We start from the raw sequence: 144,179 nt of genomic DNA, 5'->3' as shown, positions 1-144,179 counted from the left end.
TCTGAGTGTGGAATGTAAGGTAGAGTAAGCTCAGATAGCAACCCATCCAACTAGCTGTCATTATCACTCCCCTAATTTCCATCTTCCCTTCTATTCATGCTCTGGGAGTCTTCCACCCCCACTAGCATTGGGTAAAGCCTTTCTCCCTCAATGGTATCCACTCTCCATCTCTTAAGCTGTGCATTCCATTGCGCTTCTTGACATGCCCTCAAAACTTTCCTCATCTTCCCTTGTTGTATCTCCCTTTACTTTGCATGTGTTGCCTGTATCCATGCGTCTAACGCCTCAAACTATGTTGGTCTAGGTAAAGGTCACAGCGCAAACATCACTCCTCTCAACTGGTGAAACACATCCAACTGAAATGAATCAAAATGTGGTAATGACAATTCACCCTCTTTTTCTGTGATTTTTTGCCAATTTTGTAGCCAAATTATAGTATGGAGCCCTACTTTTGTCACCATATTGTGTGCTGGTGTATCCTTGGGTGGCGCTTCTTCATCCACTTGAGTAACAACCCCCTGATCACCCCTGAAAAGATCCCATAACACCCTAAAACATTGAATGATTAAATTGCAAGTTGTCCAATTTTTTTATGATGACTCCTGGATCCCCGGGTTGTGTTCAATACCTGCCAGGTTTCCCGTTTAAAAATTGCTGCTTTAAGCTATTTACATCAGTGCTGCTGGCTTACTTTTTAGCCTTAATATTTTAACGTACATTTTTTTTTACCTGAGTTCTGCCTGTGCTCTAAGTCAGGACTCGATCCCCCGAACCCCTCGCTGAGGCCGCCTGGTGGGACAGGGCGGCGTTAAACTCTGCTGTGATTGGAATGGGTGAGTTTTCACTTTTATTTAAACCCACGCTGGCACGATCGTGCAGCAGACGTGCGCAATTTTTTTTACCTGAGTTCTGCCAGTGCTCTAAGCTGGGACTCAACCCCCCGGAACCCCTTGCTGATGCCGCCCGGTGGATCAGCTGATTGGTGGGACAGGGGTCGGGAACTCTGCTGTGATTGGACGGGTGGGTTTTCACTCTTATTTAAACCTACACTGGCGCGACCGCTCAGCGCTGACTCCTGGATCCCTGGGTTGTGTTCAATACCAGCCAGGTTTCCCGTTTAACAATCGCTGTTTTAAGCTATTTACACCACTGCTGTTGGCTTACTTTTTAGCCTTAATATTTCAACCTACATGTTTTTTTTACCTGAGTACTGCCTGTGCTCTAAGTCAGGACTCGACCCTCCGGAACCCTTCGCTGACGCCGCCTGGCGGATCGGCTGATTGGTGGGACGGGGCGGCGTCGGATTCTGCTGTGATTGGACGTGGTGGGTTTTCACTTTTAATTTAACCAACGCTGGCGCGATCGTGCAGCGAACGTGCGCAGTGGACGTGCCGCTGGCGACCTGAAGGCAAGCCCGTCTGCGCCCGTCAGCGCTCGGATCGGGCTCAGGGCCAGCCTCCCTGGTACTATTAGGCCAGATGTCGTAACATATTTTACCTACTTTCTGAGGAGTTTGGACCCGGAGGGTGCAAAGGCATGCTGCCGTAGGTTTATGCCCAGTATCAGGCAGGGAGAGTTAGCAGCAGTTTGCTCTAATTGTCACCGTCCCCTCCCTTACATCTTAGCTCATCCCAGCAATTTCCCTTTTAAGAAGGTGGAAGCCCATTGAAGTGACGTGCAGCCGCTCACCTTAACTGTCTACTGTTAAATGCTGGGTCTCTGGTAAAACACAGACTGGAATGTTGTCTTTTTTTGAAGAGCACCAAATCATGATCGCCTTTATAACTGAGGCGTGGACGGACAATACCTCAGGACCAGACATTATTAAGGCCTCCCCAAAATTTGTTGTGCCACATGCTGGACAGACCTTTAAGAAGAGGTGGAGGGTTGGCTGTCACATATCACAATAGTCTTAAGCCCACTTTCTCCAAAGCTTCAAATCAAGCTTGTGAAGCTCTGTCTATCAGTGTCTGTAATATGTATACATGTGTTACGTCAGTATTAAAGTACACGCGCATTTGCATGCGCGCATGTTTTCTTTCAAAGTCCGACTTCATGCGCACACTCCCTGTTAGGTGCGCATGATGTGGTAGATTTAAATTCTTCTTCAGAGAAAAAGGTCAAAGAACCGTTAGCTGAATTCACGATTGGTGATTTAAAATTAGAAATGATGGGTGACTCTGGAGCACCAGTCACGATCATTTCTGACACTTTGTTTGAGAAACACTGGCCCGGTAAAGCATTAGAGGAATTGGATATCATTCCCAAAGGGTATACGGGTAAAAAAATTGAAATGTATGGGTATTTCATTGAGTGTGTGTCTGGTTTTGGGAGAAAAATTTCAACGAAAGTTTATGTTGCACTTAAAGGTAAACTCATTATTGGATGGCAAGATTTAGCCAAGATGGGCTTAAAATTAGTTCCTGGTTCTGAAAATCCCATTCAAATCAATAATGATGTTGCTAGTGATGTCATAGATAGTGTTGCTATTGATGTCATAGATAGTTTTGAAACAAATGATGCTTCTTCTTTCACAAGTAAAATTTTAAATGAATTTTCAGATGTTTTCACATCACGCATTGGCAAGATTACCAAGATAGAACATTTTATAAAGTTAAAAGAGAATGCCATTCCCATTGTACATAAAGCTAGGCCCATTCCCTTGAGTGTGAGAACCGATCTGAAAATTTTACTTGATAAATTGGTGGAAGAAGGGATCATAACTCCTACAGACTCCTCTGAATGGGTGAGTCCCATTGTTATTGTGCGAAAAAAAGATAATTCGATTCGTTTGTGTGCTGACCTACGCTCACTTAACAAAAATATAGTGGTAGACTGCCACCCTCTGCCCAAAATTCAAGATCTTTTATCGAATATTGCAGGTTCCACCTGTTTTTCTATCCTGGATTTGAAATCAGCATACCATCAAATTCCTTTGTCCACCCCTTCTACTGACCTGACAACCTTTATAACACCTTTTGGTGCATTTAAATATCTTAGGTTACCCTTTGGTTTAGCCTCTGCGGCGAGCGTGTTCCAGAGGTTCATGGATCACATGTTAGCTGGTATTGCTTCAGTTCAGGCTTACCAGGATGATGTCCTTATTTACTCAAAAAACAGAAATGAACACATTACTACCCTAAGGAAAGTACTTGAGAAATTTAAGGAATTTGGAGTTACACTTGGTACAGATAAGTGCAAATTTATGGTTCAGTCACTAGATTATTTGGGGCATACCATCTCAGCTTCTGGAATCAGTCCCAAATTTTCTCTTACAAAGGCTATTGATGAAGTAGCTATTCCCAATACCAAAGATCTGCTTAGGTCATTTCTGGGAATGACGGAATATTATTCCAGATTCATTTCCAACTACGCTCAGGTGGTTCAACCATTACGCCTTCTATTGAAGAAAAACATTCAGTTTACATGGAATGATGATGCACAGAATGCCTTTGAATTAATTAAAAAGTTAATTCTTCAGGCTCCTGCGTTATCACCATTTTCACCTGGTTACAAATGCATACTAGCGGTGGATGCGAGCCAAAAAGGTTTAGGAGCTGTCTTATCCCAATGGGTGAATGGGAAAGAGAACACTGTTGGTTTCTCTTCCAGATCCCTCTCTGTTGCTGAATCTAACTATAGCACAATAGAGAGGGAGGCTTTGGCTTGCACCTGGGCTGTAGAAAAGTTTAGAACTTTTATTTGGGGTACACAATTCGATATTCTGTCAGACCACAAACCCCTAATTCATTTACTATCAGGGAATGGAACGGGTAAAGCTTCCTCAAGGTTGGTAAGATTATTATCACGCCTACATGAGTACAATTTTATTATTAAGTATATTCCGGGTGGTCGAAATGGCAGAGCGGATTGTTTGTCAAGACTGTCCTTAAAGGATGACTTTTTGCCTTCAAGGTTTGATGACGTGGAATGTGTGGTTGCTACCATAGAGGATGTTATCACTGATCTTCCTCACATAACAAAAGATGATTGGTTAAAAGCGTTTATGGAAGATTCTACGCTTCTAGCTGTTAAGAACATGATTTTAACTGGCTGGCCTAGAGAGAGGTCATTACCATCTCCACTAAAATCTTTTGCACAAGTTAGTGAAGAACTGTCTATAGTTGAGGATTTAATTATGCGTGGAGACTTAGCAGTACCTCCTTTCTCATTACGGAAAATAATTTTTGACATAGCGCATGACGGCCATTTAGGTATAGGTGCGACAGCCAGAAGATTGAAAGAAAGTTTTTGGTGGCCTGCCCTAGAGTCTGATGTTACCAAATGGGTAAATGCTTGTAGCACATGTCTGGTCTCAGACAAGCACTGGAAGATTGCAAAACTCCCTTTACACAACGTACCAACGCCTGAAGAAGCTTGGTTGAAAGTCGCATTAGATTTTGCAGGCCCCTTTGATCTACTTCCCAATGATAAAAAGTACATTTTGGTATTGGTTGACTATTACTCAAAGTGGGTGGAGTTTGAGTTTTGTTCTTCAGCTTCTTCTAGTGCTGTGATCAACTTTTTATCTACAATTTTTATGACTGAGGGTTTTCCCAAGGAGGTAGTAACTGACAATGGTTCTCATTTTACCTCGACAAGTATGGAAAAAAAAAATTTGTCTCACGACATCAAGCATTTGAAGGTTGCTTTGTATTCCCCAGCAGCTAATGGTTTAGTCGAACCTATGAATAGGGTCATAAAAGAAGGAATACAGACAGCTTTAGCTGAGAGGGTTCCCGTGGATGTATTTCTAAAAAAGAAACTTTGGGCATATCTCACTACCCCACACACGACCTCTGGAGTTTCCCCCTTTAGACTTTTAAGAAAAAGGGATCCAAATGGTACTTTGTGTCCTTCTTGGATTAAGGATTTAAAGAAAGGCGACAACTCATGTTTGGTTTGTAAAGACAAAAAAAGAATGCTCAAGAGTGTGGCTTCCAAGCAAGCTGCTCAGAAAAAAAATTATGATGGCAAAAAATGTAAAAGTGATTCTGATTTTGTAATAGGAGATTGGGTATTGATCAAGTCTCTGATGAAAGTTAAGAAAGGCCTTTCCAGGTTCTCTCTTCCAGTACAGGTGTTAAAAACTTCAAAGGGGTCTTTGTTTCTTGGGCAAAGAGGTTGGTGGAGTAAGAGAGTTTTGGTGAAATTAACGCCAAATCAAGCTAGAATTATAATTGATAGAAAAGAAGTCTTAACTGATGATTTACACTTTTCACATTTTTTGGAGGATTTAGGTGTGCAAAAAGAGTTTCCTCTTGAACCTATTTTTGAGCCTGAACTTCCAACTGTACAAAATGAGTTCCCTCATGATCAACTTGAACAGTGTCAGGATCCAATACTGTCAACTAATTCCTTTAGTACTGATGTTGTGTGTACTGATCAAGCAAGACCAACACGTAATTGCTCCTTTCCTTCTAGGTACAAAGATTTTTATTTATTTTAACTGTCTTCATTTGTTTATGAAAGGGGAAGGGTGATGTAATATGTATACATGTGTTACGTCAGTATTAAAGTACACGCGCATTTGCATGCGCGCATGTTTTCTTTCAAAGTCCGACTTCATGCGCACACTCCCTGTTAGGTGCGCATGAAGTCTAATGTTATGTTATGTATTGTTATTTAAATATGCATTCTCGTGAGGGCGATCAAACTCTCAGGCATGGACAGTTTTCTTTGTCAGTTGCTGTTCATGGTCCGGAGAGGAAGGACGCACTCCCGTGGTGTTCTGCTTACTTACTTAAATAAATCCATTCTTCTAATCTACTGCTCCCTTTGGAATACTCATTCTTGGAAAACCTCAACTTTACAGTGTCAAACTGTTTTTAACTCATTTTAAATACTGGTGATATTGCTGAAACTGTGTGTACCCAACATAAATATCTTTAAGTCCATCGCATCTACCACCCAGGGACAGGGAATAGGGGAATCGAGACCGCCATCTTGGAAAGAACGGGGGTCAGTGGACTAGGCTTTCCCTGACATTAAATCACAGGCTGGCGCGAGCATGTAGCGGACGTCCTGAAGGCGCCCATCTGCGATTGGCCCGCGCTCAGCGCAGGACCCCTGGAAGTTACAGCTCAGACACAGTACCGTTTCTTAGTTACGATAGATCTACCCTGCTAGAGCTTAAGTGGACAGGCAGCGTCAGGGACTGTGTCTGCCTATTGATTGATGCACTACGGGAGATCGTCCCAGACGTCTGCCGTAGATGCATACCCAGGATCCTACATCTGCCCACACTTACAAGTGAAGACAAGAGGATAGGGGCAGCTGGCAGGGAGTCTCAATTTTTTTTATAAATTTTGCTAAATGCGAGGTCCTTAGTTAAACACAGCTTAGAGTGTGCTAGGCGTATTGAGGAGATGGATGTCAAATGTGCTTTCCTTAAAGAGACCTGTACAGATACATCATCTGAACCAGACATAGTAAATGCCACCCCTCCAGCGTTTTTATGCTACGCGCTGGATAGGCCAATGAAGAAGGCAGAGGCTTGGCTGTTATCTATCATAGATCGATTAAGGCAGCCTTTCAGCCTATTCCTACAGAAACATGTGAGGTCTTGTTTTATAATCTTACTCTATCCCATCATTACACCTTGAAGGGGTCTTTATTGTATAGGCCGCCTGAATTGAGAAACCCCTTTTTAGTATCTCTTGGAAATTTACTGGAAGAGGGTGTTTTCTCAGGGGCCTATACAATTATGGGAGATTTTAACTTCCATTTGGAAGTATTAGCTGAAACTGACACAATGATTTTAAATGATCTGAAGTTAAGAGCTGACCTGAAGCAGCGGGTAGTTGGTCCTATGCATGTGGAAGGGCATACCCTGCATGGGATTTTCTCTTCTCATCCGAGCCTTCAATTTGTGGGCCTTCTACCCCTGGTGTGGTCCGACCATGCTGCCGTTCAATTCGAGATAATACTGGTTGAGCAAAACACGAGGGGCTTAGGCCGTAAGAGACAAATAACAGCGAGATCTTGGAATAAATTTGAGGAAACTACTCTGAATGAGCTTCTCACCTCCACAGCTGCCCAATTGCCAATAGAAATGAAAGAGGCGAGCCAGGCATATACGGAATGGCTGGAGCAGGCATGTGACATAATAGCTCCTACTAAAACCCTTCATCCTAAAAGCACACATCCTTCTGCTCCATGGTATACAGAGGAGCTAAGAAACCAAAAACTCATCTGTAAACAGCCCGACCGGAAATGGAGGAGAAGATATAGGGAATCCAAGAAAAAGTCCTATAAACAACTTATTTTTACGGCCAAACAAAAGTTCTATGCAACTCGTATTGAAGGAACAAAGACCTCAGTTAAAGAATTGTTCAAAACCGTTGCCACCTTGGCCTCACCCAGGCCGGCTATAGTTCAACCAAGCCCGGAACTATGTGAAGAAATTGCTAATTTCTTTTTGTCCAAAGTGGAATCTATTTTCTCTGCCTTCAGTGGGGCAAGCACTGTTAGGATGGATATAGTCTGGGAAGAACCCAAGACAGCGAGGGTTCTATCCTCAAGTTTAAGAAATTCCTGTCAGTGTCCCCGGAGGAAACACAAAAGATCCTTATGGATGTAAACTCAGGCTCACCTTACGACCCTTGTCCAGTTACGATAATCAAACTGGCTTTAGGTCCAATCGTAGGTTCACTGACATACATATTTATTATGATGTTCACAACAGGGCATTTCCATATACGATGGAAACTGGCATCCATTTTGCCCCTTCTAAAAAAGCCCAATTTGGATCCTAAAGACTCAAACAATTTTCACCTGATTTCCAGACTCCCACTACCAGCAAAACTGATCGAGAAAATCACGAATAGACAATTAAGCCTCTTCCTAGCAGAAACAAAAGTGCTGGATCCCTCACAATATGGTTTAAGAGTGGGTCACAGCACAGAGTCCGCACTCATTAAAGCTACGGAGGAGATTAGGGAAGCCGTAGATCAGGGGGTCAGGGCAGCACTGATCTTGTTGGATCTGTCCGCTGCTTTTGACACGGTACATCATGTAATACTAATGGACCGTCTAAAAGTGTATGGCATTCTTGGGATCTTTTAAACTCCTTCCTTGCAGACAGAAGACAAACTGTGGCACTGGGGGACTACCAGTCCGAACCATTTACACTACCTTGTGGTATCCCTCTGGATCCTCTCTCAGTCCAACGCTTTTTAATGTCTATGTCAGTGCCTTGGCTCCCGTCATAAGTGCATTTGGATTTGGCCTCACCTCTTATGTGGACGATACCTAAATTGTGGTATTGCTGACTCCTGGCAAAGAGGTGGGTATTGAAGGACAGTTCCAAGACGGTATGCTATCAGTGGGTAGGTGGATGGCAGAAAACTGCCTCAAGCTTTACTCGGGTAAAACTGAGGTTATATTGTTCGGCAATAACGTCAACTTTTGGACACCCAATTGGTGGCTGGACACGTTGGGCACCCTTCCGGTTGCCACTAAAAATTTTAAAAACTTGGGCGGAATACTGGACGAGAGACTTACCTTCGAGCCCCAAGTAAATGCGGTGGCATCAAAAACTATGTTTGTTATTAGAATGCTTAGGAAAATATTGCCATTCTTGCCCCTGGAAAGCAGGCAAACAGTGGTCACGGCTCTTGTAATGGCTAGGCTGGACTACTGCAATGGGCTTTACCTAAACATTCGGCAAAGATCCCGGAATAAACTGCAAACGTTGCAGAATGCTGCAGCTAGATTTCTCACAGGAACATCAAGATTTTCCTCGGTATCTAAAGACATAAAGAAAGTGCATTAGCTTCCAGTTAAGAGTCGAGTACGCTTTAAGGCTCTATGCTTGGTTTTTAAAGCTCTCCTAGGTACAGGACCGGATTATCTAAAGGGCAGATTTAAATGGTATACTCCTGAAAGAACATTGCGGTCAAAAGGAGCCAAGCTGGTCTTAATGCCGCGTATAAAAAAAGCCCGATGGTGTGGTAAAAGCTTTGTTCACTGTGCAGCAAAAGCCTGGAATCATTTGCCATTTCAGTTAGGAAACACTATGGATCTCCTGTCCTTTAGAAAAGGGCTAAAACGTGGCTCTTTTCACAATGAGTCGGTCCGTAGAATCTTGTTTCAGCCGGCAGTTTCAGAGGATCTAGTTAGCGCCAGGACACCTCTGGGTAATTGACACGGTTTATAAATGTCAATATTATTATTATCATTATTATAATTAGTGTACGTTTCCCCCCAGGACACTTTCAAAGCTATGCTGATATATTGTCTTCCAGGCCCTAGAGGCACATTTATGGACTCTATTAGTTCTCTTTTGGAGTAGGGGCTGTGTGCAAACTCCTTCACGATCATGGGAGACTTCAATTCTTACTTGGAGGATGCATTAAATTTGAACAATATGAGACTAATGGAACTTATGAGCAGAGGGGGTTAGATCAACGGTTAGTTGGCCCTTCACATGCTGAAGGGCCCACTCTGGATGGCATTTTTTTCAACAACTCTGGACTGGCCATTTCGGAAATGTTGCCACTCCTGTGGTCTGACCATGCAGCCATTATCTTTACGCTTCTACAAACGCCTCTTAACCAGTCTAATCCCAAGCCCAGGGAGAGTATTTCCATCTGGGCTTGGAAAAATATAGATAGCACTGATATGGGGAATTTTCTGACCTTAAATACTCCTATTCTTCCAGCTAATGGAGACGAGGCAGTGGCGCTGTACTCGAGGTGGATTGAGAATGCTTGTGACAAATTTGCACTGGTTGGGCTATACACACCCAAGCGGGCCCAGCCCTCAGCTCCTTGGTTTTCAGCTAACTTGCAAAAGCACAAAACAGATTGTAAGAACCTGGAGAGGGCATGAAGGAAAGGGTATAACATTAAAAATAAAGAAGAGTATAAAGAAAGCCTTAGTAGTTATAAGAAATTACTCTTATAAACCAAGAAAGCTTACTTCTCGGAGCATATGAAAGAGATCTTCCGGAGAACTGTTTAGGACATCTCTATTCTAACTAATCCAACCAAACCTCACTCACACAGTAGCTCTGCACTGTGTGAAGAGCTAGCCTCTTTTTTCCTGAACAAGGTGAAAGTTATTTTCTCCTCCTGTTCCCTGGCTAAAGGGGAGTTGGGTGACGGGGCAGCCAGACTTCAGTCCGTGGGCGGAAAATCCGTTCCGCTCGCGGATTTTGCGGATTTTCGGGAAATCCGCAATCCGCGAGATTTGCGAATTTCCCGCAAAATCCGCAAATCCGCGAGCAGCGGATTTTGCTCGCACTGCTCGCACTGTTCGCGTGAGTTCGCGACCCGCGAATAAGTGCAAAATTGCAGAAATACGATCTTGGCAAAACTGAAAGTAACTACTTACCAGGTTCAAAAGTTCAGGCACATCATTAGTAGCCATTTCCTGTAGTGCTTCCTGAGGGGCCCCTCCAGAGTTCAGTTGCCAGTTGAAACTATTATGTGACCCTGCTCTGAACCTCAGAATAGTTACACATATGCCACAAAGGTCCTGAATTACAGCTAAGGGAGACAAGCAGGAGCCAGGCTGGAAGTTAAAATCCATTAATCAGCCCCTAATTCATTATTGTCAGTTGGGGCAGGGCAGGTGTTGTAACTAATTTTGCAACAATGAAAGCACTTAGCAAGTGCAAAAGATCACTAATCAGGGCGCACTAAGGAAGCAGGTGCCAGCTAAAAAAATATTCTGTGACACATTAATCAGCCCCAAATTAATTCAGGTCACTTGAGGCAGGGAAGGTGTGCTTTGCTTTGCCGAAAATAATGTACACTGGACAACCAGAGGGTGTAGTGATGAAACAGAGGGTGGCATGGGTGGGCCAGAGGGTGGCATGAGTAGTCAGAGAGTGGCAGTGGTGACAGAGAGTGGCAGTGATGAAGAAGAGTGTCCCAAACAGGCTGGACACGTAGAAACAACAAGTTCGCAAAACTTGCGACCCGACAGGTAAGTTCGCAAATTGCGAAATTGTAAAAACCCTCGCGAACTGGCAGAAACACGGGCGAACACAAAAAAAAATAAAATCCGCAAATTCGCGGGAATTCGCGGATTTTGCGGATTGCGAATCCGCAAATCCGCAAAATTCGCGGATTGCCAATCCGCAAAATCCGCTCATGGCCTACGTCAGATACGCTACAGTGTTTTAATCAGCTTCAGACCTCAGAGGTCAGAAACCATTAGCTGGCATCTCGGTCAGGGTTTCCAGGGACACCTGCCCAGTTGCAGTGCTTAAAAACATTCCTGAGGCTGTTGCAACCACCCTTACACCCTTGTTTAATACCATCATAGACTTTGGCGAATACCCCAGATCGTGGAAAGCCGCTTCGATACTCCCCCTAATAAAAAAACCTAATCTAGAAAAAAACGATCCCAACAATTACAAACCCATATCTCGACTCCTGTTGCTGGCTAAGATATTAGAGAAGGCCATCAAAGGCAACCCAGCTCTTTCTTTCAGAGTACCAACGCACTTGACCCCACGCAATTTGGCTTTGGTGCAGGTCACAGCATTGAGCTGGCCCTTATCAAGGCCACGGAGGAGGTGAGAGCAGCGCTTGATCAGGGAGGGGTGGCGGTCCTGATTTTACTTGATCTGTCAGCGGCCTTTGATATGGTCCATCACAATGTGCTGATGGACCGATTGTCAAAGGCGGGGGTAAAAGGCAGGGCCTGGAGCCTCTTGAAATCTTTCCTGGATGACAGAATCCAAACAGTTGATTTGGGGCGAGACAAATCTTTTGCACTACTAAGCGGGGTGCCACAGGGTCTTCCTCAGTCCCACGCTTTTTAACATTGATGTCAGCCAGTTGGCGGCACTGATAAGATCTTTCGGACTGTAATTAACATCTTATGCAGATGACACACAATTGTGTTGTCCATCCAACGAGGGACCGAAGAAGTTATGGCCTCCAGATGTCATGACTACCTGAAAGATATCTCTGGCCGGATTGCCTCCAACGGCCTGAAATTGAACGCAGGCCATCATATTTGGGAATAATCCCAATATCTGGAGACCTGACCTGTGACCTGAAGTAATGGGAAAGTTACCAGCTCCCACAGTTAAAGCCAAGAATTTAAGTGTGATCATGGATCACAAACTTGATTTTGGTGACCAGGTCAGTGGAGTTGTATCTACCTGCTTCTACCTCCTCAGAATATTGGGAACAATTTGATTTTTCCTTCCAGCCAATGGTTTCAGGACAGCAATCTCAGCCCTCATTATGTTTGGCTGGACTATTGTAATAGTCTGTACCTAAACTTGAAAAATAAAACATCTGTACAGACTACAGCTAGTACAAAATGTGGCGGCTAGACTGCTAACAGGCATTCCAAGGTTTGCTTCTGCTCAAGATGGACTCCGGCAACTGGACTGGCTGCCAATAACAAAACGAGCACAATTTAAAGCACTGTGCACAGTGGCCCGGAGTTTCTGAGGAGATGCTTTGAATGGTATGTTCTGGGTAGAGCGTTGCGCTCCCAATGGAAAACTAGTAGCTGTTCCTCGACTAAAAAAAATCTAGCTGGGGCGGTAACTGCTTCTCCTTTTGTGCTGCGAAAGCCTGGAACAGTCTGCTGTTGCATCTCAGAAATGCCTCTCTTTTAGAAAGGGGCTGAAGACATGGTTATTCACAGTATAAGGCACCCCTTCTTTGTTTCCTGTGAGTCAGAACACAGCGCCAGGACACCTTTGGGTATAACTGCACTTTATAAGCTTCTATAACATAATATAACATAACATGATGAACAAATATTTCCCAACCACAACATTCCTAAGACTATCAACCAATCCCAATGCGGCGTTACACCAACCGACCTATCACAATGCAGCACACTCGGATGCCGCATTCACTCTTCACAGCGGCTCATCCCCCTTTACAATTTATCCGTACAAATTAATTCACACATTCATCTTACACTCTGTAATGCCATCTAAAAGGATTGATGGAATTCAGCAATCCAAGAGCATTCACAGATGGCAACCCTCTTCCTGTGCTAGTCCCCTGAATCAGTATAGCTCCCCTCTTTATACAAGGTCTACTAAACCATTCCCATACGTCCCATTCACACAAAGGGCCCGATTCACAGAACTAACTTAAGACAAAATCCTAAACTTACTACTTTTCGAATTCACAGAATGCCCTTACTACTTTTGGTATTCACATAATGCACTTAGTACTTTTGGTATTCACAGAATGCACTTACTACTTATGGTCCGCACTCGGGCCGGAAATTCTGGCCCGGAGGCTGAGCTTCTGGCTTGGAAGCGGGGCTTCCGACCTGAGGGCGGAGCTTTTGGCTCAGAGGTGGAACTTTCAGCTCTGGCTAAATCCCACCTCTGAGCCAGAAGGTCCACCTCCGGGCCGGAAGTAGAGTTAGTAGTCGTAAATTCATTCTGTGAATACCAAAAGTAGTAAGTGCATTCTGTGAATACCAAAAGTAGTAAGTGCATTCTGTGAATACCAAAATTACTAAGTTTAGGATTTTGTCTTAAGTTAATTCTGTGAATCCGGCCCAGGCTTTCCTATGTTAGGTGCAACTGCCAATGATGTTTGACCACAACTCCTCAATTCTTCGGTCAGTAAACTGTATTAAATGTTTGTGTCTTTTACACCACTTAATATATTGTGGGATCTTAGCCCTCTTGGGGATGTGAAACTCAAATATCATTCCTTGGACCACGTTCGGCCCGAAACAACATTCACTGAACTCTCACATCAACTCCACCAGACATCTCACAATCAATATATTCCTGTAATCTAACACACAACATACACCCTATTGATAGTCACTTCTCCATTCTCCGCTGATCTTGCTGAACCATCAAATTACATCAGTCTCTGGCAAAATTCCACACTGTCAGTTCTCTGTTTATTGGGCCCTATTTTGGGGTTCTGGGTTTCTAGGTTTCCTATTTTCTAGACTAGTTCTGAATTCTCCCCTCGCTTCATGTGCAAACCATCCAATCTGCTACCAACTGAAAGGGGGTGCCCATACATTCTAGACCTGTTCTAGAATCGCAGTCCAATGGTTCCTTTTAGCAAAATGTAAGTGCTGAGGGGAGAAAATCGTTAATAACATGAATCAATTCAACTGGAATTTGTCCAGACACATGGTAACAACATGCAACTACGTAACATTGCTTAGTGTATTACAAAGCAAAAAAGAACTGGATATATAGATACCTCAAAACAAGAGAATAAAGCTAGATCTGCTAATAAAGGTGGGTCAATAAAGCATACACAACACAATAAACTCAAGAAATAGGATGCAGAGGATCAGAAAGCATGAGTCCCAATTTCCCGGCATCGTGGGTTGATGAATATAAAGCATCAATCTATCACTAGTGCTAAATTGACATCCCTATTTCAGCATATTTAGGGAAAGAAATAAAAGGTGTCGGCATGTGGAGTCTTCCTAAGAAGTCTTTCCACCTTTGATGGGTTTGATAACATAAAGCTATCGTGACATATCTCATTCTATGATGCTCTCTATCGGAAGGCAGAGCAGAATTGGGGCACTTTCCCTACTTGCAACGTTCACTATTACAGGTTTCTTCCCAACAACCATTGCAGGTCACGCTATCTGCTCAAGTATGATCCCATCTGTACTTTTCCACGTGACAATGATGTTTCTGAACTGCAACATGTTGACCTTGATTTCCAAGCCATCTCTGGTGTGAAAACACAATAAATTCGCTGATTGGTTTTAGCTTGTGATGTATCTCCTTCTCTCTCTGCCTGACTAATAAAACAAATACATTATTTTAGCTAACAAGGGTCCTTCTTCCACCTGCAACACAAAACACAAACATGAGAAAGAACGAAATTCACAGCACACATGCAAATCCAACTGTTACTTCTAAAGCAATAGCTTCCGGGGAAAGTTATTTCAGGCATACACATTCTGCTAACATAGGAAAAATGGCGTATAATCTTTACAGAAATTCATGAGAAATTAAGACACATTCAGTTAATATTCCTACCTACATGGAAAATGACATATTAATAAACACATTAAATAAATGAAGGATTGCCAGTAGCACATCAGGAATTTTTCAGTTAGTGTTCTCTGCTACTTACATTTACTTTCTACATTAACTCTTCACGTAACTATTCCTATGGCCTAAATACATCATGTTTCACGTTATTACATTTCAAGATCCTAACACTTCATGTTAACACGACAAAGGATTATATGCAGGTGTGATCTACATGTGTGATTATAATGCACCCCTACAAATGAAATGAAATTTCCGCTACATCAGTTGTTAGTGGATGATTTTCAATACATTCTGGTTAAAAGGTTGGCATCCTTGCACTCTTAATGCTAATGCCACAAAGTAACAGCCTTTCCATAGTTGGCTCTCTCTAGATGGGGTATATTTTGTGTGTAGACCCAACCCAGTAGATGTATGTGTTTTACTGGTGGAGTGGTAACAAGATACAATATCAAGAGATCTCGGAATAAACCATACTGCGAGCCAGAAAAGCAACAATGAACAGAAGGCACATGTTTCCTTGAAGTGCAATGACTTTTATGCACATACACTTTGAGCCAAGATTACTCTTTGCAACTTGTAAGCCATTGCTGACCCCTGTTGCTCCCTGAGAAACGTTTGCTCTGCCAACCCTGTAAGGGAACAGAGGTGTCCCTTGCTTGAGTCTGACAGCCAAACCTGAATTTGATCATGTTGCACCTTTACACTTTCGATGCTCTTCCATCTTTTTATTGCTGCTCCGTTGAAAGCCTCCAGCAAGCAAATCCAAGGGCATGGAGCCAATGCTTTTTTATGTTTGGTTGCCTGGACCTTAGCGTCCTTATTGTTGAACTGCTTTTCCTTGTACTTCTTGATTCATGCCCACCCAGTGACATTTGCAGGGTTGAATAGCTGCATAAACCTCTATATTCTCTTCTATATACATCTTGCTGTTTAAATCCTTGCATATTGACAGTAATGGAAGTTTACACAAATACACTTTCACTTTTCTAATCTAATAATCAATATTATTCAATCCAAAGTGGAGATTGCTGTTCTCAATCCTGTCTTTTTAGGTGTCACATCATGTAATTTCTCTAGCCCCAAGAGGCTGGTGCAAAGCCTTAGTCTCAGCAAAGAAAAGATTAAAAGGATGGAATATCCCATCCCCTCCATTGGGGTATATGCTTAGGAATATCGTAGTGATAAGAACTAGGTCTGGATGTGAAATTCTGCTCCGCTCACGGAGTTTGCAGATTTTCCACTATGCACTCCGCATAGTGCACAGAGTTCCTTAAAACTCCGCTCTGCATAGTGGAGCAGAGTTTTTTCCCGCTCGCCAAAGTTACGTTGGCAAGCATGAGCAAGGAATATCATACTCCAGACCACCTCCAAGCAAGATTTCTCAACATGGGCGGTACCGGATAGTCGCTACCGTTCGCGTTGAGAAATCTTCCATTCACGTTGAGGAAGCTGCCACTTAAGTACAACATCTACTCAGGCGGTGGAAAGAAGCAGTGCCTTCTTGGGCTCCGCTAGGTGCCATTCGACCTGATTTCCAGCGTGGGACAAATAACATGCGCTAAAAATAAGCGCGAATGGCGCACCCTAAGGTACTAAGCTGCTTGCGTTACTCCATGCAGCAAGTTTTTCAGTCACTTTACAGAGTTCCGCTTAGCAGAACTCCAAAAACTCCGCCCAGGCCTAATAAGAACCCGACAGACCTCTCAGAAGGTCTTGCAGAGTATAAATAAAGAATTGTGCTTGGCATTCTCCAAATAAGTAAGCGCACACAAAACTTAGTGTGTCATAACAATTAGTGCTTAATATGTACTTACCCAAAATATGAAAAACTCAGAGATAAAGAATGTAATGAGAATCATCAAAATATAAACTGAACGTTGCTCATTAAAAATCACTAACTAATCAGTTTAGTTAGTCCCTTGGAGCATTGTGTTATTGTATGCTCTCCTGTTGCAACGTCATTTTGTACCTCTCCCCTTATTGCTACAAACATGATCTCAAATTGGTTCCCTCAGTGGACACAATGTCTTCTAGCCGTAGGCCTCTCTGGCTCTCTCGATTAAAAAAGTGACCTTATATATCCTATTACCAACTGAAACTGGTACACAAGTCCCCTGGAAGGTACACCTTTCACATTAGCAACATTTATCTGTTCACAATACTTTGATCTGAAGCATCAGAATAATTAGTTAATGTTACAAACAGAACTCCATTTGAGCAGGACCCCTTGAATTAACGTCATTCTGCAGAAAGTTTAACCTCATACCTGCTGCTCTCACTGAACAGGAATGTGTAGACTACAAGGCATGCAGAAACTTTGCTCACACATGAAAAAAACTAAGGGGCATATTACCAAGGGGGGCGATAGGCAATTATCGGTGGTTTAGCAGCCGTTTTTGTCCGCTAAGCGGCGATGATTCTATCGCTTTATTAGCAAGCTGTCGCTAACAGCAGTTAGCGACAGCTTTTAGGTGATAGCGAGCGGTTGGGGCCCCACTTTGCATGTCAGCGACATTTATCGCTAACGACATGCAAAGTGGGCGTACCTAACCTGTTAGCGACTGAAAGCAGTCGCTAACGTCGCTATCGCCTATTAGCAAGGCGGGCGTATCGATGGAAATATTCCCGCTATCGCCAAAAACTAACGCCTGCTCAGACCAGTTCTTAGCCATGTTTTCCAATGGGAGGTGGATAACATGGTTTAGAGCATTTTGTCGCTAATGCGTCAATATCGCTGTATTCTCAGCGATATTCACGCTATCGCCGGAAAAATTATCACTTTGGAGATAAACGTTGCTAATAGCAAGTAATCTCAGCGATAATTTTCGGCGATGCTTAGTGATAAATAAATCGTTGCAAAGCCTAGTTAGCGATAAATATCACTACTCGTTGGTAAAATGCCCCATAATTCTTTAGGCTGTACACATGCAAAACAACAACTAATGTTAAATAAACAGACTTATTTGAAGGCCTTGTTTCAAGGCTAAATTCAAACGCCTGCTAAGGAATACACTTATACGAAAGAACAGTCCATGTTAACATATTTCAAGGCCTGTAATATATTCTAACCTCATTCAGCTTGCTGCACATCTAGCAATTGGGGTAGCATCCAACCCATCATTCCTTTGCCCACCATATCTCCTCAGATTAGGCCCAGCCAAATGCAAATCAATCTTGACCCTGCTCCAATTGAAGCAGTCCAGGCAGAACTGCCAAGCCAGGTCCCCTCCGAACTGGAACACAAGCTACCAAAAAGGGAGCAACAGAGAAGGCGACCATTTAAAGGAGGTACCTGCTTGTGACCGTCAAGCTGGATCTTCCAGAATCCCACCAACCAGCCATTAATCCTAAATTGCAGACACAGGGGCAGATTTACCAGCCCCTTGCGCCACTTTTGCATCACTTTTCCCATTTTAAAAGTGACGCAAAAGATGCACAAGCGGCTTGTAAATCTGCCCCACAGTACCTAAGAGTAGAAGAGTTGCAGAAGGGGGTAGAGACTAGTGTAGGCATCTTCTCTAGAGAAGTGAGCTGACTTTGAACTATCATCACGTTACGCTTTCCTCCCTGAGAGACATACATGAGCTAAGTATGCAGCAATCCATGATGATGCCAACCTTAGTGCACATCTATCAGAGTATGCCAATCCAACATTTTGGATTCAAAAGTCTCCCAAACCAGAAATAATTAAAATGTAATCTAAGTTCAATGCTATTTAAAAGGGACAAGTGTGAAAGTATTAACTTTCATACATGACTTTTAAAAAGTGTTTACCAGGCAGTACTGGCACTGATGCATTCTCCTTTAATGCTACATATGCTCCTGTTTATATTTCACTCTTGGTTTGAGGCCTGTGTCTTTCTAGGTCAAGCTTGTTGTAAATCAGTTTGTTATATTGTCTTAATATGTCTTCATACCTGCTTGAAATAGTTTATTTTCTGCTTTCAGCTAAATACAGGTACCTCTTTTTTTAAGGTCTGGCATTAGCCAAGACCTTTTGGTTTTACTAAAATTATATGAATAATATACTTACATAAGGGGACTTTCAGCCACCTCTGTTTATCCACAGGTGTGTTCTTGCACAATTTAACTTGTGCTTTTGCCACTACAGCATAACGCATGGGGCAATAGCTCAGCCTGCTTCAGCCTCATTGAGTGACTGCATTTAGCCTTTTCACAAGGAACACATCATTAGACATGGTATTTACCTTCAGTGTCAGTGGTTTTTACTTTATTATGGCTGGTGTTAGCCAATAATGTATGATTTTACTAAACATTTTACTAAAATATATATAAAAACAAATAGGGGTTTACAACCACCTCTCTTCATCCATTGGTCTGTCGTTGTCATTCATATTTTCCTTCCACCCACTGCAAAACATACCATGTGGCAGTGGGTCAGCCTACTTAAGACACTGGTTAACTTCACTTTGAGTGACTACATTTTGATCTCTCACAAGGAGAAATTCCACAATCAAGCTAGTTCCCTTTAATGTCAGTGTTTTTGTTTTACCTTACAATTACTTTAGCTATGCCTTTGTGTTTAGAGCCAGATGTGATAGCACAACGCTTCTGATGCACATTCTATTTTCTCAGATCCCCTCTCCTGCCAATGCTTATAAATTCTTTTTAGAGTGTTTTATTTTCTTGACTGCTGCTATTTCAAAGTATACCAGATTGTGTCCTTTGAAAACTGTTCTGAATTGTTATTCTCTATTTCGCTCTTTCTTTCCTTCTGTCTTCCTCTCCTTTCTTTCTTTCCCTCGTTCATTAGTTTTCCTTTCTCTTCCCTTTACTCTTAAGTTTCTTTCCTTCTTTCTCTTTTCTGCTCTCTTTCTCTTTCTCTTGATTTCTTAATTCCTTTCTTTTTTCCCTTCTTGAATTCATGCATTGTTTCATTCGTACCTTCTTACGTTGTGTTCTTTTTTCTTCTTTCTCTCCTTCTCTCTCTCTCTTTCTTTCTTCTTTTTCTTACTTTCTCTTGCATTCTTTTATTCCTTCTTCTGTGTCTCTTTCCTTCGATATTTGTTCTTCTTATCTCTTATTTCCTTTCCCATTCCTAGTCTCTTTCCTTTCCTTTTCCTTCGAGCTTTAATTCTCTCCTTCCTTTCTTTCTGTCCTTCTCTTTCAGTTTCTTTCTTTCTGTCTTTCTCTCTTCCCATCCATTTAGATTTCTTTCTCTCCTTCTTTTTCCTTCTGTATTTTCTTCTTTCTTCTCTTGCTTCCATCTTCCTTTAATTCTCTCTCTTTTCTTCTCTTCTCTATCTTTCCCTCTCTTCTTTCCTTCTTTTTCTCTCTCTTGTTCTTTCACTTGTTTTCTTTCTTTCCTTTGTTGTTTGTTTCTTTCCTGCCTTCTATTTTTCCTTCCTTTTTTCTTACCTTCTTTCCTTCACTAATTCTTCTTCCTTTTTCTTTCTCTCATCAATTAATTCTTTCTTTCTTTCTTTCTTTGTTTCCTTTATTATTTTGGTTTGTTCGTTTCTTTTCTTCTACCCTTCTTTCCCAAAGCCAAGTGTCTTGCAGCCAAGGCCACATTGATTGGCTTTTTCAAGTCTGTGTTAGCCAAGACCTTTTTATTTTACCAAAATTATGTGTATAGCACAGTTGCCTACACAGGTGTTAGCCTGACTTCAGCCATTAGTCTATGGTTCTGTCATGCACTTATTTGTCCCCCCCCCCCACACCAGAATGTATCAAGTAGCAATGATTCAGCCCACTCCAGCCACTGGCTACTTTGGCTGACGTCTCTAGGAGTTAAAGTTTGCTGATCTTTCACAAAGAGCACATCGACACACAAAGTAGTCCTCTTCATTGTCAGGGATTACTATGGCAATGTGTGTTTATTTCAAACTAAAACCACATTTTTGCCTTTATCCAATGTTTTTGTTTAGATTGATAAGGGGCCAGCAGCTTATAGAATATTCAGGTTTTGCAAAAACCATGACAAAAAAAACAATAATTGCGAAAAAGCTGGTGGCCAACACCAGAACGATCGACTTCGAGCAGCTCCTGTCAGATACGCTTGGTACTGGTCAGTTGCAGGGAGGTCTCTGGAGGTTTGATGTGTCTATGTAGCCCACACAGCGGGTCAGCCAACTGACCCATGGAGTCACTCTGCATAGCCTGGGTTCAATGCAAACAGGTCCAACCTTCCTTCTTCGGAACAATCCTTCCAGCAGGCAGAGAAGTCATTCTGGCAGTAGAGCAGTCCATCTTCTGAATCTTACCACAGGTTCAGAAGAGTTATGATGAGCGGTTCAGAAGGTCCTATTTAAATTCGCTGACCTACCCCCTAAACTGGTTTTGGTTAGTTCTTTCCCTGCTCCTGGCTCCAAACTGTCTAGGGTGACAAAAACAAGGTCAGGCATGGTGTGAGGTGCTTTTTTGTGTGATGCAGGCTGGGCTCTTTGAAATGTAATCAGGGCAGGGAACAGCACATCTGAGCCATCCTATCAGGAGGTCCCTCTCCAATCCCACCTAGGCTTCCTTTGTTTCACTGTCTTGAAGTAATACACAGCCAATAACAGCAGAGGACACTAGCGGCAAACCAGATTTAAGTCAAGAAATGTCAACGTTTAATTTATTTATTTTAAGAATTTATAAAGCGCAACAATCACCATTGCAGGCATCCTGGCGCTGACAGAATCCGAGGAGGAGCGAGAGAGTGGACCAGAGTGGAATTAGGCTAACCAGGGAAAAGCCAGGTTTTAACCTTTTTTCTGAACGGCAGGAGATCATTGATGTGCCTAATCTCGATGGGGAGGGTATTCCAAAGTCTGGCGGCAGCCACCTCGAAGGATCTACCTCCAGCTCTGACCTTCCTAAATTTGGGGATGACTACCAATTTGGCATCAGAAGAGCGAAGATGTCTGGTAGGAACATACCACGCAAACTTAGATTGTAGAGGGGCAGGACCGGAACCATGGAGGGCCCTAAAAACGATACAAAGGGCCTTAAACTGGATCTTCTGTCTAAGAGGGAGCCAGTGCAATTTTGCCAAGGCAGATCTTCTCGGCAGCCCCAAGGCCAATTTTGCAGCCGCGGATTGAACCCTTTGGAGCCTATCCAATAGAAACTCGGGGGACCCGAGCAGGAGGGCATTGCAATAGTCCAACCTGCTCAGGATGGTACATCTAACCACTTGGGCGCGAGCCTGGGTGGGTAGGAGGGGCAAGACTTTCCTAAGAGATCGGAGGATGGCAAAGCAGCAAGCCGATGTTTTTTGGACATGGGTCTCCATGCTAAGCCTGTGGTTAAGCTGACCCCTAGGTTGCGGACAGAGTTCGCAGGCTGTACATTGGACCCTGTTTCCGGGGGCCAGAAGTTATCAGGGAACGGTCGGGGGATCCTCGATCCAGCACTGAAGAGCACCTCAGTTTTTCCTGCATTGAACTGAAGTGAGTTATCCTTCAGCCACCTTGATGTGTCCCGCAGACAGTTATGTAGAGCCTCCACAGAGATGGAATCCTCTCCATCCAAGGAGAGGATCATCTGCGTGTCGTCGGCCTAATTGACGATTTTAATGCCGAAACCTTTGATAAGTAGAATTAACCGCCTGAGGTATACATTAAAAAGTATTGGGCTGATAGCAGAGCCCTGGGGGACTCCATATGTTACCGGGGAAAAGGCTGATTGGAAAGGTGGCAGAGATACTGCCTGCTGTCTATCCTGCAAAAAAGAGTGAAACCATTGCAGTGCCGTGTCTCTCACTCCTGCCTCCAACAGCCGCCTCAATAAGATCTTATGATTCACTGTGTCAAAGGCGGCAGACATATCGAGCAGTATCAAAAACGATGCCTGTCTTCTGTCTGCCCGCCTTTGAAGTTCATCCATAGTGGTGATGAGGGCTGTTTCGGTTCCATGAGCAGGTCGGAACCCGAATTGGTCCCGTCAAGTAGTAGATGATGTTCCAGGTGGTTGGAGAGAGTGTTACTGACCACCCGCTCCACTATCTTGGCAGGGAACGGCAGCAGTGAGATGGGCTTGTAATCTTTAGAGCAATCAGGATCAAGCGAAGGTTTTTTTAGCAAGGGGGAGACTAACGCTCGTTTCCAGTGGGCAGGGACATTGCCAGTCATCAGAGATTGCTTACAGATTAGGTTAGATTAAAAAGTGGTTTTTCAGAATAGAAACGTAAAATCCAGCTTTACCATTAAAGTGATTTTAAATTACAAGTAATTTTTGTGTAAACAGTATATCTATATCTGCTGCCATTTTATAGTTATATAAGGGTATGCTCAGACATGAGTCCTTTGCTCACTGCACCATCAGGATTCAAGCAAGCCGGGCCGAAGACGGCTGTAATGCCAGAAACCGGTCCACGGAAGCTTGTTTCCTTTCCAGTAAAAGAATTGGCTTGGTAGTTTGGTCAGCCCTGTTCCCATGATGCACTGGGCCAGGGACAGACTAATTTGCATGTAGCCAGGTTCTGAGCTGGGATGGTGCAGTGAGCTAAAAAACGGTGATGGATCAAGCCCTGATCTTTTGACTGGGTACGAGTGTTCTGTTTAATTCAGATACTCTGTCCATCACCACCCCCTTTTCTGAATCGTTTTGTCCACCATAAGCGTGGAAGGGTATGCTCAGACATGAGTCCCTTGCTCACTGCACCATAAGCATTCAAGCAAGCCGGGCCGAAGACGGCTGTAATGCCAGAAACCGGTCCCCGGAAGCTTTTTTCCTTTCCAGTAAAAGAATTGGCTTGGTAGTTTGGTCTGCCCTGTTATGGGCCAGGGACAGACTAATTTGCATGTAGCCAGGTTCTAAGCTGGGATGGTGCAGTGAGCTAAAAAACGGTGATGGATCAAGCCCTGATCTTTTGACTTGGTATGAGTGTTCTGTTTAATTCAGATACTCTGTCCATCACCACCCCCTTTTCTGAGCCATTTTATAGTTAGCACTTGTTAACTGAAACAAGGCAATCTAGTGTTAGTCTTTGTAAGAGATAGCCTTTCAGTAGTGAAAAATGACTTTCTGAGTTTTTCTCTGTCATGGCATGTAAAATGTAAACACACTTGTCCTACTTTTTAAATACAATGCACCCTGCTCTACAGATGGTTAGGTACCACTAAAGGAGTTAAGTAAGCATTTTAAAAAGGAAGCTTTAGGCCTAGCAATATGTTTATTTTGCAAGATCAAAATGGCAGTGGCAGGCCTGTTTTGCAGTCCCACATTAGTGGGCAACACAATGAGTGTATAGCATTTAATTTGCAGGCCCTAAGAACATGTAATATCATATACTAGTGACTTAAAAGTAAATTACATTTTCCAAATAGTTATAGGCCAATTTTACCATGTTTAAGGCGAGAGCACAAGCACGTTAGAACTGGTTAGCATGGATTTAGTGCACAGACTCCCAATGCCAACAAAAACAAGTTCAGCAAAATTAGGGAGTGAAGGCAAATCTTTGGGGGCATAACACACCAAGGATGTCAGATCTAGCAGGACTCCTTTGCCTGGAAACATTTCGTCATTGCATTGGCTTTCCTCTTTGCTAGTGAATTCACCTGTCTTGCGCCCCAAATGAAGTTGTGTTTTTCTCGCTCGATTCCCTAGTGTTCCCTTCCCTGACTTCTTGTTTGTTGGAGGGTGTTTTATTTTTTCTTTTAGAGTTTACGTTTGGAGTTGACCAGCTGGAACAAGGTCTCTTATTTCTAAGTGCCCTAGATAACTTCATCAGTATCTAGGTTGACACTAACGCTCACAACTGCAACACCTGTTTCAAATTGTGGTAAGCGCTGCTTGTAAGTAAAGTGTAAAGCATACGAAATCTTGCCACTAATACTAGGTTTCAACGTACTCGCTACCACTGTGAGTAATGTATTTCCTTAGCAGTAATCCATTAATGCAGCACAGGCTTGCCATACTTCAATGCTAACCCCAACTACAGGCCAGGCAAATCTCATGTGTCTCATTCTCTCACACTTCCCCTTACTCCCCTTCTTCTTTGCAAGAGGTTACTGAGGATAGCAGGGACTCGTGTTTAATCCTGGTCTTTTACAGAAGCCTAACACCTACATATACCTATCTTCCCAATAGAGAGGTGGTCAATATCCTGGAGTCAATATTTTTGTTGGTCAATTTCATAAATTAAGTCTTATGGTAGAACATCTTGATCCTATCATAAAATAGATCAGGGCATTGGGTGTGTATTCGTATTGTTAATCCTGTCATATGGTGCTCTGTCTGTCTGTTGTCTCCAAAGCAGGACTTCTTAGTGTAAAAAGTAATTAGGATATCATTAGGCAATAAACATTCAATCATAGTAAAGCAAATGCAGTTACAATTGTGCACTTTGCCATGGTTGTACTATGGTGAAGGAAGTCAAAATGCTGACTTTTACCACTACAACATAGACTGGTACAGACTGGGAGAAAAATGAAACTGTCACAGGCTAGGAGATCTGAACACAGGCACAGAAAGGAAAGCATAGAATTGGAGAGATTACTGACACAAACTCATGTAGAGAGAGGGAAAAAAGTTGAGAGGAAAAGTGAGCCAGAGAGGATGAGTGAGAGCGGTGCAGAGGAGTGGGAGAGAGTAAACCAAGATAAGAGTGGAAGAGAATAAGGAGGAGAGAAACAGAGAGATGGGTAAAAGGAGTGGTATGGCTTTGGAGAGACAACAAGAGAGCAAGAGAGATAGGTGTACTGGAGAGATTAGGAGAAAGAACTGTCCCCATTTGTGAGAGTCGGTATTTGGAATTTGGAGTGGTACATAGTGGGGGAAGTGGTGACAGGATAAACCCTAGACTAAGAGAGTTTATGTTTTATACACAATGAAATAAATAACAAAAGATATATGTGGAGTACTTTGTAGTAGTTCAGGTTCACTTTTGTGACCCAGACACTTGGTCAATGTGTGGAAGTAAAAATGGCACACAGATGTCCAAATGTAGAGGTGTTGGCCACTCAGGGTAACAAGGAGGACAACGATGGGGAATTTAGGGGCACAGATAGGGTACAAGGAGCATTTATTGGCACTGCCCTCCCACTTCTGATTGCATTAGCAGAGGGCTCTCCTTTGAATGATTACATGAGTCAGAACCTGCATCTATCACTGTTTTGTTTATCTAACAAAGAGCTTACCAGGGCACTTCTGAAGTGGGACAGTAGTGTCCATCAATATGGTGATCCTACAAGAGGTGAGTTTAACTTAAAGCAAGGATGCTGCCGCAGCAACATAATTTGGGCTGGGAAATGTAAAGGGGCAGTGTTAGACCTGCTATCTTTGGCATGGTTTCCACTCATTTTTTGTCCCCAGACCACCTGTTTCTGATGACTTTGTTTGCGTTGATCTTAGGTTTCTGTGTACTTTACCACTGCTAACCAGTGCTAAAGTGATTGTTCTCTTTTCCCAAAACATGGTAACATTGGATCATACCTAGTTGAAATTTTAATTTACTTATAGGTCCCTAGTGAAGTGAACTATATGTGCCTGGGCCTTTAAATTAAATGCTACTCTTGGGCCTGCAGCACTAATTGAGCCATACACTTAAGTAGCCCTAGAAACATGCCTCAGGCCTGCCATTGCAGAAGCTCTATTTGCAGTTTTAAATTCCCATGTTGACCTGGCAAGATAAATCATTTGCTAAGCCCAAACCTTTTTTAATACATGTAAGTTACCCCTAAGGCAGGCCCTGGACAGCCCCAAGGGCCAAGTGCAGTGTATTTAAAAAGCAGGACATGATCTTTTAAGTTTTACAAGTCCTGGTAATGAAGAGCTCTTAAACTAGTTTTTTTACTACTGCACAGCATATATCTCCTGTAGGATAACATTGGGATTACCATATTACATTTTATAAGTGCAATTTCAAAACAGGAAGTTATAACTGATTCATGTTTGTTGTCTCTGGAATCCTAATTTAAAATCCTAATTTATGGTGAAGTCAGATTTTAAATTACAATTCTGGAAATGCCATTTTTAGAAAGTTAAAATGTTCTTCCCTTATCTATTTGGTGTCTGCAGCCTTTCTCTGGTCACATGACTGAGTGTAGTTGGCAGTTGCAATTTGTGCAATCCTCCTAGACAGCCACACACAATGAGAGCTTAAGTGTGACTGAATGAACCATTACTGACAGGATGGGAGGAAGGACCAAGACCCAGCCTCATTTACACCTGTGTCCTGTCCTAACATAAATGGCAGCACAGCTCCACTAGTTTGTCTGGAGCCAGGTCTGGCCAGGCAGGAAACCTGTTTAAAGGCATGCCTCTAGAACAGGTGTCTCCAACCTTTTGTTTAGTGAGAGCTACTTCTGGTCAGTGAAAATCGTTGTGAGCTACTAAACCCCAAGCAACTCGCAAACTTTTCCGAGTGCCCCCCACGCCCAATTTCGTTGGTTTTAAGCCTAATTTCTTCAGAGCCCATACTGTGGTTTGAACAAAATACTTAAGAGTACCTGTCTAAATGTACCTATTTTGCAACAACTGGGGGAAATCATAATGGTCCAGCCCAGGCCAGCCAGCCAATACCTTGCAGTTTTCATGCAGCTCTTTGCTAAGTTACTTGCTCACTGTTCTACATTAGTATTTTAACTCATAAAGAGCTAGCTAGCAACAATCTGCAAATTATTTGCAGCAGGCATATTAACCCTCTCTGCTACCTTACAGTGAGTAAAAACGTCCTTAGTAAGTTTACAAATTATACAACCAATCTCTCTCTCTCTCTCTGTTTCCAAGAAGTACATTTATCACCCAGTTTGACATTTGTATTGTTGACAGAAATTTGTTGGAGGCCAGGAACCCAGTAGCAGGTGTTTTCTATATTTATATTAGCGCCCCCACATGAAGTCAGCCTTAGCACCCGGTGGCATAGGTCGCACTGCCCTAGGTGCAGCACAGTACATGCAAGGACTTTTAATTTGAATGTCAGCTGCCGCTGGGCTTTATTTCTGTTAAGGCAAATGTTAAAGCACGGTGGCAACCGATGTTAAAATCAAAGGTTCTTGCATGCTCTTAGTCTGAGCTGCTTTCACAGTCATGCAAAGACAAACATATAGTGCACTGTATTTATCAATTAAATCCTTTCACTGATTACTACACTGTGCTATATATTTGCCTTTGCATGACCGTGAAAGCAGTTCAGTGCAGGCAAGCACCTTGGATTTTTTGTGTTGGCTGCCACTAAGATTTAAAGCACGGTAGTAGCACAGTGCATGCAAGGACTATTAATTTGAAGGTCAGGTGCCACTCTGCTTTATTACTGTCAGTTAAGGCAAATGTAAAGCACAGTGGCAGCTGATGTTAAATCAAAGGTCCGTGCATGCTAACCAGGCCTGCTAACAGCTGTCACAGTCCTAATAAGGCAAATATATAGTGTGGTGTTGTAATCAGTGAAAGGCTTTCACTGATTACTACACCGCGCTATATATTTGCCTTTGCATGAATTTGAAGGTGTTCAGTGCAGGCTAGCACTTAAGTTGGCTGCCACAGTGGCAGTGTGCCTGCAAGGACCTTTGATGTTAAAGTTGGCTGCCACTGCACCTTATTCCTAATGCATATGTAAAGCACGGTGGCAGCCAATGTTAAAATCAAAGGTACTTGCATGCACTTTCACAGACTAATCCGCTTCAACTGACTACCACGTGAAGGCAAATGAAAGCGTGGTAATGTCAGTGAAAGCGGATTAGTGCAGACAAGTATCTTAGACTTTTACATCGACTCCCACCGCGATATCGGTCCAGTACCTGAAAGGACTTTTAATTTTAACGTTGCCTGCCACTGGGCCTTTTTACTCAAGGAGGCAGATCTAATTCTAAAGTGCAGTGGCAGACAATGCTAAAATCAAAAGGCCTTGCAAGCACTGAGTGCTTTTTAGCCAGCGACTCGGCTCATTCAGGGTCAGGGGCCCCTCTTACCTCAGAGCTGCTCCGGGAGGCCCAAAAATAGAAGATTGATGCAATGCGCAGTGCCTGCCTGGAAAAGGCAGGTGGCGCGTGACTGAGAATATAAACGTCTCACGTTCTTCAGGCAACAAGAACCTTACATTTTAATTTAACACATCCACTGCCACCGCAATATCGGCCCAGTGCCTGAAAGGACTTCTAATTTTAACGTTGCCTGCCACTGCACTTTATTACTGAAGGAGGCAGATCTAATTCTAAAGTGCAGTGGCAGACAACGCTAAAATGAAAATGCCTTGCAAGCACTGAGTGCTTTTTAGCGGGCGACTCAGCTCATTCAGGGTCAGGGGCCCCTCTTACCTCAGAGCTGCTCAGGGAGGCCAAAGTCAGTGGAAGATGATGCGAAGAGCGGGGCCAGCCTGGAAAAGGCAGGTGGCATGTGACTGAAAGGAAAAACGTCACGTTCTTTAGCCCGCCCCAGCTAAGCTCACTACAGCCAATCAGAGCAGCTGGTTTGTGTGAGGGTGGGCAAGGGCTGATTAGTTGTGAAAAAGGGCTGATACTAGGGGAAGTAAATGACGGGATACCAAATAAAATTGTAAATGAAGTCTCAATATTTAAATAGCAGCGCGAGCTACTCTCAGAGGGTCGGCGAGCTACTGGAAGCTTGCGATCGACCTGTTGGAGACCCCTGCTCTAGAAGCTTCTCCCCACTTCAAGGGCACCACTGTGCATAGAAAAAAGGTACATAGACTCCACCACTTCATTACCCTTCTGGACTTGTAGAAAATCTGCAAGGAAGAAGGTCTGCTGTGCTACTGGAAGGACTTCCACTCTGCTGAGCTGCTACTCTGATGGAATCCTGCTTTGCTGTGCTGACCTGCTGCCCTCCTTCCTGGGTGAGAAGGACTGGACTTGCACCATTTGAACCCAGAACCTAAAGAGACTCCAAGGGCTGGTTTTCTGGCCTCCTGATCTGAAATCTCAGGGACATAACAGGCTTCCAACAACATTGCCCCTGCACCTGGACTCACCATCTGTGAGTTTCTGCTGCCAAGTGGTGCCACCCCAGTCCTGAAGCCTTGAAGGTGGGTCTAAGGTGCTTACCAGCAGAACCAACATATCTTTTCTGCTGTGCGCTGCATCCCTTATCAGAATCGACGCATCTCCTTGGCTGAGCGGCGCATCCTCGAGCAGAACTAATGCATTGCTAATGTTGCGTTGATTGAATCCAGAGCAGAAGGCCTGCATTGCCCTCACAGTCCTTGGAACCGATGCCAGACCAAAGGCACGACACATGAGGTCCCCGCATCTCTTGTTGACGGCAGCTTCGACAACGACGGCAGAGTCCACATCACAGCCTCACATGTCCTTGAAACTAATGCATTGCCAGCTATGTGCCGTGACCCTGACTTCGGACTTTGTATCACAAAGCCCGTCGATGGGATCCTTGATGAGGGCACTACAACCTTGCTGCATCTCACAACTGACGCATCACTTTGGCTGTGCAACGCTTGTTCAACCCGTTCCACTCAATGCTCTGCAACCAGAATTTAAGATACTTTGTTCAGAGGGTCTAACTAGGTCCCTGTATCCGGCCCAACCTCCATTGCAGTTGGCCTTAACTTGTGACTATGTCAGATCTTGCACAGCCATATATCCCTTGTTGGCGCTTTTTTTGCTTTACGCTCTAATGCAACATAAAACTTTTAAATTCAATATTCCAGTTTTAGTAATTGGATTTTTACTCTATTTTATTTCTTAAAAGTTACTCTAGTTTTCTAAACTTAGAGTGGGATCTTTTTGTGTTGTGTTTCTACTGTTTTACTGCTGGAAGGGTTGCATAAATACTTTACACATTGACTTCAAGTTAAGCCTAACTGCTCTGTGCCAAGCTACCAGAAGGTGAGCTCAGGTTCATTTGGGGTTTGCTTGTGCCTTACCCTGTCTAGGAATGTGGTTGCTGCTTCACTAGGGCTCACAATCCAGTAAACCAGTGACCCCATTTCTAACAGGCAGTCTACAATACTGCTATGAAAAGAAATCTGGGAATGAGCCCTCACTCGCAGTTTGGGACCCTATGAATGCACAGTGTTTGAGACAAATATGTTTTACATCTGATAATCTGACTTATGTATGTGTTGATTACCTATAAATAATGGGTTAGGAAGCACTGGAATGACATGCTGTCAACCTGAGAGTGTCTTCATTGTGGTTTATTGGTAAAGGAGACAAAACGTGGTAACCTATATGAAACCATATATTTGAAAGTATGGGATTATAGCTAATTATCTCTCATCCATCCAGATGATAACCTAGATTCCCCTTTCCTATCTTCACTTTTGTTTGATATGTCTATACTTTAGGGAAATGCACCAACCAAAATTTATAGACACCAATTTAAAGTTTAAACCCTCCTATCACTTTCTGAACCCTGTCTCTGCCAATGTGTCGGCAAACTATACTGATCAGCTTCTCACTTGTTCTACGGGAAATCTCATACTTCCAAAATATGTCAGGTCATATCACTGCTAAAAAGCTGTCTGCAGATCAGGAAGATTTTAACAACTTCCATTCCATTTCCAGACTATATGTTCTTGCCAAAGCCTTCAAAATCATATGGAAACCAGCCTAAACAGTGCATTGAGAAAAATATTTGTCATCACAATTTCCAATCAGCACAGACAATTTGCTACTTCTAATGGTGAATAATGATCTGATTATGGTCAACAAGGGTGATTCCTGATTTCTAATTCCTTTTGACCCCTAAGATGCTTTTGATCAGATGGTATTCAGCATGCCAATTTTCATGAGGTAGTCCTGCTTTCAATGCAACTGTACGCAAGAAATGATAGTCTAAGACTCACTAGGGCATGTTTACAATGAAAATGGTGTGGCACTGCAAGCAATATAGCTAGCTGCACCAAGGTGCGTAATTTTCCAAATGCAGGGAGGGGGTGTATTTATATATATACAAGCTGACCCCTGTGATTTCCCTTGTACTGGTGCAAAAAGACATCCTACCGTCAGTACAGGCACCCTTGCACTCTTCTGCAAGAGTGCCTCATCGCAGACATGATTGTTTATGTGCAGGGAGGGACACCTTCCTGCAAATAAACAATCATTAAAGGCACCTTGGTCCTTCGTTTTGGGCAGCAGAATGCAGCAAATATGAAGAAAAAAAAACTAGGAGAAATAAAAGTTATTTCTCCTTGTTGCGCCACTCTACCACCTGTTTTTCAATGGCATTAGCTGTTGGCACTGTCTCAGATTTACAGATCCTTGTGAATTTCAGGCATTGTCAAAAACATTGGGTGTTGTGGTGGAATGCCCACAGCAACACCCACTGCATGCCCCCTTGATGCAGAAAACTGCATGAAAGGGAACAATATTTACAATACAGCGTTAAGCCATGCAAACTGGCTTAGCGCTGCGATGCATATATGGAGCTGGGCACTGAGCCACCGGAGTGTCGTAAAAAGTGATGCCCTGGTAAATATGCCCCACTCTGCCACAAAATGTGTCCTGGACAATGCATATGTTATTTTTCTTAACCATAGCACTGTTGTAAATATTGAGCTTTATTCCACCCCCACCTCATGCAAAAAGTAATCCCGGAGTAGATGGCAATCGGAAACACCCAGATTTTGTGAGGAAATGGTAAACACTCTCTCCACCAGTGGAGAATTACTTCGCTGAATTACCTCTGCCATAGGGATAGTATAGCATAGGCAATTCATCTGAATGCAGTTGTGGATTTGGCATTTCATCAACAAATCAGGGGATATTTCCTAATGACCGAACTCTAATATTAAATCTTAAGAATTGTGTTTAGCCCACTCCAAGGAGTACAGTGCTTTTTAGCCAGCTCTGTGACAGGATCACTTAGACACAATTAATTTGCTACACTGTTACAATTTCACTATACAGAAATCAGTACATATAAGTGCTTAGATTTTATTTAAAGACACATTACGATGTGGTCATAATGAATTAAATCCTACATGGTATGAGAACGCAGCACAATTCGTAATAGTTTATTTTGGTACTTTATAAATGTTATCATATAACTATGCTTGCAAATAATGATGCACAATGGTGACGAAGTATTTTTATTTGAAACCAACTTAGTGATTTTTTTTAATACTTATTACATGTTTTAATAGGTGCACATTTAGTAAATTTCAGTAATCTTTAAATATATGTCACTAAAAACATGGCATTTTGCTTAGTTATTGTCTTTTCAGTTTTATAAGAGTTGCTGGATATTTTCCATGATTTGCTGAACACTAAGCTTTCCTTCAGCAAGCTGCTGGTCAATAAACCCTTGCAGTTCTTCCCATTTCCTGGAACTTTGGTCTACACCATCCTGGATCAATTGTTTGATGATTTCCATTTTCTTGCTAATTACATCATCTCTCAATTGGGGAATCTCATTGAATGACTGCCATTTAAATGGGTGTGGTACATCTACTTTCAGCTCTCCTTTGCGAGTAGCTATGTATGGCTTGACACTGTTAGTGGCTGCTGTCTGAAGACTTTGGAGAAGTTGCGTAATGTACTCAATAATAATGTTGTACTTCTCAATTGACAGATCGATTAATCGCGATGCTTCAGCAATAAACCTGTCATATGACTCAGACAAGCTGGTGTAGGCCTCCTGCAGGTTTGCTTTCAGATAGTCATTGAATTCTGCTGCATTTTCTTTGGCAGTGGCAGACCAATCGCGGATCTTACCTTGAGTGAGGGTAGTCAGTTCTGTCATCTTCTTTCTTCCTTTCCCTTCTGCGTCAGTCACCAGATCATTAATGTGGTCATAGTACTCCTTCCCATATTTTTCCAAGAACTCTTCCAAATTTTTGATCAGGCGCAAGGCCAAATCATATATCTCCTCAATGTATTTTGTGTACAAGTCCTGCACAGATATCTGCTGGAGCAACTCAGCCATCTTCTCCTCCACTTCATAGTATTTCACTGACCATCCAACTATGTTAGGATCCCAATACTCTGCTCGCAATGTTTTCATGTATGCTAGAAGCTGCTGTAGCTTTTCTGAAATATCTTGTAGCCCTCTATGGCAAATCTCACGCATTTGAGAGGCAAATTCGAGCATATCTCCTACAAAAGCTTCAAGTTGCCGACCATAGTCTGAGTTCATGACATCTTTGTACATCTCCTGAGCTTGCATGTTGATGTTTTCATATTTAATGTTCTTCAGAGACTCAAAGATGTCTTCCACCCTTTTGAAGGTTGCTTGCAAAAACTGGCTAATTTGCTTGAGCTTTTCTTCCCAGTTGATCTTTTTAAGCGTATTCAATGCCTTTTTGACATTTTGCTGGAAATCTTTCAGAAGCTTTTTAATCTGCTCAATCACTTGCTTGCCCTGGATGCTTGCGTCTGTACCTGGAACTGTTATTTCCAACTCGCTCACAAACTTAACAAGAGCATCTGAATATTGTTGTGTTTTTTGGATCAGGTGCTCCATAGCCATTGTGTACAGTTCTTCCCCAGTATACTGCTTTGTCTGACCAGGCAACTGGAACTTGGTGGCTTTTAAGACCTTGATCGCAGCATCAATCAGGTCCTTTATTTGTTTTTGGTATGCCTTCATGAGATTAATTGAAGTATCGAAAAACACTGCCCTGATGTGCAAGTAGTCTATTGGAGACCCTTGATCTTGATACATCTGCTCAGCCTGATTTCGTGCACTCTGGTACTTTTCTTCAGCTTGGTTGGCTGCAGTACGTAGTTTCTGTTCGAAGTCATCAATCTGGTTACTAGCCACCTTGTATGCTTCATCAATGCTATTTTCCATGCTATCCTTCATCTTCTGAGAGGCTGACTTAAGGTCCATGCCCAGATGTTCATTGTGGTATTTGTTTACAAAGTTATAGATGGCATCAGACATCTGAGGGAGTTTGTCTTTCGTGCCTGACAGTATGTCTGCAATGGCTTCTGATTTCCAGTTGTTTTTAATCTGAATCTGCTCAGGATTCTTTAGGGATATCTCACTCTTCAGTATGGCAAGGTCCTTTGCGGGTGAAGACTGTAAAGAAGACACGAATAGCTGTAAGATGAATTCCACAATGACTCAATACATTGAGCATGCAAGATGAAAATGAAGGTAGCCCCTATTACAACAATATCTATGCCTGTTAAACAAGACTTAGTGGATATCTCCTCATATAAGTGTCATTTTGACCACAGTAAGAATTGAGATCTCTGAAAGCTGGGTATTGCTTTGAAATTTTTTTAAAATAATAGCCATGCCATCACCATGTTTGGGCTATGATTTCTTAGTGGTTGAAAATGGAACCAGATGCCCACCCCTGAGCTATGCCAGCTTACTAGCTTTTTCCATATTCACTGACTGATCATGTTCCTCGCAGTGTACCCATTTACGATGAGGCATGAGTGAAACAGAGAGGTTATTAGCAATTTTACAAACCAGTGGTTTTCAGATGGAGGTAACCCATTCTGATAAACCATATTGCTGGCTGTAGACAAGGAAATCATCCCAGTGATAAACTTGCATTGCAGTACTGAATAGGTAAATCGTTAAAATCCAGAATAAACGACCATACTCTGAACTCTGTATCTAATGTTGCGGTTCTGGGTCATGTACAATAGGAGCCATGTAGGAACAATACGCATTCCAATCTTGTAAATACGCTTATGGGTACAACTGGGTCCAGGGAAGGTACAGCTGTGGAGACTTTTATTTCTGATCTTAGAGTTTAAGGAATTGAGGTTGTAATTTACCAGGCTTTTCTATGAGTAGTTGTATTTTATTCATGTCTTTAGTGTCAATTACATGTGGATATCTAGACATGGTTCATGAAAAAGGATAACGAGTATTTGTGTTTTACTCCAGGTTTAGCACTGACTCATTCATGTATTTTCAAGAGTAAGTTAAGCTAGCTCGAGAAGCACAGCTTTGTGGAAACGCCACATTTTCCATGAGTAAACATGCCTTTATGTGTGACATATGTATATAAGTCACACCTAAAATGTGAGTAAGATGCAGCTGTGTATTGCCATGCTGCACAGTGGTGTCTAGCTCAGTGGTCTGCAGAATCAGGACAGAAAACTATGAGCAGCGGTTGCCTTTCATGAAGCATGCGCCTGGCACCAGGAGGCACTTTGAGGACCATGGTGGTTTCCTCACCTGGGACTTCATGCATGAGAAATGTCTGCGCCAGTGCAGATTTCGGCATTGGGGCACCAGCTCACAATTAGGATTGTTTGTCTATGCAGAACCTCGCACGTAACACTGGTCTAATTGCTAGTTAGAGTCTCTTCGCTATATAGAGTATTTCTTGATCAGCACCGTCTCTGGGGTTTCTGGGCCAGTGGGATCCAATCCTCATATACACTGGTCTAGGGTTCGTGAGTTCCAGGTTCCTCTACAATTTACAATCTTAAATGCCCTGCCTGTCTGGGGGATTTTTATGCCATTAGTCTTTTTTTGTCCAATTAGTGGTCCCTCAAAGAGACACCTATTGATTCCACATAATATTCATTAGTGCAAAGCAATACAGTAGCCACAGGAAGGAGTCACATTACTTCTAGAAGTTTTGACTCGAGAAAAAAGTGCAAATGTTGTTTTTAGCAACTGACACTAATATCATATACTTTGCTAATCAGGCCTGGATATTCAGGTTTATTTTATATTCAAAGCACCAGTAATACACAACTACTTACAGATAAAGCCTGAGAATAGAGCTCTAAAACGAAAATTGAGCAATGCTCTGTATAAAATATGCAATCAAATTCTTTCTTTATGGAGTTACTTTGAAGTGTTGTATGCTGGTCAATCATTACAATTACGTGTCAGGTTTTGAACCTACAAATTATTCAGTGTAACATATAACAGCTTAGATATGTCCTTTTTATGTGTTGTTTTACTTATTACATTCCACTGCGCTGACTACGATTTTAGATCATCAGTATTTCACATTATTTTCAATCTGGGCTTGAAAGGTTGCAAGTAAATAGGTAACTACTTTAACTTACTCTGACTTCTCACCCCCCCCCCTTAGTAGCAGCACCCCTTCCCCCTCCCCCCGCACCTTGAGACCCTCACGGGTAAGTAGTGCGCTTCACAAATACCTGATTGATTGACTGATTGAATGAAAACAACAAATTCTTGGTGTGTTACTAAGATAATTCATTGTGCACCTGTACAATTTAAACTGTTTGAAACATACAAGAGGGCTAAATAGAGTTCCCGATGTACAAGAACAACAAAAGAGTGCAGTTTGCAAGTTCTAGAAACCATTTCTAAATGTTTAGTGTCCTACATGTCAGGTGAAGTTTCACATGAATCCCTACTCTCAAAGATACAGGTGGAACCCTGTCCAGAGGCAGGATCATCTTGGCTAGGCTAATGGTAAGCCCTTGAACTCCCAAGCATTAGTTAAGAATTTAACTTCAGTAACTTAGATTCCAGTGTTTGCACGTTTCCTACCATTTTGCTGATGGTTTACCCTAAATTGTCAGAACATGCAATACGCAGAAGGTTGTGTGCACTTACGGCTGTGCGGCTGTATACTTTGGCTCTGATGACACTGGTGTCCTTTTCAATAATCAGCCCCAGTGTGCCGGCGGATGGTGAAGACACAGATGAGGAGATCTTATTGCCTTCGTCCTGGGAGAGGAATTTTACATCGGCAAATGTAGGACTAGTAATGTCCATTCTTATTGAATGCCTTGGAACCCTGCAGAAGAAGAAGCAAAATTAATGTAGGTTACAAGCGGTGTACTTACCTGAGGCAGTACTGGGAGCATTTTTTTGCTTTTACTATTTTCAAAATTGATTTGCATATAAATGAAATTTGGTATTTACCAAGCTGCACACACAAGCTACAAACTTTGCTCAAATAACCCAAAACTATTTTTGACGATGTCTCCGTTCCGCAAAGCAATGGTGTTCTGGTGGTTCAGACATGAAAATGCTTTTCCACAAGGGTAAAAATGGACAAAAACTATTCCTAAAAATACAAATCACTTTGAATGATTTTCATATGCAATACAATTTGCCAATAAAATTACCCCCACCCCACACCTCCGAGAAATAACATTTGTCAAAAATGGAGCAAAATATGTATCTACTAAGTGCATGATTACGTCATAAGAATTTAAAGAGTCTGGTTTGCCTCACATTAATGTAATAAAATCATTATGTTCCATTTTTATGGTTCAAACCTTTGTTTATCGTGCGGTCTTTGCCTTTCTAAAAAAAAAAAAGAATGTTTTCTGAATTGCCTGCTTCACCTGTGACGGTGGATATGTGGCTCCCGTTTTCTCGGTATTATTTACAAACAAATAAAACTGTTTACCTCAGGCCATCAAAGACGATGTCCTCTTGCCATTCGGCACTCAGGTCAAGATGTGAAAGTGTTCCTTTGCCAGTGAGTTTCAATGCGCTGCCCTCGATTGCGCCAGAAGCAGTAGCTGCAGAAAATAGGACAGGTTTATGAGTTTTACAAACCCTTTGATTTATGTTGCTACGGTTTTAAACGCACTCATTGTAAAACCTATAAGATGCTCTCTCAATAACGGGACTCCTTCCCACGGAGACAAGCTTGGGTTTATCCAAATTGTCTCTGAAAATCCACAGGTGGAGTGCTATATTACTGAAAGATACACCATCAGCACACACATCCCTATAAGCTGATCCCATGGATCAGATGTGCAAGGGGAGAGGGGGTATGTTCACAACATGGCCTTTCTTGTTCTCCTTCACTTCCTTCAGTTATAAAAACGAATATGTCACTTACAACGCATGTGTTTAGAATGCATGCCATTACAACACGGTCATTACAACGACCGCGTTGTTACATCGCAGACCATTACAAAGCAAGTCATTACAACGACTTGCTGTAGGGGGCGCTGGATGTTGGAATACTATAACTCACTATTCCAACTCCAGTCTGTGCAACAGTCGGGAAGGTGTGGGATTTAAAATCCTACACCTTCTGCCCCCTACATCAATTCATTGTAACAGCTTACATTGTAATGGCATGCGATGTAACAACGCGGTCATTGTAACCACTTGTGTTGTAGTGGCATGCGATGTGAAAACATTGTTGGAATCTGCCTCATTTCTGCACCCCCTTCTACTGACAAAGTGCTGGGCAAAGCTAGGGCAGTCACAACCTTTCTCCCTACCCCTTCCTTCAAACAGATCTGCGGGTATTTAGAGATCAGGATCAGACAGAAGAAAGAGGAGAAATTATAGGGGGATCTACAGGAGGTGTCAGATTGGCGTCTATCAAATTTGCAGCTCCCGAAGCTGAGTTTTCCTTGGTCTAAACTAGGAGGAATGAAAAGTGAAGCTTGCTTTGGCCCATTCTTTATTTTAGAGCAGAAATTTATTGTTCTTAATCTGTTATTGGTGCTAAAACTAATCATAAGATATCTACATTTTGAAAAGAAGTACCTGATATCAAATGAATATAATCAAAAAATATTCTATGTTATAAAGCAAAATTGAAAATATGTATCTTACCGTCAAGATCGTATTCTAGAAATTGTAATGTTGAACTGCATGTTGTGTCAATAGTAGCTTCAAGAGCATTTGTTGCATTTTTAAGTGCGACAGACCAGGAAGCAGTGTATATTGGTGTAGCCACTTTAACAGACCCCGTCAGGGCACCAAAGGCTGGGATAAAAATGCCTCCAGGCAAGTTAAGTTTGAGAGGTGGCAACTCAATCTTCTGCTCTGGAATTGTAATGGTTGGCAGTTCAAAGTCCGCAATCTTTTTGGCAATTTCATTGAGGTCCAATGATTCGATTGTTTTTGGTAGGGTGTACTCGGGGAGAACTAGTTCGAATTTTGGCACAGTCACCTCAAAGTACGGAATCTTGTACTCTTCCATTGTCAAGTACTTGGTACTGATGTCAACTTTTGGGAATCTTACTTTAGGCAGTGCTGGTAATGCAAGGTCGAAGGGTAAGGTGGTTAATTTTCTGGGTACCTTTATTTTACTGAAATCAACATCGTAGGATGGCACATCCAAATTTGTGAAAGGTACTCTGAACTCTGGAGTAGAGAAGGAGTTGGGCATGTCCTGGGGCATACTGAAGTCTGGCATCTGTATCTCGCTCACTTTACTTGGGATGTCTTTAATCCATTGTGGAACTTGAAGTTCTAACTGTGGGACTGTAATTACTACACCATCAGCAAGTTTCTGAACTGGTAAACCAAAAAAGAAGCCTTCTTTGTTTTTCGTGTAGACAATTGATGCTGAGCTGTTGAAGTACTGTTTCTTGTCAGCACTGGTGGTAACGTCGAATTTTAAGATGTCCCACAAGTTTCTGTCATACACTGGCAGCACAATTGACTTTAGGAAGGCTACATGTCCTTGCAATGAGCCAGCAACATCCAGTCGTACCTCTGCTTTGTCATTTGCCAGTTGCACGTCATGACTGAGGACTACACGGTTTGCCTGCCCCGCTCCATTCCAGCTAAATGTCTGCTTTTCACAGGTCATGCTGAGGACAACATTCTGGCTCACTGCATCGATGAGCATGTGTGGTTGGTCAACCTGCAGCTGAACATTTGCCAACCAGCTGCAAGGAGACATCTCTAGTGTTGCTTTACTACTCTGAGTACCCTTGCTTGAAAACGGTGCATAATTGAAACTGTTTTTGCCTGTGTGTTCCCATACTGCGTAGACCCTTCGCAGAGAAGCTTCAATGGCCAGATTTTCCTTCATATCTACACTTCCAAAACCATCAACTTTAGTATTGCCATCTAACTTCATTGTAGATCGTGCACCATTAGCATTCAGATAGGCACTTACTTCTTTGTTCAATTTTCCCATAAATTTGTTTTTTGAAAACAAGATTCCATTAATATCACCATTTGTTGATGTTTCAACTGACAAATAGTTTGAAAGGCCTTCCAGGCTGAGCGTGTTCTTAACTGTACCTTTGGCAACGTTGCCATACGTGGCATCATTCAATTCATAATTCAGATTCATTGTTGATGAAACTGTGGGCTTGGATTTTGTATTACCTGCTAACTCTTGGTTAAAATTGAATTTAATGATGGGCGTCGAAAGTTTGGCTACTGTTGCCACTGCAGCTTCAATGTTTTTCTTTGCAAAGGTCAGAGAACTTTCATGATTGCCCTCCACATATTTACTGGTCAAGGACAAAGCTGTGGCCAGCTTCAGTCCTCGTTTTCTTGTCAAACTTGTGGTCCCATCTAACTTATACTGCAGAGCTTCAACAACAGACGTGCAAGAGGAACTGAAGCGTGCCGATATGTCAGTCTGGTTGTACAGACCAGCCGCTGTGGCCAAAGAAATAACATTTGATTTGAAAGAGAAATCATACGTCAGGTCACCCATAGCAGGAATAAAAATTTCATTCCGCGCATTAGGCAGTTTGAAGCGAGGCAGGGTGAGTCTGCGTAGAGTGAGGGGGACATGAAGTACTGGCATTTCCAAAGACGGTAAGACTAAGGTGTAAGTAGGCACAGAAAATCCGATAACTGGAACTGTGAAACTGGGAGTTCTTATCTCCTTTGGAACAACATAACCAAATGCAGGAAGCTCCGCGGTGAAAGGCGACACTTCGATGTTAAGAACAGGTATGGTGTATCCAGTAATTCGGAATATTCTTGGTACTTTGTTCACTGCATTTTCCACTTTGTACTTCTCAAACTCTGCCTTGGCTTTGTTGTATGAATCTATAAGGGCAGCAATGGTGTTATCCCTACCTTTCTCAAAACGTTTGTTCAGGATTTTCATGTTCTGATTAATATTGTCATACAAGGTACCTAAAGGAAATGGGATAGCATGCATGTCCTTATTCTTTTTATACTGAAGAATCACATTGAGGTCAAAAGACTGTTTGGTTGTTTTCAACCAATTCTTCAAACCTGTTCTTTCCCAAAGAGAGAAATCTTTCACCTCAGGAGTCTTAGATGCGCTGTAAGGAATCGGGAGTTCAGGAATAGTGATAGGAACATTTAGGAAGTCAAGATTGGCTTCACCATTCATTGCAACACGTGCATCAATTTTATCCTCAGTGTTGCCAGAGGAAATAGTGTGAGAATATTTGTACTGGTTAAACCTGCCATTTACCTGCCAGTTCATCTGTTGTGTTGTCGAGTTCAGTACCAGAGCATAGTTATTCAAGAATTCAATTTTGCCTGTCAGTTTCATTGGGAACGCAACCTTTAAATTTCCATTGTTGTTAGTCGAGAGACTGATCTCAAATGGCTGGAACAAAAAGGACAGTGAATTGCTGATTGTGCCAGTGGCTCGTCCAGCAAGTTCTGCATTGTGTGTTGCTGTTAGCTGTGCTTTCATCTCATCAAGCTGTCCTTTTCCATCAATCTTAAGGACACTGCGCCCTACATACGGAGAATCTGCTTCAGACTGTATTTCAAGCGAAGCAAAACTTAAAAAGCCGGATTCGTATTTCAGGTTTTGATCAAGTTTTACATACTTATCATTAACTTTATTTGAACCTGAAATTTCAATGGTTGCTCCCTTCACGATAAATTTGACATTCGATTCATGGGTTCCTTCATCTGAAAAATTAGGGCAAGCCCATTTCCAATTTCCCTTGCCAGTGGAAAGCATGGCTATTTTTCCAGCCTCTACCAATGTGTTCAACTCATTTTGGAGTTCAAGTTGGCTTGAGAGTTCAACTTCGGGAATGTTCAATTTGTGAGAATATCTTGTATTCATATCAATGGTGATTTCCTTTTGAAGCATGACAATGATGTCATTGTGCAACTGTGCCGAATTCTTTTCTGTGTGCAGACTGGCCATTGTTTCCATTTTTCCCTGGACGTAGCTGCTTGAAAAGGTAACCTCTCCACTGTGGTCAACTTTGACTAATTTATGGGCGACCTTGACAGATTCTTTAAAAATCAATTGGGCCATTCCGGGAGAGGAAACACGTGCATCCGCAACTAAGTTAAAGGCTATCATTTCACATTTGGATGTTGTTTGGGCTGATACTGAGGCCACAAATTCAGGGTTTTTCTCAGAAATTGTTGTATTCTGTACATCAGCACTCGATGTAAGCGAAAAGAATGGCGATTTGACTCTAAATTCACCACTAAGTTTTCCAAAAGCAGGCACTGTTACTGTATGTGGAATTTGTGGCAGTTTGTATTCTGGAATTTCTAATTTTGGAAGTTCAAAACCATCTAAGTTTATCTTTGGAATCACTAATTTAGGCAGTTGCAGCTCAGGAAAATGTATTTCTGGGAAAGGCATATCAGCAAAAAGAATATCCTTCATTTTTAGATCTTTTAAATACACCTCACAAGAGGGCCACTGAAACTCACTTGACATCATTTGATCAATTATCTGCACAATCTTATTCTTGATTTCATTGAGGTCAATTGTGAACGAGGGAACCTTGTAGGTGTTCAAAATGGTGAATTTTGGAGTGCTAAATCTGGATGGAATTGCCAATTCCCTCAAATTATTCATATTTATTGTCACAGATGGAATGTGCAGATCAGTCAATGGAAATGTAAATTCCGGTGTCTGAAACGTTGCTTGCATCAATGCATTGAGACACTGTTCACCAAATGCCTGAATCTTCTCAGCCACTTCACTCAAATCATACTCTGCTCCTAGTGCAATGATCTGTTGAGCAACTTTTTCCCATTGATCTTTAAGGCGTATCATCACCATGCGATAGATTTGACTAAGTTTCTCTAAATAATTCTGGAATTCCAATTTGACGTCTATTAGATAAATCAGGTCTCTCACATCCTCTAGAATTCTACCTATAAATTTCTTCATGTCAGATAGTTCTGTTGAACTCAAGAGATCCCTGCACCATTCAACTAGTGTTGCAAGTTTGGTGTCCCCTAATCGCTCCAAGAAATGTGAGATTACTGATGTAAGCTCTTTCAAGTATTCCCTTAATGCTTCAGCTTTTTGGGGTAGCTCGAGGTCCTTTATTGCATTGTTAATCTTTTGAGTTATTTCCATTAGTCTCTCATTTACGTGGTCCACAAACTTTTCATAATCAAATGACCTGATCTTTTTGATGAGTGTGTCCAGGAATGTGTTTAGGTCTCGAACAAGTTTCTCATAGTCATATGACTTGACTTCTTGAATGGTTTCATCTATCTTTCTGACCATGGACTCAAAACATGATTTGAAGTCAATATTTTTAAACATTGAAGTTATCTTCTTTACTGTTTCCTTAACTTTATATTGGTTGACCAGCTTTATGAACTTATCAATGAGGGCCTGAGCATGTTTGTCAACTTCATATGTTGTAATAAGCTTTTGCATTTGTCCAGCAAATGCATTGATCTTTTCAGTCACCTGAAAGTCCTCCAACATGATTAACATAATATCTTTGATTTGGTCGAGAAGGGCACTAAGTTTATCAATTGGTATCGAATCTTTGAGCTTCTCAACATATTCTTCTATTTTGATAGACTTCAGTTGCGTTTTTAAGTTGCCTGCAATTTTCTGGACATTGACATTATTAATTTGGGTCTTCAGCGTCTGTAGATTTTCTAGTATGCTTGATCTGATCTGATACTGAGCATCCATTTCTTGAGCCCATGATGCAACAGCACTTTCTAGTTCATTTACATCAAGTTTGTGAACCAATTTCTGAAGGTCTTGAATGGACTGAATAGTACTTTTACTGATTTCATACTGTTTGTCCAATTCCTTTAACTTTTCTACTACTTTGTTGATGACATTTTCCAGAAGGACCCCTAGTTCATAGATATCTACATTCTGTCTCAGGTATTCATTCATTTCAGATAGATAATCCTGTAGTTTGGCTAGTGCAGACTCGAAATTGATCTTGGCATTTTCCAGAGCATTTTCAAGGTCTTCTGCTGTCATTTTGTACTCCTTTGCAAAAGCAAGTAATTTTTCTTTGGCCTCGTTGACCTGGCTCTCTATGTCTAATGTGTTTACATAGTCATTCAGCTGCTGGGGAATCTTATCAAGAGCGGCTTTGTATTTTTTTATTACCTGATCAATGTTTATGCTTTTTAGGTAATTTTGAAGAGACTGCAGGGAGGATAGGACAACGCCTCTCATCTGTTCAAAGTAAACAGGCAGACTTTCGAAGAAAGGCAGATGTATGACATGCATGTCTTTGTTCTTATCATACTTCACAAACCCAGAAAGGCTGAATTCCTGTGGCTCTGCAACATTGTCTCTTAGACCTAGAAGGTCAATTAGATTGTGTTGTGTGAATCCTAATTCTATTGGTGAATCCAGAAGGGAGAGATCTGCAAGAACCTGCCCACTGAGTTCAACGCCCATCTTTTCAACATTATTATAAACACTGACATCCTGTGAATATCCATTTTTGTCTACCTTGGTTTTAAGCTTCCATAAACTTAACTGTTCTGATGGAGTGAAAATCAGGTTGATTTTGTTATCAAGCAGTGTGTTATGTGCTTTCCCAGACCCACAAATATGCCCAGTAGACCCTCTGTAATCATGAGTAAGAGTGAAGGCAAAGAGTTCTGCTTTAAAGAGGACTTTGCTATACAGCTCGCCTGTGTGATCTCCCAGCAGTGCCATCCTCCCATTCCCAGTTGTCTGAGCATCAAGACTAATTACAAATGGAGCCATTGTTGAGCGTACAGCATTGGTGAAACGCAAGGACTTGCAGGCATAGTTTGTGTCACAGCTAAAAGTCATCCTGAGCCCTGATGTTTCAATAGCAATGTTGTGTGTGAATGCACTACCCTGTATTTTTCCAACCGTGTTTGCCTTATAATTGACTGACAAGTCAGCTGCAGTCACTTCATAGGTGTGCTTGATTTCATCCTTTTTGTAAGCTCCTCTCATATTGTCTTTCAGACTCACTTTGAATGGCTCCAACAGCAAATCTCCCCTTTTGGTCAAATCCACATCACCATATTTGAAATCATTCTCCAAAGTTGCTGTAAGGGTATAAGGTTTAACTTGCAAATCAAAACTCTGTTTGTAGGACTTGTCAGTGCTGAGAGTGCCCTCAAATTTTGATGTATATGTTAATGCTGGAGGAGCGAGATTAAGGTCGTGATTGCATTCCAGCCTCATGTCTCCATATGATCCCATTAAGTTGTTCAAAACCTTGAGCCCTTCTTTGTTTATTTTAAAGTTGAATATGTTTTTGCTATCAATGCCCATTATAGTGCTTTGGTAGGTGCTTCCAAGTACCAGATCCATTAAGGCAGCTTTCCCATCTAGAGTGAATTTTGCACTGTTTTCTTTGTAACGACCATTGCCTGTCATCTTAATCATGGCTCCAGAGGCATCGATTCCTGCATTGAATTCATTTCCAAGAGTAAGTGGACTGAAATTAATGTTTGTTGTTGCACTGGTGGATAAGCCATTGCCATTAATTTCTAATGTTGCTTTGTGGGCTGCCCGATTGGCTTGGCTTTTAACGTTAATGTCGGCATTTAGTTCCAGACCATTTGATCCCAGGGAGCCGGACAGTAGGGTGTAATATCTGTTGCGTTTGTAGTCAGCCTGGTATTCAGAGCGAATAACCGCCATCTGGCCAGATAAAGTCACCTCCATTTTGTTAAGTGCTGCCAAATCCTGGTATCTCCCAGTGGTGTCAGACTTAATGATCAGTTGGCTGTTTTTGCAGCTTATCACAAAGTTGTTTGTCAGAGTGCCCCTTTGGACATCAGTGGTGGAGATGATATCGAGAGCTGCATCAGCATACCGGCCACTTATTTTGTTGGTAGCTTGGAGGTACGATGAATCAAACTTCAGATTCATTTCTGTTGTTATTTCAAGGTTCTTTAGGTTGATTGAAAGGTCCGTGGTGTGCCCAATCCTGGAGAATACCGATGCCACTTTGAACTGTCCATCCCAGACAGAACTTATACCCAGTTTATCGTTTTCATCTATCATTTGCAAAGTATCCAAAACAGAAATCTGTAGTCCCAATTTGCTGGAGGCATCAAACGCCCAGGTACCCTCATATTGTGGATTACTGTTGAAGTTTACTTTTTCTCTGGCCTCCAAGCTGGAATCGAGTAAGCTGTGATGAAGATTTCCTGTATACGACCATACAAAGGAATTTGCAGGATCATGGGTCAGCTGTGCTTTGCCTGGAAAAGAAAAGTGAAACACACAGTTAGAATCTGAAAGAAGCCTTATTGGTGATTTTGCAAGTTATAACAGTACATTTTCAGCATTTGGTGACTTTATATTTCAAATTTCACCCAACTATTTTCGTAAGTGATAGTGCTATATAAGTGCTTAAAAAAATTATAAACAGTTGTACCAATGAAGGAATCAACGAAAGTCATACCATTTAAATAAGCAAAGTATGAAATGATACATGTAATCCTTCAAAATAGTGATGTTTGACTTCATATAGCAGACGTTAAAGCCCTGTAGGGGAAGGAGTATGTAGCAAAGTAGTATAAATGCAGCCATATTGGGGGTTGGAATAAAGAAGTACATCCATAAGCAGAAATGGTCTTCAGAGTCTGTGAGTCACAGATTGAGGTGCACTCATTGCACACTATAGTCTTGAAAGTATATATGTCTATAGTTCGAAAATATGATGGAGGGTTGAGGGAGATCCTTCATCTACATCTAATCGTTGGGTGTGCCCTCACTAACTATCAACCGGCTCAAGTCACACATGTGGCTTAACGGCCAGAGCGGACAACTTTGAGGCTGGTAAACCAGGTTCAAGTCTGGCGGAGGCTCAAACGTCCTGTGATTCCAGGCGAATCACTTAATCTCCCCCTGAATAGAAATGAATTTCTCCGTCTGTAATGCAACTGGTGTTCATATAAGGCACTCTGATATCTTCAGGTCCAGTACAGGCTATGTAAAACTGACCCCCAAAAAATGGTTGGAGGAGCAATGGGCCACTAATGTTTCCAACACCCTTTCACTCTTTCAACATAGGTGACGCAGGTGCATATTTAGAAGACACGTCTTAAAGGACCTATTGATTGGATTGCAACAGAGCAATGGCAAAGAGAAATGTACAGCCATATTGTATGCATATTGGTATACAAGGCTAGAAAATGTAGGTCTGGATCTTATGAGCCCCTTTGCATGTCTTGTTTGTCCCTGAACACCTCGCCTGAACATGCTAGGAGCAGGTATACAGAAATGCAAGGCCAACACGTAGACATCTGTCGTTCTCCCATGGTGGATAAGGTTTGTGCTCAAAGATTCTCACCTTCTGCTGGGCCCATTTACCTGCAAAGCCCACGTTCTGCATTATGAGCATTTCCTTGTTTGCAGTACAAGATATACACACATATCAAGCAGTAGAAATGTGTTGCAAGTTGTACTAACGTTGTTTAGAAGAATTTGAGTGTTTTCTGTTTAACAATGGGAATAAATTGAGGGGTTTAAGGGAATTTGTGACCTACCTATCTGACTACTTTCACAATGAAATGCGAGTCTGCCTCTAATGACAGATAAGTTAGAGCCATCTTAGCAGAATGGAAAATATTTCATAAGCACTGGCAAAATAGGTTTGGGTTTAGCGTGCCAATGCAAGTAAACACAGGTATTCATACTATTTACATGTGGTGCATGCAAAGCAACTATTTTTCACCTTAAAGCCCACCCTATTGGCTTTGTCAAAGATGGAATCAAGGTTAAAAAAATGGATTGGTTCCTGTATAAAAATGCCTATTGGAAAAGGAAAGAATTTAACGAGACAAACTGTGTGATGCTTGAGTCTACATTTCCATTCTTATATGACTAGCATGCAACCCAATGAAAACAATTCCTAGAAGGCGGAATGACACACCAAATAACCACCTGCAGGAGGTGAGAGAGTAATACTCCTATCGTGGTGTTTGGACAAAATATTGAGTCCAAAATATTGGGTGGACAAAATAATGTGTCCAGAATATCGAAGACAAGAATATTGTGAAGGTAAATTTCTATGGGTATGCAAAGTTTTACTATACATAACTCCACATATATATATATATATATATATATATATATATATATATATATATATATATATATATATATATATATATATGCCTTTCCGACATGTTCATATATCGTCATTGTACGTAGATGTGGAGTGAAGAATAGTAAATCTATACTTATGTATTTACACTTACCTTCTCAATATTTTGATCCTCGATATATTTGACACCACATTTTATCTATAGGATAATTTTCTGCTCAATATTCTGTCAGTGATCCCCTACAGGTGAGGTCAAAGCATATTTTATATATATGTTATGGGATTGGTAACAATGTGTCCAGAGAGCTGCGCTGTCTGGCCAGACCTAATAAGTGTCAGTGCTCTTCAGGGATGGTCCTGACACTTGGCAGCAATAGACAGGAATACGTTGGTGCAACTGTACCAGCAGATGGCGCTGATAATACATGATGCCAACAACAGTTACCTAACCCCACTTTACCTGGGAAATTTTCAGGCATTTGCAATCCTGTTACATTAGGTTTGCAACATGTGAAGACACTTTGCCAAAATTGAAGATTACTGTATTCTCGCCAATATGCAGTTTGCATTTAGCAGAGTATGCGAGTATGCAAAACGTTTCTCCAGCACATGTCAAAGGACAATCCGAGAATGTGGCAGTAAAAATATTTGACAAAATAACTAGCTGTAAAGAGTGTACGCCTGGTATGCAGTGTGTAGAAGCAACTGCATCATGCCTTTTTTAAGCCTTACAATCTGGGCAGAACTGGCTATTCGGCCACCCATGCATTTCCCGGGAGAGCTGCAGGCTAACAGGTTGACTTCAGAGGGGAATGTCCTCTATGGCCCAGCCAGGTCGCCAGTAACCCTTATCTAGCTACTGCCTCCTGTAGTGTGGGCCTAGTTTGAACATGTTTGCCTGGGATGATTTTGCTTTCCCGTGTGGCTCTGCTGATAATTCGTAGTGTGGGACAGACTAATCTCGTACCACCCTGTCTCCACTACAAATAGTCAAAAGCTTCCAGTATCAGAAAGAGTGTTACAGAAGAAATTAAGCACACATTTAGCCAAAAAGGGCAAGACAAAGAATGCTAAGAGAATAAAAAAATCTGTTACAAATGAATTGCCTGGTATAAAAGTACAAAGCAAATTATTGAAATATATAAACACGCATTGGCATAGTTTTCCAACTATCTATATCTTGCACACACAATACAAACTGAACTTTAACACATGTAGAAAATAAGACTCTTAAATCAAGAGTGAGTAAAGCAAGTATTTACCCTTCTGCAATGTTATTCTATTGCCTCTAAACATGATTTTCTCCTGGTTAACATTAGCCTTATAGCCTGCCGTAGAGGACTATACCGGCCATTAAAGGCCTGCTCCAGCCATTAGAAGCCCAGAGCACTCCATTGTTTTCACTGTAGCTCCCAACATTCCACTGTTCTAATTTTTTATTAATTATTAAGTATTAAGTGTGTCTTACCATCCAACTTGTAGGAGAGGAGATCTAAAGCAGAGTCGGCTTTCATTGTATAGTCTGCGATGAAACTGTACACATCACGGGTGTAGTTGCCTCCAGTGTAGGATGCAGACCAGTTGTAATAATTGCTCTTTATGTTTGTTGAGACTGCCAAGACTCCAAGTAGTGGCACGCGCAGGGGGTACGAATCTGGACTTGTGAAGACTGGAATGTCAGGCAGTATCGATTCCAGCTCTAATCCTATTCGGTCAATTTTCTTTTGAAGTGACCTGGCAAATCTTCGAATCCTGAGCTGATCTGATGGTTTTACAGCAAATGGGAGCGGGATTTCAATGATAATGCTGTCCTTGTTAAACTTATAACTAACCTTTCCATCACTGCAAAAGGAAAAAACACAAAGATTTTACTTAAAATTGGGTTTACCACTTGAAATCCTCTCATATTTTTTATGGCATGCATTTATGCGTGTTATAGTGTGTGTGCCCAACGTTCTCTACAGACAAAATCAAAACAGAAAACGGTTTACAGTCACATGCTTAGAAAGCAGAAATAGGCTGGGTTGATGATTGAAGAACCTGACTCTTCAGCATTTTTGGTAAAGCAGGCTGTAATGAGTCATCCCTATATGAACCTGAAGCACACTGACATATTTTAGCAAGTAAAAGAGGAAAAACATGAGACAAGGACAAGGAAAATAGGAGTTGAGGAACAGATAATAGAGACAGATTAGCACAGTTGGAGAGGGTTTGAAAATGTATGAAGCAAAGAGAAACAGATGGTGGGGCTAAGCAGTGAAAGCAATTAGTACCTAAAAAAAGGAAAATGAAGCTTGAAATAAAAAACCAAGCTAGTGAAATTGAGAAAGAGTAGCAGATTTCTTAGCGGTATTGGATCACACGATGTTCTATGAGTGCCTATCACGTATTTAAACTCTGGAATTGTCTGCCTTCCGATCTTCATGCAGTCAAGCACTACAGGCTTATTGAAAAAGGTTTGAGAGATGGTTATTTTCACTGCACCTGTATTTAAGGTATTTGTGTTTGGACCTCAGGTTACAATTCTAGGAAACTCTCCCAGGTACCCACGTGCTTTGGAAGTGTAATTCATAATTAATAATATCCAGCAATTTCAATTTATAGTCTCCAGTAAGGGGATTACCATGTGGTGTGGTTCCAGAATTACTGGGTACTTTTCCAAATGCAAAGTCTATATTCCAGGAACAATTCTGCTCCTGTTTACCACTTGCAGGTGGTAAATAAAAATGGGAGCACCTGTTTGTGTGTGGGATGTGTGCAGTATCAGGGGCAGGGTATCCGCTGGCAGGAGAGAGCGCTTCATGCCGCAGCAGTTGTTCGGGTAGAGATGGGGTTGCACCTGTGCCCTATCTTCACACAATGTAACTGGCTAGCAGTCTGGCGTATGATTGGGGCACGTGACACCACACCCGTAAAATCCAAGTGTTGGAATACTAGGCCTCTTGTGATCATCCATAGAAAGATCCCACTCGGGATCTGCCGACTCATAAGCCGACTCAAAGTCTGCTATCAGAATATTGCACAGCTTTTCAAAGTTCGAGGCCAAAGAGTATTTACCGTCCTTTCCTTACCTCATTAAGAAGAGTCTCTCTGGAATGGTCTCCAGTAGCCCCATTCCCTGAAAATCCCACTCTTGCAGGCCCTTCACTTTCTCTTGCAATTGGGTTCCATAAGGGATGTCTTTGGATGCCTTCTGCAACCAGTTGTTTGAGGCCTAAAAGCAAAATGACTGCACATTACACAAATTTCAAAGATATCTGCTGTTTTCATGAACTGACATATGTATATGGTACAACGTAGCACAAGTGAAAACATTGTGCGATTCTCAATAATATGGACGTGTTTGTAGCACTTGTAGACAATGCATGATGAGAGTGTCTGACATTCATCACAAAAAAATATATCAGTCTTGTTCCCTATGTTATGTCTGAGTGCTTTGTTTTAAAAATGAGTTAAAAAAGCTTCTTCTACTACCTAGATGGAAGCTGTACACTCACATTAACGAACAGTTTGCACTCTGGAAAAAAACTCATTTTCAAGTGTTTAGTGATAAAATAAAGTGCCAGAATTTTTCTTAACATCCTAAGTAACTGTAAGTCAACATTGTGGTTTTAGGATTCCTGCTAATGAATCAAATCGGGCTCTAAATGTAAAGATTCTACTTTTAATGATGCTAATACAAACAATCCCTTCTAGAAGCAAGCTGTTTTTTAGGTGTTGTTCACAGCTCGATCCTCTCCCAGTTCCTTGTTTCTACCTTTGGTCTGCAAGAGAGAGTCCCATGACCACCGCTCCTTCAGGACATAATTCACATAAAACGTGTTGCTGACTATGTAAGGTGCATATTGTAGGACAAGAACAAATACTACAAAGGTGCCGCGAGTAGGTTCCTTACTAAGGTTTTCTTTAAAAAATAATCTTTTTCAAGCACACAGAGAGAGCGGGGCAGCTGCATGTATTACATATTGCCAACATTTCTCTTCTCCCTTCTGTCTATAAAGTTGACAATAGCATTGAATGAATTGTCCGTACAATTTTCGCCGTAAATCTACAAGATTCACATGTGACATCTTGCACTAGGTTGCGTGTCACATCATTGGGCGCCAACACTGAAAGAGGACTCATTGGGCTAACAAGAGAACATTTCATTTATATAACAGAATATACAACACCTACCACGAGCGACTGCGACATTATGTGTCTCAATGTCATATCCGCATTGGCCACCTTGCGGTCCAGCCCTTCACTGATATACCCTCCCGTGACGATAGCAGCATCCCTGAGAATGGACTTCAAAGTCTTCAGTTCAGATTTGCTTCCAGTATCCCATCCAATTTCAAGTTTGTCATTATCTAAAAAATATATTTAAAAAACATCATTTGTAGGCTATTTGCTTTTATTAATGACTTACTCTTCGGTAGTTAACAGAATGTAGTGACTGAAATACGTGTACATGAGGATTTTACTTAAGAACCTCCTACCTGCACAACCAATGTTCAAAGCTCTTAGAGACCTTACAGTTGATAGAACAAAGTCTTCTTTCTCTTATAATGCACATAGTTTGTAAACACAATACACTCAGCAGCGGTCCCTGCAGGTGAGTGTGGTGAGGTGGTGGAGCGGGGTGAGGGGGATGGCGACAGAATAGGATTTATTTATTTATTTCATTATTTCATTTTACCTATTCTATCGCCTGACGACTTTATCCCTACTCCCGCGCCACCAGACTTACCTGCCCGGACCACCGCTGAATGTATTTATTGACATTGCCTTTCCAGGTTACAACTTCGTCGTAGCTAGATTAATAGAATGCATCCATTTAATGTACATGTTATGTGTTCTGTCAATGTTAAAACAAGGATGTAGGCCACACCAGCGCATTTATCAATCTTGTGGATAGTATTTTCTAAGTTTTATTGTACTAAATAAGATGGCTCTCTAAAGCGTGAGAAACCTCTACTCGAGGTAATCTCCCTCGAGTAGAAACGTTGTTGACATACCGTAGGTGAAAATAATTCTCTCTGAAACAGATAGTTCAGCCACATTTGTAGAGGAGTCCAGCTGAAGCTTGAAACCATCAGCTGCTTTCTTCAGCAAGGCCTTTGCTGTGGTTTCCACAAGTAGACGTGGAATGGCAAACACCCCTTCCAGAGACGCCTCGTCCTTCCCGTCATAGCTGTAAAATAACAAATAAAAAATGTATACCAGGATGAGGCTGGACCATTACCCGATCTCTCTGGTACGGATGTGCCAGTTTAGCCTTTACAGTTTGTGGTCTTTTAGAAAATCTTTGGAAACCTGGCTTTTTATTAACTAGTGGCAAAACACCTATTGATCTGCAGTATTTGGCATTTTTCTGGTAAGAAGCAGCACCCAGATGCCACAAGGGCATTCAAGCGCTTTACAGAACTGTAAATCAAATCATTTTTCGCGGGCAAATACAATGAAAGTAAAATTGCCAGCTAAAGCTGCGTCTATATTGATTTATTCAACTATTTGTTTGTAGTGTCACTCGTTCTACATACCTATATCACTTGATAATGGTTTATTCAATGAGGGTTAAACTATATTCTAATCTCACATAAGGGAATACATTTTCTACATATTAACTTTTGAAAGCTAGAACCACGATCCATGTTTGGACAGGCTCTCAAAAGCATAATGCCTTCCATTCCTTCTCTTCCTATGATTGTATAATTGTCTTGAATTTTATTTTTGTAATGTTGTAAGGCTGTATGACTGGTACTGTCGTTGTGTATTTCAGAATTGTAACTCACTGGAAAGATAAGGTGATAAGGAAAAGAAGATTTGTCTCTAGCCAAATGAAGTTGCACCCTTTTTGCTAATTGTGAAATAGTGAATGGGCTAAAATGTATTTGCTTAAGTGCCTAACATGGATAAAGCTCATTTCACACTTTTTCTCTGTTTATGTAGTAAGAAGTCTATAAAATACATGTTCTCAATTCACCAAATGTGAAGACATTAAATAAATGACAAACGTAGTACAATTTGTACAATTTCTTTGTTAAATGTACTCGGATTTTTTGTAAAAATCTGTAGCAATAGCTTGTGTGAATGAGGCCATGAAATCAACAATGCACTTCTGTGGACTGTTATGTATCAGGGCATTGTATCTGCAGAGATGGACACTCAAATAAGAAGTTATCTGTTTTCTAAAGTCATATTTTTATGGAGAGACAAACCGCCTATGCGTGGTTTGCCGGAGTATATCTTTAAGTATGGGTTGAAAAGTAGTTGGGATGCACTGTTCTGTAAGCTCACTTCTTTCAGTGTCTTCCTTAGGTACAGATGATAATAAAGTGATTGGGTATTTTTGTTTCATGAGGAGAGACCCTAATTATAGAACCTGCGAGGAACAAAAGGCGATTTTAGCACGTTTATAAGCGCATTTGTGTAATGAGCTCAAGTTGCTTGTTGTTGACCTCTGTGTTCAGGGTTGGTTTGCTTTTGATATTCCAGTAGCCCTGAATGTGCATGTGTCTTAAATGAGAATGTTTTATTAAAGTAGGCCCTGGTGTTTACATACTTGCTACACTGGTTTGATGCTAATTTCCATTCCTAGAAAAAGTCAATAAAAGAACATATTCTCACATGAAATCATGGGTTTAGCCTTGTGGAACTCTGAGCTGAAGGAGCTGAATTACCTTACACGTCCAGAGAGAGCGACTTCGGGGTTCTCATGGTTACTGAGATCAAGGATAAGAGCAAAGGTCTTCTTTCCATCAGAGGATGTGTCATCAACCCGGAGGCCCATGCCTAAGTCAACATCAAACTTTGGGATCTTCACATCACTCGACAAGGTTATCTTGTTTCTGTTATATTTGATGGTGAGTGCAGCCTCAGTGGGATCCAATCCTGATGAAAAAAAGATGTGCTTAGCTTGTAAGCAATGTTTCACAAGGAGATTCTACTAACGCCTAAAAGCAGTATCAGCTGCCCCATTATAGCGTATAAGAAAGATCTTCATTCTTCATTATTGGAAATTTGTGCTTTTAATGTTAAGGATCTCATTGTTTGTTTTTTAATTTCAATTTCTGAGAGACATGCAAACACTTGGCATGACGAAAAATATTTTCCACATGGAGAAACATGAACTAAAACAGTTTTAAAATGCAATGGCACTAGTACACTAGTGCTTTTGCATGGTCATGGATGACATTCACTCAGGGAATCTCCAAGATCACCCCCATCCCATCTGTCTTGCGTTTCCTTTCAAACTCCTGGATTTTGTCAATTGAACGAAAGCCATAAATGTACTCAAAAGATATGAGAAAGACTATGGGATGAATTTCCGACGATCTCAGAAAAATAGACCCCCAACTTCCTATGTTTTCTATCCTATTATTCTGCTACCCCTAAGAAAATGCATGCACACTCTCCTACAGTGCCACATTTCCAATACTTTATTGTGGCATTCGTTTCTGCTTACCCACAGCTTGAGCAGTAAATTTCAGAGTATCGACCATATCTCCCTCCTCTTTCTTCAGCTCATAGGTGGCACTAGCTGTGTATTCATCCACTGTAAATGTGGGTTGGATCTCCACTTCAAATCTGAAAAGTTAGCAACATTTCAATGACTAGATCTGTAAAATCCACATACATTTTGTGTATCCGCTGATGTTGTGCATCTTTATTTTTACAGTAGCAATATTACACTTAAAACAATGAGTAAAAAACTTCAGGACAAATTATTGTAAATAGCGCCCATAAAGTTAAAGGTAAATCTTTTAATTAGGGATATGAGGAATGTGTGTGCCAAGCATTTATTTTGTGTTATGAAGTTGAAATCAATTTGCAAAATATCTCTTTTCTAATCACCCAGGGAAATGTTATAAGAATGTATTTTCCCTAAAAAAACAGTGTTATAAATAAATGCGAAAACTGATTTAAAACGTATATACATAGGTTTAGAGTTTTTGAACAACAAGATTATGCAAACGTGTTGCTAAATAAAAATTTAAAACGTTTTTTTGAAACGTATTACCACTTTCGGTGAAAATAAAACATTGACATTTTCAGAAAATACACGCGTTCATGGAAAATATGATATGGTGTGATTTTAGCATAGCCTTTGTTCTCAATTGTTCAAGAGTAAAACGTGCACTTTCTCTTTCTCCATGAAATATTTTGCTCAACTCTGCTTTGTTGGAGAAGATGTGTGATGATCTTACAATCTTTATATCTAGATAGTTGACTATGTGTTAGCCGAACACTCTCCGTTCAAGTAAATCATAACTGTAGATTATTTTCATTAGTACAACTTTATAAACAACTTACTTAGTCTCCCCAGTCAATGGATAGTAGGGTGCTGCATCTATGGAGCTTGCGTTAGAGTAGGCAATATTGGTGCATAATTTGAGACCAATAAAGAAAGGCTTGCAAGATGACCGCGACTCCCTGTTCTCAATGATTGATGGCATTACTTCTGACTTAGATGTGGAGATCAAGTGCAGCTTGTTACTGGAAAAAATATACCTTCATTAGTGTCAATATAGAAATGTCGTCATATCTCAGTTAGACTATTCACAGAAAATGATGCTACCCTGTTGACATGTTGCACAACATAAGTGGTCAAATTGGTGGGTACTACAGAGCTTGACAGCACCCGGGTGATGGATGCACAGTTGGTAATCTAATGTAGAAATTTTTCAGCATTGATAGAACCATGGTCAAGTATCACGAAATTCTGAATAATGCACTAAACAAAGACTGCATATGAGGCGATCATATTGAGGAGTTGTGTGATTGGCTGCCTCATGATGACTATGGAAAATTCGACCACTTTTGAATGTCTGATCATAAGTTTACAATAAAGGTGCTAAAAGGCCCATCACTACTAGGCATGTTTGGATGAAATGAACATTTAGCATTTTTTTCAAGAACAATATTGTTTACAATATTTGTAGAATTGTGTTGTGTAATGAGCTTGCCAAAGAGATCAACTCGATTTTCATCCTGTTGTGTAAAAGTGTCCAAATCCTACAAAGATGTACTAATGTTTGTATCCAATGTGTTTTATCATATATTTACAGATGGAAGTCAGTACTGTAGACGTATGTCAGAGAAAGCCTGCATCTCTATGGCTAGAGCTTGGAGGAGGACAGGGGTTTGGCAGGATGTCATGGGATGGCCATGGAAAATGCAGTGAATACTAACCAACTTGTAAAACGTTGGCATGCATAAACCTTTTTAAGATTGTTTCCTACCCTGGAAATACGCATAAGTATAGTCCTGCAAAATATCCTGCAATTCTAGGTTTGAAAAAGGAAGGAAACATCCAATATTTAGAAGAAATGCAGAAGAGGTGTTGCTCTCCAGGAAAAAAAATTCTGTCTGTAGAGAAAAAAAACAATTTTGTGGAATTTCAAACTTACTAGCGTGGACTGTGGATAATCAATGGAAGCAAGATAAGTGATGGAGGATTGCTGTCCTACAGGACAGGAGCTTTAAAGTATCCCAAGGGCAGTATTACTCCAAGAATATCAGGTTAGGGCAGGGGGTACCCCAGGGCTCTATACTTAACCCTAAGCTTTTTAATCTGTATATGGCCCCTCTGTCTAAAATCATTGAAAAATACGACATCAGTGTCGTGTCATATCCAGAGGACATGCAGCTTGTCGTATCCCTGTCCCAATCTCAAGAAGAAGCTGCTGCTAACTTTTCTGCATGCCTACAAGAGCTTGCAGTCTGGATGGCTAACAACTGGTTAAAGCTGAATGGCGGCAAGGCCAAGGTCGTAATTGTGGGAAGGGCTCCCTCAATATGGTCACCTAGATGGTGGCTGCAGACTTTGGGCACCAACCCCACCCCAAAGGAGGAGGTTAAGAACTTGGGGATGTGGCTCTCCTTTGATCACCACACCAGGACGGTTGCGGGAAAGTGGTTTGCAATAATGAAGGGCGTCCGGAAGACCTTAGATGTGCTCCCGGTAGCTGCCAGGAAAACCCTAGTCCACGCATTTGTCACCTCTCGCTTGGACTATGGGAATGCACTCTACATAGGCGTCAGTAAAAAGAGCATGCAAAGATTACAATACATCCAGAACGCTGCTGCCCACCTAGTCATGATGCTTACTAGGAGAGCCTCATCCAAAAATGCCTGAACTACTCTACACTGGCTCCCAATAAGGGAAAGAATTCTCTTCAATGAATGAATAAATCAATCTACTTATAAAGCGCACTACTTACCCTTGAGGGTCTCAAGGTGCTGAGGGAGGGGGTGCCGCTACTGCTCAAAGAGCCAGGTCTTGAGGAGTCTTCTGGAGGTGAGCAGGTCTTGGGTCTGCCGCAGGTGGGTGGGGAGGGTGTTCCAGGTCTTGGCGGCGAGAAAGGAGAAGGCTCTGCCACCGGAGGTTGCTCGTTCGATGCGGGGGACAACGGTGAGGGCAAGGCTGGCGGAGCGAAGCTGGCGGGTAGGGGTGTAGAAGCCTAGTCTGCTGTTAAGGTAGGCTGGTCCGGTGTGCTGGAGTGCTTTGTGAGCGTGTGTGAGGAGCTTGAAGGTGATCCTCTTGTTGACGGGGAGCCAGTGTAGCTCTCTCAGGTGGGGGGTGATGTGGCTGCGGGAGGGGATGTTGAGGATCAGCCGGGCGGAGGCGTTTTGGATGCATTGTAGTTGTCGCAGGTGTTTGGCGGGATTCCTGCATAGAGTGCGTTGCCGTACTCCAGACTGCTGCTGACCAGGGTCTGGGTCACCAGTCTTCTTGTTTCGGTGAGGATCCACTTGTAGATCCTGCGGAGCACGCAGAGGGTGTTGTAGTAGGAGAAGGAGACGGCGTTGACCTGTTTTGACAAGGAGAGGGAGGAGTTGAGGATGAATCCTAGGTTGCGTGTGTGGTCGGTGGGTGTGGGTGCCGGTCCCAGCGTGGTCGGCCACCACGAGTCGTCCCAGGCGGAGGTGGTAAGTCCGAGGATGAGGACCTCCGTCTTGTTCGAGTTCAGCTTTAGGCGGCTGCTCCTCATCCAATCTGCGACGGCCTTCATTCCCTCGTGGAGGTTGGTTTTGGCAGTGAGTGGGCCCTTGGTAAGGGAGAGGATGAGCTGGGTGTTGTCGGCGTAGGAGATGATGTTGAGGTTGTGTTGGCGAACCACTTCTGCGAGGGGGGCCATGGAGATGTTGAACAGTGTCGGGCTGAGGGATGAGCCCTGGGATACTCCGCAGATGATGTCGGTGGCTTCGGAACGGGAGGGTGGGAGGCAGACGCTCTGGGATCTGCGGGAGAGGAAGGATGTTGTCCAGTCGAGGACCTTCTCTTGGATTCCGGCTTCATGGAGGCGAGTCTTTAGTGTGCTGTGGCAGACCGTGTCGAAGGCGGCTGACAGGTCCAGGAGGATAAGAGCTGATGTTTTGCCATTGTCTAGTTGGCGCCTGATGTCACCTGTGACGGGGATGAGGGCTGTCTCGGTGCTGTGGTTTCGTCTGAATCCAGACTGGGATGGGTCTAAGATGTTGTTGTCCTCGAGGTGGCGGGCCAGTTGCGTGTTGACGATTTTCTTGATGACCTACGCTGGGAACGGGAGCAGGGAGATGGGCTGGATGTTCTTGAGATCCTTGGGGTCCTCTTTGGGCTTCTTGAGGAGGGCGCTGATGTCGGCATGCTTCCAGCTTTCCGGGAATTCAAGGCCCTATGTAGCAGTCAATGGATCCTGATGAGGAGAGGCCCAAATTACTAGCACAACCTACTGTCCCCCTACACCCCGACTAGGGCCTTGCGTTCTCAGAGCTCAGGGCTTGTTCAAGTCCCAGTAATAAAAAGAATGAAAATGGGGGGGGGGGGGGGGGGGCGATCTTTCCGCTACATGGCAGCTAAACAGTGGAATGTGCTTCCCATGGATCTTCGGATGGAACAATCTGATAAAATCTTTAGGAAGAAACTGAAGACATGGCTCTTCCAGACATAGAGCTCTTTGGGCTCTGCCTGCTCTTTCCAGACTTCTCTGTAGCATCCTCTCGCCGCAGCGCGGGGACACACTAGCCAGTGTAACCAGGCGCTTTACAATCTCTTTATTATTTATTATTTTATTTATGATGTAAATATAAAATCTTCATACATTTCCATGTATGATTAAAAGGAATTTTGCTGACCCCAAAAGGTAGAAAAATTAAGGCAAAATGTATGAATAAATCACCAAACATGTTTGTGAAATGTGTCCTTAGTATCATGTTTTGTTTCAAGAGAATGTAAATATTGAGGTTAGAAGATACATTTAAATGGCATCCTGGTATCAGGGGGCTAAGCTCTGCACTCTTAAACATGTATAGTTGCTATAGTAAAACAAAACATAGGTTTTATCCATCTAGACATACCTGAAACTGAAGAGTTGTGTGGGTTGCTTTGGAGATGGAATGGAAAACTTGACCTGCCCCTCCTTAACAGCAACATTGATACTAGCTCCAGACTCATGGAAGATGTTAGAGTTCATCTGAACGCCATTTCTGGCGAACGCAGGGATGTGTATTCCAACATGTGTAATAAACTCTATGGCTACTGCTGGTTTTACGGACACCGCCGCTAGCATCTGTGTGATACACAATTATGTCAGTGTCAATATATCTTATGCACATTTCATTATCTTTCAAGTTAACATTAAAACCGTCCCAGAGTAATTATGATTTTTATTGTCAGCATTTCATTTCGTAATACTTCACTTTCTTAAATGTTGCCCCTTTTGTCTTAATTACTAAGGTTAGATCATATCAGTAATATCTGAAGCATTTAGGAGTAGTTGAAGCCGTACTTTTGGAGTACTATTCACATACTCGTAAATAATAAGAATAATAAGAATAAGGTCCAAAATGTCCACTCTCAATTATTGAAAAGGCAAAGAAGGTGCAGGTCTTTTTATTTTCACCAACTGTATAAGCATATTTTCTGACGTTCACTAAGGCATTTGTGAGTATGTTAAGTAGGTAGTACTACAAGATTAATAATTCTCATACTCATAAATTCTTTTGTGAATTGATCACAACTACAGACAGAAAAAATAAATAAAACAAATAATATGGGTTTTCAAGAATCCTTATAATGTAATAAATATTAAACAATAAAATAATAAAACAAAAAGGGTATATATAGACTTACGTTTTTGGTCTGAATCTTTAGTCCGGCCTTTGCTCCAGGAGCAACAATTCCAGACAGGGAGAAGTGCAGCTGGAACCCAGCCCCCGTCGGCAGATCAAACTCATTGTCCATGAAGATGTAATGAAGAAACAGGTCACCCTGTGTGCCTTTGGATAAAGCCTGTATAATCTGTGAGAAAGGTAACAATATTGCTGTAGTGAAATGTAAAACACCAAACAAAAAATAAAAAGGTCACAACGTTTGTATGACATTTTTGGTGTTATGGAAGGATTGAAAATGAACTGTGCATTACGTTTTTGTGTATGGTGGAAAACATAATTGACATTTTTGTGTTTCTATAAATACTATTGTATAAGGAGATATGGCCCCATAAACTTCTTTGGAAGTGAAGAGATCATGGGAAGGTTCCTATAAAAGTCATGCCTTGATGAAGATCATATATTAATCGATTACTCTGAAAACTGTGTTAGTTCTATTTGCAGCACTTGTCCAAAAGTAACTGAGGAGATTTTAGACTTCCTTGTTTTCTTTCTGTAGATGAGATAGGATACCATCGCCTTATTCTTAAGTATAGAGTGAGTTCTTTGAAGTGTGGATGTATCGAAGGTAATACAATGCCTTGATCATCTGCCAATCTATAACATTTCTGTATTTCAGATATGAATTTATGTGCCTCCTCTTCTCATACATACCTGAGCTGGAAGATCCTGTGATGCATGTAGACTCTTCAGGAGCATGTTACCCAGTACTTTAAAATCGCTGAATTTTATGTAGCCCAGTTCTTCTCCCAAGATGCGCAGGTAGGCCTTAGCTTCCGGTGAATCACTTGCACTCACTTCTTTAATCAGCTTTTCTATGTTGGACATCATTCCTCTGGTGAAATCCTGAGAAATGAAATAGAATCCAAGATTATTTAATAAGTACATTAAGTATATAGATATACATACATACATAAAATTATTGTTTATGTTCATATATGTGTTTGCGTCATGTGTGTGTGTGTGTATATATATATATATATATATATATATAGATAGATATATATTTCGAGAAAGTACAATGCACAAGATTATTAAATATGTGCAAGTGAGAGGAGTTCATTGGCAGCTTCTACAGGAACATTTTCACAGAAAGCAGGTATCCAATGACAAGATGTGGGCTCATTTCCGCTCATCAGCCCATCAACAACAGATAGTATGTTCCACTGAATTGCGGCAACAATGTATTGCTTGTTTGTAAGTCCTGTTGTTAAAAAACGTAAATTTTTTTAATGTATGATAAATACTTCTTTATTGCTTTGGATCAGATGTACCTTACAACTCAGTCATCACTCTACATCTCTTTTAAATCCTCCAACTCCCATCTCTTGGTTACCTATACTACATATGTTTTCCAATTAATTTCACTTGTACTGGAAGAAGAAACTATGAGTTGCTGAAATTTTATCTGTAGCATTGAGCTATTTCTTGCATTATTCCCATGTAATGTGCAATCCCCTCCACAGTCACTATCATTTGATAGTAAAAAGCAACATCAGGTTCACAAAACAATTTAAGATAAGAGTCTTCATATTTGCAAGGAATACTATTTACAAAGAGTGCGTGGGTCTGTCTATGATATGTAAAATCTAAGAATGGATACGTATGATGAACATACCTGCTTCTGATTATTGTTCTTAGAGACTCCAAACCACTTAAACAGAACTTCAGAGACTTTTTCTGGTACTTTGCCATCTAGCCAGTACAGGGCTTTCATGCCACTGTCAGGGAAGAATCCCTTTTCTCCAAACAATGCATCCAATGTTGGCTCAAAGCCCTTTCCGTCAAATCCAATCTGCATCAAATGGAAGGAAGAAGATCCATTTTTGGAAGGGAATTCAAAGTTTTTGAAAGAGTTAAAATGTAGAATGATTCCGACCAGGAGTGAAATATAAATCACAAAAAATTAAAGACCATCAATGCTATTAAGGAGAGATACTTTTCATTTTAATATTAGTTGTGGAGAAGGTGGACATGTAGGCTTGTCAATAGTTTGAAGATGGGAATTCTCTAACGTTATATCACATACTTCTGTATTCTGCATCACACACTTCTCTGTCACATAGGTCTTGGCTCTCAATCACATACGTCTTTATCCTCTATCACACTTGTCTTAATCACATACTTCCCTATTCACCATTGTACACTGCTCAATCAAAACCTTCTTAGTAAGATAGTTCTCTATTGCCTAATCAAATACTTTATGAATCCCATGCAAATGAATCTCCATACAGCATTGGGACTTGTCCAGATTTACATTATAAGGATAATACCAGATGTAACGCTTGCGAGTTTCAGTAACAACATTTTCAAATACAGATGATTCTTAATGCACATACCTCAAATATATCAATCTGCTCGCCCAAAACATTTAGTGTTGCCTGCAGCATGGCTTCCTCGGGCATGTAGCCAATGCCATCAAATATCAAATTTGCTTCTACTTTGGTAGTCACAGCCTCGTCCTCGTCAGGCATGGAAACACTCTTGGAGATCTGATAATTTTGGGAGAACTTCCTGAAATCCTTCACTGTTGGGACTTCAGATCCTTTCAGAGCCTCTTGTACTTTGCCTTTAAGTCTAATAAAACAACAAGCAGACAGCATATCTGTACAAACGTCTGGGGCTACAGTAATATTTTCAGCTCTGAAGTTTGTGGTTAAATATTGAATATGGTTGAAGATATGTACTAACTAGCCAAGGACAATGGGTATAGTTCAACAGAAAATAAAACGGAGTTAGTTACGCTGGTGATGCCCCATAGTGATATGCACTACTACATATTTGCACTTATAAATAGCACAGAAAAAGAAATACACACCATTTTAGATATTGGCATATTCATAAATGAGCTAGAAAGGTGAATCCATAGAGTTTGTTAAAAGTGCGGATCCACAAAGTTATATAATATAGGGCATTAAATAAAGTGAAAACTGCCAATTTGTTTCATGAGATTGTGATCAGTTCTGGTGTACTGAAGTAATGTTTTAAGCACAATTCCATAAATATATGCACCTACAGTCAAGTGATCTAACTGCATGTGCAAAATGTGTAGAAGAATGCTACACTGCAGTGATTCTAAAGAGGAGATTACACATATTTACATCATGCATACGTAGAATATCACTCAAAAGGATGAAGAAAGGCTCCGTTCCGTGGGGGAGACTCTTGCCCAGTTGGGTGTGATCTGCACTGGGCCCTGTGGGAGCCCTGGATTGAGAGAGACCTGGTCTTAAGCAGCCTTCTCTGGAATCCTGGGAGCTGTGTGCTAGATCAAGGATGACTTTTCCAGGATCTTCAAAAAATTGGGACTGAAGCAGGAAGAAAGGAAAGAGATAAACCATCCAGCATAGGAGTTCCCCGGTATTAGGAAGGTCAGAATCATTTGTGTGTGCGTGGATTAAATGTTACTGACTCTATTTCTGTACTACTAGTCTCTAAGAGGCTGAGCAGACTGCAGGCAACTTTTCATTGTTTTCATTTTTAGTGCAAGAGCTTTCTCTGATGACCATTTTTGCCAATGCAGATAGACTAACAATACCATTTACAAATCCATTGTTCCTGTGAGCATTTTTGACTTTTTCTTCGGAAACACAACATATGTCATACTCCCATGATTCTCTTGCAGCCATTTATGTCATTCTGCTTATATTTTTCTATTTTATTTTTTTTCCCACTGCTAGTATCTCATTATTTTACCTTTAATGTTGTTTACTATTACTTGACACAATCGAGCATTGCTCTGGGGAATTGCCTGCTACTTGTTCGTCTATCCCCCTTCTATCCTTATCAATCCAAATAACTGACTAACATATTCACCCCTCAAATTACTTTCATATTTTCAGTATACTGATTTACCACTAATCCTTTATGGGTTCAGGAGTAGCGTGCTACCTGCCGAAAAAGCGCTTTGACGCCTCATCAGGGCTAGTAAGCACTATATACATGCAATTACAATACAATAGCGTAGCTACAAGGGGCTGAGCAGAGTTTTCTTAAAGACATGCGTTGAAACCTAGAAGGGAGTGCGATATTATGCCGGTGGGTCATACACTCCCAAATTAATAATTCACTTTCTCACAGTACATTTCCAAGCAAAAGGAGATTATCTGATTTGCTCAGACTCGCATAATGTGTGGTGACATTCCAAATCTGAAATTAAAACCCAGTTCTCTAAGTTTCAAGATCAGTAAATTAGTCCCAAAATCTCTTTTCTTAAGAGAAGCCCAGAGTTTCAATTTGTAAAAGTTTCATACAAATAATATACATGGAAATCTGTGCAAATTGAAGATTTCCATGCAAACTCCTGGTTTTCCAAGCATACTTTACGACAATTTGTGCGTTTAACAATCTAGCTATGTGTGGCTGAAATGCACATTCACACATTTTCATTTTCATTTCATTTCAAACTACTCTGCATTTAATCCCCTCACCTCATATAACATTTAGGAGGGTTTCCATCTCCTTTCCTTTCTGGAAACAATTGCCTTTTTGGGGTGCAGTTCTATGTACAGTTTCAGGGTAGAAGGTTCATGAAAGTGTATCTAAGTGTTTACAAGAGTACAATTCTGTAGGTGCTGTCGGTATTATGGATCACCTCTCCATCCAGTCTGGTACTGGATGCTGTTGACTTAGTCACTAAATGGTGATGATGTTGTTTCACTCAATGAATGTTAGTCATCTGAATGCTGGAAGGTGTAGCCAAGCTAACTAAATGTCAGAGGTCTGGTACAGGTGGTGTAGGTTTTCTCTCTGGGGGATAAGTTACATTCTCTCTACTCACTCTTTGACGTCTGGTGCATCAGAGTTCAAGATGTTAGCAATGTGAGACGCAACAAAGCTTTTCACTTGCTCATTCCTGTCCCTCGCGAGGACTCTGGTTGCTTTGGTGATGTCAGAAGGAGTTGGGTCTTTCATTAGCACAAGATAGGCTGCTAGGCGCTTTTCTACTGGGCTGCTGCCATCCTGGAAGATCTGAAGCATGGTGGACCGGACCTGCAAAAGAAAGTCGAAAAAGGACGCAGATTACGTCTAGTGTTCATTGTGACAACATTGCCACACCGACATTGTAGCATTTTTTTTTCATTGAGGATCGACCTCTCCCTCAGTCGGTGTGAAATATTATGACAGAGTCTGTCCTTTAGAAAACACATCATGATGTTGACTGCAGTTGCACGCACCTGCCGTTACCATTATGCTCATACCCGTGCTCAGGCATACTGACTCACCTCATCTGCAATCCACATCTTTCGGAAGGCCTGAATTGCAGCTTTCTGCACGGAAAGAGATGGCGTTTGGCTTTTTGCACAACCCAAAAGCGCCTGCGTCACTACTGAAGAAGTGTCATCCAGAGCTTTGCCCATATTTCCGATTGCCTATAGAAAAAACAGGAAACCCTTATGACGTGCGATCTGAGAAGCACAGTTATCACTACAAAGACTGGAGTTCAGTGCAGGGCGTTTTCCAGAAGGGGATAAGTGAGGCATACCTTTAGGGTCAGGTAGGTCTTATCTTCATCACCGGAGCACTCATTCGCCAGGAGGGATGCCATGAATTCTGCAACATCGCGCACTTCCGGTATCAGGGTCTGGCTGTCTGCATAAAGGCTGATTCAAGAATGTTCCAGTAAGTTAACAGTGTCAACGACTTACTCTACCTAAAACTACAGTCAGCTTTTTTATATTAGCAGAAAACATACATATAGATATGCGTCACGTTTTAATATGTAACCAATAAAGCCATTTCTTGTCCCCTGACTTAGACAAAATGTATGCTCATCACTCCAGGCCCTCTGGAGTGATTGGTACCTCTGTTATCGGTAATTAAGAGGGGCTACAGTTACCAGGAGATTACCAGACGAGCTTGTAACAAGGACCTTCGTGCTTTCCTTCCTTCAATGCCTGATGATTCTTCTCCTTGCAGCACTCACTCTTCTAATATCGGATTTTGAGATGTAATTCTAGCTAGAAATAGTGGCCAGCCCTTCATGGTCAAGGTGACCTTCATCAATTTCATATCATGTAAGAGGGATGATCACAATAATGAGGCCAGGACACTTCAGGATATTGTTCATGCATTTTTCATTTCAAGAGGATTTTATTGAGAGAAATAATGATCCAAATAATATCCAACAAAATACAAAGAGGCGAAAAATTGTTCATGCATTGAGTAAAAAAGCTTGTGATCCTAGAAAGAGAATGGATCCATCATTTGGTGCCGTAGACACTCATTACTTACTCATTCACCGCGGAGCTCAAGGCATAGAATGAAGCTCGGCTTTGCCGGTACTGAGCCATGTTGAGAAGCTCGCGCACTCTTTTGGGGCATGCGGATGGCAATTGTCCCAGTCCGTACGTCACAGCGTCTGCCAGCAGAGGAGAGACGTTCTCGGTTCTCAAACTTTGGAAGAGAGCGCTGTAGCACTCAGGAGTACCACACTGAACCAGGGCCTGGATAGCGACAGGGCTGAAAAAAAAGGGGGGAACACAAACTACTCGTTATTCAAGCAATAGACATCTTTAATGCTCCTATCAGGAGTAAGCAAACTAAATGCACATCCTAAAAATGTTACCTAATTTTTAAACATCGTCCAGTTGTCAAAAGATATACAAATTCTATCTTAAATCCTTTTTGTGCATGTTTTAGAATGCTGGCTTGTTGATCCTGCATCGACCAACTATAGTCAAACCCCAAACTACAATGACTGGTACGGAATCCTTAAGATCAGTGTTGTAGCAAGGTCGGTGGTAACCGGTGGGGAACATTTTTTGTCTAAACCCCCCGCCCCACCCCACCGCCCCGTCGAGTTCAGCCGCCTTTCATTGTGTTTAATGACTGAACTAAAGCGTTTCAATACGTACATATTTTTTCCATCCCCCCCCCCCCCCCCTTCTCCCCTCAGTGATGACACCCGGGGCGGCACGCACTCACAGCACCCCCCCTTCCTACACCGCTGCTTAAGATAGTCCATGCCCAGGAGTGAGGGGTTCTGAATCCTACCTCATCATGTTACTGCCCGATTATAGTTTTCCCATTTCAATGTCAAAGGAAATATTATGAACATGTTAGAAAAAAACTTAGGCCAGTGAACATACTATAATTGAGAGCTAGAAACCACGATGGCCTTCTGATAAACAGTGTGCCCATCTGAAACCACTATGTTTCGGAGATACATTAGACATACAAATGCTGTCTGTCCTCGGGGGCTGTTGGGCTAAGTCTAGGGGACTGGTGGGGTTTGGGCATATGGCCTCCAGATTTGCCATACAGGACGAGACGAGGCGTTACCAGTAAGTCTTCTTTTGACTGGTTATTGGAAAGGGATTGGGTTTTTGGGAACATTAGGCACCTTATTTATCGAGGGTTTCCATCGCATTTGCACCATGCAATGTGGTGCATGCATGATGCAAACCTTAAAACACAATTTATCAAGGCATGCACCGCCACTTTTCAAGGTCCTGTGTGGCTTGATAAATCAGGAATAAGGCAACGCAGTGTAAATCATTGTGTTGCATTAGTATGCCCTGGGTAGGGATTTCATGGGTGTTGTTGTGTGGGTGTTCCAACACAACTCCCATGGATTTTGACGCATTTTCAGATTTGTCATCACTGGTAGACCTGGGAATGCGTCAAAAAGCTACGCCTTTCCCGGGAGAGGGGGCATAGCGAGGAGAAATTACTTCATGTCTTCTTGTTACTTCCTCTTTCTATGTGTGCTTCATCCTGCAGCAAGCACAACTAGAGGAATTGCCTCTGAGGATTGTTTTTGTGAGGGAGGTGCTCCTTCCTGCTCCACGGGTATGCTTATAATATTGAGCTGCACAGCTGGGTAATATAAAAAAATAAGAAAATTGGGGTTCTACAAGGGACACTGCATTATCTCTTGAATTGATCTTATTGGATGGAACAGGCCTCCAGGGATTTCTGTGTAGGGACCTGCCAGGCATGAAAAAGTGGTTCTTGACTGCTGTAATAACGCTATCTAGTGGACTAAATGGTGGGGTGCGCTATCCCAAGAGACTCCGCTGTGGTATGTAATATTGTCCCCACACATAGATTGTTTGAGCAAATTTGAAAATAGTGATGCTACTAGTATTGCGAATCTATGAGATGTATAGATGGGTGATCACATAAAAAGTCATTTGCAACCTTGCAGAGTGATTTTGAGCTGCACAAGTCCCGATTCTACAAATGCCTACAATTGATAAATGCCCTTAACATTCACTGAGCAGATGCCAAACACCTTCCTTCATATAATCTAGTAGACACAAAGTTGGTAGTTGGCTATGTGGGTAAGGGTGGGACCTCAATACTCTACCACTCCTTAATATCTAATGCACTAGATCTTTGCAATGGTTTAAGAGTGACATGTGAAAAGATAGGTACTTTGGGAGAGTATGACTTGAGAGAAGTTATGATGCCACAGGAGTTAGCCATTTCATCGAATTATAGCTGAACTTAATTTCTTGCACAAGTGTACTCCTGAGAGACTGTAGTCTATGGGCTAGACCCCCCTCTTCTACATGTACAAGGGTACCGCTTCAAAACAGGCGATTTTATCCATACGGTATGGGACTAGTGTGTCATAAGAGATTAACAGCACAAGGTATTCCAAATGCTGTCCAATGTACTGGGACAAACTATCGATTGGTGGCCCACCTTAGCACGCCTAGGAATAGCAGATGATCTTTTAGGGGAACCGGTGGTAGAACCCGGGTGCGTAAGGTGAACTCCTATCCCTTTACCTTGTTTAGGAACAGACTGGGACAATAAGAAAAACCTTGAGCTATCAAACCATTTTGTGACACTTTCTAAATAAAAAGCTCCAGAAATGTGCCTGAACCTCTAGTCTGAAATTGATTAATTCAATTAATCTGGCCATTAATCAACAAAGTTGGACAATTTTAGAACGAGCATGTTTTTATAGCAAACAAATGCCACAAAAATAGAAAGAACACAAAAATTAAGAAAACCTTCCACCATATAAATGAAGAAAAATGTGGTAGCCATATGCTTACAGTAAAAAAAAGAAATCTAAAATAAACGACCTTATCATACAGTTTTAATAGAACAGTTTGGGTGCTTCCTGGCAAGCACTTATACTTACAAAAGGTACAAACACCTTTTTTAATTTTAATGCACATAAAAGTACGACTTTTTTGGTGCAAAGAAAGTGTATTACTGGCTTTGAAACTGTAACCTGAAATACATAAGAATAACTAAATATTTGTTTTAAATTATACAGATAGTAAAACAATTGGCAAAGTATTTGGACCACGCGCCCTGAAGAGCAAGTCTTTTGAGGCAGATGTGCACATGTGATGAGGAAAAATTGCATCACTATCATCAGAAGAAAGCTGTTTATTAACAGTGACTAAACAGTGTATGTGGGGTGTTGTTTGTGCGGTGTGTCTATGCTGTGTGGAGGTTAGTCAGCGCCAACAGTGTCAGATGGAAGACACGCGCACTCTTACCCTGAGGCTCGCATCAACGTTGGTAAGGAAGCACTGAGGGTGGAATTCTGCAATCCTCTCAGACCGGTCACTAATTTGTGGAAGAGGTTTGCTCTTTGCTGCTGTGAACCGTCCAGTTTCTGTAGCTCCTCCAGCATCCTTACAACTTCTTCTCCTCTTTGGGATGGCGATTTGCTTTCAACGTTTTCGAAGGCGAGGCCTCTCGTGTAAGTTGTGTCTGTATGAAGATGACAAACATGAGAAAGGGTTGTGACATGGGTGGCAAAACTCTTTTTTAAGAAATCAGTAATCTATCACGCTCAACATCAATGATTGTTGGACAGGCGAGAGTTTTCCTTCAGTGGGACAATTATTTGTGCTATAAAGCAATGTGATGGCTTAGCATTAACCTTAGGGCATATTACCAACAACTAGCGATAATTATTGCTATGTTGGTTTAGCTGCGATATTTTTATCGCCGAGCTGTGGCGATTTCTATCGCTTACGAACCTTGCTATTATCAAGGTTTATCTCCTAAGCGATAAAAATCGGCCGAAATGCATGAATATCGCTGAAACGTCTGCGATATTCATGCATTACCGAGCTAATGCTCTTAGCCATGTTATCCACCTCCCATTGGATAACATGGCTAAGAACTGCTCAGGGGAAGGTGTTAGCTTTTGGAGATATTCGCGCTTAGCGCGAATATCTCTAAAAGTTGGTAATAGGAGATAGCGATGTTAGCGACTGTTTCCAGTCGCTAACATCTTGGTACGCCCACTTTGCATATCATTAGTGATAAATATCACTGACATGCAAAGCGGGGCCCAAGATGGTCGCTATCTCCTACTAGCTGTCGCTAACTGGTGTTAGCGACAGCTAGGTAATAGGGAGATAATTTTATCTCCGCTTTCTTGGCTTTTAAAGCCAAAAAAGCGGAGATAAACCCCCTTGATAATATGCCCCAATGTTCCTAAAGGATATGTACGTGACAAAACATTAACACATTATATTTGCTTAATGGGGATTTGCATGATGACAACCCAAAATGAAAAGCCTTCAGACAGGAGAGTAGAGAGAAAAATGGGAAACAGAACCCACAACCACTTGCAAAGGCTGAAACAACAAGAGAAATAAATATGCACTAGAATAATGGAGCCAAAAGCTCTTGGACTCTTTCAGCACAGAAAAGGGCTCATACTGAGGGTCGGCTGCCGCACCCCCCTATTTTAAGGCAATTTATCACCAGCCTTTAAGCTCAAAAGAGCACCCAGGCTGCATTGGAAATGGCGAATGTGGTGAAAAAAAAGTGGATCACATGACATAATGTAAAATTCTGTCAGTGTATATTGTCAATACTAAATATAATAAGGGAAATACAGTATCTTCTCAAATATGAGTGTTATAAAGCACATAAAATATACCTTTGTTCTTGGGTAGATCACCAGTGATGGACCCTCTACACAGGTCAAACATACCTAAGTATCACCACTTCACGCCTGCTCAACTTCTGAGTTTGTCCAAGAACCCCCTGAATTGTATTATGGTTTTGGCTCCCACTCGTGCAGTAAAAGTGTCACTTAAATTAGCTGCCTTTCAGTGAACGCAAAGCTCTGATAGCTTGTCTTGAACCACTTACTTACAGCTTACAATCTCTGAATTACGTATTTTTTGCTGCAAAATAATTGGTCCTTGTACTTAAGTTACAACTGCAAGTTCTGTAATGTTGCCAAAATCGTAATCCATTCCAAACTTGGCAGAAATGTCATTCCCTGACGCTTTGGCTCCACCCACAAACAAAATGGCGCAGTGGCCAATCCCGTATGCTTACACTCCATTCCATTAAGGACTGTTGACTTGCACTTCCTGGTGGGTTTACTGCACCGCCAGATGCTAGTGCATCCATTCTGGAATTAAGCACTCTGAAAAGATGTAATTCCTTCTGCAGTTATGTATAGCCGCCATCTATAGTATAAAGCTATAAATGTTTAGGCAAAAAGTGAGGCTCCCAGCATATGAAAACATAAGATTTGCATCAAGAGTCGGAGGATTAAAAACAACACTTAAATCCACCAAACTATAGGCTATATTAGGTATTTGACCCTCGAGAAGAGTGAGATGTAGTATTTACTCGTTCCCTTAAAGGCTAAATTGTAGGATTCTGAACTTAGGGAAGCAAAATCTCAGTATAATATGTTTGCATGTTTTTATTTTCTTTCTCTGGGGCACTCCCTGGAATGGAAGAGCTAAATAAAGGTGGACGTATTTGATGAATAGTAAATTATAAAAAAAACTCACCAATATTATTTTGTGCACTTGTGTATCACTGTTTGCTTGCAGGTTTGAAAGATACGGGTGATTCTTCTGTAGGAACATGAGGGCATATTAGCAAGAACCTCGTTAAAATTATTGCTGTTTTAGTGGAAGAAAACTGCCGCTAAAACAGCGATCATGGGCTTGCTAATATGCATTATAGAATTCCAATAGAAGCCCAGGTTAGATGTCCTTCACATCTAACCTGGGCTTCTATTGGAATTCTATAACGCATACTAGCAAGCCCATTATCTCCGTTTTAGCAGCAGTTTCCTGCCGCTAAAATGGCGATAATTTTAACGAGGTTCTTGCTAATATGCCCCAAAGAGTGGGATGACCTGTAACCACATTTATGCGTACTTAAATTGTCAGAGTGGTCCATCCAAAAGTATCATATCCAGTACCCCATGACTGCTAAAGTCACTGAAATAAATATAACTACATGTTTTGCAGTTATTTGAAGAATCACTGTCGGCCTTTTAGTAGCACCACTAATCCCACTGCATTGTGAATCTATAATAGATTCCAAACACAAGCCTCAAGAGCTAAATTGTGGAGTCCTGATGGCCCCATCATTATTTTCCAATTCATAGCTTGCCATCGAATTGTGGTAAGATCAGAAAAAATATACCGCAAGCCATTGTATAAAGGAATTGTATTTGTTACAATGTAATGCCAATGTTATAGTACAGCTTACGCTGGAGAGACCGCATTTTTTATATCTGTTTTGAAGGAAAGTAATACCTTCATCGAAGCTTCGACTGTTGATCTTGGGTGAGTCTTCAAGCTTCAGTGTCTGCGTCACTTGAGACATGATACCGTACTTATTCCTGTAACAGAACAGAGGACACAGTTTCCTCACGTGTTTCTCCAAGTACAATGGCGTGATCCAAGCAGCACGTTCGTGAAATGTTTTTCTAGTAACTGATGTAACTTGTGACTTATGTCATTTTTTCACTTTGTGGAACTTTATGTAAAGCGCTCGGATACCTCCGGGTCTAGCCAGCACTATATAAAACTCAAATAAATAAATACAAAAAATAAAAAAACATTTACGGAACAATATTTACCCAAAAGGATAGCTCTAAAGAGCCCCAGTGAAATCATTAAAAAACATCATTGACTAAAAAGTGTGTCAGATAACTTTGACCAAATTCTATATGCTTATCCCTTTCCTACAAAACACATTACTGATCAGTTCCCAAAAGTGAAGTGCCACTCAACTCTGTATAATATGCTCAGTAATTACCTTTTCCCGAGAGTATTCTTTCAGAGGGAGGTGGATGAATCTATTGCAAATACTAAGAAAGGCTGGGAGCATGTGAACCGCTGAGAAACTGTGTTGATCACCCTATAATTCTCTAGTTCCAAGTGGGAACGCAAAATATGAAAGGAGGGTTTGAACATTTTGCGGCAGTCATGCTTGAGAGGCTACCATCAAAAACTTTTCACGAGGAAAGCCTCTTGCCCGGCGGTTTGGTATTTAAAAAACATGCGTTTGGCAAAATCGAGTTAACATCTTTTCTGAGCAGAAAAATATGGATAAAAATGGCGCCCAGGTTGGGACTTCTGGAAAAACCTTGGCTTCTCAATCATTGGGTATGTGCAGAAGAAGAGGAATACCTTGAAGTATAGATTTCGTCTTCTGAAGGACAATTTTTTAAGACAATATGTTAAGTTAGAGTCTTTAGTACTTATACAGTTATTTATTGTTAGTATATGGACACATGCTTCAATATAAAAAAATGTAAATCATTTTATATAGCACAAACTTGACCGGAGATATCAGGGTGCTTTACATGAGCACCAGTTGCGTTACAGACGGACTCCTTCATTTTTCTTAGTCACTGGGAGATTAAGTGATTTGCCCAGAATCACAGGATGTTGAGGTTCCCTGCCGAGACTGTAACCCGGTTCCCTAGCTCCGAGTTCGACTGCTCTAGCCGTTGGGCCACATCCTCTGCCCAAGTACATATCTTGGTAATTCACTTAATGATAATCTTAACTAATGGAGATACCCTCTTTGCATACACTTGCATGCATATAAATGTTAATAAGCTATTAACATTTAAGGCATGTGAACCCATAGTCTCTAAATACGCTTTTCTCAATAGCCTGCAATCAATCAACCCTGTGGGACCCCATAATAGGTCCAGGAGTGAGATGAATTCTATTTAAATTAGTTTTACCCTGAAAATATACACTGGGTCCGGCCTTCCTGGACATATGCTGGACACCATTACTTTAGAATGTTCTACGGAGCAGTAACATTTCCTAAGTAGAAGCATGCCTGAATCTACAGGTTACATCAGTGACCACCATCACGGTACAATTAAACCTATGTATGTGAATGACAGTAAGTGGCTGAAATGCCGTTAAACCCTAGATACTCTAATACATCCTAGAAAATGTCACCTACAATTACATCATTTCCTGTTGGAACCTACTTGTGTGAAAAGGGCAGGTAGAGGTGGTTCTCTGTGCAGACTGCTTCCGAGACATGTTTCCTTCTTGAGTCAATGTTGTACTGGCAAGACTGACTGCTGCTGAGCAGTGTAGACAAGGGAGTGTTCTGTAAAAATCAGAAAAAGCAAACGAATTATTGTTCTGGTCATGCCACTAAAGATACAAACAACTGAATAGTGAGTTTTAATCCCGCGATTATTAATGAATCTCCTGTTGTGCTGGATTAAAGACAAATGAATCCAAAATGAAGATTGGGAAATGAGAAAAGGCAGAAATATTAGCACTAGAGAGAGCAAAAAGGGTTGCAGGTGGGGGCTGTCGTTCTCTTCCAAACATATGGGAAAGTACTTTCTTATGCGTTTTTGTTTTGCATTAAAATCAGTGAATTCAACGAATTCTTGTCTTGAGAACATTCTGAAATGTAAATTCATATTATGCTAACCACACTATGTCCCTGTTAAAATCAGGTCTGCAGTGCTATGGCCGCTGCCAGGACTTTTCGATTCTAGACAAATTGTGAGGTGCAATGCCTTATTGGACGCAAGCAAGAATGCAGAGCGCGGGATTCTGGGAAGTGAAACGATATTAAAACTCTTGAAAACAATCACATCTTGGAAGAGCAAAAACATTGGCCTGGATGTGGAACAAAGGTTTTCAGACGGAAGGGTCAGCTCGGCTCTGACGGCAGATGCTGCAGTGAGATGTTCATATGTCAGGGCCGAGGTGTCACGCGGCGGCGCCAAGTTACCGTCCGAGGCATTGCTTACCAGTCCTTTGACGAGAGCCAGCGGGCTGACATGGGCCCTCATCGGTGTGAACTGATCGCACGTCTTCAGATTGCGCTTGACGGTGACCTCGGTCGCTGTTGCGCCTTTCTTGTTCTTGAACGTCACTTCGCTGGGACACATTCCAAAAATGGTGTCCTGCAGACAGATCACATATGGACATGATTACAACCAATGGCGTAAAGCAGAGGCAGTCATTTAGAGCCATTCTTTTCCTGCGCGCGCAGGCCGCTGCATGTTTAAGCACTGCGATTTCATGAGGGAGGAAGGGCCTTATTTATAAGGTTTTGCAACACTTTTGCACCGCCATTGAGTCACTTTTTGTGACGCACTAGCGGCATAAAAATGCGCCATATTGCGCCCTATTTATAAAGTGACGCACGCAGTAGATGCGTCTCTTTGTAAACCCCTGCACCACATTTTACCCGCACCAGGTATAGTGTATGCAGGGTGGGTGTTACCCTGCAAAAAGCCTCGTAGAAGTGGCGCATTGAAATCTACAAGTATTCAGTGCGCGACCTCTAGGACTCTAGTGCGTCAATATCTTACGCCTGCCTCACAGCAGGCGTAAGACTGACGCAGGCCCTTTCGCATGGGGCTTGCCCCATGCGAAAGGACACTTTGCTGGACTTGCGTCTGTTTTCAGACACACCCCAGCAATGCGTCACTTTTGCGCCTACAGATCCGTCAGAAATACTGAAGTATCTGTAACTCCTTGCAACGTGGAGTGCGGTACAATAAATACTGCGCATCTACCCTGTTGCAAGGAGGGCACAGTGGAAACAGTTGCATTGCTGTTTTCACGCAGCAATGCAACAGTTTTCATAAATGAGGCCCAAAGTTCCACAAAATATACAGGGGGTTATTTACAAGCCCCGTGAGCCGCAAGTGCGTTGCTTTTTTCAACATTGTAAAAAATTACGTATGGGCGGCGAACGGGGCTTGTAAATAAGCCCCACAGATTTTTCTGACTTGTAAGTGAGACATAGGCCCTGATTACAAATTGTGCGATCCCACCCGGAACAATAACTTATGGAGGTATGCCGCCTGGGTCCACTGCGATTCACTTGGTGTTTCTTGGCCCACTAGTTCCGGGCCTGGAGACTTCAAACCCAGCTTCACCTGACGGGAATCCACACCCGGGGAAACAACTGCAACCACGAAAGCTGCAGGCGGAAGTACAGTTCAGCCTGACCAACTGTTCCTATCTGCCTTATTCAGGGGCGTGGCTCAGTCGGTATGGTTGGCATATATTACAGGTTTTTGAGAATCATGTGATAAAACATGCATCTTCACAATGTAGAGGTGTACCTATATACATGCATTGCTACATTTCTATGTAAATTTATTTCTATCAAATATATATTTTTTCCTGGTTTGTTGCATGTTAACATTAACTTTCAGAAACGATTTCTTTACATCATACAATAAACCTAAGCCCCAAATTCAGGTTTCGAAGAGAAGTTGGAAAGTTTGCACAGGAATCGGAATTCCAAGTTTTGGAGGAAACCTTGGACCCCTGCAATTTCCCCCCAGTAGATTTCAGCAGGTCAAGCTCCCGTAATGTATCTGTGGACGTGCTTGATGGAAAAGCAACATTTGTGGAATTCAGTGCACTAGATAAAGATTCCTTGGTTAATACCACCTCTATTCCGACCAATGTATGACCTGGGCTTGCATGTCTGTGTGTGTGTGTTTCTTTTTAAGAGTCCTTACCATGAAGGCAGTGGTCTGAGCTTCTTCCTTCTCTGCTGGCACAAGCAGTGCTGAAATGATGCCCCTCTTAATATTGAGGACATTGACATCTTCACCTTTGTCGGGGTACAGGAATACGTGCTCGCCATCAGGAACACTGAACTTCAGCTCATACCTGGCAAGACAAAGAGAAAGCAAAGGCATTGGTCTCTGTGCAGGGGCTACGCGTAAGCTTTGAAAGAGCCAGTGAGTGAGTTCTGTTGAAGAGTCATTATGCTGGAAAGGGCAGTCAAACACTGTGCAGGGGTATAAAATACTGTGTTTTGTGTGAGCTTTTTCTAAGCCACTTAGTTCATTCACTTCCCAAAAGTCCATGTTTGGGCTAGATTATGAGCCAAGAAAATGGCTGTCTGGTTTTGAGATAACCCGATACAACAGCGGCAGCGGAGGCGCATTGCCTCCCGCCTAGCCCCCCACCCACTGCTAGGAGTCAAATAAATATAACAATAATAAACACATGTGTATTATCATTTTATTTTTGCTCTCGGAGCCGAGACTTGGGAGCGGGGCCAGTGGGATGACAGCAGGGCCGGACTGGCTACCGGGCGTTTTGGTGTGCTGCCAAGCTGGGAGCTGATTGTGGTGGGGGCTGGTTTCATTGATTGGGACCTGCGTGTGCTTCTAAATAAACAAAACAAAACAAATGTTTTTAAGCACACGCAGGTCCCCATCAACGAAATGAAATCAGCCCCCAGCACCAAAACGCCCGGTAGCCAGTCCGGCCCTGGATGACAGTCACTAGAGGGAGTGTTTTGCACTGTTATCAGTGCGCATGATGGTTTAGCCGGCCGTCTCAGGGCGGCCAAACCGGCACAACATACTGGTGCAAAGACTGCTTTCTTACCTTGCCTTATAGGTATGCCTGTGTTGTAAGTGATGTTAAACTACAACAACCTGGTATTGTGTGATCAATGTACAGTTCAGTACTGCCATGTTATCATTTGTTATGTTGATTATGCTGGACAGATCATTCCAGTAATGTGTCTAGTGTCATTGTTGCTTTACTTCTATCATCCGCTAATGGTCAGGGGAGACCTCCAGGCCACAAGTTTTCTGTAGCTCAAGGGAGACTGTGTGTGCTGGAAAGACTCTGTGTGTATTGGAAACATTTAGTGTGTGTGCCTGAATTGCTCAGTGTGTGCTGGAAACATTCAGCGTGTGCTGGAAAGACTCTGTGTACTGAGAAGACTCTGTGTAAACAGGAAGGACTCTGTGAAAAACTGTGTAAACAGGAAGGACTCTGTGAAAAACTGTGTGTGCTGGAAGGACTCTGTGAAAGATTCAGTGTGCGCTGCCCACCTTGCTGCACTGCGTGGAAGGGTAAGAGCAGGAATGCACCGTATTTAAAATATTAAGGCCCATTTCTGTCTTTTCCTTGTGCTGCCGTACAATCTGCTGCCTTGAGTCGATGAACGCACCCTTGCACCACGGTGCAAGGGTGCATCTGTTGCAGACAGGACTGTTTTTGTGCAGGAAGGGGCAGCTTCCTGCTCAGAATCAGCCCTCTGGGGAATTTTCCTCTTTTTCTATGTGTGCTGCATAATGTAAGACACAGAGAGAGGAACATTTCTGCAGCATACACGGAAAGAGGAGAAAAAGAGGCGAAATAAAAATATTCCCTTTCGTTACCAATCCCCTGGGGAGGCATTGCATTGTGACGCATTCCCAGGCCCACCAGTAATGGTAAATCCGGGAATATGTCAAAATCCATGGTTAGATGCGCGTAGGAACACTGACGTTCCACCCATGAAACACCTCCCTGGGGCAGAGCAGCGCAACACAGTGATTTGCACTGCATTGCGTTACTCTAGATTTATCAAGCAACACAGGGCCACGCACGGGGGCCTTAAGTGGCTTGATAAATCGAACTAGTAGTTGCATCGCCCTTGTGTCCTTTTGGGGAGGCAACTCTTTGATGTGTGCCGGAAAGACTGTGTGTGTGCTGGAAAGAATCAGTGAATACTGGAATGGGCGTCACAAGTTTGCATGCCGGTAGGTTAAACTCAGTGTTTCATTTTACCAAAGACCATATGAGTGTCAGTGAGTTGATTAATACTAAATGCTGCTTCTTAAGCAGTGCTTTATTTGCAACAAAACCATATGCGCCTGAGCCCAGGCTGTCTCTCAAGAGGCAGCAGCAGTACACACCACCCACTGCCCCTGCCAACTCTGCCAAATGCCAGTTCCAGAGCTGCCTTTTAACTATCTCACTCATACAAGGTTGACATTCTGGACTACTCCAGGCAGACTAGATCTGATCGGTTCATTACAGCGTTAAAGTATATGGATTCGCAAAACTCTGGCGAGATTAAATCAAGTCAGACAGCGCCACTATGTGGTGGACTGTCAAAGTTACGTGCCAGTGTTTCCAGCGAACACAGGGGCATATTACCAACGATTAGGGATATTTATCGCTAACTAGGCTTAGCAACGAATTTTTTATCGCTAAGTATCGCCGGAAATTATCGCTGAGATAACTTGCTATTAGCAAGGTTTATCTCAAAAGCGATTAAAATGAGGCGAAATGCGTGAATATCGCTGAGAATACAGCGATATTCACGCAGTTCACGCATTTGCGACAAAATGCTTTTAGCCATGTTATCCACCTCCCATTGGATAACATGGCTAAGAACTGGTCTGAGCAGGCGTTAGTTTTTGGCGATAGCGGGAATATTTCCATCACTACGCCCGCCTTGCTAATAGGCGATAGCGACGTTAGCGACTGCTTTCAGTCGCTAACAGGTTGGATACGCCCACTTTGCATGTCATTAGCGATAAATATCGCTTACATGCAAAGCGGGCCCCAAACAGCTTGCTATCGCCTAAAGCAGTCGCTAACTGCTGTTATCGACAGCTTGCTAATAGAGCAATAGAATTATCGCGGCTTAGCGGCCAAAAACGGTTGCTAAACCGGCGATAATTGCCTATCGCCCTGCTTGATAATATGCCCCACAGTTTTTAAGCACACTGCTATGATATACACTAAAAACCCGCCAGTAGTTAACTTCGTAAGAAGCAATGGCTCCTTCACGCTGCTAGACCATGAAGCCCCAGGGTTCACACACTCGGGGTTCAGCACAAAAAGCACGTTTCAGTTTTGCTTACGTGGAAAGGGCGCTGGCAAATTCGTCGGAGTTCTTTGCCCTCTTCAGCATGGCCTTTCCCTCGGGGTTGACTCCGTACACCTCCCGCAGGGTGCACTGGTTGACCCGGAGGATGAAACTGCACAACTGAGGGACTTCCAGTTCAACCTGAAAAAAAGCACTTGACTGTCAGACACAACTTGGCATCAGACTACAGGTCCAAGCAGAGCCCTGGATTGTGTTCTGATTGTAATAATTCCCTGCCATGGTGCCTCGCCTGACTGAATGGCGCCTCCATAATTATAAAGTCTCTGTGATGATTTGTGTACCAACTGCTGCTGTGCAAATGGTGCCTCTTGTTGCAGATCAAATCAGAGTTAGCCATGTTCCCCATCAATTATATAAATATGTCCCTCCTAGATTTAAAAAGTCCTAGATGGTTACATCTCAGTGGAAAAACCTAACCCCAAGAGAGATGTCATCAAGGACCGCCATGTGATGGGCATCAAAAGTGGCTGCGTTATGGACGAGAGGCTCTTCCATGATTACGATGCATACTGAGGAACAGAGTACACGGGTTCAAATTTCAACTTCCCTGCGCGTCCAAAAACGCGAACTATTGGGCAGACCAGTGACCATGGGCAATACGTTTCTCTTAGTGGTTCCTCGGCTATATTTATTTATTTATTTATTTATTTATTTATTTAGAAGTTTTCTATAGCGCTAACAAGACCCGAAGGTAGCAGAGCGCTTTACAGTAAAAGGAATGAAAAGGTGGACAAAAAGACACATAACAAATAAGGTGATCCTCAAGTGACAATTAGGGGGGAGGAGAAGTTCGTACAGTAGGACTTCTTGGTAATAGGATACAGAGTTATCACATAGTTCTGGGGATGGATGTTGATCCTAGTTACCCAGGACCTAGGGAACGGATGAGGAACAAGGATTTGAGTTGGCTCTTGAATTCCGCATAGGACGGTATGGTTCTGATATGCGAGGGGATAGAGTAATTGTATATCTACAAAGTGTAAACTCTACATAAAAAATTTGCATTTCGAAGCGTCCTATGGGATATCAGTCCTGGGCACACCGCTGCAGTGTGTGACTCAATAAACTTGTTAATATAGAGCATATGGTTCCCAATGATTTGATGAATTTTACGGGGCTAATAAACTGACGTCAGCAGGTCTCATGAGTGTTTTTGGAGGCTGTTCGTGCAGTATAATTAGTAAAAACATTTGAAGAGTTTTCAGTTGTGTGCAGAATTTGGCAAACCACAAAGTGTACGTGTCAATTAGAGAAGATTTCACATTTTGTACATAAAGCCTGCTGGTCTTGTAGCGGTATGTCCTGTCTTCTTACCTTACAACTGATCTTAGAGCCGCTTTGTGAATCTGCAGTCCCGGGCACGCCATTCGAGGTTTCAGCTTCATAGTTGTATATGTATTTTCGCAAGTGTTTAAACCTAGTTGCATCTTCTAAGGAGTAAAAAATAAAAATATGTTAAGGCTTCTATTTAAAGAGCAACACAGTGATTATTTTGAATAAAACAATAACCAATAAAATAGAAAGAGCACACTGAAAAAACATTGCTTTGATTTGAATTGCGAGCAATACCGTGATTCCCCTGCAGAGGGCGCTCAGACATTAGATCAGAATAGCAAGTGTCATGTTTTGTCCGGAGCGCCAACTCACCGCACACTTTGCCCTCTTGCTCCGGTGCAAGGAACAGTGTGTTACAATTCCAGTTATTCAGGTGCGCGCCTGCGTTCATGACAAAGGTTAAACACACAGTCCACATCGCCTGATTTGCACTGAGATTGCTGTCAATAATTTATTATCTATGTTGTTTTCAGAGCTCAGAGTTGTTTTCAAGCGGGCTGTGTTTTCTTCGACCTCTATAATTGTCAGAGAGTTTCCTGATTTAAAACCCTGTGTGGTTACCATGCAGAATCGTTGTTGCCTCACGATGTTATTAACATTATATTTTTGTCACTGCCCGTTGCTCCAAGCTTTTCTGTTTTAGGCTGAAATGTGTCTCTCGGAAATAGGGTAGTTTCTAAACGTGTTTAGAAACGTGAGATGGCCAATACATTTTTCAATGTTATGCTGGGACTGAGAGTAAGACATTTTAATCACAGTCCTAGAAGGTTTTAGGGAAACCCGCTTGAGATTCGTTGGGTATGCTTTTCGCGCATGCGCGCGCATTCGCGTGGTACTCAGTTTGGAATGGGTGACGTGACACCCACCTCAGGCAGCTTTGAGTAATGTTCTGTGCTCTACGCACCAAGAAGGATCGTAACACAGGCCCTACGCGCACAGATGGGGAACAATCCTTTAGGGGTGTTCCATCAAGCTAAGGCCGATCCGTGGTGTAGGTAGATCTGAGACTGCCCGGGGCGGGCCCTGCGTTTGCTGCCCCGGCAGAAGACTCTTTGAAGACTGGGGTGGAGGGGGGCTGGCAAGTCCACGGATGTCATCTCGCAACGGAGCCGCACTGAAGAGTGGGGCGAGGCCGGGGGTGGTGACGATTCTCTCCCTGAGACGCCCAAAATCCTTGCCGCCTGAAATGGACCGCCCCCCACACCCTTGCTACGCCACTCAGGCCAGTCAATATCAGTGTGATATAGAAGACTCAGGGGCAACCCCATTAGGTTATGCAGAGGGGTCCCATCATTTGCACCACGAATCAATGGGCGTCATTTAGTGGTCCCCAGGGGTCGCAGCTGCGACCCCTGGCTTGCCTCCTGCAACTCCCAGCACTGTCACTGCGTCCCTGACCTCTGATGACAAGAGTTAACTTGGAAAAGAACCATCCATTGTTCCAAGTACTGTGGATCATCTCCATGCCGCCCCTGCCCCTGAGCGAGTGCAGAGAGTGGGAAAGAAAAACAGGTGAGAGAAGGAGAGAGAAAAAGAGGGAGGCGATAAAGGTAAAAGGCTTTTAGGCAACATAAGGATAAGGTAACGGGAGGAAGAAAACACTACAGAGAGATGGGCGAGAGATCAAGAGACAAACACAGGAGGATGTGTGTTTGAGGGAGACAAGGAGAGATGAAACAGACACCAATAGTACTGTGACATAGACAATCGCCAATCGAAAAAGGCCCGATTAGGGAGCAGAAGAGGAGGGAGAAAGGTGAAACAGCTTCTGAAAATCTGCCCTGTTTCCAGATTAGTTCATTGCCTCCGTCCCGTATATCCCTTTCAAATGTAACAGCCGCTCGCGGGGCCACTGGAATCGGAAATGGGTTTCCATCTCTGACTCCTGTTTTCCTTATTCCTTAAAAACATTCTCCGATTTTTTAGGTTTTTTTCACGGACTGCTAACGCTTGCACTATGTATGTCATTCTCTGCCTCTGTTCACAATTTTCCTCTCGCTCTTCCAGAGGCATTGTTCTTATTCCACATTGTTTTTCTAATTTTACAACTAATTTTCGCTAGTACGCTTATTTCAACTCTATGCACTGTCCTTACACGTAGTTTTAATGTAACCCTAACTCTTACACATGCATCTTTATAAAGCTTCTCCTGTCTGTGATTGTGTACTTTCCAGTCAGTTTTTGTAAAGAGAACAAAAGTCGCATAAAAACCACTGTAGTGCTCCTATGTATTTGTGAACTATACGTGTACTCCTCAAGCACGTACACATGAATAAATATGCACAAAAATATAAATGTTCTCTCTATTCAGAGACGAACAGAACTATCGGGAAATGGGGAGTACTGAGACAGGAAGGGGAAGGCTATGTGGGCTGGGACAGAGTCAGCCATATGTCAGGTGATCATGACATATGACTAACATTGCCAGAACCCTTTCACAGATCCCCTTTCACAGGAAATGGGCTGTCTTGCAAGCCTAGCGGTTTCCTATGGACCAATCTCTCTTTGTCTGGCGCCCTCACAGCCCTGACTCTAGGCCCACTCTCTAGACAGGCCACTCTAACCCTACAAGGACTCTGGAGTCACTCTGGAGTCCCTCAAGCTAAGTTCAAACTCCAGAATGGGCCATTACTGAAGCCAGCTCGAACTCTAGGCACACTGGGGCTAATTTACAAGCCCCTTCCGCCACTTTTGCGTCATTTTTAACATGGGAAAGGTGACGTACGGGTGGCTCAAGGAGCTTGTAAATACGCCCCACTGTTCTTCACAAATAACTCATCTGCAGCTCTTCATCAATAAAGATGGGTTCGAACCCCTGCTCCAGTCAGTGAAGGGATTGCTCCCCTTTGCCACTGACTGCAAAATAAAAATGCCACAATTAACTGCACCCCATTCTTTAGGCATTTTCAAACATCCTTACATTATGGTGAAAGCAAAATGCTTTCCCCATCTGTCAATGTTTCTGCAACAGGGAGAGATGTACCGGCCCAATGCACCACTCATTCCACAAAGGCACAATGTTCAAATTGGAAAGGGAGAAACACCAGGATCCAAACATTTTTTTTTATTAGACTTCGGAAAATGGCGAACCAAAAATGACCATTATTTACAAAGGAATGAATAAAGTCCTTACTTAAACAGCTTGGATTTTGATTTTGCACTCCATCATCTTCTGCAAAAAAATAACATGAAAACAAAGGTATTAAAGGGTTTATCGTAGCCACGAGGTTTTTGTTTTACACCAATCATAGATAAAACAATGCACAGAATGCCACATCCTTCACCTATACACGGAGACTGTGAACTGCTTGTTTTATTTTTCATTTGATATACGATGTACCCACGTCACCGTAGGTAACTTTAGATTGCATTGTAACAGATAAAAAGACGTAAACATTGTTGTGGAACGATGTAAACATTTCCTTCCAATATATTGCACTGCCTGCCATACTCCCCTCTAAATGGCAAATCCTTTTTTCTCCTGAAACCCCCTGAACCCCAATTCATCATTTTTGATATACACAATGATATTTTATCACATACAGCTGTGGTACCATCATGGCATTCTCCAATTGAAATTCCAGTTGACATCATACATATGGTTTCTACGGGATCTCGTTGCTGACATAAGGTTTTGGGTCACATTTTCTATGGCTACCAGAAACACTCTAGTTGGTTTCAGTTTTCACTTCGAAGTGATTGCTGATGTTTAATACCAGCCTTGGTTTCAGCTGCCAGTTTTTTTTTAACAAGTCGAATTTCCATTTTTTTTCCATTGGCACGTACATTGCAGGACCCAACTTCCCATTTGTTGAACAGCTTGCAGTAAAAACCATTTACAGTGGGGAAACTGGGATTTCCACCAGGGCCTGGGCCTGTGTCTGATGTGAAACACCAATGGGATTTGAAGCACAGCCACACAAGGGCAAAGGGCAACCAAGAAAGTCAAAGGAAAAGAGCAGAGCAAAGAAACAGTATAATATTAAGATCAAGTCCATGCCAACACAAATTAAAATAATTTTAAAAAGTCCAAAACGAAGCGGGAAGTATGTTTAAGTTGTAGCATACACCATGGCTCCGAAGAACACTTTTTTTTAGTACTTCGACCATGTCAGCTGAATAGTGACAGAGAGAACACAAAACCACGTATGTGTGGGGACATTTTGAATTACAATCCAAAGACTTCAACAGGAAACATCACTTTGCCCTCAGACCCTCGGAAGGCAGAGGTGTCAAGGCCTTTTGCCTTTTTATTGACATACAATCAGGGCTGACGTACACATAATGTCAAGCATAGAAACAGGGTCTTATGATTCTCCTTATTGACAGACTCACACAGACTCCACAGGCACATTTAATGATATTGAGTCGATTCATCCAATCTGGAAATCTACCTTATAGATAGCAGTCCTATGTGGGCAGCTGAGTTTTTACTTTTTGGGGGTTCACACAGAGCCCCGGGCACCCTGATACAAATCTAAAAGAGACACAGACGAAATTCCCAAGTTTGAGGCATGCTGCATTGCCCCTAGGTGCCAGTTCACTGTGCATACATTTGCATCAGACAATGCAGCTTTCCCATGGGAAGAATTTGCAGAGTGAGTCTTTTTCTGCTTCTAAATGCCGCTTAGGTGTGCTTACATTTCCACCAATCAGGTTTGTTGTTTCTAGTAGCCCATCCAAAGTAGATTCTACTGCTACTCCTGCTTGCATGTAGGCATATATGTGTGTAGGTGAAAGCCCTTTCCTGGGCGGGCAATAGCTACACAAAACATGTTACAACTCCAGTAAGTCTGTATAGGCTTTTGAAACATTTTGTGGCTTTTGTGTGTTGACATATCGGTCTTCATTCTTCCTAATCATATAACTCTTTTGCGGGAAGGACATTTCCCTTCCCAAACCTAAACTGAGTGCAATAGTTTAATGCAAACATTATAATTTCATAACTGGAATGTAAAGTGTTCAAGAGCTTATGATTTTGTACTTTATTTTGTAGGAATGGCAGCATTCTCTTGCAAGCTGTTGTATTTACCATAGTCTTCCTCAGACACATCCATATCACTCATACTGTATTTCCTCAATGTAGGACGATGATAAGTTTTTTATCAACATCTTCCATTGTGTTCCTGTTCACATTTTTAGTCGCTCCTGGCGATAGTTGTTTGTTTAATTCATTCAGCCCTTGAGAGTCATTTTCCCACTAGTCTCCAATCTCTTTTCACCTGTATAAAGTTGTGTCTTCAAGAACTGGACTCAGTGATTTAGGTGAGGGACAGTCGATGATGCTACAGTGGGAATACAGGCATCATGCTGTAGATGGCCATTCCTGAACCTACACACCTCTTTCATGACCACTAAATCCTCTCCTCTTTCCTGGTGACCACTAGTTCCCTCAACTCCCGCACCAGGCTTCTCCATGCCAAGACTATAATCTGTAGCTTTGCACTTTAGAGTTTTAAACCAAATGTCCACAAGCTAGATACCTCTTTCTGTTCTACAGTACACTGATTTTGAATTAGCTCTTGGGAGTAACAACATTTTAGTAGTTAATTGTATCATCTACGAATAGGCAGAACTTAAATAGCAGTCACTTATCAATGCAATAAAGCGATCCAAAGTGCGATCGAACTCCTGTTACACCACAGTTATCAGCGCCATACTTATCAGTGCATTTTCTTCCTAAGAGAGCACGGCCTTGGTTACACGTTGGAGGTAAATTCCAATCCCGGTTTGCTTTGGCATCAGAATCCTGAATTTTATGGGACACATCGCAGTCTCGAATATTGGAAAGTCCAACAGGCCAAAATTTATCACAGGAAAACTTTGACACATGCAGACTGTGATGCAATAAGAAGCTGTCCTTCATGTAATTCCCAATTTTGTAAGAAATGTGAGGTATTTACAACACCCAATAAATAAAGAGAATCAGTAAGTACAAGGTGCACTAGATTGACTATTTAGTAGTTACTACCCTTACTCGCCTCTCTACTTTTAGTAGCTAGAAAGACACTTTTTGTGTTCTGCCTATTGGAAAGTGGCGTCTCCATCCTTAGATGTGTTCTACCTGGTTCTCTTGAATTTTGAACCTTCAGTTTTGATCTCTCCAGCGGCTCTCTTCATTATCAATGTGTCAATATCGTTATTTCCTACATTCACTCATATTCATCAGACAATTATATAAGTCTCATACTTCTTATTTAGCCTGCTCTTATTTTACATATGTCCTCCTGTCCTTACTGCTACATCAACATAATAACACGTATTATTACAAAAAAAATTAATTCAAGGACTTCAACATTTTCATATTTGTTCTGCTGTTCCCTTGACTGTCCCTGCAACTTTACTTTTACTTCTTAATTCGGTTTGATTTAGCAAGTTTACATAGTACAATTTTACATAGGCTGTGCTTACAACAGACACTATCAAGGGAATGTAGAATACAGCAAAAGTAGCCACATTTGCTGTTGCTTGCAAAATTACCACATTGTACTGAATGGATAGAGTAGGAGGCAATCCATTATACATTTTACGGATTAAATGCAACTATAACTCAAAGCCAACAGGTCTAGGTTTCATGTGCTAATGCATGCAGTGTATGCACATAAAACCCAACAGAAGTAGATAGAGTGGGCTAGAGCTGCAAAGAACTCAGTGAAACTGTTCAATGCCAATATATGAGTGGATGTGGAAGGATACAACCAAACAGCCAATAACATTTGGTGATAGAGTTTAATCCACTGGGTTTAGCCAAGAAGTGATTGACAAACTCTCAAGTCAATGGCGAAAAGAGGCTGCTCGAAAAAGTCCAATAGTTTAAAATGGCCGACCCAAAAGCCTACTGTTTGTATATTGTGGGCAATAGGGCTGTTTGACAGTTGTGCTGTCGAAACGAAGGCCTAAAAATAATAGGCCGACATGGTAATTGCGTGTCGTAGAGCGTGAGGGGTGGATCTCAGCATATGAGTAGGACAATAAGGGAGGAAGACTAGGACAAAGCAAGCGGAGCAGTAAACACTTGCCAAGGTAGAGAGCTTTGTAGCCCTCAACATACTGGAAGCAATTGTACTCTTTTCAGAGAGCCCGATACCAAAGTTACACGATTCAGACCCAGGACAAGCCTAACTGCTGCAGGCCGCATTGTCTGTAGTAGGGAGATCAAAGCACACCGCATGCTTCTCTGACTCCCTGTGTCTCTAGAGTACTTGTGTGTCTCTGGACTACTTATCTATTTCCATTACCATTTGGAAAATGATTTCCTATCTCTGGCTTTGCAAGGCCATCCACTGCATACTATTTTCCTAATTAAGAGTAATGATGAAAAATCCTGATTAAGAGATGGGATGCTATCAGAAGTCTTTGGACGCCTGGGGGAAAAGCCGATTCCAGACGAAAGTCTGCTAGCCGAATTTCCCCTATCCGAACAGAAGTCAAAGAATGTTCTACTGCAGCCCTTTTAGAGTCAAAGTTTGGCCCCTGGGGTCTGTATTTCATAGCTGACATATCTGTTAGCACATGCAGGGTGATGCCTTCCTAAAGGGAAAGACACAACATATCAAATTTGCCTTTAGCAGAGGAATGAATGGTCGATGATAGGTATGTTAATATTTTGACAGAATAATATAAATGATAGAAAACATGTTTAGTTCTATTGGGCACAAAATGACAATTCATGAATTAATATATCATTTGAACTAACATGAATAGAATGAAGTTGAATGTCTCTGCCATCTTATCACATCAAACAGAAGTTGGACTATAAGCTCTGGGTCCCCAACTTCAAGAGCAAATCCATTGCTATACGTCGCTCAGGGGCGACTGTTTGTGGCAGAAAGGGCAGGATTCAGTGCTCTCAAAAGAAGTTCTGATACAGTTCTAAATGCGGAGAACGAGTATAGAAAATTGTCTGTCTTTCTATAGGTATTTGTGCCTGCCTTTTTCACCCACAGTTTGGTATTTGATATATTTGTATGAAAGATCTTTGAAAAAGTTTACATTGAAAAACTCGGGAAGCCATTATCCATTGTGTGTCAATTACAGAGAATACGCCGCCTGGCAAAGAAAGTATCGTCCTCACCACAAACAAACATCAGAGACGTCATGAAAAAAGCGGACCACAGAAACACTCCTGGCAGAAATACAGATCATGCGTGTCCTTTACATTTACCAACTAGATCAAGGATACAAATCTATCTATATGTGTATACCAGTCAAAATACTTTATTTCCATAACAAGAATGAATGTAATCCGTAGTAGAAAATTGTGAATCTAAAGTGCATTGCTTAAAACAGCAGACGTGTTGTTTCTAAGCACTATCAAGATCTGTCACCTATTAGTATACAATTTGGCATCCTTATAAGGAAGGATGAGAGCTTAAGGTGACCCTCCCTTTATTCGTACTGGTCAGCTATCACACAGGTGTCACCACTCACCAGTGAGCACTTAACTCACTGAGCTATCTCACTGGTGGCTGAGTTACCGAGGCTCACTCAAAAAAGTTCAGATGCCACAATTATTCCTTGTCACACCCGAAGAGCATTTCGAAGCCACACTGACTTTGAGGCGCGCCATGCACAATAAAGACATGCGTCATAAGAGTTAAAGGGGTGCTTCCAGGCAGGGAGGGGGCGCCGGATACTCACGGGCCAGTGTTCCGCTGTTGATGAGCAGCACCAGAAGCCAGAGCTTGGTGGTGCCCATGGTGAGCCGTGGGAGCACGGGGGTCCCCAACTCCTCTCACCGCCTAGTGCTTCTCCTGGTCCTCGCTGAGAATGAGCTCGCACTCTTGGACCCGAATTTATATACGCCCGCAAAGCCGCTGAGCCGCTCGTTTGGAAGTTCAGGGCACGTTGCAAAAGGCTCAAAGGTCGGTGTCCTTCCGCGGCAGGGCCCGGGAGGGCCGCGTGCGGGCCCTGAGCTCAGCCCAAGGCACACACCGGGGCACGCAGAGTCTCTAGCAGGAACAGGCCTGATAGATCCGTGAGGTGTTTTAAGTTCAAATTGTTATAACAAAACAATGAAAGGTACTGGCTATTATGAAAAAAAACACTTTTATTGAAAGAAAAAATGATGCTTCAATCGATGAAAAAGAGCCCAGGCAGCTCGTCAGCGTTCTTGTTATCTGTATCTTGAGATAGTTCATTGAGGTGTCTTTCAGATAAGATACTAGTGGAACATTTCTCTTCGCACGTATTTAAACACATTTTAGCTGGTCATTTCTTGTCTGTCGCCTATTCGGATTTCTTAAGAACGACGCAATGTGGGATAAACAATCATAAGTTTGTGTTTTAGAGCTTTAATCGTTATATTGTGCTGTGGGGAAATGCAGTTAGGCCCACACTCTTGATTCTTTCATTTCTCTTTGTTAAGGCCCCTGATGTGTTCAGTTCCAGCAAAAACATGATGATTCCAAGTCCATATTATATATACTAGGGTCATGGGTCTCGCAGGTGGTATATATTCCTTTATTAATCAGCACAATGACCAATACAACGGTCACACCGAGGCTTATAACTGTATGCATACGCCGCCTACAAAAGGCCCATGCCTCATAAGATCTGATAAATAAAAATAAAAAAGTAAGACTGCATAATCGGGATATCTCACGTTTTGTCCTGTAGAATAATTCCACTACCAGGCTGAGGAAGAAAAAGAGAACCGACTCTTGTCATTATCAATACTGATTGACCAAAAAGGCCAGAGGTAGCAGGCCAAACAGGCTTAATCTGGCTTGGGGTCGCTAGTGTACTCTTCAAAGTGGATGAGGTCCGACAGTTCAGACTGTGCTGTCCCTATTGGAGCAGGACCATGCTTATTTGCATATCGAGGTGACATGGTACACAAGAAAAACATGGACTGGAATGTTCCCCATTAATAACCAGTGGCTAAGATTAATTTAAGTATTCCATCCATTACATTCATGTTTTCCTCACAAGTAGCAGCAGTGACTTTCTGCATCCTTCGACCACTTTGGGACATCACAGGCCTAACCCCATGTCCTCCCCATGCCCAGCAGCCTCCATTTTGCTGCTGTGGTATTATGGAAGATCAAGGTGTGGAAACCACTGGCTGCCCTCTTGAGGCAGCACGTGTTGTGGTACATACACCAATAAGAACCACGCAGTATTCTTGTAGAATTAGTTTAATCCATGCAAATTACTCACACAGGAAACAGGTGTGACAGGCTCAGCTGCAGCAACCGTCCGAGCTGGTACCCTCACTCAGAACATCATTATCTCACTGCACATTCTAATAAGGAATACAATCACAACCCATCCACTTCCTATAATACACAAAACGGAATAACACAACGTATATATATATATATATATATATATATATATATATATATATATATATATATATATATATATATATATATATATATATATATATATATATATGTATATTGCGTCGTAGTGCACGAGCATCCTTTGCCCCACCTAATCGAGAGTTGCGTCATCTGGAAAGACTCCTCACGCCGAGTCTTGTAATATTATTTCAAGAGATGACGACACTTTGTGCGATTTTTAATTCTTTATTTCGCCACTGCCAAACGCGTTTTGACTGCGGCGAAATAAAGAATTAAAAATCGCACAAAGCGTCGTCATCTCTTGAAAATATATATATATATATATATATATATATATATATATATATATATATATATATATATATATATATATATATATATGTATGTACCAACACCAGGTCCCTCCTCAAGGAACACACAGGAGCACTCACGGGTTCTGCAATCCTTCCTTTAATTCACCCAGCATGACGCGTTTCGTCTTACATGACTTTCTCAAATGCTGTTCTGTGATCAGGAAAGTCTCTGGTAGTCTTTTTTTAAAAAAGCTACATAGGCTCCTCCTGTACAGCATTTCAGCAAGGAAGGACTGTAGATGCAATCTAGTCCCTCCTGATTTTCATAGCCGCCATCTTGGAGTGGGTGTCACTTGTCGTCACGCTCTCTAGTGGTAGTGTTTTTTGTTGTTTCTTGTGACCTTCCATTTGGCAAAGGGAATTGGGTCCCCCACTCATTGATCACAATGTTTCGCTGTACATTTAAAAAGTGGAGCTTCGAGGCTCAGTTTGCAGTCCCTTCATCAGCCGCTTACTTGCCGTTAGATGTCTTCCATGCCTGAGAGCGCCGATTTCGTAATCCTTGCTCTTCATGTTGTCATGATCCAAATCACTGTTTGGCAGGTTTGGCAGACTGGCAGCGGCGGTTCAAGCAGTTCACAATTTAATGTATCCACTCACTTGCCACTTAACTGCTGAACTCTTTGCATAACGGGTGTCTCCTTCGTGCAAGTGGCATGCACGTAATTTATGTACCAACACCAGGTCCCTCCTCAAGGAACACACAGGAGCACTCACGGGTTCTGCAATCCTTCCTTTAATTCACCCAGCATGACGCGTTTCGTCTTACATGACTTTCTCAAATGCTGTTCTGTGATCAGGAAAGTCTCTGGTAGTCCGTTTTTAAAAATCCACAAAGGCTCCTCCTGTACAGCATTTCAGCAAGGAAGGACTGTAGATGCAATCCAGTCCCTCCTGATTTTCATAGCCGCCATCTTGGAGTGGGTGTCACTTGTCGTCACGCTCTCTAGTGGTAGTGTTTTTTTGTTGTTTCTTGCGACCTTCCATTTGGTAAAGGGAATTGGGTCCGCCACTCATTGATCGCACTGTCTCGCTGTACATTTAAAAAGTGGAGCTTCGAGGCTCAGTTTGCAGTCCTTTCATCAGCCGCTTACTTGCCGTTAGATGTCTTCCATGACTGAGAGCGCCGAATTTCGTAATCCTCGCTCTTCATGTTGTCATGATCCAAATCACTGTTTGGCAGGTTTGTCAGACTGGCAGTGGCGGTTCAAGTAGTTCACAATTCAATGTATCCACTCACTTGCCACTTAACTGCTGAACTCTTTGCATAACGGGTGTCTCCTTCGTGCAAGTGGCATTTGGTCTGCCCTGTTCCCATGATGCATTGGGCCAGGGTCAGACTAATTTGCATATAGCCAGGTTCTGAGCTGGGATGGTGCAGTGAGCTAAAAAACGGTGATGGATCAAGCCCTGATCTTTGGACTGGGTAAGAGTGGTCTGCTTAATTCAGACACTCTGTTCATCACCACCCACTTTTCTGAATCATTTTTGTCCACCATAAGCGTGGAAGGGTATACTCAGATGTGAGTCCCTAGCTCATTGCACCATCAGGATTCAAGCAAGCTGGGCCGAAGACGGCTGAAATGCCAGAAACCGGTCCCCGGTAGCTTGTTTCCTTCCCGGTATAAGAATTGGCTTGGTAGTTTGGTCTGCCCTGTTCCCATGATGCATTGGGCCAGGGTCAGACTAATTTGCATATTGCCAAGTTCAGAGCTAAAAAATGGTGATGGAACAAGCCCTGATCTTTGGACTGGGTAAGAGTGGTCTGCTTAATTCAGACACTCTGTTCATCACCACCCCCTTTTCTGAATCCTTCGTGCAAGTGGCATGCACGTAATTTATGTACCAACACCAGGTCCCTCCTCGAGAAACACACAGGAGCACTCACGGGTTCTGCAATCCTTCCTTTAATTCACCCAGCAATTCACTTGTCGTCACGCTCTCTAGTGGTAGTGTTTTTTGTTGTTTCTTGCAACCTTCCATTTGGTAAAGGGAATTGGGTCCCCCACTCATTGATCGCACTGTCTCGCTGTACATTTACAAAGTGGAGCTTCGAGGCTCAGTTTGCAGTCCTTTCATTAGCCGCTTACTTGCCGTTAGATGTCTTCCATGCCTGAGAGCGCCGATTTTGTAATCCTCGCTCTTCATGTTGTCATGATCCAAATCACTGTTTGGCAGGTTTGTCAGACTGGCAGCGGCGGTTAAAGCAGTTCACAATTCAATGTATCCACTCACTTGCCACTTAACTGCTGAACTCTTTGCATAACGGGTGTCTCCTTTGTGCAAGTGGCATGTGATCAAGGTACTACGGTGCCGACACGCGTTATGGCCGACTGGTGAACAGCTGAATAAAGAAGATTTGCTTGCACTGAATTGGGTCTGAGCTCCATTTTCTTTGTGTACGAGGACCGCTAGCAGTCTGCTCGTGGTAGTGGAGTTGCCTGGATATACATATATATATATATATATATATATATATATATATATATATATATATATATATATATATATATCTCCACAACTTTTCCCAAGGGGGAAACAACGGGTCGCACAACCAACTGGAGTTTTAACAGCAATCTCTTTTTATTTTTCAAATAAACATAGGGCAAATAGCGCACTTGATCTACGCGTTTCGGTGTGTCGCCACCTTGCTCACGATCACCGGGTTTGCCCCACCCATGTACATTTATAACCATTCTTTTTCAAAGTGATGTCACTTCCTGTCACATGTTATACTAAGGATTCTGGTCCTTGTAGTATTTACAAGTTGTTCGAAACAAAATACCGCAATGCAAAACATATGGAACAGTCACACCAGGGTGATTGGCAAAAACTGAGATTTTATGGCATACAAACGATCGCCAAAGGTGAGCGGGGAGGTGATGAAGAAAGAAAACTGAGGCAAGCAGAATCGAGATTTATCATCAACCTGAGGACCCCGCACCCAAACGGGTTGAATCAATCGGAGGAATTATATGTGCACCTGTAAATAAACAGCACAATGGAACTTAGAAATGGACAATGAATACTAACTTGAAAGCATGATGGCAAAGTGAGCCTATTCGGAGGCAGAACAATAATAGAGACATCAGCCTATTGGAAGGCGTTTGACATAGTTATATTAACAAGTTGAATGAAGGACTAGTAAGATGCTCAGTAATAATGAGTTCAAATTTTTTTGTTTTGGTGCACTAATAAGTCGGTATTTTGTTTCGAACAACTTGTAAATACTACAAGGACCAGAATCCTTAGTATAACATGTGACAGGAAGTGACATCACTTTGAAAAAGAATGGTTATAAATGTACATGGGTGGGGCAAACCCGGTGATCGTGAGCAAGGTGGCGACACACCGAAACGAGTAGATCAAGTGCGCTATTTGCCCTATGTTTATTTGAAAAATAAAAAGAGATTGCTGTTAAAACTCCAGTTGGTTGTGCGACCCGTTGTTTCCCCCTTGGGAAAAGTTGTGGAGAGATTGAGCTGCGTGGTTCGGCCGCAGGATACGCACATGCATGAGCGCTGCACAGAGCCCGAGCAGGAACCGTTGTGGAGGTGATATATATATATATATGTTATTTTAAATCTGATGTCATATATCAACTTGTCTTATGGTTGTAATTATAAGAGCGCTATGCCATAGAATTTTAAACCTGCATTTAAGCAGTTAGTAAGATGGTGTTTTCAATTTTTTGTAAATTAACCTGAGAAAGACGTATATCCATGTGATAGTCTTTTCTTCATGTTTATTAATCATGTGACCTGCTGACCATGCAGTGTAGGGGGGTGTGTACATTTGATGTTTGAAAAAACGTATAAAACCATAACGGTCGCGATATTTGCTTAATGTGATCAAGGGCTCCTGAAGCCCGAAATGCGTCGTTGCAGGCTGAAGAAGAAACACAAATAAAATCTGTATCTTGCCTGACTTGCTGTGGTGGTTTGAGTTCCTTCCTCGCCGCACGCCGGAAGTGGTGGGAATTGTTTGGTGCTTATCGTTACGGAGGTCGGTTGCCTCTGTCTCCAGACCACATCCCTACAAGCTGGAAGCCGCTTTCAACCGCATTTGTGCAGGATCCGTGGTGGAATTGGTACAGCAGCTTCTCCCTGATTCCAGTAATTGCCGTAAAGAACGAACCAGCGTCGATACGTGTTCGACCGAGTCGGAGGGCTCGCCAGAAGACTGCGTACGCCGGTGAGTGGGGGCATTGTGGAAATATCAGGAAGGGAGTTACAACAAGCAGGCAAAGACAAGGAACAAAATTGACTGCTGTCAATTTGAACGAACACTTGAAGCGTTTCACAATACAGCCTGCCATGTCAGCGACGGCAGAACAGGAGAGAGAAAGGGAGCTGGCAGCAGAAAGCATGTTTTCTATTCAACCAGCGGGGGCGCGCAATACGTTACAGCAGCCAGCCCCAGAGCCTGATAAAGACAATGATGCAAAAGTTCTCCTAAAACTTTTCAAGACAAAATCTAAACTCGAAATTACAAAATGGTGGGAAAATAAATCTCTTTCTGAATATAGTAAGGTGGGGCGTGTTCCTCGTGGGCTGAGGATTCTGTTGGCCCCGAGCTTTGATAGACCGAATCCGGAAATGCTCCGTGAGTGGGGAGAGAGCAATTTGCAAGCGTCCATGAACTTGGTTCAAATTTTATGCAAGTATGCTAAAATAGATCGCATAGAGATTTTGAAAGAACTGGAAGAAATTACAGCCAAAATTGAAAAACTACCCCCAACAGAATATATCAACACGACCAAAGCGGATATTGCAGAAAGACTTAAAAAACACGAGGACAAAATCAAGGCGAGAAAGGCCCACAAGTTTGCTAGGGATCTGGCGGACTATGAAAACGGTCAAATTTTCACGTTTTCCGGAAAGTATGATTTGGCTAAGCGGAAACAATATTGTGAAAAAACCTCAACCACCAGAAACGCAGAACAAGTTGATAGTACAAACGAAGACCTATCTAATGATACAGTGTCAGTGACCAGTGGTTCAAGCATTTCAAGTGCATCAGGGGAAACTATTTCCCAAAAGCGTCCAAACCTTAACATGAGTGAGGAGCTCGATTTTTTAGTCGAGGAGAGACTGAAGACATTGCGTACCAGGATACAAAAAAAGCAAGACGCAAATTCAGAAATAAGCGCAGGAGAGAACAGCGCAAAAGGCTCAAAAACCGCAACAAAAAAGAAAACATTCTGGAGAAAGAAGAAACACACTTAGATAACACTGTCATCAACTTAACTGATGTAGTTCTAACCAAGGCAGAACAACAACTTTTGTCATTAGGTCTGAACTTCTGTCCTGGAGAAAATTTTGACTATGCACGTACCAGAATTGATGTTTTCTGTTTTATACGAAAACTCAAACTTATGAAACATTACGCATTAAAAGCAGACAAAAATCAAAATCGCGTGCCTGATAATATTGTGCATGATTGTGAGGACACTCCATTTTTACAGGCTGCAGATGTTGAGGGGGTAGTAACTATGCATGATCTCCTCGAGGAAGAGGAGCCTAACAACAGTCAACCTCTTGATCCCATCGATGTTTCTACCCAAGACAGATTGCGAAAAATTGACTTTGTCCAACAAGGGGCGGGTTTGAGTCCTTTTAGGAATAAATCTAAATTTGTACCCCTGATGCCGAAAGACTCTTTTGACAACTACCATGATATGGTTATAAGAGATCTTAAACAATTGAATGTTAGCACTAAAAAGAATAAGTATCATCGAGGTGCTACATTTAGGAGATTTGCATACAACAAATTGGTCAAAAAACTTGGTGAAAATTGTAATATCGTAATAAAAAAATCCGATAAAGGGGGTAACCTTGTGTTATGGCCTAAAAAACAGTACATAGCTGAAGCTGAAAAACAACTAGGCAATACACAATGCTACCAAAAAGCCACTTCCAAAGAATATGACAATGCTAGACTATCTGTGAAAAAAATGATAGCCCAATGGAGAAGGGAAGGTCTGCTTTCCAACGAGGAAAGTCAATTTCTATTCAAAGAACACCCGGTCCTACCTGTTTTGTATCTTATTCCTAAGATACATAAGCAGGTAGTACCTGTACCCGGCAGACCTATCATTTCCGCCATAGATAGTGCTAGCGAAAATATTGGTCAATACATTGACCATTTCTTACAGGATTTGGTTAAAACACTCCCAAGTTATGTAAAAGATACTGGTGATTTTCTCACTAAAATCAAACATGTGGATTGGTCTGATGATTTATGTCTAATGACCTTAGACATAGAATCCTTGTATACCAGCATCAATCATACGCAAGGATTAGCTGCAGTTAGACATTTTCTAGCCACTAGACCCATTGAAATGTATGCGCATAACAAAGTGATTTTAGAGCTAATTGATTGGTGCCTACACAACAATTTTTTCCTGTTTAATAACACCTTATACAAACAGAGGAGGGGAGTTGCTATGGGGGCCTGCTTTTCCCCCAGCTATGCGTGTTTACACGTAGGCTGGTGGGAGGAGCAGGTCCTTAAGCATGAATACAGGCAGGCTATAGATCAACACATGGTGTTGTATCTCCGGTACATCGACGATGTTTTCATCATCTGGCGCGGTGACACAGCATCCGCACAGTGTTTCGTCGACAGCATCAATAAGAATAACCTTAACCTGACTTTCACTTCCCACATTCATACCTCCGAAATAGAATTCTTGGATGTGAAGTTAAGAATTGTTAACAACACACTACAAAGCACCCTACACAGGAAAAGCACGGCTGGCAATATTACATTGCACGCAAACAGCTCACATCCCAAACACCTCATCGCCAGCATACCGTACGGAGAGGTCTTGCGGCTCAAACGTATTTGCAGCGATGAGGATGATTTCAGGGAATGTGTTGAGAACATGCGCACAAGACTCAGGGTAAGAGGCTATAGCAATAAAATCATTAATACAGCCATTACTAGAGCAGAAGAACGCACTAGAAGCAGTTTATTTAAAGATAATTCTGTCCAATCCACTACTGAAAACATCAACTCTGACAATCCCAGATTAATCTTGACCTATTCACATCAGGAAAGGAAAATCAGGTCCATTATTCATAAACATTGGCCGATTGTCCTTACTGACAGCATTCTGGGCGAAAGGTTATCTATTCCCCCCGCTGTAACCTTCAGAAAGGGAAGATCTATGGGCAATGATCTGGATAAAAATTCCCCAGAAACCAGAAAACCGACAATATGGCTTCAACCCACAAAGGGGTTTAAAAAATGCTCCACTTGTCGGGCCTGCAAATTTGGCTGCAACAAATCTACATATGAGACCCCTTTTAACACATCCCCTGCATCCATCAAGGGAAATTTTAATTGCAAAACGGACTTCGCTGTCTACATCCTGACATGCACCTGTGGTTTAAATTATGTGGGAAGCACAAAACTACAGGTGCATGTCAGGATCCTACAACATCTGAGGGCCATCCTCCATAATGATGCTGCCTATCCCGTGGCTAGGCATTTTGCCAAATGCCACAATAAAGACATCAATTGTCTTTCTTATTTTGTTATCGCCGCGGTTCCAAAATCTAAACGCGGCGGCAACAGAGAGAGAAAGCTCAGACAGCTGGAAACAAAATTTATATTGGAGTTAGACAGCAAGTGGCCCAGGGGTCTTAATAATTCAGAAGATATGTACACATATCTATAGAAAACTATTGTGTCTTATAAGATCTCTGTGTAAAACGACTTTCTCTGTTTTCATTAAATTCACTCTTCTTACACACTGCACAATAGGCAGCTATCTTTGCATTAAGTTCTTAGCCCAGTTACATACCAATACATTCTCTCTGCCATGACAGCTCCCATGACTCTCCACTGTCCTTGAAATAGTCTATACTAACTTTTTACAAAACATAACATATATTATATGACTTCATTCCAGAGGTAATATGTACACTGGCCAAAATTTTATTTGAAATAATGAATTTTATGAAATTATATGTTTATGTGTATATAGTAATGTATAGCTATAGATTTTTAATTGACCAGTTTTGTTATCATTAATTGCACGTCGAACACTTTTCATTTATTTCCTTTTTGCACTATCAGCACAAGCAGCACTTTATGTAGAAATTCGTTGGAAATTTGGCATGGTCTAACAGTACTCACATTATTCTTATTTTGAATACATGATTACAGGATGTAATTTACGTATGGCATATGTTAGTTGGTCTAAGTGATATTCCCTTGAGGCTGTATAAATGACCCACAGTGGGTTCACCATTGGTAACAATTTCATAAATGGATTCAACCTGTTATTTTAAATCTGATGTCATATATCAACTTGCCTTATGGTTGTAATTATAAGACCGCTATGCCATAGAATTTTAAACCTGCATTTAAGCAGTTAGTAAGATGGTGTTTTCAATTTTTTGTAAATTAACCTGAGAAAGACGTATATCCATGTGATAGTCTTTTCTTCATGTTTATTAATCATGTGACCTGCTGACCATGCAGTGTCGGGGGTGTGTACATTTGATGTTTGAAAAAACGTATAAAACCATAACGGTCGCGATATTTGCTGAATGTGATCAAGGGCTCCTAAAGCCCGAAACGCGTCGTTGCAGGCTGAAGAAGAAACGCAAATAAAATCTGTATCTTGCCTGACTTGCTGTGGTGGTTTGAGTTCCTTCCTCGCCGCACGCCGGAAGTGGTGGGAATTGTTTGGTGCATATATATATATATATATATATATATATATATATATATATATATATATATATATATATATATATATATATATATATATATATATATATATATATATATATATATATATATATATATATATATATGTATGTATATATATATATATATATATATATATATATATATATATATATATATATATATATATATACATATATATATATATATTTATTTATTTTTATTGCAAAAGTCGCCCCCTGGAAGATGCCACAAACGGAGGAGTCGAAACACAACACAAAACACAACAGGCAGCAAGGTCGTGCAGCCAGTGAACAAGAGCAGTGTGTTTGCTCAAAACGCATATGGCATGTATTGGGAAGCTTGTGACATGCTAGGATCCTTGCTGCCATGTGGTGTTTTGTGTTTTAACTCCTCCATGTGTGGCTTCTTCCAGGGGGCAACCTTTGTGCGAGTATATATATTCCACTATAATAATTCTAAAAATAAACACAATAACTAAAAAAATCATATTTCCTTTAACAATATCTTGTACAAAAACTTGAACAACCACCCTACCCCCTTACAAACTAAATATTAAATAACAAAATAAATACAATATGTAACTACAAAATCTTTTAACCATCCTGGTAAATTCCTTTTCCTGCCACATTTCCCAGAAGCATCACTCTGTATACCACCATCGACACTTCCTTTTACGCTACCTGATCCTTCTCTCACCAGATCACTCCTATAATTTCCTTGTAAGTTAATCTTCTCATTAGGTGACACACAAATGTCAGAAGACCACTGGGGGTCTTTTACCATCTCAGCACTCATAATCTCCATTTACTCTTTGGAACACAACGCGACACGTTTCACATTCCACACTTTTCCATTCTCCAAACGCACAGCACTTTTCAGAATCTCTGTCACTCTTTGAGCTTCATAATATTGACTTTCTCCCTTAGCCACCTTTATAAGTTTCTTGATTCTTACCCAATCACATACTACCTGAACTTACTTGCCCTTGTTCCGAACATCGTAATACTCCTTACTTTTTTTGATTTTCCTCTAATTTTTCCTTCACCTATTCTGGTGACCACTTCTGTACTGGGCTATCACATAATCACTCTGGTGTAAATTTGCACATTGGGTCCCTACCACTCACCATCATAAATTGAGACAACCCTGCAACTTCATTCTCAGTGATTCTATATGCCAAAACCACTTTCTTAACTGCAATTCTCCAATCCTCTCTTTTGGCAACTGCTCCCTGAATTACACCTTTAATTAAGCAGTTGAACCTCTCAACCATACCATTCCCACTAGGATTGTAAAGTGCTGTAGTCTTGTGTTTGACCCCTACTCTTTCAAAATATGTTTTTGCTGCCTCTGAAGTTAATTGTACACCATTAGCATGCAAAAGGGTAATAGGAATCCCTTCTGACCAGAAAGTTTTACCTAAGAAATCCAACACCATCACTGTGTCTTCTCTTTCCACAACATCCACCACAGGCCACTTAGCGAATAGGTCCCTCAACATGATCACATACTCCTGTGACTCGCCAATTGGACCCATTAAATCTGTTGCAACATTTTACCATCATCGGAGGTCTTAACACACTCAAAAGTTTTATCTAAAACAGAACAAACACCTAAGTAGCACTCAAAACACTAATGAGACCAAAAGCAGCGGGAGGACTGGCAGTGCCGGATTGCTATATCGCGGCCCAGCTACAATGGCTCACGAAATGGGTGGCGAGCCAGTTGACAGGGAAGGCGCAACTATGTGACGCAACACCAAGCCTGCGTCTCCTGTCACGTGTGGTGCTGAAGCTCCCCATTCAGGAGGTAGAGATGACTACCGAACTAAAAGTAAACCGTAAGTTCTGGAATAGAAGCCTGCATACGTCTAAGACTAAGCGCCCATATGCCCCGGATATCCCACTGACTGCATGTGAAGCCCTTCCGCATGGAGGAAACTGGTGAGGACTAGAGGGCTGGAGGGAAGTGGGGGGGTGTCCACTGTAGGGGAATTATGCTGCCCTTCAATAACTTCAGCAAGAGGTATGCCATACCTGGGGGAGACTTCCTACGACATACTACCCTCACAGAGGTGATACGTAAACAATGGGGGGGGAGTGGATTCTCGGAGCCACCGACTGCAGGTCAATATGTAGTATCAGCGGCAGGGACATACAAATCGGTCACCTGTTTATACAGGCGGCTAAGCAATACCGCACTCCCCGACCTCAGTACATTACACCAGAAATGGGAGGAGGATCTGAGAGAACCAATTGCCGAAAAAACATGGGGTAACTCGTAGAACAAGCAAGCAAGGGTACCAGCAACACCAGATTCCAACTTGTTCACTTTTATGTCCTGCACAGAGCATACCCCATGCCAGGTCGCATTAACAGATACTTCAATATAAGAACAGCAGTATGCCCAAGATACAGAGAGGATGGGGTGGAATTTTTTCATGTGTTCTGGAGTTGCCCAGGCATGGGGGATCTCTGTGGTGCAGTGACCACAGTGCTGGAAAATGTGACAGAAAGTGAAATGGCCACAAAGCCGGGGTATTGTCTTCTGCATTGGTTTTTCCACACTGCTAAAAATAAGATGAGAAGTAAGCTCCATGATTGGGGCCTTATCTTAGAAAAAAGAAACATCACAAGTCACTGGAAAGCACAGGGGCCCTAGCTCGCATAGATGGAAGAGGAAGTTTATAAAGTGGGCAGACTCCGAGGGAGCAGTAAGGTTGCGGGTAGCCAAGAAGGCTGTCAGCGAGAAGTCACTAGAAGCAGGTAGGGCATGGACAGCACAGGTGGAACTACTAAAAAATCCAGAGACCGAGGCAGAGGAAGTGCTGCAGGGAGTAACCCAGGAGAGAGAAGCAGGAGATCATAACCTATGAGTCAGTATGGGTGGAGGGGGGAAGAACAGGAAGGGAAGGGGAGCCCCCGCACATATAAAGGCATGAGAGCTAGAGAGCAGAATGCTAGACTGTGGGACTTAGAATGCATACACTCCTCGAGTAAAGATCGACTACTGCTACATATGACATACCTGGCAGGGGGAGGGAGAGGAGGGGAGGGGATCTCTTTGGCCTCTTGCAAGAGACAGACGAGACGGCGCAGCAGTCTTGAGCCCATACCTCAGTAAGGGTCGAAGATGTTAGCAGGCGAATAGTAGGGAGTTGAAGAGCACATCGAGGAACAAAAACTACACCAGCAATGGTGCCTAGATATGGGATCTGTCAACAGAGGGGGGCACTGGGAATGAGCGACCATTACTAAGGCCTGAATATAACAATGTCCACATTGGTAACTGTATGATGCCAAGAGGAAATGTTCAATATGCCTGAATGTAACAATGTCTGCATTGATGATTGCATGATGACAAGAGGAAATGTTTAATTAAATTTGTTTAAAAAAAAAACAAAAAACGAGAACAAACACAACACCTGCGAACAAATTTCTTGACTGCCTTATCAACACCCAGCCACCAAAATGATTACTTAACCACAATTTTAGTCCTAACCACACCGAAATGTCCTTCATGACATAAATACAATACAGAGCTCCTCACACCCACAGGTGGAATTATCCTACAACCTCTAAACTATATCCATGTCCACTGATAAATCAGATCCAACCTCCCAAAAAGCTCTACATTCCTCCGACAACAATTCCTTTCTAGGGCAACCACAAGAATTTCTTCAACATTTCCTGTAAAACATTTGTCCTCCTTATGTTTATTTTCCCAAACCAGATATTCAATAGCTAGTGAACCAGAATCATGATTCAGTGCTACTTTAAAATCATTCAGAGAATCGCCCTCACACATTTCTAACAGATTGGGAAATCTAGATAAACAATCCGCCATCAAATTGTCCTTTCCTGGAACATATACCATGCTTTACACATAGTCCTTAATTCTCATTGACGATCTAGCTAATCTTGCCAAGGCCGATGTACTCCCCTCTGTGGTGAGTAATTTCACTAATGGTTTATGATCACTGCAAATTATAGTAGGCTTTCCCTAAATAAAAGCTCGAAAATGATCTAGCACCCATGCCCACGCTATAGCCTCCTTCTATATGTTGGGATATTTCTCCTCAGAGGGAGACAACGGCCTGGAAGCAAATAAAAGGATTTTTTTTGGCTTCGACCATCCCCTTGTGTGAGTACGACCCCAAGACCCTTGTTGCTGGCATCCACCATGACATAACTTTCCATATTGGTGTCAAAACTGCTCAAACGTGGTACGTTTTCCAAATATTCCTTAATATAACAGATCTCCTCTTCGCACAATGAATCCCAACAAAATTGAACATGATTATTTAGTAGTTGTCTGATATTGTCAACCCTTTACGCTCTACAATTCCTAACACTTTATGCAATCTCTCATCAAGCTTGATCTTCTCCTCTCCAAAGATTAAAATGTCATCTTGGAAAAACAATACACCTATTTTCTTCCCAAACAATTTGTGCATGAGTTTTTGAAGTACAGCTGCTGTTGAAGCCAGCCCAAATTGCATCTGTTAAAATTGGAAACACCCAAATGGTGTGACGAAGGCTGTAATCTTCCTAGATTTCTCCAACAATGAGATCTGGTGATAGGCACTAGAAAGTTCAATGGTTGGAAACCCTGCCGCACCTTTTAGACTTGACACCATTTCAATTACTTCCGATAATGGAAAATGGTCAATAAGAATATTATTGTTTACATGGCGCAAGTCAACACATAAACAGATTTTCCATTGCTACAGCGGGCAACAACCACTGGAGAAATCTAGTCTGAGCATAATACAGGTTTTATAACATCCATGTCCATCATCTTTCGAGTTTTTAAAAAACTTCTTCAGGTACCATTCTCATTTTATGCACCTTGGGAATAGCATCACCTTTCAGTACAATGTCATGCTCAAAACCATCCAGCATATCCAATTGTTTCTTGAATACATTCAAATACCTCCGTTTCATTTCCTTTATCTTCACTTTTTGGGCCTAGAACAATATGAAGATTGCCTTGATCTTACCACCCTAAAATTGATGGACCTCTTTTTGCTACATACAATTTTCCTCTTGCATGTCTGTCCTTGAACACAAAGGACAAGCATCTGTATCCAATAATGTAAATTTTCTCACTGTGAAACTCTCTGGCTTAATATTGTGCTTTAGTTCCACAACGATAACATCTTCTTTCCATAGTTTAACCGTTACCCTTGGAATCACCCTTCCTTCCAAAATCCCCTTTACGAGGCATAACCTTGCAAACACAATAAATCGTTGTCAGGTTGGTGTAATTCCATGGTACATCTTCCAGACATTTCCGCCTTATGCACAATAGTTATAACATCCTTTAAAGGAGAATCTCTGTTAATCCACAACCTTCTTGGACTGTGGTGTCATTGGCATGAATGGCTAATTGGTCCCTAATTAAGTCATCATGAATGATGCCAAATTTACAATCACTAGCCAATTTTCTTTACTTCAGAGACATATTCAGCTACAGCCTCCCTTTTATGTTGTTTATGTTAGAAGAATTCATTGTTTTGACTTTCGTGTAGTGAAAAGTTTTGTGCCGTACTTCACAATGCAACAAAGGGACAACATGGGCAGCAGCAGCACAAGCTTCCCTAACACAAAGGATAAGTACATAACAGGTGGCAATAGCAGGGGAACAAGACATGGTTCTCTCACACTTACAAAATAGGTGCAACATAGGTAGCTAACACAGTTAAAAGAGAGTGAGAGGAGTTAAAGGATTATTGTACGCTATCCATAAACAGACATAAATATACAAGAAATACAAAGCTCCTTGAAAACACAGCCAGACCTCTTACAGAATTTTCATGCATTCATGTACTCACATAGGAAGATGGACCCTTACCTAGCTAGTGTGGTATGCTTTATCTTTTTTTTTGTAATGTTTTTTTTCCTTTTCAAAATTCCAAAAAAAAGATGAATTAATACAGGTCAAGATATTTCCCTTATACAAAATACATAGTACATCAAGTATTTGGAGAAATAAAAGACAAAATACAGAGTTCATTCGATGTATACAACGTATAGCAGCTCAAATCACCTCATAAGTTAAAATCTATAGAAAAAAGAAAGTGCATGTGCAATAAATAGGCTAAGCATTATTAGTTAACCAGCCTTGCAATTGGGGCCCAGATTGTTTGTCCTAGCTCCTTTTTCCTTCGGCCCCTTAACTTGTATACTGAAGATTCAATACTGTAAATAGCCAGTTTTCTTCCTTGCCAGTTAGAAAAGGTGGGAGGATCAGGACTTTTCCACTGAGAAGTAATGCATAGGCGATCAATAACCATTGCAATGAATAGGAAACCTATCTCTGACCTTACTCTTTTCTTTATCTCCGAGCTATCTAATAATCCCAGAATTAAAAGAGCTGGGAAAATTGACACAGGGACTCCTAAAACCATAGTTAAGAAAGTTTCAAGATCCTGGAAAAAGATTTCTATTTTGAGGCAAGAACATGTGTAGGGTGTCAGCAGCATGTAGACCACACCTGTTGCATTTCCCTCCCCTCCTTCCATCCCATTTAGCTACCTTTGCTGGGGTATAATACAGATCGAAAACAGACATAAAATGCTGGTTCATGAGACTCCCAGTTAACAGCACCTGGTTGGCCAACTCCAGTGAATCTTCGCTATCTATTGATTCTATTCCAAGTCTATTTTCCCATTTCGCGTTCTGAGCATCAATGTAATCTTGGGAGGCTTGAATTAAAATTTGGTAGACCTTCCCAATCAGGACTTACCCCTCACTGTCTCCATTAAGGGTATCTTTTGTGATATCAAGTCTATCCTATTCTCGTTTCCCCCAAGAAAGCTCTATATCTGCAGATATTTAAAAAAAATCTCTTTTATACACCCCAAACTTTTCCTGCAGATTTGTGAATGACAAGAGTTGCCCTTCCCTACACAGATTACCCAAGGAACTAATCCCTTTTCTCCCCCATCTAAAAGTAACCTGGTCCTGAAAAATTGGTGGAAGCAGACCCATAGCAGAGAATAGAGTAAAGCATTCAAGTTTGAGATTTTCAATTTCAGCCATACCTGTCTCCATACTCTATAAGCAGCTTTCAGTAATTTAAATTTAGTTTTTTATAACAACTGGGTTCCAGTATCCTGATGAAGTAACCCTTGGCTCCAGTCCCCATCCCTATTTCATATGCAGTCGGCCTCACCTCTGCTGGTATTTCAGCCTTCCCCCCAACTAATAAGATACCCATGTGTTGTAGAATAGATGCTCAATAGTAAAGAAGAAAACTGGGAATAGCCCAACCCCCGCTCCATTTGGCCGTCTTCCTAGGTTTACGGTACCCCCATAGAAATTCTGACAGATCCTGTCCATCTTTACTAAAGAGGACGATAAAAATTCTAAAGGAACCATTCTAAAACATACAAAAGCTCTGGGAGGATCGACATTTTAATAACATTACTTCACCCAAATAAAGAAAGGTGAGATCAGTGATACTCAAAGTTCGGCCGGGGCCGCATGCGGTCCTTCTGACCTTTCCATGTGGCCCGTTGGGCAACAGCAGGACTGGGCTGCTATTCACTGTAATCAGCACTAACATTACAAAAATGTTAAATAAACAGAAAGCGTTTTTGAAAGGTTTGTTTCGATTAAAGAAAGAAAGTAACTATGGTGTACTGCACCCCAGGTTGTCCAGTTCCACATTGTGCAATTCAGTTCAGCCACTAGATGTGCTTGCTTCACTTCCACTACACCCACTTTACACCTCCGCCACCCACCTCCACAAACCTGCTGGCATTAGTGCGGCCCTTGGTCACAACGAAGCCCAAAACTTTCGGCCCCTGGGAAAATGTTTGTGAGTACCCATGGTGTAGATCAGTGGTTCCCAAACTTTTTTGACCCGCGGCTCCCTTGACCCATTGGCCATTGCCTGTGGCTCCCCACTGTTACTTTTGTTGGAGGCTGGGGGGGGGGATGTAAGCCCGGCCTTGGGAGTACTTACATTTTTCTCCCTGAATATAATTGGTATGAAGCTGATGAAGGTATTATAAACATATACGTAGGGTGTTTTGTATTATTAAGGCGATGCCTCTGATAAAATATTCCTAGTTACACATCTTTGCCCATGCCTTTTTTAGAGTACCCTCTCAAACCTTTTTACCCCACATACAGTGCTAGATAGCCTCCTATGCATGTAGTCCCCATTCGCAAAGTGTTTCTGCGCTTGATGAATATTTGCATGCACTTCCATTTCTACCCATGTCCTACATGCCAGCACACCTGTCTCAGCAGGGTGACTCATGTTTTTTTAAACCACATACAGCTTTATATTTGATGTCCCCGCCCTAGAATTGCCTCCAAATCAATGCAAGTAAAATAAATTCCTCAGCATTTGTTTTGTAAACGTCCCTGTTTCCTTCTTCCAAATGTTGGCATTATCCTGCATATGGTGTTCTAATCCCATGTGCTCAAGGAGAGAGCAGACCTGTCTGGAAATGTGTGTTTACTGAAAGAAATGTGTACTGGAAGTACCTATCGTTTAAGTACAAATGTCAATACTTAGTGTGTTTAATAGACAGGACAGCTTTACTTTCCAGATAACTTGCATTGGTGTAAAATGCATTTGGAAAAAACGAAACTATGAACGAGTCTAATAAAATAAATCAGGCATCTTCTGTTTACTTTGGGAGTGTTGGAATGTGGGGATCAAGTGAAATATGGAGTTCATCTCCCTTGACATGCCATCAATTAAGCACTACATTTACAGCTTGAGGCATGTCACTTACAAACCATCGACATCATGTGTTTAAGTCTAATTAGTTTAACTGAAACCAACAACCCCTTCACCATTAAATGCATTAAAGTTCTTGGTGTGTGCGGCTCCCCTGGCTAGGTTTGACGGCTCCCCAGGGAGCCACGGCAGACAGTTTCGGAACCACTGGTCCAGCCTTTTGAGATTTTTACTCACATCATCCATTATTGGGATGATATTCAGATCAGGGATTTTAGCTATGGCAGTTGTAATCTATACCCCCAGATAGGTTGCCTCTTAAGCAACCGGGAGGCCTGTAGATCGAGCAGTCCTGGAGCAAAGAATCTGTGTCTTCTCCATATTTAACGTATATACTGATAGGATACCAAACTGTTGGGCTAGGATCTTTACCTCTGGGGTCGCCAAGACGACATTAGAGATAAGCACTGCAATGTCATCCACATACGCCAGTGCTCTATTAGTCAATATCATTGACCTTTACCTTCTTGATATTAATGTTCAGCTCTAATTTTTTTAAGAAGGGGTCAATATAAAGAGCAAAGAGCAGAGGAGAGCACGGGCACCCCTTCGTCGTGCCTCTACTATTATTGAGTTCATTTGATTCCTGCCATGATATGCGAATTACGGCTTTCAGTGAGAGATATAATGCCTTAATCGCCTGGATAAACTCTTTGCATATTCCTTTCCACTGCATGACAAACCACAGATACTGCCAAGAGACCGTGTCAAATGCCTTCTCAGTGTCCAACAGGGCTACCCTTAACAGTGATTCCGTGGCCTGTGCCCAATCAAGAAGGGCAATTACCCGGCAGACATAATCTGTTGTGTTCCTGCCTGGAATGAACCCGTGTTGGCAAAGTAAAACCAGGGTGATAATGACCTTACCCAACCTGGCTACAAGCATTTTAGAATAGATCTTACTATCACAATTTATAAGTGATATAGATTGATATGATGCTGGGGCCAGGTCAGGCTTCCCCTGTTTTTAAAACACAACTATAGTTGTCTTCTGGCATGAACTAGGGATATTTCCCCTTTGGGCTAGCTGAATATTTTGCAGCATTTCTTGTCGCAGAGGTTTCGAAAATGCCCTGTAAAATTCAAGCGGAATGCCATCGGAGCCAGTAGCCTTGCTGGGAGCTAAAGAAGTAAAGGCAGTCTCCAACTCTTCCTGAATGATCGGGATGCAAGGATTTCATTTTGTGCATCTGTGATCTCCAACATTTCTAGATCTCTAAAAAAATCTTCCAAGGATTTCCCCCATGGTGGTTACACTCCCTCAGTATACAGCTGTTCATAATAATTTTTTAATATATTTAATACTTCTGTTGGGGAGTCCTAAATTTGATCTAGATGATCTCTGATTTCCCCTATTCGATAAGTCACCTCCCGTTGTCGCAGACAATTCGCCAAGACCCACCAAGTATTCTCCACCAATTCATATAATTCAGACCTATACTTTGCATATTTGGCTGCCACCTCAGTTTCAAAATGTTGATGTATTTTAGATTTAATAATCGCAATTGCCTGTTGTCAATATGCAATGTTATGCCCCTCAATTACTCTCCCCATAAGTTCTAGCGCCGTCATTCTTAACTGCTCAAACCAATTCCCAATTTCAATCTGTAATGCTTTCTGTCGGGAGAAGGAGAAACTCAGGGTCCCCCCTTGAAGAACTATTTTAAAAGTATCCCAGATTATATTTTCAGAGGCTGAGCCTCTATTAATGTAAAAAAAATCTGTAATCCACTTAGCCATGTGTTCATGATATAGATGATCACACAGAAGTTTTCTTTCGCAGTTCCAAGGCCTCTGTACTCTAGTAACACTGGTCAAAGAAAATTCATCCACTAGAGAATTATGATCTGAAATGACCCCTGGGAAGTTCTCCATTTTAACTATTTCAGCCAGTTGACCAGAGAAAAATAGTACAGCCGGACTAATTTATTATGAGGGGCCAAATAGAAGGTAAATCCTGCATCGGCTGATCTGTGCTTATACCAACTGTCGACCAGACCCTGTTCTCTCACAAGGCCTTGCAGGGCCTTTAAGACCCTAAACTTCCCGCCCTGGTATGGTAAATCAGCATCAAGATTAAAATCGCTATCTAAGTGGATATTGAAATCCCCACAGAGGATCAGTGGATGTGGCCAGAGGGCAAGTTCATCACTTAAGTAATTCTGGAGGGCTGCAGGGGCTAATGTTATGCCATTGCTAGTAGTAAAGTTTCCTAGTTATGCATTCCAAATTACCACAAGATTAAAAACAGGAGGGGTCAGCAATGTACAATTTTCCAATTTTCTATCAACATGTTTCAGGTATCTCCCTTACGAACAAGACTGTAGGTCTCAGTATCTCCCATCGAATATTGTGAAACTATTTCTGCTTCATAAGGCAAGTTATGCAAGTACATTCAATATATCAGCTTGTGTTTTTTTAATATGGTAAGGCAGCTTCAGTGGAAACTCTTTTGTATAGAACCTGTCCCTGCCGCTTCTCCCCCTCCAGCTAAGTGCCTGCCTGCCAGAATTGTTGTGTGTGAATTGTGCCAGTTTATTTGTATTTTTCTTAGCTTGTGCCCCAGTCTCTCTGGTTTTGTCTTAGCTGTGCCCTTGTAATTTTGCCATCCCCGTGTGCCTGTTTCCCGCTGCTTCTCCCCCTCCCCGCTCCCCGCCGCTGCTCTTCTGCAGCCTGCCCCCTTTTTTTCTGTACCCCACCGATTTGCCACCCCGCTCCCGCCTCCCAGCTGCTCTTCCCTCCCGCTTGGCCATTTATGGAGGTCGCCGCGCGGTGGTGAGCTGTGACCCTGTCCCTCCTTGCAGGTCCGGTCCCTCCACACACCACGCGGCTCCCCCCCCATGAGTGCCAGGACCCCTGACCCCCCCGCTGCTGCCGTGAGCCCTCAGCTGCTGCCTCGCTCCAACTGAGTGCCTGCCTGCCAACTTGTGCCCCATTCTCTCTGGGTTTGTCTTAGCTGTGCCCTTGTAATATTGCTGTCCCCGTGTCCCCTGTGCCTGTTACCCGCCGCTTCTCCCCCTCCCCGCTCCCTGCCGCTGCTCCCCTGCGGCCCGCCCCCTTTTTTTCTGTACCCGCCGATAGGCCACTCCGCTCCCGCCTCCCAGCTGCTCCTCCCTACCACGTCACCATTTATGGAGATCGCCGCACGGAAGTACAGCGGGCGTGCCGATTGTGCACCTGGACCGCACCCAGTGCCAGAACCCCTGGTCCGCGACAATGCCAATGCACCCGACGAACTTACGACGCCGCCACCCTCCACGAACTCAACGCCGGCCGGAACCCCGCCTGCTACTGAGCCACCCCGAAATGCACCCACGGACACTTCACCTGCCAGGCCAGCCAGTTCACCTGCCTCCGATCATGCACCGCACCTGCCAAGCCGAGCTCCAGCAACAACCACCTCAAGTGCATCCTGATCAACACCCTCTCCGTCCACAGACACGCCGTCGAACTCTGGAACCTCCTCGACACAACATCACCAGACATCGCCTTCCTCACAGAAACCTGGATGAACGCCTCCTCAGCCCCCGACATCGCCATAGCCATCCCGGAGGGCTACAAGATCACCCAGAGGGACCGCATCAACCAAACCAGAGGAGGCATCGCCATCGTCCACAGAAACACCATCCGCATCACGACCAACTCCGACGACACCCTCACTGCCGCTGAGCACCTTCACTTCCAGATTCACACAGACCCCAAGACCACCCTCAGAGGCACCCTCATCTACAGACTCCCGGGACCACGCACACAATTCAGCGAAACCATCGCAGACTTCGTCAGTCCGCACGCCCTCACCTCCATAGACTACATCCTCCTAGGGGACCTCAACTTCCACCTGGAGAACAACAAGGACTGCAACACCGCCGCCCTGCTGTACAACCTCCCCAACCTCGGACTCAAGCAACTGGTGAACACCCCCACCCATTACGCCGGCCACACGCTTGACCCCATCTTCTCCTCCAGCAAGCACATCCACTCAACCGGACTACACTGGACAGACCACAGCTGCGTCCACTTCAACTTCAGAAGAACCACGACCCACTACCACCCACAACAGGTTCCCCACAAAAGCTGGAGCAAACTCACCGCCGACCAGCTCACCACCGCCCACAGCCAGAACCCGCCCACCAACACGAAGGACCCCAACAAAGCAGCCCGCAACCTCACACAGTGGCTCACCAACTGGGCCAACGAACTCGCACCACTGAAGAACCCTCCCAGCATGCCCGGCAGCAGGAAAGCCTCGTGGTTTACCAACGACCTCAAAAACTCCAAGAAAACCTGCCGCAACCTCGAGAAAGCCTGGCGCCATGATCAGACAGCAGAGCACATGACCGCCCTCAAGAACGCCACCCGCAAGCACCACCAGCTGATCCGCACCACCAAGAAGACAACATTCAAAGAACGACTGGACAACAACACCCACAACAGCAAGGAACTCTTCAGCATCGTTAAAGAGCTCTCCAACCCCAGCGCCTGCAACAACGACATCACATCCTCGCAAGACCTCTGCGACTCACTCGCCTCGTTCTTCCACCACAAGATCGCCGACATACACAACAGCTTCGGCGTGCTGACCACGCACCCAATCACTGAACCAGCGCCCCCACCACCCCCTCTGCACCTGAACCCCTATCAGCACCGAAGACACCACCCGCCTGATGAACACCATCCACTCCGGCTCCCCTACCGACCACAGCCCACACCACATCTTCAACAAAGCCGACGTCATCATCGCACCCCAACTCCGGAACATCATCAACAGCTCCTTCGCATCCGCCACCTTCCCAGAGAGTTGGAAACATGCCGAGCTGAGCACCCTTCTGAAGAAACCCACCGTGGACCCAACGGACCTGAAGAACTTCCTCCCCATCTGGCTCCTCCCCCCTCCAGCCAAAGTTATCGAGAAGACTGTTAACAGACAACTCTCCGCCTTCCTCGAGACCAACAGATCCCTCGACCCCTCACAGTCCGGTTTCCGGGCAAACCACAGCACCGAGACCGCCCTCATCGCAGCCACCAACGACATCAGGTTCCTGCTCGACAACGGGGAAACTGCTGCCCTCATCCTCCTAGACCTCTCAGCAGCCTTCGACACCATATGCCACCGCACCCTGATACAGCGCCTCAGCAACACCGGAATCCAAGGAGCGGCCCTGGAGTGGATCATCTCGTTACTCGACGGAAGAACCCAGAGAGTACGCCTCCCCCCATTCCGATCCGCGGTCACCGAAATCATCTGTGGCGTTCCGCAAGTATCCTCACTCAGCCCCACCCTCTTCAACGTCTACATGAGCTCTCTGGCAGCCATCGTACGCCAACACAACCTCAACATCATCTCCTACGCTGACGACACCCAGCTAATCCTCTCCCTCACCAACGACCCCGCGACCGCCAAAGCCAACCTCCAGGAAGGAATGAAAGATGTCGCAGAATGGATGAAGATCAGCCGCCTGAAACTGAACTCAGACAAGACAGATGTCCTCATCCTAGGACCATCTGCCTCCACCTGGGAGCCCTGGGCACCACACCCAAGCCAACGGACCACGCACGCAACCTGGGCTTCATCCTGGACTTCTCCCTCTAGATGACCAACAAGTCAACGCCGTCTCATCATCCTCCTTCAACACCCTGCGCATGCTCCGAAAGATCTTCCGATGGATCCCCACCGAAACCAGGAAGACGGTCACCCAGGCCCTCGTCACCAGCCGTCTGTACTACGGGAACACCCTCTTCGCCAGAACCACAGCCAAACTCCAGAAAAGACTCCAGCGCATTCATCCTGGACATCCCTCGCCACAGCCACATCTCTGCCCACCTGAAAGACCTGCACTGGTTCCCCGTCAACAAAAGGATCACGTTCAGACTCCTCACCCACGCACACAAGGCTCTCCACGACACGGGCCCGGAGTACCTCAACAGCCACCTCACATTCTACACACCCACCCGCCAGCTCCGATCTGCCTGCCTCGCCCTCGCCTCCACCCCACGTATCTGCAAATCCACCATCGGAGGAAGATCCCTTTCCTACCTGACAGCCAAGACATGGAACACCCTCCCCACTCACCTATGGCTGACCGTGGACCATCTCTCCTTCAGGGAACAACTCAAGACCTGGCTGTTCGAGCAGTAGCAACCCCCTCCCCCTCAGCGCCTTGAGACCATTACGGGTGAGTAGCGCGCTATACAAATTCTGCTGATTGATTGATTGATTGATTGATTGAACAGGCACACCTCAGGCGTAAACAGTACAAGTTTTCCTTCTTCAAAGGGCAGATACAGCTATGGCAGCAGCAACAGCCTTCCCCATTGCAGGGCACATACACATTGGGCAGCAGAAGGCTGGCTTTCCCTCCTCATGGAATAGGTACAGAATGACAGCAGCAAAGGAGGAAGATTCCCTTTCTCACAGAAGACAGCAAGTACAATCTTCCATTTCCTGCAGCCTAGATTTAGCAAGTTTTCATAACAGACAAAACATACAGTTTCTAACTTCAGTGATAATCCACATCAGCATCCTGAAACCATGCTGCTGTCATCTGGAGACCCGCTAATTGTGTTGAATCATTGGTCCCCATGTATTGAGAAGTAGCCAATTACAGCCTTGTCTATTTTCCAATCATGTGGCGGCCCTCATGAGCCTGCAGACCAGAGGTAGCATGGAAAGGGTCACTGGTACCAGAGGGCCTATGCGGTGCAGAAGGTGCTACCCGTATCCCTCTTCTTCATTTCAGGGGCACTCATGCAAAAGTACTAGCAATCCAGGTCTTGAGAGAGCTGTGGGCTACGTAGGGCTAATAATACCGGATGTACCCAATGACAGAGTTGGTAGTATTTACTATGTGAACACAAAACCGCCCTGCCAAACAAACAACCTGCAGCAGGCACATGATAACAGTCGACTTGACTGGGATCATGCATTCTGGGGCACCGAGAAACAAAAAGATTGTCCAATGATTTTTAGGAATCCGTGCAATGCTTCGTCATTTCTTAACTCAGCTCCTCCTCCGGGTAAAGTTCAAAACAAATGCGTGTGACATGCAATTCATTCAGTTAAACACATATTTTTAGGCAAACCGTCATTCAAAGTTATTTAAAAAAAAAGGGTTTCATGAGGTAGCCTAAAAAGAATAGTGGGTCCCTCCTGTTGCAGTTTTGACACACATCTCTGAGAATGTGAGGAGTGGTGGTCCTAATGGAAGTAAGGAAATCTTCCTGTTCACATCCCCTTGAGAGAAGTAAAATACAGATGGATTTCGAGCACAAGTGTCGCTACGCCCCTGAACGTTAAAGAGCATATTTATTAAGAAGTCACGCAGCGCATCAAACCACCTTGCTGCGCTGCGTGACAGGTAAGCTCTGTATTTAACATTATAAGGTGCATTCCTGCCTTTACCCAGCGCTGGCACACAATTTGCTACTTAGTGTTATTCTGGATTTATCAAGGTACTCAGGGCCACACAATGGGGCCTTGCATGGCAGCCCTTTCATAAATATGGCCCTAAAGGTTTAAATAAATACCCCTTGTTGTTAAATATTTTGTCCACCCTAAGCGTGGAAGGGTATACTCAGATGTGAGTCCCTTGCTCATTGCACCATCAGGATTCAAGCAAGCCGGGCCGACGACGGCTGAAATGCCAGAAACCGGTCCCCGGAAGCTTGTTTCCTTCCCAGTGTAAGAATTGGCTTGGTAGTTTGGTTTGCCCTGTTCCCATCATGCACTGGGACAGGAACAGATTAATTTGCATATAGCCAGGTTCTGAACTGGGATGGTGCAGTGAGCTAAAAAACGGTGTTGGATCTAGCCCTGATCTCTTGACTGGGTGAGAGTATTCTGCTTAATTCAGAAACTCTGTCCATCACCACCCCTTGTTGTTAAACAAACAACCTGCAGCAGACACATGATAACAGTCGACTTGACTGGGATCATGCATTCTGGGGCACCGAGAAACAAAAAGATTGTCCAATGATTTTTAGGAATCGGTGCAATGCTTCGTCATTTCTTAACTCAGCTCCTCCTCCGGGTAAAGTTCAAAACAAATGCGTGTGACATGCAATTCATTCAGTTAAACACATATTTTTAGGCAAACCGTCATTCAAAGGTATTTTTAAAAAAAAGGGTTTCATGAGGTAGCCTAAAAAGAATAGTGGGTCCCTCCTGTTGAAGTTTTGACACACATCTCTGAGAATGTGAGGAGTGGTGGTCCTAATGGAAGTAAGGAAATCTTCCTGTTCACATCCCCTTGAGAGAAGTAAAATACAGATGGATTTCGAGCACAAGTGTCGCTACGCCCCTGAACGTTAAAGAGCATATTTATTAAGAAGTCACGCAGTGCATCAAACCACCTTGCTGCGCTGCGTGACAGGTAAGCTCTGTATTTAACATTATAAGGTGCATTCCTGCCTTTACCCAGCGCTGGCACACAATTTGCTACTTAGTGTTATTCTGGATTTATCAAGGTACTCAGGGCCACACAAGGGGGCCTTGCATGGCAGCCCTTTCATAAATATGGCCCTAAAGGTTTAAATAAATATGCACTAACACTAACTACTAAACAGAAAGACTGCTTGTTTCAGGATATTGATTTTCTCCTGGGCAGGAGTTCCTGTGAGGGAACCTGCATGGTTATTTTTGAATGCAAGCTACCACTTTAATCTCAAATTGATAAAGTTAGCACAACCAGCTTTTACTCGTTATGATTATTGTATCAAATCCTGCCTTTCTTGCCTTTGAATCAACACAAAATTGTAGATCAGGAAGTAATTTTGACTAGATTAGTTTCCTGCAATTCTTTATGAACAGACTTCAGTCATTCAGAATAATACAGGTACACTTCTTTTAGGTATACCGTGATGGAATTCCATCTTCTGAAATCTATCCAGCTTACACTGGCTTCCAGTGCAGAGAACACTCATATTTAGGGCAACATGGAGCAGATTTACTAAAAATCTCACGCAATGCAGCACAGCAGGCAAAAAAGTTGCATTACACGAGAAGAAGAGAGCAGGAGAGTACCATATTTACAGAAATATAGCACTTTCCTCCCCTCTCCCCAGCGCCAGTGCTGAAATTTAGCTGCTGTGTGCCACACACACATTTGCATCATAGTGCAAGGGTGTTTGCGTAAGTGTAGCATAGGTTTTGTACTAGAAGGATAGCCTTCCAGTACAAAATATTACACTTGGACTAATTTTAAACAGTTCCCACTTTTTATGCGTGCTGTACAGTGCAGCACCCATAGAAAGTCGAAAAAGGAAGGAGAAATGCTTACATTTATCCTTCATATCGCCTATTTGAAATGGGGGCTTAGCGTCAAAAGCTTTGGTGGTTGCGTGTGAACGCCCGTGCACCATTCTTGTATGCCCCCTTAGCGCTAAGTAATGCAAAGCAGCGCTATATGTTGTTTTACGTTACTTTCAAGTGATTTTCCAGCGGTAACAAGTGTAGCGCGGGAAAGAAAATAGATTTATATGATTTTGCATTAATTTTGCGTCAATTTTGTGATGCAAACACAGCATAAAATATTGGTAAAAAGACCCCTATGTATCTATCATAAGGCATTCTCTGGCAAGGGTTCAAAGGACATTAGAGCTGATATCAGGCCTTATCGTCCTTTATAAAACCTTTGTTCCTTTCCTGATTAACTACTTTCCATTCCTAGAACTAAGAATGCCTTTATTGGAAAAAGATCTATCTACCTTCAGCCATTAAACTCTAGAACAAACTTTCTCTTCATATAAAAGCAGAATCCAATTACTTGACCATCAGAAAGTAAAATAAAATGTGGCTGTTTTAAATTGGCAATCAGACTTTCTCTTCAGTGAACACCATGGCACTCAATACTGGATATTTGCTTCACTTTATAAATTCCATTCAAATTCAAAGTTCAAATGTAAAAATTCTCTACCTACACTACTCAAATCATTCTATTCCTTAACTCCTATACAACCCTGCCCTCCCCAGCTCCAATTTGAAACTAATATCTTTCAGTTGAGTCACAGTGAGTTTAATGAAAAGAAGATTTAGTTGGAATTACCGCTGAAATGTTAAAGTAATTTCTGGCAATATGCTTTATTTTGTCTCCGCTGGGCTGTTCTAAAGGTGTGTCTAGCCTTTTGGTGTCCTTCTCGGCCATACGTTTCAGACTTGTCCTGCTAAAAGTTTCTAGGTCTGAAGGTAATACTTTTAACCAGGACAAACAAACAACTTTTCTCAGACCGTGGTTTATTTAGAGTAGGCTAAAAAGATTGCCTAAGTTCTGATCTAAACTAACATTAATTTTCCACTTATTTTTTCACTTGTGAGAAAGTGGATTTTTAGTTGGAGTGCATGGAAGTTTACCAAAAATATTAATAGCACTATCTTGTTAGGTCCAGTAAAGGTTTCAATGATATAAACGTGAGCTCAAACCCTGGTAGCTATGGCAGAGAGCAAACAGACTTAGCTTAAGAAATGTGTAAAGCATTTAGAATTACCAGAACAGTTTTAGTAGTAAAAATACAGCATAATAAAAATCCCACTGTGAGAAGTTAGCCTGGCATATGATGTCCACTATTCTAGTGGGCAAATTGCACCAGTCAAAATGACCCTTATTGATGGTGGTTGTAAAGTCAACCTGATAGACAAGCTATCCTAGTGGTAGCATGGACCAGCAGTCTTAGGCTAAAACTTCAGAGAGCATGTGAAGCAAGCTGTTTTACCAATTAAAATCCCTTGAATACCAAATGAAAAGACACCACACAAGGTATATATCAAATATATATGTATTTATTTTAGACACAACCCCTCTGCACTCTTTATGAGGTCAGAGATCGAAGTACACCACAAGTTACTCATATAGCATACGATAAGTTGCACAAATACAGTTATGCCCTAGGGGCCTCACCAACCATATAGTAAGTAAGTGGTATAAGGACCACTTCAGAACTAGTGAATAGGCTTAGGGCCTAGGGAATCGCTAGGGCTACACAAAACAACCAAAGGTTATGAAGTAGGAGACCCACGAGAGACGCATACAGCGTCTAAACACAGTCACAAGTTACCATTGACTTATAATGGAGAACTGTTTAAGGACACTTTCGGATGGACTACGGTAAAACCCCTTTAAACTAGGACAATGCGAGAGTCAAGAACCATGGGAGCACCGGAGTACTCGAGTTACCTCACACAGGGAAGCCGGGTGCATAGGTGTCTTTTGGTGTCGGGTTTCGTCGATGTTTTCTCAGGAGATCTGCAAAGAAGTGCTGCAGGCGACCAGAGGAAAAGTGTCTGGGTGGATCCAAGGGTGGATCGAAGATGTGACGAACCTGAAAGCAGAGGGGACAGAGTCTAGGTCACTAGCCAGTGACCAGGAAGGAACCAGGAAGGAACCAGGCAGGAACCAGGTGATGCTGAGTTGATTTCAGGTAACGAGGTGAAGCTTGTCTCTGCAGCCACGAGGACCAGAACGTGTCGACGACAACCAGGAGCTGGATTCAAGTATTCCCACAAAGGATCTAGTTGACTGCGGTGTTGGTTTCTGGACTGGACCCAACAAGCCTTGGTAAATCCACGCAGGAAGTGAATATTGGCTTTGGAGCAGACCAGCAAGGTCTGAGGAACTTCTCCTTTGCAGGGACACTGGAGCAAGTCTGGAGCAACCAGGAAAGCAGTTTGGTTTGAAAGGTTTGTCTTCAGGGGGCTCACTAGCCAGCGGGCTAGCACCTGGGAAGATGCGTTGAGCTGAAATGCAAGAGCGGGCCCCACGCAGCACTCGTGGATTATGGAGGGCTGAGTTTCAGTGCAAGTAGCGCTCAGGTCTGGAGCTTCTCTTACCCCAATGCATAACTGCAAGGGTACCTCTGTCGTTGAGCTGTTAGCAAAATACAGGATGTCCAGGGTGTCCGGTCCCACGTCTCTTGCATCCGCCACGGGTCTCAGCTTTGCTAGGGATGTGGATCAGAGTCAAATAAGTCTGGAAGTCTAGTTCCTGTGTCACTGAGTCTTCGGGTTCTGATGGGAGCATCAACAAAGCAGACTGGCAAGTTACTGGTGGTGCCTGTTTGCACAGGGTGGTCACTCCTTGACCACAAGGGAGATGTCTTCAGTTTTCTAGTCAGAATAGAACGTCGAAGGTCCAAATTTTTGTATCAGATTTTCGTTCCAGGATAATGTAACGTCCTGGGGACACAGCACCTATTTCTATACTAAGAAAATGGGCTGGATTACCTGCTAGATCCCTCCTATGGGTGGACCTGGGAAGGGGGTGGTTACACCCCTTTCCCTTTGTCCAGTTTCGCGCCAGAGCGGGGCTGGAGTGCCCCAGCAACTGGTTTTAACCGGGCTATGCATGGAGCACCTTGTGTGCCCCAGGCAGTGTCTGGAAAAGCATCTTTCCATTCAACCCACCCTGCCCCAATATACTACAGGCTGTCTGGGGAGGTGCTGGCACCTCCCCCGACAGGAAACCTATTGTCCAGGCCTCCCCTGAAGGAGTTTCGTCTAGCAGCAGGAGGTCAGACTTGTGTCTGTGGCAGCAGCATCCATTTGGTGATGCTGGGGCTCTGTTTAACTTTAACCTGGTAAAGCAGTAACTACATGTCTTTTCCCTCTAGAAGGGTGGAATGCTACCCCCGCCGCCAGAACTGGTGGGGGGTGGGGGGAGTAGTATTCCAAAGTGTTTGACACTTTACACGACATGTTTTGATAAAGCCAAACCAAAGTTTGCATTAACGACGAGGATTATAATGCACTTAAGAGTATATGGTATGGCTATATCATAGAACAGCTATAAGGAGATGGTTCCGAAAGCTGCAGAGGGGCTCAGCTCATGCTAGGGCACCCTCTCACATAAAACCAAGCACTCTACCTCCAGGATTGTCGAGGCCTACCATAGGAGTGACTTATAGGTGCATATGTTTCTATACATATGGGTAGATATAGGTATACTATATCTAAGTAAGGGGTGATTACACCACCCTACCCAAGCTGAGTGATCAGCCTGTGGTGTCAGTTTGGATGACCAGCCAGGGGTGGCATAATACATGCTGCAGCCTCTGGTAGGCCTTGGATGCACCTATGCCCTGGGTGCCTATGGTACACTATACAGGGGCTCACAAAGGTGACCCAATACCCAATCAAGTATGTACCTAAAGTACATGGAGTCCATTTTATAGGGAGAGCAGATAGACTGGGGCCCTGAATAGCAGGATCCAGGCAAACTAAGTCGAAAACCAGCAAAACACTAGGTAAAAAGTTGGGGTAACAATACAGTCAGATATCCACCTTTCTATACCCACTTCAATTTATAGGAACAGAGGATAATGTAATGAATAAACTGACACCAAAACAAAAAAACAATAGGGGTAAATGGAGATATCCAGTTTTAAAGTTTACATAAAAAAATAGTGCCAAAAAGCGTTAAGCACTGACATTGGTTTCTGATTGCACTTGATCAGGACTGAGACACGCCTGTGATGCTGCCCTGGTCGGATACAAAAAAGAGATTAGTCCCAGTCAGAGGTTTTATCTTCTGGCTTTGGATCTGACATAGATCTTGGCGGATGGGTTACTCCATCACAACGGTGACGGATATCCCGTCCGCCAAAATCTAAATCTCATGGGATTTATATTTCGGCGGACAAGATAGCCGTCACCATTGTGACGGAGTAACCCACCAGCCAAGATCTAAATCAGGCCCATAGTCTCTGACATCAAAGTAATCACTGTGAGCACAGAGTTCTTAAGACCGTCTAAGGTTCACACATCATGTGTGCAATACTTGAGTAAAAACACAAACATGAGCATGACATTCGAAACAGGTTTTATTGACAAACATGGTATCAGGTGGGGCATAGTGGTATTAAGCCAATTGAGAGAATTTCATTTGTAAATTATGTGTGCAATGATTCTGTTGTAGATATGCTTCCTGAAGAAGGGCAAAAAGCCCAAAACGTATTGGAGAACTAATGAGAAATGGCATGTATATAATGATGTACAAAGAGAATTGAAATTAAATTAATATAGATGAAGAAAAAACAATAAAGAACGATCCACAAATCAATGTGAACATTATAAAGTGCTAAACCATTGTGATAGCTTCAATAAATCCTTTCACAGGGAAAAAATGAATGCCTAGGCCCTAGGGGGATGCAACCAAAGGATTTTGGAAGCACTACAAAGTATTCATGACAGTGGCGTCCTCTTAGGACGGAAGACGCCACCCCTTGAGAACCCTAAAATAGACCCAGAATTTATTAAAAGAGCAATAAAAATCCAGAATAACCAACAAAAAAAAGAGTTGTGCGCATTCTATAAAACAGTTCAGAGTAACCCACCTGCCAAGATCTAAATAAGGCCCATAGTCTCTGAGATCAAAGTTAGAAATTCTCAGCAGGAAAAGGCAGCAGGCTGCGGCCCAGATAGACTCCATAAGGATGTATTGTCGTAAAGCAAGGTCACAGGGAAGCCATTGACTTTCAACAGGAAAGCTCCAAATAGGATAAATTCAGAAATCTTTCTCAAGGAGGGTTCCTCACTGGCTGGATACTTAAAGCACATTCTCCTGGGTAAGCAGGTTGATCTAACTTTATTAATTTGAGATGTCTACAATTTTGTAACAACTGAGCACTAACCTGACAGGTTGGGTGTTCCTGTATGAGTGAGATGGAGTCAAAGAAAATGGTTCCAAACTCCTTGCAGAGACTGCCACAGCATGAATGCAGTTCTGCACTCCAAACTGGGTCATTCCCTAGGGAAAAGGGAATGGGATCAAAGAGATGGTCTTCAGGTCAGTCAGACCACTCTCCTCTGGAGCATCTTTTCTATTCCTTCTGCTTGATTGTCCTCAGCAGTGGTATAGGAAATGTGTATGTGTGCACCTACAAAAGTCAAAACATATTTTAGCATAATTGGAACTAAACTGCAACACAAAATCCCAACTCCCTTAATATCATATCGTTTTTTTTCCCATTAGGTTGGGATTTGCAGGGCATTGTGGACAGGAAAAGGTAATTGATTCCACACATGTCGCATCATGCTGGACTGCCCTGGGTATCTAGTTTTCAGAAATGACTCAGTTGGTGGGTATTCCTGTGCAGCAGCCGAAACGTGGCCTAACTTCTGCAGCTGTCCAGATCACTAAACCAGGTGTTTTTTTTATCATCAGATATTTGAATATCTTCACAACGCATTGAGGGGCTTCTTGTGTCATGGGTGCTAAGCACAGCCGCATAAGTGAGGTACTATTTTAGTTGGGAGATGTGTTGAAACACAAAATAGAAGAACATTTGTTATTAACAATAGGATTTCTATAATTTATGTGTTTCAAATGTAAGCCAGTGTGCAAGAAATAAAACATTTAGCAAGATGCCCTCAGACATAATAGTACGGGTAACCTCAAATTCAGAGGTATACAAATAACCACTGTTCCTGAACTCAGTATGTTGGGCACTTTTACAAAATGCAGGTTTCCTTCATCCCATTTCCATTCAGTAGATTTTATCAGATGAATTGTTGTATGGTCAGTACATTATGAATACTCATTGGAGGCTTCAGCTTAGTTGTTAGCTCTGGGTATTGCTGTTTTGTACAAGCAACAAACAATGGGTTGTATGACATTACAACACATTCGGTTGCAACGCATGCCTTTACCACTCATGCGTTACAACATGAATGCCCTTGCTACGCATTACCTTTACCACAAAAATGTCTTTACCACGCATACCTTTACAATGATTTTCTTAAGACCATGTATGGTAATGGCATTTTCATGGTATAGGTTATCTTTGATCCCTGCCCTGGCCCACTAGATAGGAAGTCTCCCAAGAGACTTGCAGACAGCCACAATCTCTGTAATTCAAAAAAAGGACAGACCACCACAGGTGTGCAGCTTCTATTGCCCTCTCTCTCTCATTAACATAGAGACCAAGATATTAGCCAGAATTCTAGCAAACAGGCTCGCAGCAGTAATCTCTGGGCTCATTCATAGTGACCAATCTGACTTCATGCCTAAACGGTCAACGAGACTTAACTTGAGGAGGTTGCATAACTGGTTGGAGGTGGCAAATAAACGAGAAGAACCACATCTCAACCTGTCACTGGATGCCAAAAAGGCATTTGCCACTGTGGACTGGCCCTTTCTTATGTCTGCACTAGTGGAGTTTGGATTTGGTCCAGAGTTTCAGCGCTGGATTGCCATACTTTACGAAAAACCCATGGCTAGGGTCAAAGTCAATGGGGTGATGTCACGGGACTTCCATATAGGTAGGGGCCCTCGACAGGGATGTCCACTATCCCCCCTACTTTTTGCATTAGTGCTCGAACCACTAGCCTGTGTGATCTGAATGCACCCGGATATAACAGGGTTTCGAAAAGGAGAGAATGATGGGACTGACAAACACATATACCTTTATGCGGATGACATATTAATTTATGTCACAAACCCCGTAATTGCACTCCCCGCAATCATGGACAGTTGTGAAAACAATGGTGCACATGCCGGATATAAAATCAACTGGGGGAAGTCGTATTTATACCCAGTAGATAAGAGCAGCAAATACACAGTCGGCCCAAGCCGACTCCCACTGGCATGAGAGGGCATAAAATACCTAGGGATCTATGTTACAAAGAATAAGGCAAGGGCATTGGATCATAACCTTTACAGGGTGCTTCGGGAATTTTGTGCAGACGTGGAGAGACGGAGGACCTTAACACTGACACTGTTAGGCAGGGCAGCACTCTATAAAATGATAGTGCTCCCTAAATTCCTTTACGTATTACAAAACACCTATCAATTAATATCAGCGGAGGTGTTTAAGAAAATTGATGACACATTACGGACATTTCTCTGGGATGGGAAACCACAGAGGGTTGCACTAGCGACGCTACAACAAAATCAATATAATGGAGGAATCTCTCTGCCAGATCTTCAGGTATATTACTGGGTGGCCCATTTAGTGGTGATAAATGAATAGCAGTACATGGATAAAGATCATTCCACAAACGCACTTGAACACTTACAATTCATTTAGCACCTGCACACACATTACTTATATGGATAGCAGGGCACGGCACAGCTACTGACTGCGACGAGGATTGTTGTAACAGCATGGAAACAGGCTGAACGACAAATGAAATGGGATGGCGGGGTCACCAGAGAAACGCCACTATAGATGGGGAATCCTTGTCAGAATGAAACAGGAAAAGTCACTAATATAACCTGTCATTATTCCTGTGGTAGCTTGACATAAAAGCTTTCAGGCTAAATTTAGAGGCAATGTGTAAAGTATTTATTCAGCACACAAACATTACTTAAGTGAAAATATAACACTAGAAAAATTCCATCGTTTTGAAAAAGAGAGTACATTTTAATAAATAAAATGACAACAAAATGATTGTAATCAAATCAGTAGATCCTTTAGTGAAAAGTAGGGGCAAAAAGTATAAAAAATGCCAACCGGGGATAGTTGGTCAAGCGAAAGCGGAACAAAGTCACAAGTTAAGGTTGATTGCGATGGAGTGTGGTTCAACTACAGTCAGAACGTTTGCCCCAGTCATAAGTTACATTTGGACCTAAAAGAATTTCAGAAAATTTCCTGAAGAAGGTAGAGCTCTCAGCGGGGCCAGGCAGCGGGCTGTAGCTGAGAGGAGTTCATCGACGATGGGGAGCCACTAGACAAAGTCATGTTTAAGCCATCAAAGATAGCAGGAAAAGATCAGAGCGGGTGAAGCTGGATTTTCAGGCAGAGGAGTTGATTGCTGTCCCACTGCGAGAACTTGGTTTTTAGATGGCGGAAGCCACTTTAGCGGCACACCCAGGCTCAAGGACCAATGCAGGGTGCACCATTTGGGGCATGGACTTACTCCAGCAGGAACAAACAGCAGCAGGCAGGATCTTTTGAGCTTGCTGTGTCCCTGTGGCTCACTCAGGAGGTCAGCCAGCTAGCCCCTTGAGTCACTTTGGTGTACCTGGATTTATGGCGCAGGTCCAGTTTTCCTTCTCAGGCTTCAAGGTAGCAGGGCAGAACTTCCAGCAGCAGGGCAGCCAGGCAACATAGCCATCCTTCTATTGAGCTTTCCACAGGTTTAGAAGTGATCTGATTTTGGGGTCTGTGAGTGCCACATTTTATCCCCAGTGCCAGGCTTTGTGTAAGGGTAACACCTGGCCTACTCCCCTACCCTTCCTGGCTCCCAAATATCTGGGGTGACAAAATGATAGTGTCAGGTCCTTTGTTTGCACTGCAGGCAAGGTGTTTGTAGTATAGTCATGACTATAATTCAGGGCTGGGTAGAAAAGCTTCCCCAGACATCCTGCCAGGATGGCCCATTTTGTCACACCTAAGCTTCTTTTGACCCCTACGTCTGGTAGGAATACACAACCCATCACTGAAGAGGCAGCCACATCCATGTGACCGTGTTTATTGGCAGAAAGGCACTGTGGCATTTCTAGAATTGTGACTTAAAATCCAACTTTAAGTGTGGTAGACCTATTGCATCATAGGTCTCTCACCCGCGGCACTGCTGTGGTGGCTGAATCACATTCAGCAAAAAATTCACGTGAATAATTTCCTTAGTCCAATTCACATTTTAATTCATGTTTCAGTTTCATGGTTTTAATCCATATGCGCTCTCATCACGCTTTTTATTCCTCCTTTAAACAATTCCAATTTCAAATAATCCAATGCATTTCGGTGCATCCAGCACCTTCATCAGGGCAAAATCTAGAACATACAAATAAACAAACTTCAGTATAAAAAGAAAATCAATTGTGGCCACTTTCAATGTTACAATGTTGCAATCATGTTATACTCATATCCATACTTTATAAATCTCTATATAAGCTCTGTATTTTACTGAGAAAGCTTCCACTCGGCAGTTAAACCCGTGATTCGTGTAAGTGTACACTACTCTCGTGTAATGCTAAATGTTAAAAAACAGGTCCCGTGTGAGCGTTGCGTGGGCGGGTATGTTGCTGGAGTTATTAAATGGCTAAATACGCTGCCGTGCGTGCTTGCGAGTTAGTGCTATATGTGCATTTCTCTCGGCCGTGTTCGCTCTTACCTCACGGTTGTAGTTCGTATTCTACCGTTCCCTCTCCGTGTCAATGCGGATTACAGCCATTCGCTCTAGTCGGGTATTTACGTTATGCGCGTTACGCACCTGGGTTCTGGGAGTGGCTAATGTTTTTTCTGCTTAATTCAGACACTCTGTTCATCACCACCCCCTTTTCTGACATCAATTCAAGCATTCCAACCATCACATTTTTGTTGAATTCAAAAGAGTATGGAGGGTGTTTATTACAAAACCATTCACATCTATAGTATCAATGTTCTATTAATACTCGCAAGTAAAATGTTGTCACATTTAAAAGTATGTTGAGTAAAGTATAACATAGATATATGAGTACGAAGACATGATTGCTCCGAAGAAATCCCAATATAAGGACCAAAACGCGTTGGTTGTTCTACTGGTGGAAACAAGTATGTATTTAAAAATAAGCAATTGTAATACGCACTGCTTATTATATCATATGGAAACATTGAATAACGGACTACTTTTGTCTATAGGAATGCATGCACTCCCACTGGACGTATATGTTATATAAATCCACTGGTGAAGCAGTTCACGGATTCCACCTGCAAGAAGAAAAATGTGCTCGAAAACTGCATTCAGGTTCAACGTGGATTGGATCCCAGACCGTGCAAAAGAGCACTGTTATACAGTGCAGTTCACATGCTGAACTCAGAATGAAGTAAATAACAGATGGGTTAAACTCACAAAGACATCAGGACTAGCATTTGTTTTTATACTACAGTTTTAAAGAAGAAGGTTAAGTAAAAACATTATATATCAATGCCCCCAAATATTCAAATAATATTTTCTTCAGTTCTCTAATTCTTAAACATGACTGAACAAAGTGCGAGAGCGCAGTACACAATTCTGTTAGGCCGAATGGCAAAGATACATTTTTGCTCATAGGCAATCCTCGCCTTTAAGTTGCACTGATGGACTCGCCATTGAAACAGCTGACAGAATGGGTCTTGTGCTCACTGTTAACCATTTATGATCAAGCATACACACCTCACCTTCGTAAAGTATGGTGGCCCACGTCGGACGAGATACGTTTGTGAGTGTGCCCATATAGAAGTAATGCGTGTAGAGGGGAATAGCTACCAAAGGTGTAACAGGTGCAGCAGCACCGGGGCTCAGGATTGTGTGAGGAGTCGTCTGGACCCTTATTTGGCTGTCTTTTCTACCAAACCCTGGGTCGGGGCCTATTTTACTTGTTTGCATGAGGACCCATGACACCCCTACAGAAAGAGTGAGCATATCGGTTGTTCCTGTTTTCAGATTTATGCCCAGTTTCTGCAAAACTACTCTCTCTAATTTGTGCCTGGCATTTGTGTCATTGCTTGTTGTTGTTATATGTCATCAATGTACTAATGCAATGACACGGAATGTACTGCGTTTATGTAGTGATCTTTATTCTGTGGTTCTAGTTGTTGATAATTAGCACTTGCATAGCGCACAATGGGCCATTGGTAAAGGTCTTGGTGACATCCTCATGTGCATCTACCTTCCAAATCATATTTTTAGCAATCGGCATGGGCAAGGTTTCCCCCTTTAATTCTTTTTTAATAAAATAACGCGGTAACCATCCGGTTATGTGACGGCCTACGCTGCATAAGAATTCATTAGAAATTGATGCTGAAAACCATTTTTCAAATCTATCAATAGGAGGGCTGCAGAAACCCCTGATGAAAAAAAAATCCATGAGCTGAAACGACTTTAAGAAAATATAAAGCATGTGCCATAGCAAGACACCTGGGAGTGATAAGTAAAAAAAGATCTATCCTCGGGTCACAGGTAAGATTTGGGGTTAGTGTTTACAGCAGCAGCTAAGGCCTGAAACTATCAGCCACCACGGAAGATTATAAATCCCAGCATAGCACTTTGCACTTCTAGCATTGCTAATCTGGTTAGCAAATACTTCACTATGTAAACTATGGAGTTCCCAAGGACAACTCATATCTGCCCAAAGGTAACACTGCTTTCAAAGGAGGCGATTGCTGAGAGTCGCGTTTTTAAATTTGTTTTGAGTCTCTAGAATAGCAATTGAGAATATTAAGGGTAAGATATGTGTCCGACTTCTCTTAACATATCTATTTAGGTTAAAGGCGATTTTAAGAAGCGCTGCTTCTCTCTGTTGAGACACAGTACTCAGTGAGGGACAACAGGCAAATAAACAGAAGATAGCGGCCCCCCTTGTGAGTGCAACAGCAAGCGGCACGGCATTTCTTCCCTGCTTTTACTTACCCTACTGCCGACACCTACAATTCAGGGCGCTAGGGGGTAAAAGCACGCCTGGTTTCATGTTTGTTGAGAAGTTGTCAGAATTGGTATTTTGGCAACAGCTCCAGCGTAATTATATGCCATTTTTTGCGGGAACTTCGCACTGACATTTCACCTCCTTTCAGCAAAGTGTGTGGATGAAAATCTATCGACCCTTGGTGTTACACTTGGCATCTTTGGCGTGGTTTCCCCTGACTTTTTGCCTCTACCTCCTGTATTTTTGATGCTATGCTGGATTTCGTTTTTGTTGACTTAGATGCTTCGGGCACTTGCCATTGCTGATCAGTGTCAAAGTGCAAGTGCTCCCTGTGTAAATTGTTATTACAATTGGTTCTCCCTGATTTGCATATTTGATTTACTGGTAAGTCCTTAGTAAACTGCACTGAGTGTGCCAGGGCCTGGACTCAAATGCTAATGGTGGACCTGCAGCACTGATTGTGTCACTCACATGAGTAGCCCTGAAAAGGTATCACAGACCTGCAACTGCTGTGCCTGTGCGCAATTTTAAACTGCCATGTCGACTTGGCAAGTGCCCTCGTTTACTTCAAAAAGTGGAGTGAAGTAGCACTCCCAACGGCTCACAGCATTTTCTGTGATTCACTCACAAAATACTTTACAACTTGCCCAAATTTGATCCAATTTTATTCCAAGGGACATTTTCTTCAAAAACTCTTAATCATGTCACATGTGGGGCTCTGTTTAGTATACGAAAATTTAAACTGCAACAAGTATGCCCATCCAGGCCTTTCTCTGGAGCATGACATATACGTAAAACATCCTTGGTGTAGATCTCTTTTTACCCAATGCGTTTCAGGCTTTTATTAGCCCTTCTTCAGGGGTTCACTACAAATGTTAAAACAGTGACATTAATTTACATTTGCAAATATATGCATGCTCATTTAAAAATTACAACAAGCAAACCATACGCTATTTACCTGATAACTGACATTTTCCCGCTAAATGCGTAACTTCGCTCAATCAAAATGTGCCAGAACAATCTCCACAATGACCAATGCCCCCCTGTGTTTAACTTCCATACACCTCCTTCACCTAGTAATCCACGTTACCCCAAAAAATAATAGCCTGTCTCCATGAGCCAAACGCTAACAACTATCATCCCTACCTTCCTCGAGTAACAGAATGATGTCCTTTGCCCCGCGTCCCACCTCCTCAACACAAATGTTAATATAATCATTGCTGCTGTTTTCCCGATTAAAGTACGAACTCATGGCTCCACCCCTCTATGTCAACCAACCTGTAAGACATGTCATTCACTAACCTAACCTTCCAAACTCCAAATCCCATAAGGCACTGCTGGAGACAACACCCCCATTTTCAAAACTTCTCTGGGCCACACTCTTAAATACCCCACCCACCCACAGTTGTTTTCAACACGTCAATTATACCAGACTTTAGTATGGCTTTCAAAACATACAAACACTTGAATCAGAAGGTTAAACTTGTTTTACACTCTCAGATGAGCGTACACAGCCCGATCCTGAAATTGTATGTCTTGGTTTTAACTGGAAATCTCTAGACTATGTCATCAGGATGCACAGATGTTTCAACTAACTCACATGTAACAGTCTGCTGTGCAACTGGCTGGAGGGCAGTATAATGATGAATTCAAATTCAAAGAGTAGCCAAGTTCCCTCACTTGCAGGCCCTAACCTTCCCTTTTTTCATGTGAGACACCCCTATGGTAGGCCCAAAGTACCCCCCTGGGTAGGTTGTAGTGTATGGGAAAGTTAGGAAATGTACTGGTATGTGTGGCATGTCGTGATAGTGAAATTATGCCAATTTGGTTTTTCACTGTTTAAAGGTTATCTTGTACAATAGGTTAGATTGGATGAAACTTTCTAACATCTTACAAGTAGGGCTTCCCATTGGGACAAGATGGAGAATTAAAGTTTAGGTTCTCTAAACTCAGAATGTACTAACATATCTTTTAGTTAGGATGTTTTTTTAAATTATTTGTTTGAAAATGCACTTTTAGAAAATAGACATTTTTCTTGTTTAAAACCATTCTGTGTGCCTCTGCCTGTTTGTAGATTGACTGTCTGGTTTTGGAGTGACAGGGGCTGGGGCTGTGCATTCATTGTAGACAGCCACTGTGGGTTGAGGCGTGCATAGCCCTTCATGGATGACTCAGATCTGGCCTGAATGGGGCATGGCTGCATTAAGAGTAGTGGAAGGAGATTTCCTTGCACCTAAATAGGGCCTGTTTCCATGACACAAATCTGTCTCTCCCCCTGTGTTCATACTATACCAGTGAGGATAGAACTGGTTTGAACTGGGCTCAGAGACTCTTACCACAAAGAGAACAAAGACTTTTGTGGTATAAGTATTACACCTAAAACCCTCTGGACTCACGAGGAACCTTTGCCAAAGAGCAGAGCTGAGGAACTGTGAGGAGGGGTACTGTCCTTTTGCTGTGAGCTGTGTTGAGTTGGCCTGCAATTGCTGCTCCTGCCAAGGAGAGGTCAAAGACAGGAACTTTGCTGTGAGCCTGCTTGAAGAAGACTCTCCTAATGGCCTGAGTGTGCTGGACCCCTGTTCCGAAGTCTCATGGCCACAAAGACTTCACCCCCAGATCCCCTGAACCCTTTTGCTGAGAGCTCTGACCTGCCAGGAGGTGCCTATTACAGTTTTGTGCTTCTGGAGGTTGTCACCTGTCTCCAATGCCATCAGTGATGCCGCTGTGATGCAGCTTCCTGCACCAAGGCCCAGGGCACCGCTCATGAAGTGAACAATGCCCTTCGATTGTAGAAGTTTCACACTAAGAGCGTGAAAGTATTCATTTCACTATTTGTACACTTTACATTGTATCCTGTTTACTTTCAATCAAGCTCTCAATGGAGCCGCAGTGGCACAGTCTTTACATTCAAAGAGGCCACCGCCTGTTCCATGTAGCAGCACTCAACGGAGTCTTAGCTCGTACACAGGCACTCCTGTTACATCGATCACATTTAAAAATCATCACAACCAATCAGGCATACAGCACGCACACAAGGAAGCTGTCATGCATACCATATGTCAAAAGTCAATAGAGTCTTGACACGCTCATTGGAGTGCGTTGCTGGCATTGTAGGTATCTTCCTGTGGGATCGCTGTGCATTTGATTCTGGGGCGAGAGCAAGTTGTCACAAGGTCACGCTACGTGACTTTTATCTGTCTCCAGTTTTTTTCAATTTGCATGTTTATTTACAATTGCTCAGAGTGTCACTGGACTCCTGACCCAGCGTTTATGCAGATCGCATTCCTTCTCATTATATATACAATTGGACTTGGCAAGTATATGTACTCTATTCATACTTTGTCATTAGCAACATTTTGCTACAATAAGAGCCTTGTTTTGTTGCCTTAAATGTTGTGTGCATTAGAGTGGGCATTGCAACATGGGCACAGATTCTACTTGTCTGGTATCAGTATTAATTGTTACCATGGTGCCTAGCTCATCCAGATCCAGTACCACTAATGTAGGAATTAGTTTTAACAAACCAAAACAATTTTTGACCAATCCAGGAGAATCTATTATTAAATGGGCTGAATGGAAAGAATATTTTTTTAACTATATTGCCACACTAGAAGATAAGGGTAGCATTTTATCATCAGAGGGGAAAAAAAGAATCCTTGTGCACTGTATTGGTTCAGAGGGGCTCAGGGCCTACAACCAAATACAAAAAGCGAGGATAGCTAGTCTATGTATTCAAAGGTGCTATACTAGATGTGGTTGGTCCTTACTCTCCCACGGTGTGCATTGCAATTATGATGTGAACATTCTTTTAAAAAAAGCAGCAACAGAATAATTTAATTGAAGCTTATGTGTCTATTCTCAAAACCAGTGACGTAGCTAGGCATTTAGCTGCCCGTGGCGGTCCCAGCCTTTAGCCGCCTGAGGCGGTCCCAGCCTTTGCCACCTGTGGCGGCTGTAAAAGTGGTGGTGGGGGGGTGCTGCTGATCAATTCCTGCTTTTTCTGCTCACGTGGCCACAGGTAAGAGCAGAGGGAAGGCCACCAGCCCAAAGACTTGTGTCGCCCGGGGCGGACCACCACACCATTACTATGCCACTGCTCAAAACTCTAGCTGAGACATGCACATTTGGTCATTCATACAATTTAATAATCTGGGATCAAACAGTCATTTGTACAAAGAACAAAGGAATCCAAGATAGGCTGTGGATTGAGAGAGTGTACACTAAGAAGGAGTACAAAATGAAAAATGTTGTTCTTAATATCAAAAGTAATGTTAGGAACAAGCCACTATGCATTATTAATTTTGGAGGTATTCTTTTGTAGGTCACCTTGATTCAGGATCACCTTTTACTATCATTGCTTGTATTGTATGGGATAACAATTTCGTAAATGTCATTGGTCAACACCTAGAGCCCATAGATGTGAATCCTGAAAGCTTTACGGTTGAAAAAATTGACATTTGGGGCATAGTTTACTTGTATTTGAGTTTAAGAACAGGAGAGCCACATTCATGATGTATGTTGCAGCTGATGTGCTTCTGTGTTAGGATAGAAAGACCAAAGGGCTTTACACATCATACTTGACCCTAAAAATTCTGAGCAAGTTCTGGTAGCCTGTGGTGGTGAAGATACTAAGATGTGGGTTCTTACTGAGTTCCAGGACAATTTTAATGGAAAAAATTGTAAACTTAAAGGGTTGACCCATCGCATTAGAGTGAAGTTACAAAAAACAGGCATTATTAAGCCTATTGAGTCATCCAGTGGATTTCGCCAATGCTTATAGACAGACAAGACAAAGTAAAGATTCAACTATGTGTGAATCGTAGGAGCCTAAACGCCAATATAGTGGTGGACCAATTCCCACTTGCTGGGATTGAGGAGATGCTTTCACTAACCAGGTACTAAATGGTTCTCCACCATTGACCTTTCCTCTGCATATCACCACATTCTTTTACATCCATCTTGTAGGAGTGTTACTGCATTTTGCATCCCTTTTGGTTGCTATCAATTCCAAAGACTCATTTCACAGCTATTTGGTGATATATCGGGGATTGTGTTTTTTCACAATGATACTCTCATTGTGGGATGCAATCAACAGGAACATTATGATAAGTTGAGAATGGCGATAAGAGGTTTGAGTAAAAAAGGACTAACTGCAGAATTATCCAGGTACATATTTGCAGAGAGGTTACCTAATTGGGACACGAGATAAGTGGCCATGAAATAGAACCTAAAGAAAAGTTGGCCAGTGCTCCATCACCCTAATCCAAGAATGATCCACAGTAATTCTTGGGTTTGGTAGAGTTTTATTCGAAACTTGTGGACACATTGTCAGATAAAACACATTACCTGAGAGCGTTATTAAAAAATTAAGTTATCATTAATTGGTCTAATGAGCCTTTGATGTATTAAAGATGCCATCAGCAAGATGACCTATTTAAAGGATTTTAATCCTGTTGCCAGTACCATTGTGACCACCATTGACAGTAGCAAAGGATTAGGAGGAATCCTCACCCAGAAAGATGAAAACAAAAAGGAAGTAGTTATTGCTTTTGCTTCCAGGTCATTGAGGCCTACAGTGGAAAAGTACTCTGTCGTAGAGTGAGATACTTTGGTGTCTATTTGAATTTTGGAGCAATTCGGGATTTTTTTGTGGGGCAGGAAATGTACTTTAAGGTGCAACCACAAACGCCCTACAAAGTTGCTGACTACAGAGGTGCTATTCAGAGGACCGCTAGGATATCTAGAACTTCAACAAGATTGCAGGATTTTAGATATGAGGTCCAGTATATCCTTGGGTTAAAGCATTTCATAGACAATTTCCTGAGCAGGATGGCATTACCATTATCAGAGACTGATAAGGACCCATGGAATGAATACTCAGTAGCAAGTATTTCACAGGTGCACAATCTTGACCAGAAGGTATAGTTAGAGGCTGAAAAGGAAGATGACATGGTGTGAGGCGAAACAGAAGGTGGTTAATGGGCGGAATAATGAAGAAAAAAGTGTATAAGTGATGACTTAAGGGGACTTTTGGGTGGGTCAGAGATTAATTAAGTCTGTCTGATCGTTTTCTATTATGGGGAGAATTAGTTATTATACCCAGATCATTAAGAGAAGAGATTATACACTCCGGCCGTGAGGGGCATTTGGGCATCAACCAAACTAAAAGAAGGCTCAAAGACCGATATTAGTAGACTGGTGTACACAATGATACTGAAAGATTTGTAAGGATGTGTAAGTTATGAGGTAGCTGACAAATCCCCCAAAAACATTAATCCTCCTTTAGGTGCTTTGAGTTGCCCAAACTCACCATGGGAGGATGCAGTTTTGGATATGATGGGAACCATTAGTTGGTCTCCTACGCTGACAACACCCAGCTGATCCTCTCCCTGACCAACGACCCCGCCGCCACCAGAGCCAACCTTCACGGAGGGATGAAAGACGTAGCCGAGTGGATGACGACCAGCCGCCTGAAACTGAACTCAGACAAGACGGAAGTCCTCATCCTGGGCTCCTCGCCCTCCGCCTGGGACGACTCCTGGTGGCCCCCCGCCCTGGGCACCGCACCCAAACCGACAGACCACGCACGCAACCTGGGCTTCATCCTGGACTCCTCTCTCTCCATGACCAGACAAGTCAACGCCGTCTCCGCGTCCTGTTTTAACATCCTGCGCATACTACGGAAGATCTTCCGGTGGATCCCCACCGAGACCAGGAACACGGTCACCCAGGCCCTCGTCACCAGCCGTCTGGACTACGGCAAAGCCCTCTATGCCGGAACCACCGCCAAGCTCCAGAAGAGACTCCAGCGGATCCAGAACGCCTCAGCCAGACTCATCCTCGACATCCCCCGACGCAGCCACATCTCCGGACATCTGAGAGACCTGCACTGGCTCCCCGTCAACAAGAGAATCACCTTCCGTCTCCTCACCCACGCACACAAAGCCCTACACGACCAAGGCCCGAGCTACCTCAACAACCGCCTCAACTTCTACGCTCCCAAACGCCACCTCCGATCAACCAACCACGCCCTCGCCGCCGTCCCCCGCATCCGAAGAGCGACAACAGGAGGAAGGTCCTTCTCCTACCTGGCCGCCAAGACCTGAAACTCCCTCCCGACCGACCTGCGCCTGACCCAAGACCACCTCTCCTTCAGGAAGAAGCTCAAGACCTGGCTGTTCGAGCAGTAGCAGCACCCCCCCCCCCAAGCGCCTTGAGACCCTCCGGGTAAGTAGTGCGCTCTACAAATGTCTTTGATTGATTGATTGATTGAGGATGGAAGTATCATGTACTTTATAGTTGTGACAAACATGTTCTCAAGATGGTTTGAAATAATTATTGTGGATAAGGTTGACACCAAAGCAGTGATTGAATTTTAGACAGCGTATTTCTGAGAGAAGGATTTCCAGCAACTATTCTCACCAACAATGTGGTGCAATTCAGATCTAAAGAAATAAATGATTTAATATCTAAAAGCTTCTGGTATCAAGCCCGAAACTTACAGCTCTTTATCATCCCAGTGGGAATGGTGTTGTGGAAATAATAGAATAGTCAAAGGAATATGTCAACTTTCTAATAAAGTGAACTTTTCATGGGAAAATAAACTAAAAAAATTATGTTAGCATACAGAATGTTTTGCCACGGCTCCATTGGTAAATGTCTAATTTCTTTAATGAAAAGAAGAGTTCCTTTCTACAAGGTCAATCCAGGATTGATGAGAAGAAGTGGTATTATGGAATGTGATGTGGATGAAGAGAGTAGGAATATCAAGAAATCTCAAATAAAAAACAAGGTCTATTATGATATCAGAGAAGGTACCAAAAAAGTCAATGAATGCGTTGGTCAATGAGTACGTGTGGTGAGTGTGAGGAAAGTTGCTAAAGGTGAGAGCAAATTCAGTGAGCCAAGAAGAGTTACACAGGTTAGGCACAACACTCTTGTGCTAGATAATGGTGAAGTGTGGCACATGAGTCGACTTGCATTTGCAGGTAGCGGTGTTGGGAGTGAGAAAGAAAAAAGAAACCACCCAGTGATTAGTGCTGGCTAGGTGTGAGTGAGGTGCACGCAGAGTGTGACTCAAAGGATTTGAGGGAGCATAATACTGGTGAAGAGAGTCCCACTGAGATAAAACATTTCTAGGGATGAAGGTGAATATTGTAGATTTATTTCTACCGAGGATGCTCCTCCGTGTTCTTCTGAATTAAGAACAATTTGAGGAAGGATGGTCAAAAAACAAGAATGTTTGGAATTGTGTTGTTTATATCGTAATAGGTATGTATTAAATAAATATGGGGTAATATTCTACGTGGGATGTATTATGTCACAGTCATGTATTCTAGGTGTTTAGGGAATTCTAATGACATTTTTCTGCTGGTAGCTGATGCTGTTGTAAGGATGCAAAGGAGTTGATAATGAAGAGGACTTATACTTTGAATATAATGTGTCCTGGATTATTTTCGGAAATTACTACAGGACTCAATCAACAATACATAGAGACTGTTTCCAAATCATGCTGTGCAAAACATTCTTTTATATTAATACTCAATGATCCAATCTTCAAAACTGAATTGCACTGCCAGATCAAGGTCATCAGACTGCCAATGTCTAAACTACCACTTTAGTGCATGCAGGATTCTCCAAATTGAGGGTTTTACTAGTCTCCTAATTTAACACTAATTTGCAGTTGGCCCACAGCATCCAATCCTAATTATTCAAGGAGGGTTGATGGGCAGGAAAAATGAATCCTGAACTTTAACACTCAATAAATATCACTGGCCCACCAAAATGATATTGAATATGTAAGTGTACTGTTGAAATCACGGGAGCAATGTTGAATATAAAAGGCAATAAAATATGTTTACAAAAAAATTAAACTATCACCAGCCCATCAATTTTTCCATTTTGCAATACTTGTAGGTTTGTTCAAATAATAGCATAATTATTGAAACCAATAGGTAATTAATTTGTCGAAAGAATCAACCTTAATAAAAGCAATATGCCTTTTAGAAAATAAGTAAGTCACATGACATTTAGCTAATAATTAAATAATAGTATATAAACCCTAAATACACAATGGACTATGAGCATCAGGCCCTCCCTAAACAGGAACGCAAACAAGACAAGACTGTTGCATTCAAGGAGAACCCGAAATGCAATCCATCTCCTCCTTCCAGGAGTGATCGGGTATCTCCCCACACTGCATGTAAGCAGAAAGATGGAATCCTCCTTTATATCCAAATGCATACTAATTTGACAAATGAGGAGAAAAAAAGTTTTTAAATAAAAAAAAGACTTGCATTTAAGGCCTAAATCTGATAATGTAAATCCTCACTCTTCCCCAAATAGCATGTCTTTTATAATGTTCTGAACAAGCACACAATGTTCATAGCGCAACATTATGTAAAAGCGTCACTGAAATGTTACTCAGCATTTTACAATAGGACACTAGTTTAAAATCAACTCTCACATTATTTTTATTGGCTAACAATGCATACAATTTGTTGCACAGGAAAAATAGAATGTTTATTAATGTAAAACATGAGAAAACAATGAGCTTCATTATTTTGTTACATGCAAATAGAGCCCATGGTTTGCAGATCAATTTAAATGATTTTCTGAAAGCAAAATTAAACATGAACGTTCACAGCTTGTTCACAATAAAATAAAGATGCACTCCTTTATAATGTTGCCTAGTGCAGCCTAGTAATGCTAACTAAAGCAAACACAAATTAGGCATTATTATTTCAATATAAACGTAGACTATCACACATGCACATAGAACTCAGTAGCCCTGACCCCTTGATATACCTCTGCTAAAAATCTATTGTCCTGAGATTTCCATTTTTGCTGTGTGTTTTTGTATGATTAGAGAAGTAATTTAACTTGCATAGACATTGCTAATCTAGGCCGAATTATTTGGGATGACATTTTTAAAAATAGCAGATGTGTTGCAGTAATGATGTAATATTGCAGGAAGCAATTGACCTATATACTTCATGTTGGTGTCAAAACATAGTTTCTGGGGGTCGAGTAGTCTTACAGAGTAAGAAAAGAACTCCTCAGAGAGAGGCAAGATGGCGACCACGTAGAGGTCATTAGCAGCAGCAGCAAGCTACGAGTTAGGCAGTCTTATGGAAGGAGCTCCTTAATCTAGTTACAGCCATCAAGAACTACCTTTGTGCAAATTTAGGAGCAAAAAAAGATTCTTACCCCTTCCGCGTATTCCATGCTGTGGTCACGTACTCTATGCAGCGCGGTGTGCCGGTGCAGCCTCGGACGACGCTGTATTGAGAAGGCGGTTCTCCGCTACCTACAGCAGCGGACTCGTCCGGCCACTGAGAGCGGCTGTCCTGCTGAGAGAATGGCGAAGAAAGAACGGGACCGCAAAAAACGCGGCTCCGCGGATCACCATGAAACTCACGGAGGCAAAGGGTGCAGCTATAATCCAGAAAGTCCAGAAAGCTCGAGGGGAAGCCCGGACAGCTTCAGTGCTCTCGGCCCAGGAACAGCGGGAACGGGCGGCGGCGGCGGCTGGAGTAGGTCAAAACTCCTCACCTGGCACGGCGAGTCAAGCAAAGAGCGGGGCTTCAGTGAAGAACTGTACTCCCTCCGCCTCTATAGCGGAGATGCTTACACGCGGGAGAGATTCACGAGCACAGACCCAGATGAAGAAGGGGCCGCAGAAAGAAAACGAAAACGAAGCTATGCAGGTGAGCCTGAATGTGTTTGCTCCCCCAGGGGCCCCAGCTGAAACATTATCAATAGCCCCGGGTGAAGGAGAATGGTCTCCAGATAGGGACGGGACGCATAAGGTCACTGCAAGGGTCAATTTAGAGGATAAACCTGATGAAGTTGGTTTTACAGCAGTCCCTTTACTGGCTACTGAACCTGGTGCCCAGATCATGGGAGAAAGTGCTAGGAAAGAAAAGTTGATGGGTATCGAAACTATTGAAACTGTAGAAAATGGGGATACTCACCCGCTGGCTGTTGAAAAAGAAATAAATGGTAAGGCTGCGGATTTGATGCTCAGTGATAAAGAAACAGTTGAGGGCGACAAGGAACTAATTGATTGCTTCTTCTCAATTTCGGATGCAGGGGAATGGTCAGAGCAAAGTTCCTCTCCAGGTTCAAGCAATTTCGACTCTGACATAGAAGAAGAAATTGAAAGGGATCCCCCCACGACGGCTAGAAAATATAACTTTGCTCCTGGCCAGGGATCTGGAAAGAGAGACCTGAAGTGGGACTACTCATCGAATACCCCTCTGTCAGCTCAAGGCTTGGATGAACCTCAGCCACAAACCAGCGGTGCCTCACTGACACTCGAAGTAATACACCAGGCTATCCTCTCCCATAGGGAGGAAGCGCTCCAGTATAGTAAGAAATTCCAGGCTACGATGAGGAAGATTCAAGGGACAGTAAGAAAACTCTCCAAAGCTTGCACCGACACAAGAGAAAGAGTGACAAACCTGGAGGAGAGAATCGTTACTACTGAAGCGGAAGCCTCTAATGCTTTGTCCCAGTCCGAATCGCACACTTCGCAATTTAATGACATCCAGTGGAAGCTGGAGGAATCTGAGAAT

The 144,179-nt window shown here is 42.6% G+C and overlaps 1 protein-coding gene across 1 annotated transcript; it reads right to left on the bottom strand.

Annotated features, from left to right (window-relative positions):
- Positions 1-32,926: 32,926 nt before the first annotated feature.
- On the bottom strand, positions 32,927-91,931 carry APOB (apolipoprotein B). Its single transcript, XM_086926274.1, has 29 exons — positions 91,774-91,931; positions 86,267-86,305; positions 83,113-83,228; positions 81,773-81,918; positions 78,629-78,782; positions 76,895-77,050; positions 76,109-76,233; positions 74,406-74,491; positions 71,370-71,586; positions 68,134-68,361; positions 67,385-67,502; positions 67,125-67,271; positions 66,680-66,891; positions 64,239-64,476; positions 63,518-63,694; positions 62,554-62,745; positions 61,862-62,029; positions 61,087-61,298; positions 57,061-57,243; positions 56,213-56,334; positions 55,428-55,638; positions 53,763-53,938; positions 52,939-53,114; positions 51,834-51,976; positions 50,231-50,604; positions 39,344-46,912; positions 38,172-38,286; positions 37,367-37,550; positions 32,927-34,876 (listed from the first exon to the last, which is right to left on the bottom strand). The coding sequence occupies exons 1-29, from the start codon at positions 91,829-91,831 to the stop codon at positions 33,080-33,082; spliced, it is 13,839 nt and encodes a 4,612-aa protein (XP_086782400.1). The 5' UTR covers positions 91,832-91,931; the 3' UTR covers positions 32,927-33,079.
- Between the last annotated feature and the right edge of the window lie 52,248 nt (positions 91,932-144,179).

This window comes from Lissotriton vulgaris, chromosome 6 (assembly GCF_964263255.1).
Source record: "Lissotriton vulgaris chromosome 6, aLisVul1.2, whole genome shotgun sequence".
NCBI classification, from domain to species: domain Eukaryota; kingdom Metazoa; phylum Chordata; class Amphibia; order Caudata; family Salamandridae; genus Lissotriton; species Lissotriton vulgaris.
The sequence above is the reverse complement of the archived record's forward strand: the minus strand, read 5'-3'. Positions and strand labels throughout refer to the sequence as shown.

Bases quoted from the DNA above. Each gene is read 5' to 3' on its own strand.
- APOB (XM_086926274.1), bottom strand. From the start codon at position 91,831: ATGGGCACCACCAAGCTCTGGCTTCTGGTGCTGCTCATCAACAGCGGA. The intron at 68,362-71,369 runs GTAAGAGTGCGC...CTTTTTTTTCAG, and splicing joins ACGTTGATGCGAGCCTCAGG to CCCTGTCGCTATCCAGGCCC. The intron at 67,272-67,384 runs GTATGCCTCACT...TTTTTTCTATAG, and splicing joins AGACCTACCTGACCCTAAAG to GCAATCGGAAATATGGGCAA.